Source organism: Lycorma delicatula, chromosome 3, assembly GCF_047948215.1.
Source record: "Lycorma delicatula isolate Av1 chromosome 3, ASM4794821v1, whole genome shotgun sequence".
Classification (NCBI taxonomy): Eukaryota; Metazoa; Arthropoda; class Insecta; order Hemiptera; family Fulgoridae; genus Lycorma; species Lycorma delicatula.
Window position 1 is genome coordinate 131,191,057 of NC_134457.1, and position 124,782 is coordinate 131,315,838.

At 30.1% G+C, this 124,782-nt stretch overlaps 1 protein-coding gene across 2 annotated transcripts; it reads right to left on the minus strand.

Moving 5' to 3' along the window:
- Positions 1-42,786: 42,786 nt before the first annotated feature.
- LOC142322002 (protein fem-1 homolog B-like) lies at positions 42,787-121,583 on the minus strand. 2 transcript variants are annotated; one of them, XR_012755757.1, is made up of 15 exons: positions 120,986-121,581; positions 114,358-114,535; positions 109,669-109,872; positions 106,281-106,442; positions 103,485-103,677; positions 96,646-96,792; positions 95,393-95,567; positions 93,754-93,894; positions 71,992-72,120; positions 66,775-66,863; positions 65,727-65,843; positions 60,102-60,208; positions 53,305-53,445; positions 52,469-52,623; positions 42,787-43,080 (listed from the first exon to the last, which is right to left on the minus strand). XR_012755757.1 is itself a non-coding variant. In XM_075360577.1 (14 exons), the coding sequence occupies exons 1-14, from the start codon at positions 121,109-121,111 to the stop codon at positions 43,046-43,048; spliced, it is 1,944 nt and encodes a 647-aa protein (XP_075216692.1). In that variant the 5' UTR covers positions 121,112-121,583; the 3' UTR covers positions 42,787-43,045. The 2 variants fall into 2 exon arrangements, 1 of the variants encoding a protein (XP_075216692.1); XM_075360577.1 differs by lacking the exon at positions 52,469-52,623 and having other exon boundaries at positions 120,986-121,583.
- Positions 121,584-124,782: the final 3,199 nt, after the last annotated feature.

The following is a 124,782-nucleotide window of genomic DNA, read 5'->3' on the forward strand; positions in this document are numbered from 1 at the left end:
AAAAGTTAAAAAGGTGAAGTAAAACTCAAAAATAATATCGCAGACGGCGTCTTTAAAATATAAAAGCTAAAATAATAGAAAAAGGAAACTATATAAAACTTAACTAATTCCGATAGGAAGTGCAAAAGGCTCCCTACTCGGATAATAAAATTACAGTCATAGAACCAAAAAAATCAAATTTGAAAGTAAGGGAAAAAATTATCAAAAACTCTTGTAGCATAAAAAATATATATGACAATATTAATTTTTTGCAGTAGCCTAGTACTACGCAAAAACAGAAACATCCAGTTCAAAGTTTCATTATCATTGTATAAGATACATTAATACAGTTTTAGATGTTTCTTTTTATAGGTTTCCATAATTTTTGTGTATTCATTGATTTTAGCTGAGAACACTTCCACAGATTTATGTGAATCAGAGACATATCTGTTTATTTAATGTAATTCCATTTTCAGAGTATCTAGTTCTTGGCTTATTACACTTCAAATTTCTTTAACTTATTTCAGTTTTAATTTCCTTCAATAAGTACTCCTTGAAATCTTCTGAAGTTGCTGTTTGAACCCTTCTTATTGTTCCATTTACATGTAGAACACTTCCAACTCAATCCTGTTCCTTAGATAGTTTTTTAAAGTTTGCTTCTCTAAAATTAAAACAATCATAGTAGAAAACGGATTCACAAAGACAGCACTTTTTTCTATAACTACTTGATTACATTTTAAGCACGTGCATTTTTTCATAATTAATATATTTACCACAACCAATATGAAATTTATTAAATTAATCAGTGAACAAAAACTGACCGTCAGCCGAACTATTAAGAGCAATAATAAATACATCTGTTTAACATGATAATTCTACCTCTACACCAATGTTCATGTTAATCAGTGTTATGAAAACTAAAGTAATGAGGATAGAAAATAAGCTAATGAATGTTTGCACAAGAAAAAAATAATAAACTAGTAAACAGTATCATTTTAATCAAAGATTGGCAAAGTAAAAACAAAATAATAATCCTAAGGAAGCATTTAACAGAAATAATTATTTTGTAGTAGTACTACTACTACTACTACTATGTTGTAGTTTGTTGAGTTTAAGAAGTGTCTTATGAAGCATGAATTCTACTTCTATATGCATGTAGTTTACTTCTACATGGATGGGAAACTCAGACACTAAGAAAAAAAGGTAGAGGCATTTGAAATATAGGGATAGAGGATATTGAAGAAGATAAATAAATGACAAAGAAACTGAAAAATGAAGAAATAATGATAACAGTTAACAGAATAGAAACTTAACATAACAAATCAAAATAGAAAGACTACAGAATGGGATACATTGTAAGAAAAGGATTGATTAAATTAGTGCTAGAAGGATCTGTAGAAGGTACAAAAAGAAAGATTGGAATAGAGTACAAGTTACAGACGACCTAAAAAGAAATGGAGCTATCAAGATCTAAAGTTTTAGCTGTTAAAATAACAGTGTTTCAAATTCGAGTGTTGAAAATTACTGCGAACTTAAAATTCATTTAATTTAAATTTTAATAATTTCCTTAGAAATAATCTGTAAAATCGAGACAGCGAAAGAAAAATGGAAGAAAATCTACAATGCTGCTTAGGTAACGAACTGACTCAAATTATAATGCCTCAACCCAGCAAAGATCGATCGCGTCTAAGTTTTAAAAATTATGAAAATATTTTTGCTGTTCCTACAGTACTCCATCATCACACAGTTGCATCAAATTAGAGATACTCTATACAGCAACACCAGCCTATGAGTTATTGCCTACACTTTGAAGCTGATGTATCAGTTGACAATTTGATAAAATAGGTACTGCCTCAAACGCCGTTACTATACAGAAGCCCTGATGTACCTCAGCACTTTATTCGAAATCCAGATAATATGGCGTCATTAATAGCAGATAAATAGTAGAAACGAAAAGATGTTATTCACAAATGACGATCGAACCGCCTATAAATTCGCGGAGCGGTGTGAAATGTGCAAATCACTGTTCGCTTCTGATCCAAAGAATAGTAAGACCAGGAACCATTGCCGTTTTACCAGTCAGCATAGAAAGTCGCCATGCATCAGTAGCAACTTGTGGAGAGCAACTCGAACGAGATTCCGATATTTATCCACAACTTATCCGGTTGTTACGCACACTTCGCCAACAAACTAAAATCGCTTCACTAAACCACGATCGCTATCGGAAAGACGTATAGAGTGTAAAGATGTATGTTTCAGAAAAACCTTTGACTTTGGATACATGCTGATCACGTGTCGTGAGGTCATTTGGTCTTCCCACTAGAAAAATTCAAGGTCACTTTTTTAAAATCCAAGGTCACCTAAAAAATTGTTTCCAAAATCTAAATTTAAAAAAAGATTCAAGATCACCCAAAAAAGAAAAAAAAATTCAAAACGTTGTACTCGGTTACGGATTGGCGTAGGAAGACGGATACAGTCCATTGTGATCAGGATGACGTTATCAGAGAGTTATGAGGTTCTCGGGTCCAGGTACAAGAATTAATATGGCTATGACCACTACTCGACTTCGTTTAATCTATCAGATGATTGTTTGTATTACGTCGATGGATTTTGTGTTGGGCAAGTGGAAATCATAAATGAATAAATATTAAATTAAAACTTGTATGCTTTCGCTTGTTCATGAGTGCGTGTTACTGCAAGAAAATGAGTGTTTTGATAAATAATATTTGTATAAATTACATGTTTATTAAGTTTGTGCGTGCCAATACTTCCCTCACTAAATCGCGCTACAGTCAATCAGAGGACAAATCCTTCATTAAATTGCAGCATAGGCCACGGGAACTTAAGTCCGGTTCATTCTCCATTTGTAAACTCATGCTTCATTAAGGTAAAATAGTCATATTTATCAAGCGTACATGAATACCAACAATAATTGTGTGTGTGTGTAATGAAGCTGTCTGTTAATTTATTTCGCGTATCCGATATGTATTTTTATATAGGTGACAAAAATAATATAATCTGTTAACATAGCAAACCTTTCTCGTGTTGCGAGTCCGCAGTAAGGATATATTTTTATTTTTTAGTTCTCCAACGAACGGAATCTCGCCTTCGACAAAATCAGCGTAATCATTCGTTTGTTAAAATGTATGTGCAGAAATAAATTAAATCGGTTGTGATTGAGACAATCATTGACAATGAGCAGTTTGATGAAGGTGGTGGTGGAAGAGCTATGTGAAGTGTGGGCTTATAAAGGTCCTGAATGTCACTCCATGTGGGACGTGGTTCCATATGATTTTCTTTGTGTAGAGAGAGGAGTTGTTCGAAAGCCGCCAACATTTATTTCCTGATTATTCAGTAACGTTAGTGTGGAGATACAGTAGATGCTGAAGATGGAGGATATAAACGGCCATATAGAGTAAGAGGGAAAGCATAGTAGTGTTCAGTTTACTAAATTCGACACAGAATAGATATAATTTATTATTCTTTAAATGTTTAGCTTAGAAACAAAAAGTAAAAAAATTCGATCTTTTCTCATAAAAAAGATATTTAATCCTATTTTTTAAACGGATTTGCTTCAGCGAATTCAGCGTGTGTATTTCAAGTACGTTACTGAATAAAGATACAGAAATGTTTACATTTTATAGAAAATTCAGTAAAATACGATTATACTTAGGAAGACTATACCACTTGCGCTACCATCCTTTGAGTGGTTAGATTTATAGTTAATGTGATTGAACCTGTTTAGGAAATTGGGGAAAAGTGTCTCGTAATGCCAATTTTTCTTCATTTCCCGCAATTTACTTATTCATTTACCGCCGCTACTGTTTAATAATATTGAATAATGTCCTTACAATATTCGGAACATAAATCAATCTTATTTTGAAAAACAGTATCTACAACTGTTACTTGATGATTAATTTTAAATTAATTGATAATAATTTCATAAAATGAATGTTATCATTAAGTATTAAAAACGAAAGATTGCACAGAAAATATGTAAATCTCAAGGTCCATTTTGTAGGATTGAAAACTGCCGCATTTTCAGCCATCAAAAAATATTTTTACTTATGAAGTTAAATTTGGATCCAGTTAATTATTTTGAATAAATTAGAAAAACGTTAACTATCACGAAAGAAGATAAGGAAATGAAGCTTAACACATCCCACGACTGATTATAGTGCAGTTTAATAAAGAGATTATAATCTTTAGCTTAGCATTGAAGAAGACAAGTTATAATGCCCGAAGTAATGAATTTGCCCTTCAAAAAATAATACATAATATTCAGTACAAGTGCGAGGACATTCACCACTCGTTGATCATGAACTTGACAATGCGTGTTGCACTAGTTATATAAATACAAGTATCTACGTTTTATAAGCGGTATAACTAAATATGTATCTAAAGTATAATTTAACGTTTTTACTCAGCAGAGAATTAAAACGTTCCGCAAAATAAATGAACATAGATATTTTAATTTATATAAGTTTATACTGCCACATACTAAAATATAAGCAAACGTAAACCGATTAGCTTTTTCTTAATTTTTCTAATTTGTGAGAAGTTAAAAAGAATTCTAAACATGAGCATTTTAAACGTGGACAGTTAAGGAAAACTCTCCTCGCTAAGTGGAAATTCTTCGCGTAGTTTCGTACCTTAAATTTCGGTTTTTTTTCTATGTAAGATTATATAATTTATTTGATAAAATTTTTTTATTGATTTTCAGAAAGCTTTTAGAGTCTTCAAAATACCTACAGCAGTACAATACTATAGGCAATTTCTGCGTAGGAGCGCGCATATTACTTTTTTATCAAATCGTTATTCGTACAATCAATCGAAATTTAATACTGCAATAAGATTTTTCCAAATTATTAATCGGATGGAAGAGATTTAACTGTTTAAAATAAAAATTGTATGGATGTTGTGCTCTCCCGAGAGAAAATTTACCGTCCAATAGTAAGGCTAATCCTCACTTTGTTACCTCTTGTTCCTACTTTTTAGCACATTTGTACATGTCTTTGTTAATATTTGAACAAGAATCAAGCGTACACCTCTTGTACTGATTTTGGATTTTGGATTCAAAAACATTATTATTAATCTCCGAGTCCTGTGTTACACAAAATAGGGAACTGGGACTTAAAAAGAAAGCAAAAGTGACTACAAATTGATACTGAATTTTCAGTATCACCATATTACATATGAATGTTATAAAAAATAAGAAGGTTATTATGAGTAAGATAAGTATTTAAAAAATCTGATGTAGACATCACATGACTTCCTTGCACGTCTATTAAATTGCATATACACATTTTTGCTGCTCTTCATTTGAACTTATTTCATTTGAAAGTGAGATACGATCCTCCAATTTTTTAATAAAAGTGGACAGTTCCGCAATTGCTAAAATATTAGTTTTTATTAACATCAAATATTTATACAATTATTAATTCAACAATCTTACCTGAAATATTAGGTTAGAGTAAAATTCCCTTGATTAATCTTTAAATAAATTGTTTACTAGGTAATTCAATAATAAAAACTTATTATCTACACCGTAAGGTCAAAATTAATATTTGTAACCAGTACACAGGAAGGAGTTCACTAAACGGAGTAGTTTAATTATTACTAACTTTTATTTATGCGATACAGAAATCTAAAATACAACCCAGAAATCTTGTGCGTGTTACTCACAAGTGAAAAAAATGTTCAACAATCACTTTAAATTGAATACAATTCAAAGATGTATTCATTTTTCTGTCAAATAATTAAATTAAATAATTTTTTTTAAATAAATATACATTTTTTATAAGAATTTGCTTAGAAAATCCAAAAATAATACGATTCTAAATTATAATTTTCAATTAACATTAAATAATCAGATGTTTCACCAAATCTATTATTTTTATTTTATTTTACTTCTAATTTTTGATTTCACTAATAATTTTTTTCATCTTTTTTTATTATCAATGAATTATTATTTGTTGTAAAATTTCTTTTACAATCTCGGGCTAATAATTATTAAATCAATATATTTAAATTTAAAAAAAGGAAAAACTTAAAAAATTAATTAAAAAAACTCCCTTTCGGCACACCGGAAGGCGAAGGTAGATTTCACCGGTGCTAAGTAGGGGATAAAAAAGATTTCCACCTTAAAGTTAAGAAAAATTTCAAATTTACGCAGTACGACAATGGTTGCATGTGAAAAAAGTTTCACACGTTTAGGATATGCAAGTCCCATCGTCTTACAATTCCAACAAAAGTTTTGTCTTCCCTTGCCGTTAAGGGTTGGTCATATGAAAAATTGTTTCAGACAAAAGTTTTAGGTAATGTTTAAAGGACTAACGACCACTTTAAACCGATTCGATACTGTGCCTATTAAGGGAGGTATGATTTTTTTGTCTTCAAACCCCCATTTTTCCACTTCCTGGGCCAATGGTTGGTGATATCCAAAAACATTATTCATATACGTTTTATATCCTTATCCAAAGAATGGTAGGACTTTTAAACGAATTCGATATTTTATTTAAGAAAGTTACAGCGATATTTTGTTTTTTCGAAAAACACCCCTTCATTTCCACTCCCGTGGTCCGATTTTGGCCGTTAACGAACTCGACTGAGATTTTGGGACGAATTATTTTTAAGAAATAATTTGAAAGTTATTGGCACAAAATTACGGCAGTTATCGTGTCTAAAAGAAAGTGAAATATATATATATTGTAATGGGGTACCATTACAATAGGTACTTCATTAGTTTTTAGTTCATTCGTTACTTTATTTTGTATAATATTTTTTTAGAATTATTTTATATAATTTTTCTGGCAAGAAATACATTAAACATAAATTAAATGAAAGAGATATTAATTACACCTCTATAAAAGAGATGTAATTTATTTTTATTTAATATTAATACATTTTCTGTTTATAATAAAATTAAATACCTGTAATTTGAAGAAATGACTTAAAATCACCATATTTTTTTCTTGTTATAATTCAAACAGTAATATGTCACTATATAAGTGTGACTGCCAACGGCAGGTTTAAGGCTTAGGGTCCCTTCCTTCCACTCTTCCTCAGACTATCCTTCCTTTTCCCTCATTTTCTTATGTTTCGGTGGCGACCAACAGTTTGTTATATTTTTTACCTTTTTTCTCATTACTAATATATCAATTACTCCATTAAAACTTATCTTCAGTAGAAACGTTTAACTTTTTTCTTTCTGAAAATTTCATCATGTATATAATTTATGCTTTTCTACCCTTTTTAAATCTATTCGTTTCTTAGTGTAACAGTACAGTAAACAACATTTTTCATCTAAAACAACTTAAACTTATTGATTTTTATTTCACGAAATATTCAGGTATAAGTTTTTCTCAATCGCTGAAATTTGCTAGTCAAAATTAAAAATCTCTAGACTAGAGAGCTAAACCAACATTACCCGTATAAGAGAATTCACGATGATAGCTTTAATTGTTACGATAACTGTCCAAAAAAAGCAATCATTGCAGCAAGACGTATTTCGTTAGGCTCCATTATTGTTGTGTTTTTTACTGCGTAAGTGATATTTGTGGATGTTTCATACATGTTAAGTCTCGGTGAATATTACATTAAAAGCTAATCCATATGACTTTATTCAGTGTTTATGTTGAATTAGTCTGTGCTTTTTTTTTATGTTTATGACGGTAACTATGGATTTTAATATCCATAATATCATTATATTTCAAACTTCAGTATTTGATCAGCTGTAACTACTACCATCATCTATTGACAATCTAGGACGTATCTTGTAGTCTGCCGAAATAATACTTGTTATTCTCAAATCTCAGAGAAAATATTAAAAAACAAATAATAATAATAATAATAATAATAATTACAGTAAGATATCTATTTTTGTTTTTAATCCATTCTTCAAAATAAAATCTTAACTAAAATCTCATTAAAATTTCAAACTGGTTGAATTTTTGGAGTGTTTTTGAAGGAGCTTTTGAGCTTAAAGGCAAAATATCTGTTCAAATCGAAAAAGAGGATGATTCTAGACAAAAAGGACTTTTTTATCATTCCTTTATTAAAATTTTTTGGTAAAAGATTTATCGATTTTATTACTAAAATATAATTTTGACGCATATTTAACACTGGAATATAAACTGATAATAAATCTAAATTGAGATATCTAATTTCTCGATTTCAAACGCCGAACCTTGTGATTAATGTAAATTTTTCACTGTAAAAAAAAAAAAAAAATTAAGAAAATTATTTCTTCGATTGAATATTTTTTTTGTAGTGTATAACTTTCTAATTTTGTATTACAAGTTTTTACTTTTACGTTTTCTATATTCTTCCGTTCCAAAAAAAAAGTTTTTGAAAAAAATTTTATGTAAGAAAAATTAAAATGATATCTTGCGTGTACTAGCTTCTCGTTCTAATTACTGATTGGTTGGGTAAGATAATCGCATACTACATCTAAATTAAATAGAGTAGTTTCTTAAAATTGTATAACTAGGTTGAAATTTATCATTTTTTTCATTTTCTATCAATTATTTAGAATAAATTTTTCGTTTTTTGTAAACTGGAATAAGATCAACAATATTCACAGGTAGCAAGGAGCCGAAATTTATTAAATCTTGAAAAATTATTTTTTTACTTTCAGCTTAAATAATGAAAAAAAAGTTTTACTTTTATAATATATCGCATTTCTCACATTCTACACCAAAATAATTTTTTTATAGAGGCTTGAAATAAGAATTTTCGAAAATATTTAATACTAATCTTCAAATTCCAAATACTAATTAGCTAGTTAGCGTTACTTCATACTATGTCAAACTTGTAAATTATAGTATCTTATAATACTATTGGTCGATCGTATTCTATAACAGTCTATCATTTTCATAGATTTTCTCGAATAAATGTTTATTTTTTCAAAAGAATAAAGATATTTTGTCTGCAGAAGTAGTCATAGATAGAGCTTTTTCATGAATTCGACTACTTTTCTTATCAAAGTAAACTTTCATGCAGATGTAACATTTCAATAAAAGAAAAGTGCAAATAAAAAACATAAATTGATTCTAAACGCCGATAGGCTGATTAAGAATATTTCATAATATTTACATTTTTAATGTCAAAATTTTAAATTTTTATTGTTCGGTTAATCTTATATCTTGAAATTTCTGTGAACTGTGTGCAACAAATATTTCTTTTTTAAAAATGGGTTAGTAGTAACGTTACGTATAAGAAGTAGAGGGTCAAAATTTCTAATATAATCAAAAAGTTTGTTTTCTTTTACACTTAAATTACAGAAAACAATTTCACAACTTCAAAATTTGTTGTATATAATTTTTCATAGGCTATGATAGGATAATAGTATACCCAGATTGAAAAGAAAAAACGTTCCATGCTGCTTGGACATCATTTTAGTACACATACAAAAATGTTCTGGATCAGTTAATTTCAAAATTAATACGGTGTTGTGAGTAAACGTCCTATCAATGTAGTCATTGATATATCATTTAGAACGATGTAATATGTCACTAAGAAAGCCGATCTACGTGGCGGAATGGTAGCGTCTCGACTTTTATCCGGAGGTCTCAAGTTAAAATTCCGGTCAGGCTTGGTATTTTTCATACGCTTAAATATTTCATTTCCATATCTCACACACAAGCCTAAAGCTTATGTGGCGATATCAACAACAAAAAAGATAATTTCTGCATTATAATCCCTTTCTTTTTTTTCCTGTTTAGCCTCCGGCAATTACCGTTCAGATAATACTTCAGAGGATGAATGAGGATGATATGTATGAGTGTAAATAAAGTGTAGTCTCTTACAGTCTCAGTTCGACCATTCCTGAGATATGCGGTTAATTGAAACCCAACCACCAAAAAACACCGGTATCCACGATCTAGTATTCAAATCCGTGTGAAAATAACTGACTTTACTACGACTTGAACGCTGGCACTCTCGACTTCCAAATCAGCTGGTTTGGGAAGATGCGTTCACCACTAGACCAACTCGGTGGGTTTCTGTATTAACCTCTGGATTTCTTTTAGTCAAACCTTGGAGTAAGTGATGGACACGATTAATGTTTCCACCAAGATATTTCAGTGATAGTTACCTACTATAAAGGTAAATGTTGCCAGCCTCCATGGCGCGAGTGGTAGCGTCTCGGCCTTTCACCCGGAGGTCCCGGGTTTGAATCCCGGTCAGCCATGGCGTTTTTACACACGCTACATATTGTTCATCTGAACCTCTGAAGCAGTACCTTACGGTGGTCTCGGAGGTTAAACAAAAAGGTAACACTCTAGGAAGTTTCTGGTAGACATTAATTTTGAAGTATACCCGAGACTAATTACAGAAGAAGAGCGTCAGCTAGTACGTTTTAATGTAATTATTATATGACATCATCTATCAATCTTAATACGATTTTTTTTTAATAATTCACTTTTTTAACGCGAATGATAGAAAACATCTAATTAAAGATCTGTAGTCTGCATTAAAATAATGAGAAAAAAATTATCACATAAAAAAATATTAAAAAATTTGTTTATCTTTGAAATTAATGATAATAAAACGCATAACCTAAAGTTGAATCGTTTTCCACTAAACGTACGTTTACTGAATGTAATGTTAGAGACTTAATTCAGAAGCTATACGTAGGAGTGGGTCGGTTTTATTACTCATACAATATTAGATTAGTCCATAGGTATCAATTCTTGATATAGCCACATCTAAACATACAAGGTTATATGACAGTGGGCATGTTATTTTTACTGCTATTCCACATGTACGTATTCGATTTAAATATTCACAATTATAAAAGATGTTTGTTATCCTATGCCATTAAAATACTACATAAATTAACTGTTTAAATTTAATAAAAATTATAATATTATTAAACATTAAATTTATAAAAATAATGCAAAATACCCTGTAAATATAAACTGAAACATAAATCTTTAAATTCTTAGTAACTCTGCAGAGAAGTTCTGGATAAACCACCTAACCGCTGACTAGGTCAAATTTCTAAAGGACAGTTACTCTATGGAGAATTGTCATTGAGGTCAATTTTTACATTACGGTGTACACGGATAGACCAATATAATATATTGTTGCATGTATAAACACATTTTCTAACACTAGGGACCCCAAAATGACTAAGTAATCAGAGTCTTACGGTCAAATTTTCAAACAATTACAAGAAATAAAGAGTACAATAAAAATTAAAAATAATCCCGTTTTATTTCAAATTTTAAAAAAATTCAGTTGATACTTGGATAAAAAAGTATTTATATATTGTAGTACAATATTTTGTACTGTGCAAACACTGCACTCTTTTTTTGTTTAGCCTCCGGAATCACCGTAAGGTATTACTTCAGAGGATGAATGAGGATGCTATGTATGAATGTAAATGAAGTGCAGTCTTGTACAGTCTCAGGTCGACCATTCCTGAAATGTATGGATAATTGAAACCCAACCACAAGAACATCGGTATCCACGATCTAGTATTCAAATCCGTATAAAAGTAACTAACTGCCTTTACTAGAATTTGAACCTTAGAACTTTCGACTTCAAAATTATATTTCGATATCGTGGATACCGGCGTTCTTTAGTGGTTGGGTTTCAATTAACCACACATCTCAGGAACGGCGATCTGAGACTGTACAAGAGTACGCTTCATTTATATTCATACATATTATCCTCATTCGTCCTCTGATACCTTACGGTGGTTCCGAAGACTAAACAGAAAAAGAAACATCGTGCACTACAATTTTACAGCTTATACATGAGACTTAATATCTTTCATATACTGATATTACTGCAGCACTACACTGTTTCGTAGAATTGTGACGCCGGTAAAAATAATAAAAATGCAAGTAAAAACCTTTCTAACAAATATGAGTTACTTTTTTAGCAACGTATGCCCTGATTTTTATTTAAATAATAATAACTAGTAAATAATAATAAGTAAATAACTGCCTATATTTGCATGAATATTTATTTTTAGAATTAATTATATTTTAGCATATAATTATATATGAAATAAATAATAAATTACAGACCGTATTTTTTTATATAATGATACATTTTGGGAACATCAATGTTTAACAGTAACTGACGCTACTCGAAGTTTTTAGCAAGGTTTTTGTCGTGAGATGATACCTGTAACTTGGAAAAGGGCCAGATTGGTCCTTATCCAGAAGGAAAATAAAGGATTTAGACCCTTGGCTCTAATCAATACTTTGGGCAGAATTTTTTGAGCTTTCATAACGAGACCATTGGAGATAGAAATCGAAAAGCACAAAGGATTTTCTGATAACATATATTTATTTTCGGAAACGAAGATCCACTGCGGATGCTATATCCAGAGTTATGAAGTCAGTGAATGTGGCAACATCCGGTCGCAGCACACAAGATAAATATTTCTTGTATTAATGGTAGATATCCGGAACGCATTTAATAGTGTTTCTTGGAATGTGATCCTGAACCCTCTGATTAATAGGAAGGACATCCTCCCTATCTTGTCAGAATGGTGCAAAAGTACCTGACGGGTATGGAGATGCTGGCAGTGTCGAAAGAGGGTGATGAGGTCGTCATGGCCATGGAGCGGGGGTATCCCAGGGATCAATACTGGGCCCCCTGCTCTAGAATGTGGCCTATGACAGCCTGTTAAGCATAAAAGTACCACCGGGTCTGGAATTGACCGCCTTTACCTATGATCTTGCGGTTGTGATTAGAGGTAGTACTGCCCAGGAGGTGACGCACGTTGCTGAGGAGACTCTTAGCTCTCTGGTGAGAATCCAACAGGATCGCCGGGGGCACCTAGCGGCACAGATCGCCGACGCTAGGTGCCCCCGGGGTCGGCTGGAAAACTCTCACGGAAGGGCAGCACTAGAAGTGCCCGCTGGCACGCGCGGAGGAGATTCCATACCTTTAGGTTTCTTTCCATCAACGCGTCGTGAGAGAGGGAGGATTCTTAGTGGATCTTTGCTTCGGCAAGAAACCCCACACACCCAGTAGTACGGACTGCTGGACGTCTGGTTGCAGATTTTCCCTCTTCCAACGTAAAACAAAAAAAAAAAATTGCTTAACAGTAAGTCATTTGAAAGATTGATCTAATATTTATTTACAGTTTTATTGTAATGGTAATTAGCACGTTAAAAGAGAAACTTAAAATAATCCATTTTAATAAAGTTTTAATGGTTTACATAATTTTACGTTTTTATAACTTTTAAATATTGTGTCAGATTAGACAACAGATTTAGAAGAGAAAAAGTAAGACCCTCACAACTAATTCCCTTCAAATAGAATAAAAAAATTTGGTTTAAAAAATATTTACAATTTGACAATATACTTCCTAATGTAATCTCAAAAACCTTCCAGATAAGACTATCGAAATTGAAGTAATTATTTAAGAAAAGCTGCTATTCGAGATCACAATCTTGGATTTCCTAAAAATTAATAAAGTTACTCAGAACAAATATCAAAAACGTAAATATAATTTTTAAGCTGCCGTATTAAAGCAGCCAAATGGGATGATTACTAATGATAAAACAGGAACCGTATAGCAAGATGCTAACTTCCGGGACCACCGTTAGGTTGTGCTTCATTGGATGAGATTAATGACAAGTAGTGTGTTAAAATGCCATGCCTGACCGGGATTCGAACCCAGGACCTCCAGATGAAAGGCCGAGACGTTACCACTCGGGCTACGGTGGCTGCCAAAATGCTATACTTACATCTTTAAAACTTATGTCTATATAAGATACTTATATAGACATAAATTAACATACTAGCAACGTTATTGTGAAATTTTTACATTAGAATTTTTAACAATGGACGACCAACCTTCTAATTAAATTTTTTTTTGGGGGGGGATAATTTGCAGAATATGTTAAAATATTCCTGTAATTAGAATCGCCATTTGAAATTTTTCTAATGATAACACTCATCAAGATTGGAGACAAGGATATATTTCAGTAAAATTACAACTCAGTAGTATCTCTCTTTTAGAACAGTCAAATTTAAATGCCACTTTTCAATGATGATAATAATACTAGGACTACAGGCTATTTAAATCCTTTAACTAAATATTTATATATAGATATACACACACTATTTATTTTAATTGATTATTGAACTAATTATTACAAACAAGATAATTAGTAACTAACATCACATTTAAGTGTTATTTTTACAGATCCTTCACTGTAGCATTTCTCCATTTTTATTTCATACTATTTTTTCTGAGTTTTATACTTTGTTTGTTTTTTTAGATATTTGAGTTTAGTAATTTACTCGCTTCTGATTTTTTTCGTAGTTGCAATCTATGTTAGTTTTATGCCCAATAATACAATTTACCCGGTACCGTGCTGTTCCGAGATATTACATTAGAACATTAAAAATATTTCAACAATTACTTGCTTATACAAATAAAAAATATTTAGTAGGGACGTTCATCATCAAATAAATCGATCAGAAATATTGATGAGTCAAAAATCAACAAAGAGCCATGGATATACATAAAATAATTACTTATAGATTTATTGAGAAAATAGGAGGCCAGGGGGCTCTGTCCCCTGGATTCCCTGTGTTCATTAAACTCATAGAAGTGAGAATAATAATGATAAATAAAATTGAAGCCTGTACAATTTTAAAAAATCTATTAGTGTATTGTAATTTCTTCAGAGCAAAGGTTTGGTCAGTATAAGACCCACTAACTGGTTTTTAGATTTCCTGTCGCTGTTTCGCTCGCGAAATACATAATCAGAATTACAGACATAAACAATGTTACCAAATATCATGAAGATTGATTCAAACCCGGTAGCATAAAACGGCAAAAATGAAAAGAAAAAACAAACTATTTACGTTTTATATCCTTGAAAACATTAAAATTCGAAAAAACCGAAAACGGGTTATTTACCTGGCAGTATTTGTAAGCCCAAATCGGGTGAATATCTCGTTTATTATAATCGAAAATGGGGAAAATTTTCAATTATTATTAGTAATCTTTTTAACTTTCTTCACCCCTTTCAAGGTCGAATTTCGAAAAATTTAGAAACTGGTTTTTATATATTCACATGAAAATTACACATACCAAAAATCAAGTCGATATTTTCATTTTTTTACCGATAAATTAAAAGAGAATAGCCGGGTTTCAAAAAAAAAAATGCTAAATTCATTTTAACCTTTTATCTCAAATTTTAAAAAAACCCAAAAATTAATTTTTAGATATTCTCATGAAGATTACACACACCAAAAATCAAATTGATATCTACATCTGTAACAATCATTAAAAAGATAATAAATTTCATTGTTACTCCATTTTAACCCGTTATATTCAAAATTCCAAAAAATACTCGTGTGAAGTTAACCGTAAGAAGAACATGTACCCAAATTTTCATCAATTTTTATTCGGTAGTGTTTGCTGGGCGTTGATGAATTAGTCAGACATGTTCTTTTATATATATATATATATATATATATATATATATATATATATATATATATATATATATATATGGAAGAGAAGAACAATCCGAATTAATTACTGTTTTATGGTCTCAAATTCCCAGATTTTGGCTTTTTTTTGATAATGCCGTTCAGGTATCACCTCCCTACGGAATATTAGTTTCTATCCATTGAAAAAACGAGAGAAAATTTCCGGACATATTTACAAGCCACATTTGGTAAAACCACGACCTAAAATTCTGTAGATGTTAATATTTTTCTTAAAGTTCTACCTGACTGAAAAATTTCAGCTTTCTATTTTCTGAAAAAATGTATGTATGCACGCTTATAAAAGTATTCGTATATATTTTCATTTCATTTTTTTAAAAGCGAAGCCTACTATAGTACTCTAGGTTTTTAAAAACACATTATGAAATAGTCTAAGATAATTAGCTGTTGATTTAGATTAACTAATTAAACCACTTATTTGTTTTGGTTTACCAATAATTAAACATTTAATTATACTTTTAATAAATGATACTAAAATTATACTTTCAAAAACGAACAGTTTACCATTCTTTAAAAGGTATAAACTAAAATAACTGTTAGCAAAGTCACTGATAACATTTTTTTAAACAATTACCATATTTAAAAAAAATATTATGGTTTTGAGAATCAATTTTTTGAGTTAGATCTTCCGTTTAAATATAAGTGGAAATTTTTTTAAGTCACAAAAAAACTCGCTAAAAATTTAACAGAAATATAAATTAAAAAATTATTGTCATAATAACTTATTTGAGTGCTGAAGAAACGTTTTTTAAAATCCACTTTCATTGGTAAATAATAAAAATTATTTTTCACTAAGGAAATGAGAAATCTATAGAGAATATAAAAGGTAAGTACGTCATCACTCAAAAAATCTTTTTTTTATTTGACAATAAATAAAAACAAAAAGTAATTGTACTTCTCACCTTCCGATTTTCATAATTTGTTATTTTTAAATTTCTATAACGGTAGAAAAATAATTCATAGTTGCTATTAAAGGTCAAAAAGTAAAGATTACCGTGACTGCAATTTCAAATTTCACTTAATGATACATGATTATTATTTAAGAAACATATAGATCGCATTCGTTACATTTTTTCCGAGCATCGAAAAGCTACATGATCCGTCAGTTTCGGTACAATGCGTCGAGCCAAACGTCATGGATCGTGATTCTGATACCATCAGATGAATAACTAGGGTACGTTTCTGTCGAATTTATGTTTATTTATTTATAAACTAACCTAATCTAACCTTAACCTTATATAAATGAACAAAACTTAATTTCACTTAAACCAAGCTATTTCCTACGTAAATAATGTAACTTGCACGTTTAGAAAAACCTATATCTTAAGTTTAACCCAACTCAACTTAACTTTAATCAAATCTAATGTTATTGTAATTAAATTTCCCTGAAACCAAATTATTTAGTTCCCAAATAACGTGCGTTACTCGTGTACAGTGTAAAATAACGAAATTTTGGGTGTTGGTGCTGTGCAGCTTACGACGGGTAATTCTGGCAAAAGGTAATTCCGAAGAATAATTTCACGTGCAACAAGTAATTTTGGTCGTAAGTAAGATAAATTCCAAATTTCATCAAACTATAATATGAGGCAGTAATTGATATACGATTAACTTTTTTTATTATATCTTTAAAAATTAATTAATACTCGCACTAAAAAAATAGTGAAATGCAAAAACGTAGTATATAAACAAAACAATTTTGTATTATCAGATCTTTGTCTACAAATAAATGTAAAAATAATATATAAAATCCATTGTTTAAAGTTGATATAGAATACGTATGCAGTTAATAAAAATATTTCAAGGAAAACTCATCTACACTTACTGGATGTTTAAAGTAAAATTTATCACATAACTTGCAATTAACAAATAAGTTAATTTATTTCTCAACTAATAACAAGTGTTTTAAAACTCCGCGAATCTGCCAGTAATACACAAAATCACAGGCAAAAAGGTATTGTTATAGCAGCCGTACCGTTAGTAAAATACAGAACCTCTTCTACCATGTACGAAGTGTGACCCTTTCTGTTGTGATGACGATCATCTGGACCCGACATCTTTTAGGGGGAAGTCAAGACCTAAGTCCCGGTGGGAGATCCACTTGGGGACCCATTTGAGGCACAAGGCACTCAAAAGACCGAGACCCGGCCCCTGGGGTGGGGATGAAGGTTACGGCATTGCTGAATCTGAAGTCTCCTCCCTGGGGGTTAGAGGCAGGCATACAGTAAAAGATCCAACCGGCGGGACGACCTGTTTTGCCGGATATTCAGCTGGAAGGAGAGAAGACCCGTTAGAGTTAAAGAACAATCCTTTGGACTGCGTCATACTTAACTGCGGGTCCGGCTCAGGGAGGGGGTATAAAAAGATAAACAAAAACGTCCTCTTTACCGCCGGCCTCCGTGGCGCGAGTGGTAGCGTCTCGGCCTTTCATCCGGAAGTCCCGGGATCGAATCCCAGTCAGGCTTGGCATTTTCACACACGCTAAAAATCATTCATCTCATCCTCTGAAGCAATACCTAACGATGGTTGCAGAGGTTAAACAAACAAAGTCCTCATATTATATCGGGGATACCGGTGTTCTTTGGTGGTTTTTCCCCCCTGTTTAGCCTCCGGTAACTACCGTTTAGATAATTCTTCAGAGGATGAATGAGGATGATATGTATGAGTGTAAATGAAGTGTAGTCTTGTACATTCTCAGTTCGACCATTCCTGAGATGTGTGGTTAATTGAAACCCAACCACCAAAGAACACCGGTACCTACGATGTAGTATTCAAATCCGTGTAAAGCCAGTTGGCTTTACTAGGTCTTGAATGCTGTAACTCTCGACTTCCAAATCAGCTGATTTGGGAAGACGCGTTAACCACTAGACCAACCCGATGAGTTGTTCTTTGGTGGTTGGGTTTCAATTACCACACGTCTCAGGAATAGTCCACCTGAGACTGTACAAGACTACACTTGAATTACATTCAAACATGTAATCCTCATTCATCCTATGAAGTAATACCTTACATTGGTTCCGGAGGTTAAACAGAAAAATAAAAGAAAAAAAGTTCTCTTCTACAGTAATAAATATTGCAAATTATAAAATATCTTATGGACACATGCTCACTCGCGTCATAGCTAATAGTACCCCAAATATTGCATCAATAACGCAGGTAAACCGATATCCTGTCATAAAAGTTAACGCTGTATAATTATATTAACCTATTACATTCAATGAAACAAACATTACCTACTGAAGTCAAACTGACAATCGACTTTTATTTGTATCTTTTAAATACGCGATTACAACATTTGGGAATAGGCAAATTTAATCAACCACAAATACAGAACCAGTCGAACATATCAACATACTATTGTAATTCAGTTGCTACATATGATGATAAGGGTTACACGCTAATATACCTGTTTGTTAAATCACAATTTCATTCATAAAAAAAACATTTTTTTTAAATATTAATACAATTTAACATACTAATAAATATTTTTAATAATGTTATAAACGTACTTACAATTTTATTTTAATAGTGAAGTAATAAATAGCGATCAGATACAACACACACACAACTCACGCGACTTACAAGGACGTCATCCAACCTGTTGCTACCTGTCTGTATAGATTTGCGCGCTGCGCACTCAATCCAATAATGCTACATAACCGCTGCGGTAAACATTTGTCAATTACAGAGCAACGAAATGTGTATCACAATCGCAAAAAATAAATAGCCTATTTGCTGTTGCTTCCTTCATGCTCTTTATTTTTCTTTATTAAATATTCTACAAGTTAATCGGTTAAAATCTAAATAAATATATTTTTGTTAATTACTTTATTCATAGTTTTTAAATAATATTTCTTTAATTCTACGTATTAAAAAAGAGTATGTTTTCCTTAAAAACTGAATTTTCTAGAATTTCGTTTAACTAATGTTAAATTGAATTTCAATTATTTTTTTCAAATACATTACTTTACTTCGAATATAAATCTATAAATTTTTAATTAGTTTGAAAAAATCTGTATATCTTTAACAAGTTTTTTAATCGTTTTTATTCACATAATTCTTCATTCAAATTATCAATTCACCATATTTGCTATACTATTATTTCATGAATTTATTAATTTTATGTATAAATATGAACTTTAACCACTACTCATTTTTATTATTAATTCTGTAATTTATCAAGAGTATGTAATCAAATTTTTACCATAGTTTCCCTTAATTCTTCTAGGTATGCCGAGTACTTCCTTTTATTATCCGTTGATTAAACCCATCCAATCCTGAAGAAATCTATATAATATATAATTATGTACCATCTGAATTAAACATTCTCGAAAAAATATGAAGTTAGAAGTAATTTTAAGGCATTTTATAATTACGCCTTAGATTTTCGATGGATCTTTTTTTTAAAATAAAAAGATTCTGTAAGAAAGATTTTATTGAATGTCTTTCCCAATTCGCATTTCCTAAATTTTTGGTGAAAATTTCCAAAAGTCAAACTTTTTGATCGGTAATATGCTCTCAGAATTAATTTTTACAAATAACATTCTTAAAATGTAAATCAAAATTAATAATACGCCTATTACTATCATCACTATAATAAATGTAAAAGCAATAAGAAATTTAAAAATCACACTGTATTTATAAATCAATGAAAATCAAAAGATACACTAATGCTTTAAATTAATACATAAAACAATTTTTTTTAAAGTAAAATTGACTTCAAAAAAAGCAAAAAAAATACTTTTTTCAATTTTAACTTAAATCTTACTAAATTAAATTGATGCAGATTAAAACAATTCACTACCAACTATTAATTAAGTGCACCATTCTTTATAACGAAACACCTGTACACATAGAAGATCTTTTTACGTGAAGTTTATTGTACTCCTCTCTTTTTAACATAATACCGATTTGCCAGCAGTTTTAAATGGAAACTCTTTCCTTCACAACCCTTCCTATATTTTGTGTTAACGAAAATTAAGAGATACCGTAATAGTGATATTAAAAGGCACAGTTTTTCAGTAGAGATACCCTGCCTTTACTGAAACCAAAATTGTAATTTTTATTTAAATAATAATTTTATTTATTAGTGGTTCAGAACCGATAAAAAGTTTAGTACAGTTTTTACTTAATCTTGAACCTTTCTTTTTTTAACTTCAGATAGTACAATGAAATTGTAAAATTTAATTTTAAGAAGTTCAAATAAATAAATGTTTTTATACTATAAAAAAGATAAATTTCTGAAGAAAAACTGTTTCTAATACAACGTTTTTAGAGGTAGTCGATAAGGGATTTACAAGTCCATCCAAACACACCGGGTTGGTCTAGTGGTTAACGCGTCTTCCCAAATCAGCTGACTTGGAATTCTCGAGCGTTCAAGTCCTAGTACAGGTATTTCATATGATTTGAATACTAGGTCGTAGACACCGGTGTTGTTTGATGGTTGGGTTTCAATTAACCACACAGCTAATAAGCTAATAAAAAGTAAAAAGTACATTCTTTTCAACCATCAGAATAATATTGTTCACACATGAGGCGTTTATAATAACAAAAGCGAGAAGGATTTAATTTTTACTTTCCCTACTGTAGCTCTATTACTGCTGCAAGAACATAGATGTAAAGGGAAAGTGTAGCGATCGGCCAAATTTTGGGTATCGAGGGTTTTGCAAATAACGACAATTTAAGGAAGACCCACTTACTAAAAAAGCAATAAAAAAAAATAGATATTTCCGGAAGATGGAACGTATTTCTCTTTTTTTTACTTTTTACAAAAAGAAAAAAGATTTCTTTTTGTACGTATGTACATGTATTGGCCTGCATTTTGATTAATATTTCCCAACTGCGTCAACATACATTCTTTGAAAGTGGCTCTAAAGAAAATTTATATATAAAGCATTGACAAAACTAATTTAAATAAAATACAAAAAAAGGAGAGGTGTTTTCGCCATTTTAATTTTTTTTTTTTTTTTTGTGTAGTGGTCGTAGAAAATAGAGGTTTATTACGATGAAAGAACTTATTAACATAATTAATATTCTAAAGTTTAAGTCAATCTGATTTAGGGCTGAGGGATATTCAACATTATTTTTTAACAGTTTTTGCCTCGTATTTCGAAAAACCGTTGACCGAAAAAGTTGAAATTTGGCAAAAAATATTTAGCGCTACATATACGTGCGTACAGAGAGAGAGAGAGAGAGAGAGAGAGAGAGAGAGTGAGAGAGAGAGAGAGAGAGAGAGAGGAGAGGCCAAAACAGAATTATATACGACTATATAAAACCCTGATTTTCAACTACACCGGATAAAGATGCATCAAGGTACCCAAATATTTTCTTTTTGGATAAGCTCTTTATTTTATATAAGTTATTTATTTTATTTTTTGTGGGATTATCTTTTATAAACTATAATTTTTTTAGCTTTCTAAATTCTTTTAAATAATATTGTAAGAGATTGAGATAACTTATTAAAATAAATTATTTATTCTAATAAATAAAGTCTTAAATCTCAAAATAAAAAATGGGCTGAATGGAACCCTAAAAATTTTTTTACACTTTAATATTCTAGAAAAAAAATCCAACTGTATCTTGTGTTAATGTAGAAGTGGAAACGTTTTTTTTTTAAGGAGGCTCCCATGGTAGACGACTTAAAAATTAAAACATTTCTTTTAATTTTGTATAATCTTTGAAATTTCTACATTTTTAAAGTTTGGCTGTTATTAGAAATATTATGAGGTAGCAGTTGAGCAAGGAAGTGAAAATAAAAAAAAACAGGAATTAACCTACATTCAAAAATAAATGAAATCAAGCACAATAGAATCTAAAATTAAAAAACAAAAATATAAAACTTAAATAAAAAATCGGAACTCAAAATATTTTATCAGAATTTTGATAGTTTTCTCAGTTGTAGTTTTAACACTGCATAACTTTTAGAGTAAAAACATCATTCAATCAATTGGATCAAATCGGACTCAAATTTTTTACTGAACATTTTGATCTTTTTCTCAATTATACTCTAGATATTGTACAATTAAGTCATTAATATTTTAAAATCCTATGGGGTATTTTAAAAACAAAAATCTGTCAAGGGCAAAGCCGGTAAAGTTATACAACTCTATACCTTTTTTTAATTGGATTCATGCTTTTTGTGATGAAGTGCTTTTGAACCATTAAGACCATTAGTAACAATGAGCTCCTATCCTGTCCAAATCACATACCCTCATATGTGTGTGTTTAAGGTTTCAATTTTATTTTCCAATCCTCTGCATTGATTTTCATCGGTGCCATCAACCAAACATATCCAGCACTGTGAGTCAAATATTACATGTTTTACTAAAATCTCGTCATGACAAAGTTTTTTTTTCTTGACAAAGACAAAAATGTCTGACAGTATCATTGCCCGAACTATCAATCGTTATTAAAAAAGCCGCCCTTTAATATTTAACTTTAATTTCACAGTAGCCTTTATCTACATACAATTCAGAATACCTTACAAAACAATTAATACCTTTAATAATTCTTAAAGGTATTTAATACCTTTAATATTATATATAACTTTTATAATATTGGTAAAAGAATCATTCATAACAGCCCAGTGGTGCTTAAAAATTAGCAAACGTTAGTATATACAAAACACACATAAGGCCATTCTAATTTATTAAAAATAAATTTGATTTAATAAAAAATTATGAAATTTTTTTGTGAAAACATGTATTGATTGTATAGATTTTTTTCATGAGATGTTGAGGTAATTATATTAAATTCTTCTGAAAACGTTTTATAAAAAATTTTAGAAAATATTATTTTTACAATTTTTTTTTTTGTCTATTGATTGTTTTAAGTTATTGAATTAATTTTTCTAAATGACATATCAGATGGGAAGTTTTTAAACCTTAATAGAACATTATGGGATAACAAATTCCTGCCCCTAAAAACAGAAATTTTATTATAATTATAATAATTTCAAACTCTGAAGATTATCCAAGGAAAATAGTATAAAATATAAGGAAAAATGAAAATCAGGGAGACAACTAACTATTAGATGAAATACCTGTGATCCTAATAATTTTAACATCTTCCCAATGAATATGGCTTACTTGCCACCACTCATTCACAAGAATACCACAAATGTGATTTAAGAAACTTACCTGTTAAAACTAGGTTTTACCATTATAATTTAACCCCTATATCACATTCCACAGTTTATTTATGAATCTTAATCCTTCAGATGATACAATGAAATAGAAAACACAATTTTTAATTCTCAGTGCAATGCTTCAACAGAACTTAAAAAAAAAAATCAAAAATTGACAACATTTGAATTCCTTAAAATGTTAATTTTAAATAAAAATTCAAATTAAAAAGTAATTAGTTAAAAAAAAAATATTAAGTTAATGACATTCATGAGCATGAAGAATTGCCTACAACTCAATTTAAGTGTTTTAACATTACAGTTTGCTTTAGTTGCAAAAAAAAATACATTTAGTAAGATAAAACTGAACAAGATATAATGATTTCAACAGTAAGGTACTTTCAACATCCTAAAATTATAACATTGATTTTTAAATTAGTAGTTATGAATAAAAGACCTAAAATCATTAAAAAAACTGTGAACTGGTCAGCATCACTTTATACTTGGAAGATATATTGACAAAATAAAATATTTAAATTATTTATTATTTTTGTTTTCTATAAATAAATTTAAAATATCTTTTATATGAACAAAGCAAAAATAAAAAATGATTACGAAACACAATCTTGTATGAATATCAAACAGGTTACTTGAAAGAAATTTAAAGAAAAGGTTAAATGATGATACAGACTTGTATTAGATGTGGTCATAATGTCAACTTTCAAGGCCAATACGTTTTTTGTTCGCTGCATTTTAATGACTACAGTAAGTATATCACTTGATTGTTGTAATTTTGTAGGGCAATAAGAATTAAATAAACATATCAATTGGAGAGCCACATTTAAATGAAAATAATTTGGCTGCCTAATAGCTACTTATTTATTTACACCCCAACAAAACAATGCAACATAAAAGTAAAAAGTACAGTATAATGAAAATAGAATTATAATAATATAAAAGTTAATAACATTCTTGTTAGATAGTACAGTTTTAAAATCGTTCATACTAAACAGGCATGACTAGCAAAAAATAGCTTGTGCTCTAGTACCCATTCATACATTGAGCTATTAACTGATCAGTGATTTTCATACATCAAATATTAGGATAAGTAAAATTGCCTCGATTAGTTAATTAAAACAATCATCCGTTAAGAAAACAGTTGAGTTCAATGAAGTAATTTAGTTAATTACAAAATATTTATTATAGGCAATTTACTTACATTATAGAACCCATTTTATTATAGGAAATTTAATTCAAAATAATTCTAACTTTTAACCCAGCCATCTCAATTTCCCTTTTTAATGATTTAATTAATTAATATAGAGTCAATAAAAGTAGATCTATTCGTTTTATACTTATATATATTATTTGCGTGGTACATAATATTAAACAAATGATTATAAAAATTAATATTCCACCGTACAACTATAGTCTGCCTAACCACATGCTCTTATTATTGAAATGTGAAATTTTATCCAAATCCAATCTAGATGATTTTAATAATATTTAGGTTAATTTATTTATTTATTTTATAAAATTTAAATATTAAAAGTTATAACACAGGTATTAGATATAAACCCTCCAATCAAGCGATTATTAAATACAAATATCAAGTAAGTAATTTTATTTCTTTTCATTATTTATAAACAACTACATGTAGAGTCTAGCTTATTAAATATTATATAATAAAACACTTCTAATTTTTTTTTTAATTGAACTGTTTTAAATGAACAAATACGATTATCCAAAAATCAAGGCAAGAATAAAAAACCAACCTTCTAAGAACTGGATAAAGCTTTTCATAAGGTGCTTTATTCATTACTACTAAACAAATTGGAATATTGCAGAATATAAGGATGTGCTTTGACACTTTTTTTAGAAATTACTAAAGGGTCATTATCTAGAAACTAACTGTAGGTGGTCAGTCTGATATTGAAATTAGATCTAAAATTGGACTGTGTCAAGACAAAGTGTTATCACAAACATTATTGTTAATGTATGCAAACATACTGATTAATTAGCCTTAAAATAAATAATTATAATATTATCTCTTTTGCAAAGATTCAGTGGTTGTAGAGATACAGTTTTCTGAGCACTTAGGTATAATTACAAGAGTTAATTCAAATTTTAAATTCTACCAGTACTAAATATATAACATTCTCTCTAACCAGAAACAACAATCTGGTAATAAATTTTACTTAAAGATTCACTCATGCAAACATGTTAAAACATCAATGTTTTATTTAAATTTATTTTTTTGTTATATTACTGTATTATTGTGATATTTAATTGATAACATGTAATAAAGTTACTGTTAAAAATTAAAAATACTGAATGTGATAAGGATGGTCACGAGAAGGGCAGCCTCTTATGTAGCAAGACAGGGAAATGAAATTTCTTCAACTTATTGTGATTAGAAGTAGAGTGCCACATGACCTACTGTGGGCTACAAGGGAAGTTGGAGGAGACTTTGTACTGGTCAACAAACCAAATCATACGTTGGTAAAGGATGACAGGTGGATGACTGATGGTAACTGTGATTGTGCCATAGAGAGAATCTCTAACCGCTTAACCATAAATAATAATTTTGGAGATGGTGTTAGATACGTTTGGTTGGAGGTAGAGGCTTGGATAGTATTCAGTTGTTACATCTCACCAATATCCCCTCGGAGGAATTCATTTATGCAGCGGATCAGATGATGTGACTAGTTAGAAGGAAGAGAAGACGTGTTTTGATCACAAGGTCTTTTTGATGCTCAGAGTGGGGAGGGCAGATTAATGATGGGAGGGGACCAATTATCACCGAGGCAGTGGCATCCCTGGGATTAATCTGTTTTAGTGGGGATGCTGTTACATTTAAGAGAGTATGGTTCAGTGTTGGATCTTACCTTCATCTGGGGAAATATGGTCTAGGGAAGGGAGAATGATGTGGGAGGTCCACTACAGATGCCATAGAGAAACTAATGAATATAGTGGATACGGCTACTAGTGAAGCCAGACGCATCCAAACCGCTGATCCAAATTACCACTACACTCAATTTCCTCTTTCAATCTTTTACACAGCATTTTCTCAAGTAATTTCCTAGGAACACTGATAATGCAAATTGGCCTATAACCTGAGGAATAATCCACCCTTCTACCTCCATTTTTTAGTAATAATAACTGCGCATACTTCCATTCCTCTGAAATCCATTCTTTTAACAAAACATTGTTCCCTTATAACCAGTACCATCAGCAGCACAACTGCAATGACCACCCTGACCATGTCCACTGGTATGCCATCCAGTCCTGGGCTCTTACCCAGACTAAATCTTGTTGTTACATATAGCAGCTCCTTCATTGCAAACCTAAGTATGTTGTCTGCAACTATTTCCCTCCAATTAACAACAATATTGCACAGAAAGAGAACCTCAATCACCTTGGTGATGTTGCCTATGATTATTCTCTTAGATATTAAGAACACATTTCATAGCATGAACTGGAAGACTGTCATAGAAGAATTAGTCCTTATTTGATAATATTGCTACAGGAATATTTTAAAGGGAGACAAGCTTTTCCAACTACAGAGGGTGAGGAGGTGGCTGTTGTTATGGAGCATGGTGTTTCGCAAGGTTCTGATTTAGGACCCATACTTTGGCATATGACAAAGTGCTGAATTTCAATTGACCAGAGAGAGTGGAGCCTATTGCAATTGCAAATGATCTAGCCCTGATTGTGACAGCAAGAGGTATATAGGAAGTAGTGAAAAGGGCGAAAGCATCTGTTGAGATGGTTAGGAGTGGCTTTTAGGAAGAGAACTTCAATTGGCTGCAGAAAAAACAGTAGTAGTCCAGGCAATAGGGAGGAGAAGGATACTGCAGTTTAGTATTAAGGTTGCAGACCTGAAAATCCAGCCATCCTACAAAAAGAATTACCTTGGAGTATAGGTGGATAGGAATAGGAAATTTACAGTGCATATGGACAAAACCATTACAAAAGCAGAAAGGACAGATTCAGCCATAATAAGGTTGATGGCAAATGTAGGGGGACCTAGGACTTAAAACAGGAAGTTAACTGTTGTTGTTTCTTCAGCTGTGTTGTAAACTGCCCTGATCTAGAAGAGGGTGATGTAAATACAGCACATTCGGCAGAAATTAGATAGCCTTTAGAAAAGAGTAGATTTTGGATGCTCAGGACATACTGCACAGTTTCCTTAGAAGTTGTGTTTGGTCATAGCAGGTATCCTGTTGATTAATTTTCTGATCCTGGAAAGGTATTAAAGAAGTGATGGGATGAGTAAGTTGGAGTTAAGGGAGATCTTGCTTAGAAGATGGCAGGTTGGGTAGCTATTGTTGGCAGATGAACGTACTCGCTCATTCCAGACATTAGGAGCTGGATAGGACGAAGTCATGGTGAAGAGGACTTTTGTATGACCCAGTGGCTTATGGGTCATGGGGTATTCAACAGTTACTGTTTGATAGGAGAAAGAGGCTATCAGCTGATTGTATGTACTGCGAAGATAAATATACAGTTGGATATACTATTTTGTATGTCCGAGATGGCTGGCAGACAGGCCAGATAGCGAGAAATATGCTAGCCCAAAGGCGGTAATACAGTTTATGTTACACAACAAGATAGGATGAAGGTTGCATGCTAATTGATTCAAAGCAGTCCTACAAGCAAAGTTGCAAGAAGAGTAAAGTGTGGAGAAGAACTAATAGTTAAAAGTAGCCATCATTGGGTAGAAGTAGGAAGGAGATAGCCTGGGCAAGGAGGTGGTCAGGTGTCCTCAGAGGTAGTCAGCTACTGTTGAGGTGCCTTTGTCTTGTCTAGGACTCCCTGAACTAGGCTGAAGTTCTGTGGTGAGTGCAAAATTCCCCTGAGTAATGCTGAAAGGTGGGTATTGAGATATGCGGTATTAAAGGGAAGGGGTTTTAGCTGTGAGAGCCCGGCACTGACATCTTTATGGGCAGGTTGGCAGAACTTTCCCTTCCTTCAATGTAAAAAAAATTGATTTACTTAACTGAAAAAGTATAAACAGTAATTTTATTACATGTTAACAATAATAAATTAATTGTCACATTAAATGTCACAATAATAATATAATCAAAAAACAAATTCATATAAAACATTGGTGATTTAAATATTATATCACAGAACAGTTTTAGTAAAACCAATAATGAATTACATGAAATATAAATAAAATTTTAACAATAATAAAATCAAAACCACTAGATTTTATAAATTCATTATGTTTAAATTATATTAATTCAATACAATGGTAAAAATTTTAGATAAAATAATATATATTATTCACTATAGGTAATCAATATAGATAAAACTATGACATACAACTTTCTCCTTAAAGTTAATTGAATGTCAGGATAGCAGTCATCAGACAGAATTTTAAAACAATTCCATGAAATTATGGAAAAACCAGTAGTATTTTAAAAGATTAACTTAAACTATAAAAAAAAAATATATATATTATTTAAATATATCACTTATTGTTACATAGTAATATTCACGTTTAAAGATTTAAAAAATAATAAAATTTTTTCATCACAGAAACAATTTGGCACTAGACAATAAAATTACTTACATGCTAACCACAGGAAAATATGTTAGACCTCTTCTAATCAGTGCTGATTATAATAAAGAAGCCATTTAATGCCAAATCTGATAAGATTGTATGAAACAGTACTAAACTGCCAGGAATGGTAATTGATTGTAGTGCTAGATTTCCATGCATGTTATGTCATTCTTCTCTTAAAATATGTTTCATCATTCATTCACAACTGTTCTTTTTTTTAATCACCTATAATAACCACATTGATAGCTTAATTTTGGACCTGGATATGTTTAGAATATGTCAGAGATGAAGTCAAAAACACATTTATTGGCAAGGTCAAAGAAAACATTATGTTTTTTTACAAAAGTTATTCAAAAAATATGTAATTTTTTAAATAAACCTATTTCCTATAGTAAAACTGTATTGGTGTGATAAACTGAGCAGAACCTTTAACCTTCAAATAACCTAATTCTTTAACCTTCAATAGAGTTAACTAATATTTATTTTATTACATAAAAAAAATCATTATTGGTAAAGAAAATCATTTAGTCTAAAAAATGGAATTTCCTGAATTAAAAATTGCATAAATTAAGAGTTAGCATAAGCACTTAGATAAATAAATATAAGCATTTAATATTATAAGTACTTAGATAATAAATTATAGTTATTATAAGCTCTTCAGATTTGGCAATTAAAGGGTTAATAAATTTTGCAAAATATGAAGATATTTAATTTTCTGTTTTCATTTTAATATTTTAAGTTAACTTCAAATAATTTTTTTTTTTTTATTTATTCCTTCTACCACTTACCTATCACTGAATAAAAGTTATTACTACAAAAGTAAGAAAAATATTGAATTTTATTCATACTTGAACGGTATAATTGTAACCAAATTATCACAGATGACAAACTTCTTAAACGCTGAATGTACATATACCTTAATACATTGTATATCATCTGTCATCAAAGCATCAAAGAATTTTAATTTTCATACTCTAAAATGTGTACAATTAATAAATTTGTGTGCTAAGTAAAATCAGCCTTGTGTAAACAGTCATTGCTATATTTTGCTTGTATGGAATTACAAATTAGATAAGTATCAAGATTCATTACATGTAGAGAACATAAAATTATATGTTTTACTTTTTTTTAATATTATGTAAAAGAAATTTATTAGAGACTAGTTGTAAAAATAGTGACACAACTTTTCTGATAATTTGTCCTCGGATTTAGAAATAACAAAATTTTTATATTTTTTTCAAATTCTCATCAATATCATTCTTCACAACATAACGGTAATGAGTGAATGATATGTGATAAGACAGTTCAAAGAACATAATCATCACTGATGTACTTAAACAATAGATAACAATAATTAAGAAATGTGTTTTCCTTGAAATTAAAATATATTAATTCATCTAGGAATTATGGTAAAATATGAACAACAATTATCCAGAATAATTTATGAGATAAATTTTGTAGTGTAAATGATAATACTCTCTCTTAACAGATGTATCATTTCTTTCTCAGCAGTAAAACAATTCTGAACAAAAAAAAACTTCTATATATCTTTATAAAAAATGAAATATTTAATAAAGTTAAAAGTTTGTATAAAAAAGATAATGAAATAATAGTTTATTGTTTTATCCATAGGTTGTTCCCAGTTTGAAACAGAAAGTTTAATGAGATTAAAGGTAGTTGAGTTGAAGTGGCATCGCATCTGTAAAACCTGTTTCTTAACTAACCTACTTCAAGTCACCTGGAGGTCGCCCCATATTGCATAACTGTTGCAGCAGCAGCAGCAGCTGCTGTTGTCCTCTGGCAGCGGCACCAGCACGATAATAATACCACACCATTCCAACAAATCAAACTATGAACTTAATTTCTCTTTAATAATAAAATGCAGAAAGTAAATAAAATATAGGTATTTTGAAAAAACAACTAATTCACAATTAAATTAATGACAAATTAAGAGTTTTTTGGAAGAATTTTTTATTCAATATTTAAGGTGTTTGTTCCATCCAATGAATTAGAAACTATGCTTAACATTCAAAAAAGTCTACATAATAGTTAACATGTTTACATAATAAATAGCTAAACCAATTTTTTTTAGCAGCCTATAAAAGCACCTGGTCTTGGCATAAAAGTATTTTTACATTTACAAACTTCATATCTGTACATGTTCTCTAACCACATATCAGGTCAGCACACCTTTCTGACATAAGTGATTTATTTATTTATTAATCCATTTAACTTTAATAAGACTCACACCTAATTACAGTTATCTACATATACTACAGATGCATTTTTTGTAACATGAAAAATATAAGGCCTAACTGTGATTTAAACCCAAAACCTTTTGAATGAAAGTTTGAAATACTAACATTCTGCTACAAGAGTCAGCAGAATTAATTTAGTTATAATTTCTTATCATTAGCCAAATGAATTGATGCAGGCAAACTATTAATATCTCACACAAAGATGGTTATGTTTCTTAAAACTTCACTTTAATCTATATGTCTTTAAAAAGAATAAATCTGATTTTTTCATTTTTCTTTTTTTTGGTTAAACGACATCGTGAAAAATTAAGATTTGTAAAAACCTTGATATATAAAATTTTAACTGATTAGTATATTTTCCCTTATATAGCCTGTATCTGTACAGCTACACAGCCAGGAAAGTAAAAATAATAATATTTATTCATCATAATCAACCTACTGTTATAAGTCAAATAACAGTTTCAGCTGGAAAAACCACTTATTCTTCTCCTTGGTCCAACAAACTCTCTTTGGCCTAAAACCTTGTTAATTTAAAACCCAATTAGGTAACTTTTCATTTGATATTTCTTGAAGATAATGAACCCACTTCAATCTAAGATAATCAATTTACTCAAATGTAACAATTTGGCTCATCTCCATTACAGGTATTTGAAGCTGGTCCATCAGAATACATCCTTTTAACAAAGAAGCTTATAAGAACCTCTTGATGAAAAGGTCTGATGTTAAAAGGTTCTACATAAAGTACCAGTTATGTCTGCTGTTTCAGTCGAATGGTACAGTCTTCTACATGTGGAGTTAGTCAACGCTGCCAGCAAATACAAGTGCATGGCTAGTTCACTAATGTGTCCTCTGACTAGCACTGAGGTTATTGTTATTTAACAGGAAGTAAGAATGTGGAGGCAAGTTCCTGGTACTTTAAAACAAGGACTTTTGGTTATCCCAAAATAAGGCATTATTTTGACCCCTAATAGAGGTTTTGCTAGTCCACCAAATCTAGGTTTGATAAAAAGGCTACCTAACTGTTTGAACCAGATCAGGATAAATAAAACAATACTACCAGTTCTTTTGTAAATTCCAAATTTTTTAAGTTCAAATCAAATTAAAAATTAACCGGCAACAATTTATTAACACTTTAATCTGGCACAAATGTAAATAAATGTGAGTTAATATTTTTTACATGTTTAATGCATTTATCAACAGACTTCAAAAAACGAACAGATATTCTGTTTGATTTGCTAGAATTTTTATGTTTGAACCACGCTCTTTTCCAAATTGACTTTAATGATGAATTGATTTTGATGATTCTCAGTCTGAATAGATAAGTAGATCTAACTTAGTAAATATGTTTTGAGTCAGATTTTTGTTTTTTCTCACCAAACATAGCAATTATCAATTTCATTTAAGATGGCTTATTTTAGTGTAACTGTATTTGGTATTATCACTCCCTATTATCCAACAAAAAAACATTTATGCTTATCAAACTACACATATTTTTTTCAGTCTTGATCAAAAAAGAAAAATTATATTCATAGTCAAAAGATATCAAAAGAGACAATACATTACTTGGGCAAAAGCTGTCAGATCCCAATGCAAAGAAAACTAAAATTTTTTAATTCATGTTTGGTGTAAATTGAGATTAAAAAACACACTGTAAATGTAACATGACAAAGAAAAAACCTTAACATAGAAAAAAGGAGTATTGACATGTTGAATTTTTCTATATCATTTTAGAATACCAGGTAAATCTCTGTGAAATAATTTTGGCCACGTAGTTTTTAATAAAATATTTTCTTCATTTAATATTTCTTCAAGTATTATTTTTTTTCATTTCTTTAATTTTTTCAATAGTAATTTTTTCTTTTTTATGGTAAAAATAAAGTAGACTAAAATACTTAAGATTTACCATTTCCTAAATGTTACTTTCATTAACAGACTAATAAATATTTACTCTAATACAAAAATTAAAGTAAATTTTAAGCAATGGCTACCAGTTGGGAATATGTTTTACTTTTCAAGAACAATGTTTTTCTCCAAAAATCTATAATATTTATCTGAAGAGTGACAATCATTATAAAATAAAATTTATGCATTCAGTGTGGCTGCTTCTCGATTGCCTCGTCTTATTTAAATTCTTGGTAATAGTCTACAAGTTTTTTACCTAACATCTTGCCAATCTCAATCTTCTTTATCAAAATATGTATAAAGGTACTATGTTTAAAGATGAGTCCAAGGTAGTGATAAAAAAAGTTTATGGACCCCAGATTAGTCAAACATACAAGGTTTGTAAATAAAGTAATGAGACTAGTTTTTTTGGCAGCCAAAGTGGCAACATTGTAAAGTTACTAGTAAACATATGGTTATATGAAGAGTTGATTAATATTAGGTATTAATATTTTTAGTCTATTGTTGCCATTTGAGACATAAACAAACTTTTTGTGAAACAAGTTTTTGTTGTGCATTACAAAAATGAGTGATACTAATTATGAGTAACATTGAGCAATCAAGTTTTGTGTTAAACTCGGTGAGAATGCTACCGAAACTTTTTCAAAATTGAAAAGGGCATATGGAGATGATGCTCTGTCATGAACCCAAGTTTTTATGTGGTTTAAAGCATTTTCAGATGGCCAGGAACCAGTTGCAATTGATCCATGCTATGGAAGACCATTAACGTCAAAAAGTGACAACAAATCAGAGACTTGATACGGTACAACAGACAATTAACTATCAGAATGATTGCAGAACAATGTGGCATTTGAACCGTACCACAGCCTATCAAATTTTGACAAACAAATTGGGCATGAAAAACGTTTGTGCAGAATTGGTCCCAAAAAAACCTCACTGTTGAACAGAAAAACAACAAGGTGAAAGTGTGCCACAATCTTCTAGGGTGAATTGAAACTGACCCTGATTTTCTAAAAAAAAAATATTATTACTGGTGATGAATCTTGGATATTTGAGTACAACCCAAAAACAAAATGCAGAGTGGCACACTTCAAAATCACCACGTAAAAATTTTTTGACCACGTCAAAAAAGCAAAAATAAACAAATCAAAATCACCCTAATTTGTTTCTTCAATAGTAATAGCATTGCCCATAAGGAGATTTTGCATACAGGTCAGACTGTAAATCAATGTGTTTACTGAGAAATTCTTGAAAGACTGCAGATAAGAGTTTCCCGCATGAAACCACCCATCAAAGACAACTGGATGCTGCATCACGACAATGCACCTTGTCATACTGCACTCTCATTAATGAGTTTTTGGCAAAGAAGAACATTCCTGTAGTTCCTCAACCACCTTTTTCACCTGACTTGAGTCCCTGTGACTCTTTCCTGTTCCTGACTAAAAAAACACCAAAAGACACCATTTTGGAACAGTAGTAAACATAAAAAAAATGTAACCGACCATCTGAAGGATATGCCGGTTTCTAAGTTCCAACACTGCTATGAAGAATAGGGAAACTGTTTGAAGCGTTGCGTGGCTTCCCAAGGGAACTATTTCGAAGGTGATAAGTCATGCATAATTGAATTGTAAATAAAAAGTTTTTCTGAACCAGTCTCATTACTTTATTTACAGAACTCATACATTTGTTTCAGTATAGTTTGTTTTATAAGTTTATTACGTTTTCACAACAATATGTGGTAGTGTGTTGGGGTTTAACTTATGGCTTATGACCAGACACAAACTGATATAAACTGTATAAACTATAAAAAAACTGAATAAACAAAAATAACAAACTTCTTTTTCTGAATAAAACACCTAATTAACATTTATATAATTTTTACTGCGTTTCATTTTTAAACATTTTGTATATTACTTTAGAAGGGGAACAGGTTTTATAATTAAATGATGTAAAAATATTTATCTTTCAAATTAATCACATTTCAAAAATTAAATTTTTTTTTGAGTTTCAGAATTTTATGTAAAACAAAAATACATTATTATTATTATATCATAAATTATTTCATTTGGATTTTTAATAAAATTTCACTTTTTATACAACTTTTTAATAGAAAATATGTTTTTCTTGAGAAAACATGGAAACAGACAAAATAAGCCACAAACAGTAAAAAGAACAAATAAACCTTGATAGGTTTCCTTGTGCTGTTCACAAAAAATGAACAGCAATAATTGTCATCAATTTTAATGCTTATGATAGCAGTTTTTCTGTACAATTGCCATATGCAAATTCAATGGACATAATTTTTCAACATATAAAACTGTGTAATGATTATATCTACAAACTACTATGAATACAATAAAGAATAAAACTGTTGTCATTTCATTTTATACTGTGAAAATTGGAAAGATGAGTAAACCTCATACAAAAATAAAGTAAGCAAGAGCCGACTGCAAAGGTAAATTTATAAAATTGAATAGTTTAAATAAAAACAGGGTACATCAATAAAAAATTTTTAAAAACATTTAACTGAAAGAAAACTGATTCACTGAAAATATTTGTATACAAATATGGAAGACTGCATATTTATCAATTCCCTCCTGCCCCATCTGTAATTAGAAACTCAGTAAAACATTTATAAAATCATAAAGTGAATATATTTATTAAAATTACAATTTAAGAATAACTTACTTTCTAAATATAGTACATGGAAATCTACTTATAATAAATTATATACAGTTTCTTCATCAGTGGATAATCACAACTATCTATTAACAAACTCACCTGCATCATTTATTTTGTTGTAAATGTAAATTATACATTAAGGGTTAAAGTTAACCCTTTCACATCAATTTCAACATTAAATAATGCCATTCATTATTCTGTAGATTTTTAATGAGTTAATTGTATCCTTACTTTATGCAGACATTCATTGATTTATTCTCTCCTATGCTCATTACTTTTGTTTTCCTAACATTCATTTTCATATTTCAGGACTCAAAAAACACACCTTGCCAGCCTGCCTTTTGCCTGAAGGACAGGCTGGCAGGGTGAGATATGCAGGACAAGCAATGTTATTACTGAGATATGCTGTGCTTAGATATTTGAATTATTAATTAATTAACATACACGTACTGACATTAGGCCATGTATCGCCACCTGTACCAAAAACTAATTGTGCCATGACTTTTCAAAACCCATTCCTTCCTCCTAAAGAAGAAAAAAAAGAAGAAAGAATAACCCTGATCTCTCACCAGCTTAATTTTTTCAGACCTAGTGATTATACTAACATTAACAGAACAGAGACTTGCACTACAAGACCACTCTCACTCTGCAGAAGAAGTATATTCTCTCACTCACTTAGTTCTTTTCAGCACTAGCAGCTATTAAAATTTAGAAAAAAGAGAACAGACACTACAAAATCACTCCAGAAAATCATTTCAATTATCTCCATCCCTTTCCATACTCAATATGACTGACTGGACTAAGCCTAGCATATACCATCCTAGATGAACTCAACCAACCCATACTCGACTGTAAACTGGTTGCAGTAGACTGCCACATAGGACCAGGCCCTAAAATCACCTCCAGCACCTACCTCTTATGAGATGGTGGTCCCTTTCTACTCCTTTTGGACAGAAAGGGAGCATGTCATAGAAGATAAGCTTACAAGCAAATTGTTCAGTCGCGTTCCTGCCACCAAAAACTCTGAATCAGAGCATAGTTTCAAAATTCACAATAAACCATGAATATCTGTCAGTTTTCTGTTTATTATCACCACTAGAAAGACTAGCAGCAAAGAATGTAAATCCCTATACTGCCATTGGCAGGAGGGTATTGTACCCTCCGACATCTTTATGTTCTGTTCTGGAGTGACAGTTTCAGTACAGTAGGCAATAGACACAAGCATGGTTTGTAATAGATGCAATCAAGTGTGCGGAAGAATTTGAATTGAATGTGCAACAACAAACAATTGAAGAGTGCTGTCATAAGTATTCCATTTTGGACAGCGGGTGTAAAAACAAGAAGCTGTTTGGTAAGTTCTTTATGAATGGGAGTGAAAGTGACATTATTCATTTACAAAGTGTAAGGTAGTTAGTTGTTTTTATAATCACTAAAAATGAATAATACTTGCATAAAGTGAATTGTTGATTTTTAGATTGCTTTCTTACTGTTTATTCAGTATTAGTTTCTGTCGGCTATTGTAAGATAAATCATAATTGTATTTTTCTTTCTATAATTTCATTGTTATTAAATTAATTTGTATTTAGTTTTAATTGCTATATTATAAATTATTTAAAAGTAATAAATTGTATTTGTAAGAAATTTTTGTGTGCTTTCTCTTAAGATTCTTGTTAAATTGCAAACATTGTGACAATATACACAAGAGTGTAGCAGAAGAAAAAATAGAGATTAAACACCATTAAAATAATTTGTCCAAAGGTAAATCAATATCATACTGCTCTTTACTGTAAACTCTATGAGGTAAATATAGTGATTTCTTAATTTTACTTAAAAAATTAAAAAAGTAGCAATAAAATTAAATATTACATAAAACATCGAGAAAATGGAATAAAACAGCAATAAAGGTATTTAACATTTAAATTAAAACTTTCAAAAGCTTTATTTTTTTATTTTGAAGTAATTTACATCAGTTATTATAGTGAATGAATGTGTGCAGACAATGAGTACCGGTTTTGTTTAAAACTTTATTATCTGAACATTGCCTATTACTGTATGTAATATTTTTATTTTTCTGTTTAAATATTGAAAATATTTTAAAAGTGAATAAAAAGAAAAAATATTTTATTTTCTGTTTACATCCTTATGTTATCATCTGAAGTTATCATTTTTGATTGAATTGTAACAGTTTCTTGGAAGAGAGTTTTCCATAATGAGTTCTTGTTTAAAGTTAAATCAGGTTTTAAATTGTCCCAATAACTAGAAAATACTGGTTTTATTTAGTACAAATTCTTTTCATGCTTTGTGCTTTTAAATATCATCTGAATTGGATATTTTGGCCAATGAAGTATGGATATGGGAACTTTTGCTTTGGGATCAATACAATGTAGAAAATGAATTTAGATTCTACTCTATAAACGAATAAACAGAATACTAGCAAAGCAACTAAGGACTACAAAAAACTGAAAATAGTCTTGGTCAACTTTAAGAGTAATTGTGAAGAAAAATTTGAAGCTAACATAATCAACTGGAGCAGAAAAAGGAGATAATCGTTAATTAGAAAAAATAATTAAATGAGTTAAAAAATTAAAATGGTGGATCAAAAAAATAATACAGTCTTATTATTAAGATAATATGTATTACATATTAACATTATTTTAACTTATACTTATGTAAATGTTAAATGGAGATGCAGAAAATTCAGGCTTAAATTTTTTATTAGTGTTATTAAAAACCTGAGGTCTACTTTTTCTGTAAAAAAAATTATTAATTTTCTTTTAAATAAATTGGTGGGAAGATCTTTAGATAGGTCAGGGATTTATTAAAAATGTCAGTGAAAGCATAAGGTATTTTCTTGTAAGCCAAAGTACATTCATACTTCAGTACTATGGACAGATTTTGGAAGCAGCAGACAAAATCTAGGAGCTGACTCAATTAAAAATGGACCTGGCACAATATGGATGGAGCTGCTCTGGCTACACTGGACATGAGCTACTGCTTCGAGAACTGACCACTAGTTGACAGGCAGTCAATTGGTTTACATCAATATAACAACAAGTGCTGCTCATTACTACATGGTTTTTGGTCCTTTTTTATGTACCATGTATGAATTATCATAATTTTATATAACCATGCGATCTGGAGGAAAAGAAGAAATGAGTGAATTTAACAAAAGCTTGAGTGTTTGATCAAAAAATTAAAAAGTGGTGTGTCTGTGAATTGGGTATATGACGAATATGGAGTAAAAAAACCGTCTCTAATACTCATAAGGCAAAATCTAAACTTATCAACTACACTGTGAAGTATTCTGCTGATGGATATTCAAGAAAGTCTGGTTCTGCAATGGCCCACAAGCATACAAAGATTGGTAATCAGAAAGAGTTGGACGATGCTGTGTATAAGTGGTATATGTAGCAAAATACTTGTAGTACTAAAGTAACTTCTGGAATCTACAAAATGCATGTGAACAACTCGATAAGCATTTACATATTCAGTGAATGCTAGTAATGGTATGTCGTGGTGTTTCCATAACTGGCATGGACTGCATGATACGCTGGTCAGAGATGGGGTTGGCAGTGTACAGACAGCATGTACTGAGGTTTTTCAGGTGAAGTTTAATGAGCTGATTAAGAAAGAAGGTTTTCTTATGTCCCAAGTATACCGACGAAACTGGCTTATTTCGGTGCTCTCTGCCTCAGGCAGAGAGCATACTCAGGCACGTAACCTTGCCAGTTCATTACTACCGCACCAAGAAAGCTTGGTTGGTTTGATGATTCTATTTTCTCTGACTGGTTTTAGCATTTTGTACAAGTTGTATGAAGGTACAAGGACATGTTGAAATACATGATGAGAAGCACTAAAAGGAGATGGATGAATTGAATCAAAATTAACATCGCATCACACACTGCATTGCCATCTAGATAGGCAGATCAAAAGAATAAACAGGAAATATTATTACGTAACTTGGCAGGTGCAATATGTTTGCAATGGGTGTCATGCAACTCCCATAAATATCATGATAAGGGAGATGTGAATTCCTTTTCAGTATTGTTACAAGAGATGAAACTTGGGTATATCAATACCATCTAGAAGAAAAGTAGCAGAACAAGGTATACAGATAACTATGGTTTACAAAAATCAAAAAAATTCAAAACACAACTCTCTGCAAAAAAATCTCTTGACAGTGTTCTGAGATTCCAATCACGTGTATGTGACTGACTGCCTGAAAGCTGGCTTGACTATAAATTCTATGTCATATATAGAGATCTTAAAACACCATAGAAGTGTGTGTATGTCGTGTTGGATAATTCTGAAAAACAACAATGACCAGCCAGACTGTCAAATGCAACTGCCAAAACTAGATGACCAATGCAACTGCCAAAACTCTAGTCAAATTGAAACCTTCTCCATACCCTCTATATTCAGCAGATTTGCCACCCTGTGATTTTCAATTCTTTCTGGAATTAAAAAACGATATTAATATTCTTTCTACAAAAAAAGATGAAATGAAGCATGCAGTGAGATCATGGATCAAAGAAAGATCACAAGCATTCTTTATTGGGGAATAAGAAAGTGTACTGTGAAAGTAAACTGAAGAAAGTGAAACTGTAAATGACTACATGGAAAAAATAGATGCTGTATTTGTAGCAGATAAAATGTTCTTTTATGCCGTATTTGTTTCATTTGACCATCTCTTTTCATTAGCAAGTTATTTGTGACAATGTGTTGCATTTAAGCTACCCTTCATAACTGATATACAATAAAAATTTAACCTAACATTACACGTAAGTAATTATTGGCTAAATGTGCTTGAAACATGTGTATTATTCAAAATAAATAAATAATAACTGTTTAAGCTGTTATCGTGCAAAAAAAATAGGTATTACTTTGATAAGTTGGTTTAAGAAGCAAATTGAAATTAATAAAACTAAGACATATTAGTTTCATCATCACTTAGAAATGAGAATACCCTTTTTCAATATTATAAACATTAGTTTGTAGAACATGTACCTTCAGAAATTTGGGGATCTTGTAGCTATGACACAATCCATAATTTAGAATGTGTTCAGAAAAAATATTTGAGATCGTTAAATTTTTAAAAGTACAATGATTGTCCAATGGATTTCTCAACTGAGTTACCAGAAAATTATTTGATTTGGATCATCTGCCTGTTGGAAGGGTAAAGGTAAAGGAGCTATTTTAAAAATAATTTTAAGCTTTTCCATGTACAATTGTACTTTAGTATGTATGATACTAGTTTGTAATTTCTATTTTGTTAACTAGTGATTTGGATTTACATTTCTCATATAACAATGTAATAAAAATTTCCCATTAACAGCCCTCTCAACTGTATCCCATAGTCTAATTACTCCAGTAGCTTACAGTCATTCAATCGCTTCCATATTAAATACTTTTATGTTTCAATATAGTTACTACAAAATTTAATATTACTAACCTATTTATGGTTAATATTCCAATTTCATTATTGGTTTTTTTTTTAATTACTTGTTTTGCAATATAAAGCAGACAGACATATATCTAAAAAATAATAAAATAAAATATAGCTTTATAATACTTTAATGTTCACATTCTTTAATGTTACAGTGAATTAACTATAAATGTTATTAAAATAGAAAGAGTACAGTAAAGTATTATAAAGCTATATTTTATTTTATTATTTTTTAGATTTATGTTTACTTTGTATTGCAAAACAAGTAATAAAAAAAAATAATAATGAAATTGGAAAATCTCTGTCTGTCTGTCTGTGTAAGTGTGTCTGTGTATCTGTGTGTATGTGTCTGTGTGTGTCTGTCTGTGTGTGTGTGTGTGTGTGTGTGTGTGTGTGTGTGTGTGTGTGTGTGTGTGTGTGTGTGTGTGTGTGTGTGTGTGTGTGTGCAGCAATAAGTAAATGCTCCAAGAATTACATTTTTATAACAAAGTAATTGTACATTACAGATACCTAGCATAGCAGGAATATAGAGGAACATAGCAGAGGATAAAGAAGAAACCAAAAGAAGAGAGATTAATTAATGGTCTTACTACAAACAAAGCACAAACTGCTACTGAACTGTTTTAATAAAATCACAAATTTCAAGATCTCTTTCCACTTCTTGATTATTTTATTGACTGCAATATTTTGGTAAAAAAAAAATCAGACAAAGAAATTACAATTAGCATTTGTGGCTTCTGGTATTTTCTTTATCAGATAAAAAGAATTTCACTTTGCTTAAAATATTACTTAAATAATTTTTCTTTTTGTTTCCTTAATTTTAAAGTATCAAAGTTATCATAAAAAAAAATTGTAATTTGTCTAGAAAGTAGGTCCATTATTATATATACAACTGGCCATCTCATGCTATTGTCTACTGCTTCTTCATGTCCTTAGTTATGGTTTATATATCATTGTAACTTACAATAGCTTTCAGTTATGTTTTCACTGTTATAAGTACACTGTTCACAATAAAATTTCAGTACATTATAAAGAAAAGAATATGGAATTGCTGTTCATATGTTGAACAACTAATAAATCTTGATATTCGCAAATTTTGTAACAGAATGTAAACTTTTACATATTACAACTGTTTACACACTTAAACTATCACAAAATGACAGTATATAAAAATTCACCCATCAACATTTTATAAGTACTTAAATGTACAAATGTTGAAGATAGTGCAATAAAATAAAGGTTCTAGTATATGAAAATTAAAATATATAAGAATCTTGATATTTTGAATCACATTTTTAGAAATTGAATAAGATAGAAAATATTTCTTTTTTTAACTGCAGTATAATTAATTAAAAGTATATCTCTATACACATTTACAAAACATACAACATATTTTTGCTAAAGCATTAATAAATAAATAAATTATTTATAAAAAGAACTAATATTACATATATGGCAAAACATATCAACAATGAGTAAAAATTAAAAAAAAAAAACATGTTAAAAACAGTAACAAAATTGTAAAGATAACATTATGAAATATTGTGTAGTGCCTATTTACAAAACAAATCATTTGTAAAATAATGAATTCATTCAAAGCTGTGGCAGTTAATAGTTTGTGGTACTGAAACAAAACAAACAGAAACATCAATTATTAAAATGTAAAAATCATTAAAACTAGATATATTAGATATGATAAAAAATATATCCAAGCTCAACTTTATGAAATTGCAAGTCTCAATCATTTTACACTTAATTGCTTTCAAGTAGCCCTTTCCAAAATGACACATAAGAGTTTTAATTGTTTCTGTAACCTTATTTTTTAAAAAACAAGCAACTGCTTTCTCATTAAGTGTCTTCATATTTTGAAGTATTTCCCCTTTCAAGTTAAATCTAATTTTTAGAAAGATTAAAAAGTTCCAATTGACCCTTACATCTAGAAAGGAGTTAACTCTGTCACGCTCCCTAAAAACTCAGGTACATTTAGCCTCATACTGGGGGACAAACATAGACGGCATGGTTCACAGTGTCATCAACCCAAAAATCTGGGAAAAGGCCCAAATCAACCAATCCAAACCTAGCCATAGCCAATCTGTCCCTAAAGACAACATGTCCCAACAGAAAAGTGGGATCAGGACAGCCAATTTGGCATACATGCAGCTTAGCAAGAAACTACAACACAAGTTGTGGTGTGATATTGTAGTGGAGTTGTCCCAGCATAATAGCACTAAAATAATAATACTATAAATGTTTGTGATAGTACTTGTTATTGATTGAGAGCCTAGAACAGGATACATGTGATGTATACTGTTCTTTAATGATTAAAATAGAATATTAACAAGATATTGAAAATAACTTTTCTCTGGTAGAGTTTGTCTAGAAATGGGTTTTTGGGTTATTCAATAGTCTTTATTAAAATGAATAAAAGATTGCAACCAGTTATAATAACACTTATAAACATAATTTTTGTTTCCTAGCATGCGATACATGATTTTAGTCTGTCTGTTGATGCTGAAAACAAATATGAACTCAGAATCTTTCTATCACCCACCATTTTTGAAAAATGTTTAAATTTTAATTAAAGGATTTTTTCACTTTTCAACATATAGTTATCATTTTAAGCTCCTATATTTTATTTTGTTTGTTAATTTTTTATTCTTTAACTTTGTTAACATAATTTGGAAGCTATAAATAAACAATACTATTTAAATCACATCATAGTCACATATTTAATATTCATATTACATATTACATTCATATCACATCATCATATTTAATACTGAAGAGTGAACCTTCATGGACAAGATTAATCATATCTGTGCAGGTCAAAACATGTAGCTGAAAACACAGCTGTTTTGTTTGTATTAAGCAATGGATTTAAGAATGAATTAAGTTTGTTCAGTCTTATTGCTGCCTTAAGTTTGTTAACAGTGTAGTGTCATAACGACTCAAAATTGTGTAAATGGTGTGGATGCCTTTTGTTATGTATGTGGTCAGTTTACCTTAAAATGAAATAGAAAAGCATTACAACTTTAATAAAAAAGCATATCATTTGTATTTTCAGTGTAAAATTGATGACCAGGATAAGACGTGAGCTCCTCATATAGTATGCACTAATTGTTCTGTATATTTAAGAGGATGGCTGAAAGGTACACGAAAGGCTTTGCCATTTGGTGTACCTATGGTTTGTCATGAACCAAATCATGTAACCGATTGTTATCTTTGTTTAACAAGTGTGTCTGGAATTTCTAAAAGATCTCAACATACTGTAAAATATCCTTCATTGCAATCTGCAATCAGGCCTGTACCTCACAGTGAAATTATTCCAGTTCCTGAGCCACCAGTGAAAGTATGTTTCGAAAGTAGCGATGAAGAAACAGGCAGTACTGAAGAAGACAACAATAATTTTGATTTTGAATTATCTTCCAATAAGTCACATCATATATCACAAGGTGAATTAAATGACTTGGTTAGGGATTTAAATTTATCAAAAAATCAAGCTGAACTGTTAGGATCAAGACTGCAAGGTTGGAATTTACTTCAAAAAAGTTTGGGCTTTCAAAGCCAACTAAATTAACTTTCTCAGTATTTTATTGATTGAAATAATTTAGTTTATTGCACAAATACTGATGAGCTTATGTTGCACTTAGAACAAGTTCATAAACCTTAGGACTGGCGCCTTTTCATAATTTCATCCAAGTATAGTTTAAAAGTGGTCTACTATACAATGGTAACAAATACCCTTCGATACCAATCGCTTATGGTATTAATTTGGAAGACATACAATGTGATGAAAGACGTTCTTGAAAAAATAAATTATAAAAAACATAGCCGGAACAGCTATGTTGTGGTGATTTGAAAGTTATAACTATTTTGTTAGACATGCAGTTAGGCTGTACTAAGTACATGTGTTTTCTTTGCGAATAGGACAGCCGAGCTACAGATAAACATTATATTAGCAAAGAGTGGAAGAAACAAGACAGCTTAACTCCAAATGGAAAAAAATATTATTCATGAGCCCTTAGTTGAACCCAAAAAAATATTTTTACTCCCTCTCCATATAGGACTAATGAAAAATTTTATAAAAGCAATGAAGAAAGATAGTCCCAGATTTTTGTACATCAGGCAGAAATTTCCGAATGTAAGTGAAGGAAAAATTAAAGAAGGAATATTTGTTGGCCCTCAATTAAGAGAGTTGGTCAAAGATGATGTATTTAACTCAATGTTAAATAATGTAGAAAGTGCAGCTTGGGCTTCATTTAAAGACGTTTGCAAAACCTTTCTCGGCAAACAAAATTCCGACAATTACCACGATATTGTTAATCAACTTCTTACTTCAAACAGAGCAATGGGATATTATATGTCTTTGAAGATACATTTCCTCTACTCACATCTGGAGTTTTTTCTCAGAGATGTAAGTGACGAACACGGTGAATGTTTTTTCCACCATGACATTTCAGTAATGGAAAGCTGCTATAAAGGGAAATGGAATACTAGCATGCTAGTCAATTACTGTTGGACATTAATTTGGGATGTGCCTGAGGCTATTTATAAAAGAAAAGCATCAGCAAAATCAGTCTAACACGGGTATGGGCATGCAAAATTATAAATATTACACATTTTAACTAAATTTTCCCTTCATTTTGTCGAAGCGTAATTTATTTAAAACTACAGGTAACAGAAAAATTGTACTTACAGATCTGTAATGTATGCAAAAAAGCAATTCAAGAAATGGTATCACACTTGGAGAAACATGAGAAACATTAATTTTTTTTTTTCTATCAGTGTAATATTTAAAGTGTTTAACATTTTTGATTATTAAAGCTTAATTATTTCAACATACACAGTGACACACAGCAACCCATTTCACTCATTTAAGAGCACTTCTGATGCAGATTTAGCCAAATTTACATTTCATACATTAATTATCAGTGAGAATTGACTGTTTTCAGGTATTTTTAAATTATGACTCAATGGTTTCACCATAAGGCTGTGTAGCCCTGTGGCACAAATTTGACAATAATTTACCTTTTACTGGTGGCAATTTTAGAATATTCTGCAAGTTTTTTCATCTGTAAAAAGATCATCTATAAAAAGTACCATTCAGAAACATGTGCATTTACACACAATCCAAATTATGGGTTTTCTACATCTTCACAAGTGTATTTTTGGAAATAATACAATTTTTTTCTTATATCAATCTAATGCAGGCTGGTTAACATTTTTTTCTAATTGAAAAATGTTGTGAACAACTAAACATGAATATGAACAAATTATTACTATCAACTAATTGGATAAGATGAGACATGTCACTAATATTATATGAGTGGTAAAGACAAATGCCAAACTCTGAAAAATATGGCTGTAGACAATAAATATTAGATTCTTACCATGATTTTTACATTTTGAAAATAAAATGATATAATATGACATAAAATTCAAAACTACATTGTACCATTCTCATAAGCTCCTACTATAACAATGTGACTATGAACTTCTGAATTATCATATAGTTCATATAAATCAATGTTTCCCACTATTCACATCATTCAATAATTATAAAACTACTCTAAATATTTTTTAACACATCTCTTTATAATGATATACACATTATTTGGAATCTTTCAATAATACAAAATTTCTAATATAAATGTTTATAAATGTAAGTAATGTGGTTATTACTTGTTATCAAACTGCACATTCATATGAGACTAATACATTTGTAAAAGACAATTAATCAAGTTTTTGATTAAAATATTAGTAATGCATTAAAAATAATGACCCAAACGTTTAATAAAGTTGCTTATTTCAGGAATTCTATTATCAAAATAATTTAAATTTTTCTTACACTAAAAAACCTAATAATATATTATGTATTAGCAAAAATTTAACTCTAACAAACAAACCACTCATTGTAGTTCTGTAAAAATATTCTCAATATACTACTTATCATGCATTCAACTGCAGTTTTGTTGTGTAGAGAAATAATAATATTGTGTAGAGAAATAATTTATTATTATTTTCCATACTGTAAAAAATTTGTTACATCACTTCTCAGTACAAAAAAAAAACAGAAATTTCCAACATGAACTCAACGATTTCAACTGTCTTAAAATCAACTTATTAATGTTCTGCATGGATAAAATTTTGACCTAGCAAGTGGAATTTTACTTTTCAGATTTAAATAAAGAAACCACAGCAAAGTTATAGGAATCAGAAAACTCAAGGTAAAGAAATTCTTAAATAAATTTAGGAACTTTTTTGCTATCCAATAAGGTTTGAGCAGACAGCAGATAATTCATTTGGGAAAATCAATTTGTTTCACATATTCAGGATAGACAAGTCTTGATTACGTAGCCTAAACCTATTACTGGGTACTTTTTTTGTTATAGAGGTGAGAAAGTTTATTGCAGCAATATTTAATGGCCAATATAAAATCATTGACCATTAATGTGTTATTTCCAACCCCAGAAAAAATGATCTCCTGAATGGTTGTGGGTTGGTAACTGCCTACTGCCTGGAGAGGGTTTGAAGTTCAATTCAGAATAGGGCTGTCTTCTACAACTAGACAGCTTCCTTACTAATCACAAATGGGATCAATAGATCCTTCTTTTCCAGGTTAGGCTCTGCTTGGACCAAACTGGTTTATGTTCAATGCTAAGGACGGAGTACCAGGGACCCAATTCTAGTGTGACGGCTGCACCATGAGTTTGTGAATTTGGTTGTAAAAGAAAATGTAATGAAAAATAATTTAAAAGAAGACAAAGAATAAAATATACAAAAAAAAAGATTAAGCATTTAATAGACATGTTAAAATTAAAAGATTATTTACAGAAAGGAGATGAGAGATACAGCTCAAGTCAATCAAATGACTGACAAAAAGAAAAATATAAATGATGTTTAAAACGAGAATATCTCTACTTTAATAGGGTTACACATCCAAAAATAAATGGTAGGAGGATTTTAAATATCAATTTCACCAACGTTTCAATAATTGTAAATTCAAGTTTATTTAAAAATAATTAGGTATTTTCACTGAAAAGTTTTTCTTCAAAAAATAATACTGATAAGTAAAATAAGTGTTATGCCCATTAAAATACATAATATAAAACTGATTTATCAGAAAATACTGTAAAAGTTAGAGTACAATTCAAGTATGGTCAAAAAACCATCTGTACAAACATTAAAAGAGAAACTACTTACTACACAAACTTCTGTGATCAGTTAGTAACTCTTACTTCTTATCACAATAAGCAGTGATTATAATATAAGTCAGAAGCACTACAGCTAGTAAAAAAGAAGCTAAAATAACTAATGCTTATGCAGAGTGTCCCATGAAGAAATGGAGAAACTTTCAGACATGTTCTGCTGGTGAAAATAATGAAAAAAGTTCACATAAACATGATATAAAAATGCTTTGTTTTCTAGTTACAGCTAGAAAAAAATTTCTACCAGTTTTTAACTCTTCTAATAAAAAGAAGCCCTACTGTAATTTTTGGGACCCAAATTCAGATGTAAAGTTTGTTAAGTTTCTTGTATACTTTGAGCTGGGAAATAGGACAAAAAAGGTCCCAGAACTGTAACTCCAGTAGTTTTTTTAAGATATTCGTTGTAAAAACACAAAATTTGGTGTTGAAAAACAAGTTTTTTTTAGATTTGTTGTACAATAGCTTTTTTAAATAACTAATAAACGCAGAAGATTTAGTAACAAAACTTTTAGAAAATTTAATTCTGAGAAAATTAATGTAAATACAACCAATAAAAAGTAAACTTTAAAATATTGAATTTTTATTGAAGCAAAACTATACTGATGAAAAATAGACAGAAAATCATATTATTCTGTACCTAATAAACATTATTCTTAATGTAGCAAAATAAAATACATGAAATTATAAATAGCAACAGAATAACAAACCTCAGTTAGAGTAATTGTTTGAAATTCCCTCCTTCACACAGCACTCTGCCTGACGTAAAATATTTCTGGTGGCTTTTCGTACCATCTCAAAATTGTTTCATACAAATTCATATTAGTATAATATAAAATAATAGCATTTTGTATAGTATTTCATTGAGTAACTCTTCTTTAGTATTAACTTTTTGATAGTATATAATTTTTTTAATAAGGCCCCAAATGAAGATTTCTAGTGGCATTAAGTCAGCCATCATGGTAGCCAATTGATTGGTCCACCACATCCAATACAGTTTAAGAAATTAGCATTTAAGTGATTTCTAGCTAATAAAGAAAAATGTGGTGTTGCATCATTGTGCTGGAAAATCATTTGCAATCTAGTTTGTGAAAGTACATTCTCCAAAAGAGCCAGCAAATTTTTTTTCAAGAAATCAACATATGCATCTCCCGTAAGGTTTTCATTGAAAACAATGGCTCCAGAATTTTGTCACCAATAATGCCACAACAAACATTAATGTGAAATTTATGTTGGAAACTAGTTTTCACAGCACTGTGTGGATTATCTTCACTTTATAAATGACTATTTTTAGAACTGAACCCCATTTCTTGTAAAAAGGCTTTATCAATAAATAAAATTAAATTTATGTTATCAGTGTTGTCTAGAAGCCAGACAGAAGTTTAACTGCTGGGGGTAATCAGTTAGCCTCAAATTTTGAACATTCTATAGGTGTAAAGGATATATTTTCTTTTCATAGGATGTGCCACACTTTGTTTTTTGACAAACCAGTGCGGCAAGAAATTCACCTTGTACTACCACCTGGGCTACACTGAATATGCTGAATCATATGATGTTCATTATTAACACAATGATTTACTTGGCACTTAACAGAAAACAAACAAGTTGAAAATGACCCTTTCACTCATAAATGCTGATACACCGAAGAAAATCTTTTCGTATTTGGAATCTACCTTCCAGGAAATCTCTCCTGATACTCACATCGAGCAGCTTCAGAATTTCCATTACAAAATCCATAAACAAAAATTATATCAATTATATCGTTAGAAAATTTAGACAGCATTTTTACATTTCAACACACTTCCTTTATTTGTATGATAATTTATAATAACAGATTCAAACGAAGTAGACAATTTTCATTGTTGACCAGCTGTTAATATTGCCAACCTATATAATAAATTTTTTTTAAATATCTCTGAACTAACATACATTTCAACTTAGTTTTTTACGTAATTATTTTGTTTTACATGTGTAAATTATTGAATATACATAGCTAAAGTATTGTTTTATAAATTTTTAATTCTTTTAAAGTAATTTTGAGTAATTAGTGTTTTTATTTTTAAAAAGAATGTTTATTAACCTTTTCAGATCATGTAGCCTTGGAACTGGTTATGTATGGCGTCAGTTTTAAAACACTGTTACAAAATCATTTATATGGCATCTAAGTCGGTTATTTTGTTTTATATTCACAAAGGAATCAGTTTTATTAGACAATTTGAACGACGTTTATACGATGTAAAATGGTTTTATTTAGACTAGAAAGAATATGACCATTTTTTCTCAGAAATGTGCTTGTGCTTGTGCGTGTGTGTGTGTGGGACTTTTGAATTATAATTGCTATGAGGATTACGGATTTATTTATTATTTACAAAAATAGCTTATCTTACTAGCAACATATCGATATATTGAAACACATAATAAATTAGATATACGACACACAAAAAAAAGAAGGTATTTGTGGTCATAAATATGTCACTTTTACTTGAGCTCTATAAATATCTTTTCTGACAAATGATATCGGCAAACATGTAACACATATAGATTCGTAATGAATAAGAGTATACAGTAAAAATGGTTTTTTGTCAATCTGAATAGCCTTTTGAGTGGTGGGAATTTTTATAAAATGTAGTTTTCTGAATCTACTTTCACTTATACTAACATATGTTACTAATCTGTGATTTATGAAACAGGTTTTTCATCATATTTTGCCCAATTTTCAACCGATTTGCTTGAAAGTATTATTTTTAAAATCAGCAAACTATCTTTCATAAACACAAACCAAAAAAAAATATTTTGCTAATAAAAAACGCGGTAGAAATGCACAAAAAACTTCTGCAATTAAATTATTGTAATTTTTGTACTGTTTCAATTTTTTTGTTGTTACAGGCATAAAAAATATCCAATCGTAACGGGTTTTTTTTTGTCAGAATCTGTTAAATCTCTTTAATATACTGTATTTTTTTGAAATTTTTTCACTAGAGGGTAGCATAAGACTATGAAGGGAGGTAATCAGATACCAACATATTTTCGCGGAGCGCTAATCAACCGCGGATCATTGTGATGGGAAAAGGTTAAGTACAGAAAGAATAATACAATCTTCTGTCTATTTTTCATTTGTTTTGCTTCAATAAAAAACCGATTTTTTAAAACTTTTATAAACTTTTTATTTGTTGTATTTACATTACTTTTCTCAGAATTAAATTCTCTACAAGTTCTGTTACTAATTTTTCCACATTTATTAGTCATTTAACAAAGCTATTGTACTACATACCTAAAAAAAACTACTTTTGACATCAATTTTTGTGTTTTACGTCATATATCTTAATAACTACTGGAGTTATAGTTCTGGGATCTGTTTTATCCTATTTCCCAGCTCAAATTACATAAGAAACCACCAACTTTACTTCTAAATTGGGTCCTTAAATTACAATAAGGTTCTTTTTATCAGAAGAGCTGAATACCAAGCGAAATCTTTCATAGCCATAACTCGAAAACAAAGTGTTTCCAGAACTATGTTTATGTGAACCTTTTTCATTATTTTCTAAATTTTTTCATGGAACACTGTATATAAAGTTTTAAGCAAAGGTTTCTATGATTATTAAATCATTTTTTTTTTAAATTAATAAAACACACCATACATAGTTAATATAAGACACAATATTAATATAAACCAATAATATTATTAGATTATCAGCACTCTATATGTATTTTTAATTAACTGATTTAAGTAAATAAAAGTAGAGTAATACAATAAAAAAGAAAAGTATATGCTTTAGTAAAACTTAGGAAATGGAAAAAATCAATTACTTTTGCCTGCATCGTTCTGTTTATCATCTGTTATGAAGATTTTCAAATTATAAGAACGCTTATTTTCTTCCAACTAGTAGCACATTCTTCCATGGTTCTTCATATAGTAATCAAAGATTCTTGTACTTTCTTTTTATTAATAGGCTTTCTTAACTCTGAGAAAACAAGAAAGTCACCTTACAAAAATGTATAATAATTTATATTAAAAGTGCCGCTGTTTCTATATGTGATTATATATATATATATATATATACCAGAATAATTTTTTTTTAAATAATTTCTGTAACCATTATACTCAATTTTTAGATTTTCATTCTTACTAAATAATGTTGAGAAAAACAAAACTCTTATAAATAGAGAAAAGCATATCAAAACTTAAGATTAGAATTTATATTTTACACAACCTAATCAGATAATCTGTAAACATTTTCCAAAATTAAATATACTATGCTTTATTCGTGAAAAGTAATTCTATCTTATAATAAGAATAATTCATAAAAAAAATAATTCCCGGAGAAGTTCAAAAATTGGGGAAAAAATGGATACAGACAAAAAATATATATATATATATTAAAACAAATCATAATCCTTCATTAAAGAACTTTCAAATTATAAATATTTCAAATCTATTATGAGAAATAAAAATATGGCTTAACAATAAGTAATGTTTTTACTCTGTATTTGTTTCACCTATTCCAACCTAAAAAGTAACATTTATGAAGGACCACATTATAAAAAATAATTTAATATAAGTATAGTAAAACAATGATAGTAACTAAAATGTATATAAATTATAATTTATTGGTAAAACAAAAAATTAAAAGATTTGTACTCACTGGGTCCATGCAAATCAATAAAACTTTCTAATGAAATTGGAACATGTCCAACATAAGGTATATTAAAATTTTGAACTGCTTTGGCTGCTAAGCATTTCAAACTCAGTCTTGTTTGTGTCCTTAAAATTATTTCTGCCACTCCTAAAAAATTAAATTAAAAAAATTAATTAGTATACAACAACAAATAAATACTAATGCATGGATTAAAAGAGAACCAAACAAAAACTATGTACTTACAATTAACTATAATAAATACAGGACATTTCCCATACATTTCTGTTTGATACTATTTTTTTAATCTCAAGTAATTACTACACAACCCATGCCAGCAGTTATCAGTTTCATAAATTTCTATGTTTTTGTTACAATAAAATGTATGAACTTTATTAATTTAATAATTAGAAACATAAAAAAAAAAAATTATTATTCAGTTGTTATATTGATATGAACCATCTATTCTATTAAGACTGAAATTATTTATCTTTTTCTCATATGTTACATGGTGTTGTCAACATAATTAAAAAATTCTATTAAATATTACATATGATTAATTTATTACTATTCAATATGTCTCCTTAAATTTGCATTTGCTTTTCTTTTCTTTATTACTTCAACATTTCTCTAAATTTTACAAACTTCTAATATATTACATTATTGAACTTATTACATACCCCGATGTTGATTTCCTATCAATAATACCACCTGCCTAATTAGCATCAACTACCCATAATCTCAGTTTTAACACTTTTGTTAAACTTACGTTTTAAATTTTTAGTTAAATATAAATATTTTAACATTCTAAGAACATTTTTAAAATGCATTTTATCATATATTTTAAATGTGTTTTATCTACCTAACTAATTCACACCAAAAGCAATATCAGGTCTCATTCCTGTACTTATATACAAAACTGTACCTATTAAATTTCTGAATTTTATTCTAGTATCTACTTCATTTGTAGGTTCTAATTTTAAACTGACTTTCATTGTTGTATTACATAATCTTACTTTTTCTAAATTATACTATTTTCCTAATGATTCAAGATAATTTTTTGACTTAGTCATGTTTTTCTCAGAATCATAATTAATAATCAATTATTCCTATATAATTCCTTACCTTTCCCATGTCTGTCATTTTAAAACATTCTGATAACTTCACTAATCTTAGTTTTATCTTTACTACATATTAATAAGTCATCTACAAATAATAAAATATAAATTTTCTCAATATTCCATTTTCAGTATTATTGGCATAAAACAATAAACATAATTCCTTCTTTTGAAACCTATCTGTTCTACGAATTTATTGAAACACTCATACCAAGCTCTGGGGCTTTCACTTTAACCACACAAATATTTTAACAACCTACACCATATTTGTATAATCTTCATAACCTACTGGTTAATTACTAAACTTCAGAAATTATTTTCCAATTTAAAAAGGTTGTTTCTAGATCTATTTCATCAATATTGAAACTATTTTGACAACATAATAAAATTTTTACTATTACTAAGTTAGCATTTTTACTATTTGCGAATAAACATTAACTATGAATTCTTCTTAATGAAAATCTCTAGCTACTAATCTGGCTATGAATTCACTTTTACTTTTCTTTCTAAAAACCCATTTTACATAAATAACTTTTCTATCTTTTGTCTTTTCAACTAGTTTCTAAATTCTTTTCTTATTTAAGTTTTCTATTTCTCTATTCACTTTTTCCAATTTTCAGCTTCACTGCTTAGTATTGCCTCCTCACGTGCATTTAGTACAGTTACATCACAAAAATTAACACATATAATTAGTTACTTAATCATAATTTACATACCTACTGTTTGGCTTTCTTACTCACACTCACCATGAAGGTTCTATTTTATTATTTTCATCATTAGTTTTATTTTCTTCAGACTCAACTACTTTAATCAGATTTTTTTACTTTGGTTTAATTCATTTTTATTAACATCAATTATACTGTCTTTAAAATCTATATGTGTAATATTCTTTTCTATTAGGTCAACATGTCTTGCATTTATTATTTTTTTATTTACTAGAATTTGGTAACCTACTTCTGAACATCATAACAATATTCCTAATATTTCTTATCCATTCAGGTTTTCTTAACTGATCTGGTATTCCCACAAACAAGTCAAGGGTATGACTTAACACACAATTTTTAAAAAATGACATAATGGTTTCACCAAAAAATATTTCATAAGGTGTTTTGGGTTCAATAGTATTAGCTAGTGTTCTATTTTTTAAATAAGCTACTGTTTTAATAACATCAAAAGATGTTATTAACTTGGGACACATAGGAGTTGAGTTAGAGATTGGAGTAATCAGACATGTCTGTTTCACTCCGGTTATTTAGTGCCATTTTGTGGTTATTACTAAGTTTTGCTTAAGTGTTTTACAGTATATTAGTGTATGAAAGATCATACTATAGTGGTGTACATGGACTTCCAATGATAGTTGAAGTGTGGTTGGTTTTTTATAGTTTTCTTTGTGCGTTTCTCTGTACCGTGCCTAGTGAAGTTGTATAGGTAAGTACAAACAAGATATTTGCAGGTATTTGACTACGTCTGTAATCACATATTGTTATTGACATACATGGACTGAGTGTATATCAGTACATAATCAGTGTTTAATCATTCAGTTTTTCATATTTTATTGTTTTTTCAGTGTATTTACGGTTTGTTAAATCTTTTTCAGGTTAACCAAACTGCATCTGCCAGTTTTAGCAGAATTCTCCAAGAGATCAGCTGTGATCAAGTTTGTTATTCCTACCAAACTTTGAAAGAATTTCACGGCAATTTCCTCAGTTCCAAACCACTTTTGACATGCATTTTTGTCTAAAGCTAATTTTGGAGTTTTGGAGTGGAACTTTTTCTGAGATAATTGCGCAAGTGATCTTTTTTTTTATTTGTAATCCTGCAACTTTCACTGTTATTATTTCTTCAGTAAAATGCAAGAGGGCTTGCATCACTAAACATAGGACTTCTAGCCAAGAAAGAGCCTCCTGAGATCACCCATTAGAAGATAGTAGATTGGCACCCCCGCAAGAAGAGGGGAATCATTTGTCACCACTAAACCTAGTGCGACAAAGGTCCTCATCAAATCCCCTAAGAGAACTGGCTCTTTAGACAAAATGTTGAAAAGAAGCAGGGAAGATGAAACTGAAGCTGGTGAACAGCAGAGGAAGGTCGACTGAGAGTTGTTTGAGTCATTGTTTTTAGGGCTGGGCGGACAAATCAGGCAGCTCAATAAGCTGATAACGATGAACGTCAAAACAAAGATTGAAATAAAGGCATGCACTAGGAAGCTAGATGACCTTACGAGAAGGATCGACGAACTTCAAACCACCTGGCATACTTCTCTAGTGACGGGTGGTGCAAAAAATATGGTGGAGTCTGCCACCCAGACTCCCTCTACAAACTCTAGTCATGAGATAAAGGTGGTGTTCAAGGAGGGAATTGATGAAGACAGTTTTTTTTTGTATTTTCCCTTATGAAGCATAAACCCACAATGAAGCATAGAACTGCGTAGGGGTATCCATTTACTCTAACAGTCCTCCCTGTCTACCAGCTGTACATCCGGCATGAAGGGTCAGGCCAATCAGATCTTTTTTCTTTTCTTTTGTCAACTCTAATGGAGGGTCACCCTTACAAGCTTCCCCCCTCTGGTTCCGGTCTTTTCTTCCAGCCTAGCATCTCCCCAATGGTCCCTGACCAATCAATAAGGACAGTTCACCTCAGCGGGCTGTCCCCTCCTGGCCAGAGCTACCCGTCCTTCCCTGAAAGAGGTATTCAAGAAGGACAAGATGAAATCTTCAACACCCGTATTCGGAGATTGATAGCAAGAGAAGACCACCAGTCGACCAAGATCACCCCACATAAAACCATTGCCCACACCACTAGCTGTTACAGGGATTCCAGACACAGGAAAACCAATCACCACCCCTAATAAGCAGTCCATGTGTTGTGTTCACCCAAAAGCAGGGTGAACACAAAACAATATGAAAAGGTCAGTCCCAGCTATGACCTGCACAACCACATCAACTATTTCTTGGTCTGTTGTATTGTTATCAATATCCTTAAGATGTACCACTGCCATATGACTATTACGTGTCCTTAAGTCTACTTAAAGGTTTGCCGCCTTATTGTGAAGTACTGTTTCAAGCTGCTCCATTTCAATGACTCCCTTTACTCTAATATATAACTCAGGCCCTTCTACGTGACAGCACCTCCCCCACCTCATCTCTGTTAACCTTCTCCTTCATGGTACAAAGAAGGTCGGCATATGACCTGCCGGCGGCCCTAACCATGACAGTCCCACTTTCTGGAACTAGAGAAGACCTCATAATCCCCGCTATTGGCTTCACTTGCAATTTCACTTGCTCCAAAGGTATCACCACCTTAACTTTTTCATCCCATCTCCTGCATAAGTAAACCAGCTTATTCTTAATTATCACACCCAGTCTGCCTCCAGGTAATGCAAACATCGGCATCAGTGTTTTCTCAATTATCCTACTGAGGGAAGCCAGGATTACTATCAACAATCTCTCCTCTCCTTCAGAAAATTCTAAAATTATCATGAACCTACTCTTCTTGGGTGAATCTACCTCCTTACCCATAATAGAGCAGCAGTCATCTTGAATGATGTTCCCAGACTTAACATCAGGTTTAGAATATTGCACTTTAGATATATGCTGACCTAATAAGACATCTTGGAAATGACAAGAATCACAGTCCATTCCAGACAAACCCTTAACATGTTGAACCTTGAGCGTTATCTCCTAGTCACCAGGGAAGCAAGCTACTCATCTGTGGATGTCACAGATAGACTTTTTGCTGTTAAACAAGATGTATTTAACAGTCCACCATCAATGCTTTTAATTCCATGCAATTAATAACAAAATAATAAAACTGCAAGAACTTGATTAGGAATGCAATCATGAAGAATTATTTTTCATATGAATAAACTTAAATTAGAAGCTGATGTTCTAGTGAAAGCATCAGATGTAGATATTTTGATAATTATCTTGGAAAATATTCACAAGTTTCCAGGTATGAAAATTTAGTTAAAGAATATTTCAACTAAAAAAGGAGATTCAAGTTGCATAAATTGTACAGAGTGAAATACTTGAAGATAAAAATACTTGGAGAAAATTTATGTAGACTATGTTTGCCTATCCTGCTTTTATCAGTTGCGACTATACTGCATCTTTTTATAAAAAAAGCAAAATCAGACCATTCGTTATCTTGATGAAAAATGACGAATTGCAAAAAGTTTTTGCATCATTAAATGCATTAGCTGGCATTGGAAATGAAGATAAAATTGATACCATTCTGGAGTACATCTGATTAATATATAGCATAAAAAATTATAAAAACATTGATGCTGCAAGATACCTGATGTTTCAGAAGCATTTTGCATCGAACTCCTCTTTGGAAAAATTTTTTGAAAAGGTCAAAAGATTTGATAGTACTATAATTCTACTGTGCCTTAGAGAAATTAGGCAAAAAATTACTTCAAACTATTTATGTCATTTCTTTCTGGCAAAATGTAACAAAAAGAAACTGCACATTTTTTTTAATAAAAGTTATGGAAGAATGAGTGAAGATGAAATATTACAGCTAATTTGATATAAAAGCTACTCCAATGAACGTAGAAAATATTATTCTTCCAGAATAATATTTTATCTGATGACTATGTTAATGAGAGAGATGAAGATGAAATATTTTTATTTAATGAAGACATGTCTGAATAGATATTAGTTGGTTAGTATGTCTAGATGTATTTCTCCCCAATAAAAAATAATTCAAACTTATGAAAAACAGTGTACCTTTTTTCTATGTCAATTTTTTATAGTAAAAACAATGAAATATATTATTATTAATTAAAATTATTAAATAATAATAACTATTATTATTATTTATTAATTAAAATTATTAAATAATAATAACTATTATTATTATTATTATACTGTAAATAATGTATTTATTTTTTTATTACTGTTATAAATATTGACAAGATAGCAATCATAGTAATCATAAATAATAATACAAAATTATTCAAATATTTATGTGAAATACACAATTGCAAAAATCTTGACATTTCTTGTGCAAGTGACAAACTTTATCAGTCAGAATAATAGCAACTGATTTTATAAGGCAACCAACTTCTTTTTTTGTAAAAAAGAAGGTCTAAGCATCAATTTGAACTCAAGGTGAAGTATGACTTCAATGAGTTAAACAAGTCATAAAAAAAATCTTAAAAAATGTCTGAATAAGGGTAGGCTACAAGTAAGGTCAGGCAGCCAAAGGTTTTTATAATGTATAAATGCAACTAACTCTATTTAAGCACATTAAATTTGAGTCCGACATACATAGGTTAACACCACTCACTAAAAAACGGACCAGAGTGACATCATTTTTCGCACTTCACCACTACTCCCAATAGCCAACCACAAACAATTTAATGTAATTTTTACCACAGATTCTAAAAATATATGCCATCAGTATGACATATATTGATTGGTTAAGTAAATTTACAGCTGCCACTTGGAGTTCAAGGACCAGAAATGGGAGAAGGAAAACAGGATATCAAAGAATAAAAATGATAATGATCTAAGAGGAACAATGAGTATTTAAACATTGATGTTAATGGGAATTAGAAGAAACAATACAGAATGGAGAAAGTGTTGGTTTCAGGGACCTGTCTTAACACAGAACATTTTTGATGATTGCCATGTAAGTCAAATAAAACAAATTAAAAACAATAATAATAATAATGACAACAACCTGTTGTGGCAGTTTCAACTGGCGTCTTTCCTTTAGTGTTAACAGTATCTATATGAGCACCAGCTTCAGTTAATTCCATTATAATTGTATGAAGAGTAATAAAATCGCTGTAACAAAATTCAGTATGTAAACACAATTAATTACTGTATCAAATAATGATGTGATTATAATAATTCTCCCTTAGGGATACACGACACTATGTGTACTTTTTTTTTTAAATTTGGCTTTTGACAATATTTATTCCTTTTTTTTTTTGCTTTTTCTAAGAAGAGAACACTTCATCCAATTCCTTACAATAATACAGATATCTTTAAAGTGCCATATGATAATTCAACATCATAATATTATATGATATTTCACCCTGTAATAGACAGCACTATATGCAAGAATTTTACATTGCATCTAGGCAGAAAAAATCCTTACAAGAGTACATGGTGCATGATTTTCTATAACTCTATGGTTACCATTGAGATATCACTTAAGTGATATCAATGATGAAGTTTTTTCCAGAATATTACTATAAGTACCCAAACAACCCTATTAGTCATATCTTCTTTTATTATATATATGATGTTCTACTTTCATTACATGAATAATATGATTTGTTTAATTTCATTCTTAATCCAATTAATTCATAAAATTATAATTCATAATGTTAATCATTAATCTACATACAGGAGCTACTGATATGTTTTTCATAATACTGAAACAGAATTATTTAAAATAATATTAATTTTTTGTGTATGACATAAGTAAATTAAAAAAAATAATTAATAGATAATAAAAGAATATGCAAATAAAAGATATTAGGGTAATTTTGAATCAAAAATAGTAAGTGAGTTTTATATAAAAGGAATTTGTAAAAATATGAATAATCATGATATATACTTTCTCTCTTGATGCAAAATAATGATGAAAGATATAAAAAAACAACTACACTCTAAATGAAAGTTAGAAGTATAGATAAAGTGTTAACACTAAAAAAATAATTTTAACATTTACTCTTCACCTCATTAATTTTTGTTAATTATTTTAACATAAGAATAAAACTATGAATTATATTGTGTTCAGTGTAAAGCTATTCTAGCTGCTGCTTGTAGTAGTGAGATTTTAAAGCAGCATGTACAAATGTGTTAGTGCAGTAGTAATGTACCAGGAAGACTCAATTTGTTAATCTTCACCAGTATTTATATAATACTTTATTGTCTACCGTGTTTTTGCCCACAGAGATATAACTTTAAACATAAATCCAATGTAATTAATTGGTAAATAACTCAATTCAGTCGGCACCAAATGAAAACACCAAACGTAAATTAGATCATCTAACAAACATAAAACACATCATTTATACGCCTAACTAGCAAATCAGTTATTTCATGACATTAAGCAGTTTGTTTATAATAGGATAGCAGCTCTTAAAGTAAATCGACTATAGATATTAAATCTAAATAGAAAATTTCAATGTTTTAATTTTTACAATTAATAAATAATAGTACTCTCAAACAGTATAACACTCATTAAATAATACATGAATATACAAAGCTACACAATATATTTTGGACGTGCATGGAAAGTAAATGTGAATTCATACAATTAGACTTCAAAGTCATGCAGTCAGATCATATGATTAGTTATCTAGTGGACTATGACCAATTTCAAGGCTATCCTGGGGCGCATGGAACGTTATATTGATGCTCAAAAGGGAAATATTTCCTTGCACATATCTGAATAATTTACATAAAAGTAAAACCTTGGTTATTTTAAGCTAAGATTTTAATGTACTCTATACAAACATGTTACAAACATTTTGATATTTAATAGACATAGCTGTACAAAGCACGAAAGTGTATGTAATTTACCTCTCCACAGATTAAATTTATATTATATGTACAGTCCTTCAGTTATATATAAAAAAGCTAACTTCTCAGTTAAAACTAAAACATTACATACTAGGTTGATTACAAAGTAAAATCTGTTTTTAAAAAACCTAAGATCCAAATATTTCATTTGGCAATAACTCTGGAACCAATGAAAATAAGTACCACTTATGATACATCATTGAAAAGCTTTTCAATAATATATCATATGCTCCCAATGGGAGCTTATTATTGCACTTAAGAAAAACTCCGATTTTTTTTGGATTTTGGGCTTTTTTGGACACTTTTGGTTCCATCAATTGCAGTCAAAAGAGGAGATGCACAACAACACGTTATACAGTCCTAAATCCAACATTTCAACATCCTACAGCTAATTGTTTTTAAGTTATGCAAGACATGTACGGACTGAAATGGTGTGGTAGCCATCAGATGAGTAGCCAACAACAGGGATTTCGGACTTTATCTCAGAGAGGATGATATTGTTGCCGTCGAACTATGCGATTTGATTTTGGTGGGGACTTACATCAGCCCAAACTGTGCTTTGGATCAATTCCAAGATAGAATTTTTAGTCTACAGCGTATAGTCATGCAGTCTAGGAAACGCGTATTAATACTCTGTGATTTCAACTGCAGAGCAACGGCAGCTGGCGCCGTCTCATCCAATGTAAGAGGTGAATACTGGAGGAATTCCTGGCTACTACAGGGGCAACGTGCATAAATGACGGAACTCCTACGTACAATGCCAGAGGACACACATCAATAATAGACCTAGCAATCATCGATAACAGAATACATCCGGAGTCTTTAAAGTATTGACAGAAGAGACGACGAGTGATCACAAGGCAATCAAGAAACTCAGCAATAAGAAAAGCCCAGGACCAGACGGTATACCAGCAGCAATTCTTAGGGGTCTGGCAGAAGCTGTTCCATGGGCAACAGCAGCCAAAAGTGGTACTCGGAGATCTAAAAGTCTGCCATTACTTGTGTTACTGGATGTAAAAAACGCATTTGGATCTGTACCGTGGCCGGCGATTATTGATGCTCTAATAAACATGAACATCAGTGATTACATTGTAAATCAGATTAATCAGTACGTACACGATAGACATACTGAGATCAAGACTGTTGAGGGCACGGTAAATTTTCAGATGTTTGACGGCGTTCCACAGGGGTCCGTTCTAGGACCCATACTCTGGAATGTTTTCTATGATGGAATATTCAGGCTTCCTTATCCGGAAGGAGTGAGGATTGTCGGCTATGCAGATGACGTTGCAGTACTGGTGGAAGATAGGGAAGTGGACCGTCTTGAAATTAAGGCAAATCAGGCCTTACAACTATTAGACGAATGGTTAGATAACAACCAACTCCAAGTAGCCCCAGCTAAGTCAAAATGCATTTTGCTCTCTGGTAGGAGAAGGGTCAGAGGAATAAATATAAAAATAAGGGGGGAAATTATTTGTGAAGTCAGTAACGTTAAATACTTGGGCGTATTCATAGATAAGAGTCTAAAGTACGGTTATCACATAGATATGATTTGTCAAAAGGTTGCCCCTACAATTAAGGCTCTAAAAGGTATATTTAATAACCACTGTGCACCGAAACTGGTGGTCAGAAGGTTGATCACAACGGCAATGATGTCATCTATCTTATACGCGGCACCAGTCTGAGGGCACTGCAATGAATGTACAACGCAATAAATGCAAACTTAGAAGCGTGCACAGAGTAGCACTAATACGAGTTGTCTCAGGATATAGAACAATTTCTTACGATGCGTTATGTGTCTTAGCTGAAACGCCTCCCATTGAATTACAGATAAAAGGCCGAAGCATGAGGGCGGCAGGTGTGCCAAGAGCTGAGGTAGAAGACACAGTTGTTAGCAACTGGCAAACCGCATGGTCATCCGCTCAAACAGGAGAGTGGACAAGGAGACTTATTCCCTTCTGAATCTGAAAGAGTGGTTGGGTAGGGAGAAAGGCAGACTAAATTTCCACACCACTCAGTTGATGACAGGACATGGGTCGTTCAGGAAATACCTTAATAGAATCGGGAAAAGCAGACATCAAGGTGTCTGTACTGTCAGGAAGAAGACGACGCGGAACACACCGTATTCAACTGCTATAGATGGGAGGGTCTCATACATGAAATAAGGCATAATAACCTGACACCTGACAACCTGGTTAGCTGGCTAATGCAATCCAATAACAACTGGGATTGGTTTTCCAATTTTGCGAGCATCGTCCTCAAATCTAAAGATGAAGAGGAGAGGCATCACAGACAATAGGCGCGAAGATAGGGCAGGGAGGACAGTCCCACCCCGGAGGGCCCGTATGCTTAGGTATATGGATTTCGGTGATGGGGTGGGAACTCCTGTGGTTGCTTGAAAGGGATAAAGAAAAGACCAAGTCCCAGCCGACGGTGTCGGTGCTTGCTGGGGCTGGTGCCGCCGGTTTGAGGCAGGCATAAAAGAGTAAAGACCGAGACCCGGTTCTCTGCGTGTGGGGGGTGGACGGCATAGCCGGACCTTCCCTTACATGCGGAGGATTAGTGGCGGGCAGCAATTAAAAAAGATCCAGAATCGGTGAGGGGGGGCTGATCTGCCATGCCAGACGTACAGCCGGTGGGTGGGGAGGCCCCCTTAGAGTCACAAGGACACATCCCTGGGCCGTGTATACTCTAGTGGATGTCCGGCCCAGGGATGTAGGGGGAAAAAAAAAGACATGTACGTATGTACATACATACACATGTACAATCATGTCGAAACTAGTCAAAATGGATATTTCCATTGAAATCTGAAAACTGACATTTTTTGCGATCACAATACTTCCTTTACTTCATACAAGGAAGTAAAAATGGAGGAATATTTGCAATCAATAATTCAAACAGACAATAATAAGACAAACAAAACTGAAACTAAACTAGTAATTTAACCTTAAACAAGCGTAGACAGAGTTACATTAAAAAATAATTAATGAATTGGGAAACAAAAAAAATTGTTTAAACTATTTTAAAAACAATTGTTTCAGATAGGTTTTGTTTATTTCTGTACATTTTTTTTTTTTTTAACATTTCTTGTTTTCCAATTTGGCTTATAACAGTACAGAATATAAAAATTTGAACAAATTATCATATTCTTCTATACATGGTGACAGAAAAACTGCTATATACTGACATATTACTGTGTTTCAAGAGATTAAACAGGAACAAAGAAAATAAAATATATCCTAAAGATAAGTTATTAATTTGTGATGTTCTAAGATTAATGTACAATTAAGTGGACTGACTGTTGTGCTCAGCTATTACAACATAGCAAAACCGTAATCTTCATATGATGGAAAACTTCATGCAATATTTTTTAACATCGGTAATCTGATTATTGTTTAATATTGGAGTACTGGTTTATTAATAGCAACTTTAGCCAAAGTTACTTTATTACCTCACACATAACTGCAACAATTGTAAGTGATAAACATAATACAATCTGTTAATATAAGAAAATAAACAAAACTGAGTTCATACAAATACTAAAACTCACTCATATTTAATGCAAATGTGTCAGCAAATAGTAAACTAATACATTATTCAAATACAAGAAAGACATAATCTCTAAACCAAAACTTAAGATTACTTTAATTCAATTATTAAGCAATAATAAACAGTAAAATAACTATACAAAAAATTAAAAAAAAACGTAAAATAATCTAAAAAATTAAAAAACTGCTAATAATATAAAACAAAAATAGATACTCACCTAACAGGTTTTTGATAACGGACTATAATATGCAAAGGTGTATTTCTATCTTTATCCATAGCATTAACATCAGCTCCACAGCGTATTAGAAGTTTAGCTGTTGCTGAGCAAGGAAACCTAATAGCAAATTCATAAAAAGGTGAAAACTACATGGGGCACTTTTAATTTTTTTTTTAAATTACTTATATTATTGGAATTTTACACAAATATTGAAAAAATTAAAAAAAAGTATGTTGTCATGTCATAAAACTAGTTTTATTTTATTTTTATTTTTTTTAATTGTTCAATATCCATAAAATAAATCACAACACAACATAATTTTAATGTCAGGAGAAAGCTTACATGGTTTCTACTTCTCTAGACCTAGTTTCATAAATAATCTAAAGGTTTATTACCTGTCCTGGGTATATGAGAAGTTATCTTTAAAGTAAAGACAGTTTCATTGTAAAAAAATTTATTCTGAAAACTATATAAATATTTTTTTATTTCTCTTAAACTCCTCATATCAAGAAGTGACCTCTAATCTATTTAGTTTTATTAAATTTTATACAACATTCAAGATACTATTTTTTTAAAAACGATAAACTCTTCAAGAGTTAAATATTTTAGTTTATTTCAATCAACTTTTAGCTAACCAGTTACCAATAAAACAATTAATCTTAAAGATATGTACACATCTGTTTCAGAAGCAACTTTATCCGCTAATAATATGGAAAGAATAATGGAAGAATTAATTCCACACATAAGCTTGAAGTGTGTCCATGTAATTATGGAAATGGAATTTTGCAGCATATGAAAAACACTATGCCTAACCAGAATTCGTACCCTGGACCTCCAGATGAAAGGTCAAGACATTATCACCACCGTGGAGAGAGGCAGTTCTAATTAAGTTAGAACATTATACAAAAATTAAAATTCACTTATTTAACAGAAAATAAATCATCATTCAAAATTACTTAATAATTTTTAAGCCTGGAAATAAATTATAATAAACACAAAAAATATTATAAATTATAAAAATGAAATAAATGCAAAAACATTAACATACTTGCATACATCATTAGTATGAAAATTATCAACAGGAGTTTCCGCATTTACACAAAGATGTAATAGTGTTTCCCCATGTCTAGACGCAACCTGAAAAAATTAAAATATAAGTGTTAGATGCATTCAAGAGAGTGAGGACTCTAGCTTTTGTTACAGGGTAATTAATGGTTTATAATTACAATATAAAGGCAGAGATAAAATATTAAAGACTCAAGGAGTATTAAATATCCATTTTTGATAATGATATAAACATAATTATTCAGTACACTAAAAGTGTGACATGTATGTCACACAAACTCCCACAATCTGCATCACAAACCAACAATCCACTAATGTTAAATTCCTAAATAGCTAATTTAATTAAAATAAAATCAATGGGTTGATTTGCTCTTGATATTAAATCAAAATTAAAACTACCCTAAACCCAGTCCGAGTAGTTTTTTCAACCCACACTTTTGCTTCTCAAACAGTAATATTAAAAAATCATATCACAGAGCATTAGTATCCATTTTTTATTATAATCTTGTTAATAAATGTAAAATCCTGCAAACAATGTAATTCTTATATCATTTTTAAACACTAAAAATATCTTGTCTGTTCAGTGTTTAAAATAAATATGCTTCAAATCATCTTTCTACATTTTCAAAAATAATTATCATGAAATCTTGTTGGCCTGTTAAATTTTGGTAAATAAGTTTTTTATGTCTGTTTTTTTATATTTTTACATTCTTGCTTTCCACAAATTACAGTATTCATTTCTATCAGAAATAAATTTCTTCATTACTTTAAATATGCTATTTGCACTGCTTTGTTAGATGTCAATATTACTATAAATTATAATAATATTGTAGACATCATGTGTATGTCTGTGATAGTCAGATATGACATTTTTATTCTTGCTTAAGTAAAAAAGGAAGATTTTAAAATGCTTTACAAACACCTTAATATAACCTGCTGCTTAGTGACATTCAAACTTCTGGTTCTAGAGTTGAACTCCATACAACTTAAAAAATCTATCAAAGGAGACTGCTCCCCAACCTGGTCACAGAGTTTCTTGCCATTATCTTACTTGAAAAAGCTTTTGCAATTTTAGTAAAAATAGTAATAACTTTTTATTGGTAAAGCATGTAAACCATGATTTTTTAAGTTTAGAATGGAGAGTTTACCTATGCACTACTGTTTTAATAAAAAAGCCTAGACGAGTCTAATTTTTCGTGATTTACTGAGTGCTTGGGACGAGTTAGAGAAAAAATTAAGAAAAATTTGCTTGTTTATTAATAACTGTGCTGCTCATCCTAATGCAGATTTATGAAACATTCAAATTGAGTTTCTGCCATCAAATACAACATGTTTAATTCAACCGCTTGACAAGGGAAAAATAAAAAATGATGCTATGATGAGAATGAAACCAGTGATGGAGAAATAATTAAAAGCATTACTGGTACTCAACAACTGGACGAGATTGAAAAAGATGAAGACAAACTCGATGTCAACGCGTATCTACATAAGATGCAAAAAAATTCATTGATGGACTTCCACAGTATTTTATACAAGAAGGCAATGAAGGAAGCCCACTAGAAGAATTACGAGTCTGTGCGAAATTTGTATAATTCAGAGTATTAAAAGTGAGAAAACAAAATAAAAGAATTTTTTCAAAAAGTTTAAACAGTAAGAGACAAAGTATTTTTTTTTTATTTTACTGTTCATAAATAACAATCATTACTGTAATTTGTACCTCTATTTTGTTATAGATTGTTTTGTTTTATTTATTTTGTTTTCTTTTAATCATGCAAGATTACAAAAACTGTTCAGTAATGCATTGTACCAGAACATAGTTCTTTTTAAATGTAATAGGCCTGTTTTTATATGTACATGTATATGTTTTACATTACTAATGTAAAAGGATAGTACATAATGTATTGTATTTTACTATGACACGTATTGTATGGTAGAGTATATATTTTGTAATATATGTTGTAATTTATTTTTTATGTCGTAATTTATAATATTGTTCATGTAATCTTAATATTAGAAATAAAATTCAGAATAGTAAATCACTAATTTGAGTTTAATAATTAGAATACACCCGTAAATAGGGCCAACCGTTTAATAGGGCCATTTAGTCCTGGTCTCAAAGTGACCTGATTATCTGGAATATATTGTGTGTGTGTGTGTGTGTGTGTGTGTGTGTGTGTGTGTGTGTGTGTGTGTGTGTGTGTGTGTGTGTGTGTGTGTGTGTGTGTGTGTGTGTGTGTGAGTGTGTGTGTGTGTGTGTGTGTGTGTGTGTGTGTGAGTGTGTGTGTGTGTGTGTGTGTGTGTGTGTGTGTGTGTGTGAGTGTGTGTGTGTGTGTATATATATATATATATATATATATGTATAGTATATACTATATGTATATATGTATATGTATATATACTATACTATATCATATAGATATATTTTATAAGGTGGTGTATATATAATACACCACAACAGTGACATCATCAAGAACAATACATTATATGCTGCTGTTGAATATTTCTGATCCCATTTTGCAAAAATAATTTTTTATTAAAAATGTAATAATTAGGAAGTTTTTCAACTTTTGTATCACAAGATTATTGCGTGTTAGGATTACACTGGGGAACAAAAATGAATTTCTTTTCCTTGTCTCAGGAAGAAACATATGTGATTCTGATAGAATTTTTTCTCCTGAATTCAAATGTGATATCGGTTTTTCTTCAACACGCAAGGTTTCTGAGAGACAAGCAATTACAATTTCAAACATTTTAATACTTTCTGCATTCTTAACTACACAATATTCAAACATTTGACTCATCTAGAAAGTAAAAAATGACAATTTTCTGCTACATTTCACCTGTGCAGCATCCCTCTTGATGGTCCAACAATAATTGGCCAGCATATTAGGATTCCATTTGCCTTGATACCTCTTTTCCGTAGCTGTGATCTCCTACTGAAACTGTTCCCTGTGCTCATCACTCAATGCTGCCAAGATTTTCTAGAAAGAAATCTAGGTAAGAGTGCCGGAAGTGTACTTTTAAAGACATATTACAACCCAAATTTTTATAAGATGTTATAAGATCGTTGATATCATGGTAATTTTCCACCTTTCGATTTCCCAAAAAACTCTGAGTAACATTTTTGAATGCTTGCCAAGCTGCTTTCTCCAGAGCATTCAATAGTTCCTCAAACTTTTCATCATGCATTAGTGATCATATTTGTGGACCACAAATATTCCTTCTTTAATTTTTCCATCATTAATTTTAGGAAACTTGTGTTTTAAGAACATGAGTATTGTCCATCGCCTTGACAAGATTCTTCATTAATCCTGGTTTGATATGTAATGGAGGTGGATACACATTTTTAGTATTACCAATGAGTCATGTTTCACATTTTTCTGTTCAGGAATGAGCAATTTGCATTTAGGCCATTCTTTTGTAATGAAATGGTTTTTTCTGTTCCTACTATCCCATTCACACAAAAACAAGAGTACTTTGTGTAACCAAGCTGCCGACCAAGATTAAGTCCAATTACCTTCAAATCACCACAAATATTCCATTCATACACTGCATATTGAAGTTTAGCAATATAAATTCAATGTTTTCATTACTAGCAGAGTGGACCACAGGTACTTATGGGAATCTATTGCCATTATGCAGACGTACAGTTTTTAAACTAATTTTAGAGAAATCAATGAACAAGCACCATTCTGTTGGGTTATGTTCATTACAAAGTGTCTCCATAAGAGAAGAAATGTCATTACAAAACACTAAGCCATTTTCTTCAGAAAAAATGGTCTTTCAATTCCGAATGATGATTATGATAAGTACATATCTTAGTATTCTTTTTAAGAAGAGTCCATTCTTTTAGCCGGGAAGGAAGCATTTCAGACTGGTTCTTCGGTAACTTTAAATCACATATGTGATCGTTAAGATTTTCTTGAGTCAGTAAATAAGGCTAAGATGAACTGCTTTGTTCAAAAGTTGTATTACCAGAATCTGTTCCTTTTTCTTCCTTACTTCCATCAGACTCTGAGCTCTATTCATCTAATGTCACATATTCTGGAGGCTTTGGTATGGGCAATTCTTCACAGTGTGGAACCAATCTCATTGCAGATTGTAAGTTAGGGTACACCACTGTATGTTTTAATTTTGATGTAATCCCTTTAATGGTTGTTAAGCAGAACTAAAAATCAGAAGAGTGATCTTTGGGTTACCTCCAAATCATAGGGATGGGAAAGGGCCTATGGTGTGTGCCATTTTTTCATGCAATGAGAAGCCTAGAACACAATAAACAATAGATATGTGGGGCCCAGGTCCTTGTTTGGTCCCCGACTTACACCCAAAATAAAGTTCCTAACACTTTTTTACTAATGGAGAAAAATTTCGCCTGTGGGACTTGAGAATCACTTCATCACATAAATAACAAAAATTGTTAGGATGATCTAAACAAAGTCTAGGCATCTTGTAACTAAGAACTAATTAAAAGAAATAAAGTTGTAAATACGTAATTCAAAATAATTCAGATACAGAAAGCACTCATAATGACGTTTACTGGTTCACTACTATCTCACAACTGGGATTGTTTTGATGAACATGTGCTACACTAGATCATATTTGCACATGTCTATACACATCTGAACCTGCACAACAGTAACAGAACTACCCTTTGAGTTAGCTCATTTGGTACCATCATATTTACATTGCTCTAGGAGCCTTTACTTGACAATGGACAAATGACAAAAAAAAAGGTTTTAAAATAACAAAAAACTGTGGGTGATGGAGAAATTCCAAATACATATTTGAAAACAGTAAAAAACTGCATTAAGTACACCTATTGGTACTTGTGAGACAAAAATCACGTTGACTAGTGTTATTTATCATATTTGTGAAAATCAAAATGCTAAAATGCCCTAAAAACTTTCTAATCACATACATATTTTTTATAAAATGATCTATTTTTGTTTTATCTCAACAGCAATTCCAACCTGTAGTTTTGATGATTTTTCCACAATTACATTTTTAATTTATTTAAATGTAAATCAATTTAAATCAAATAATTTATTAAAATCTTTCAATTTTCCCTAATTAGTTTTTTTAAATATTTTTATTAAAATCTGACAAAGAACCAAAATCTCAGATAGGAACTTATGCAAAGCCAAATTTACACCTTGTAATTTAACAGAAATATGTAGAAATATATAAACTACCAAAATACCTGTAATTTGTTAAGCCTAAAAACTAGTTGATGAACTCTATATTCTTCCTTGGCATTACAAGTTTTCATTAATTTTGTTAAAATGACTAAAATATATAAAGCAGTTATCACATTACTTTCCATTTCTTCCTGAAATAAAATAAAGATATGAAAGCTTACAAAAAAAAAACAATAACTTTAAAAATAAAATCAATAATCTAAAATTGAACAAACTATCATTAAACAAATAAAATTTGTATTGAATAAGATAAAACAAAATTTACTCTGTATAACCTGATGGTTCCAAAACAACTGAAATATCTCAAGGTAATTTAATGATGTGAAGTAAGGACAAAGTTTCAACAGCTAACAACTAAAGATAAGTTGAAACAATTCCTACAGATCAAATTCCTAGAGATCACCAATTTTATGAGGCATAAGTAGATATAATTTATACTATTGGTTTCACTTATCAGTAACTAATGAATATAGCAAGTCATTATTAGTAAAAAAGGAGGTAATTCCTAAATTAAAAAGAAAAGTTAAAAGTATCTTCTTTTCTCCTCTTCTAATAGTATCATAGTGTAAATCCAAGTTTCAGTCAAATAATTTAACCAGATTGCTATGTACTAATTTGCTAGTCATACAAATATAAATGTTGCATCTGAAACCAATAAATACAAATGCATATAGTAAAAAGAAGTTTCTCTTTGTGAACTTATACTCCTATCATTCCATAGTTGGCTGAATCACATAAAAGTATAATTAAACCTCACAAACCCAATGTAACATAAACCACAGGTCCTTGCATTACTAAAAAAATTTGAAGTACAGGGTTATCATAAAGTAATGGTGCGGTTTCAGTAATTCATAGGAAGATTGTAGGAAAATTTCTAGATGTTATATTGGTATCCCTGAAAGCCTCCAACCCAAAATTTTGTTTATCAGCAGTTGTAACCACAACGTCAGTTCTTGTATTGTTGTTGCGGTGAGTTTAGTGAGTTACTATGTTCTCGGATAAAGACAAAGCAAAGTGTGTTTTATTGACGACTGAATTAAAATCCGTAATTTTAGTTCAACGTGCGTTTCGATGTGAATTCGGAAGAGATCCACCACACAAAAATAACATAACACGTTGGTTCAAACAATTTGAAGAAACTGGATCAGTTAAGAAACAGAAATCAACCGGCAGACCAAGTGTACCAGACGAAATGGTTGAACTAATTAGACAATTGGCAGGCAATTAGAAGTCCTGGGAAGTCCATCCCCCGTCGAAGCGTCGAATTAGGTATTCCACAAATCAACAGTTCACAAAGTTTTACATAAAAAACTGAAATTACACGCTTATAAAATCCAGATACTGCAGGAATTGAAACCTGATGATGGTGTAAAACATTACAATTTCGCTGTTGAAATGTTGGACAGAATAAGTGAAAACGAATCATTTTTAGAGATGATATAATTTTTACAGACAAAGCTACATTCCATGTGAATGGATGTGTTAACAGACACAATTCAAGAATATTATAGGGCTCTGAAAACCCACACGCAATTATTGAGAAACAACGCGATTTGCCTAAAGTTAATGTTTGGTGTGGTGTGATGAAAAATCGTGTAATAGGGCCTTTCTTCTTTGCTGAAAAAACAATTAATGGAGTTGTGTATCTTGACATGTTAACCAATTATTGCTTTCCTCAGCTGGATGAACTCGAAAACATTCATCAACTTCATTTCCAACAAGATGGTGATCCCCCGCACTTCAATGCAGCATTGGTCACGGACGCTTTCAACGAAAAATTTGGAGATTGATGGATAGGCCGGCAAGGACCCATACTTTGGCCTCCAAGGAGTCCAGACCTGACACCTTGCGATTTTTTCTTGTGGGGGTACATCAAAAGCATTGTTTATACACAAAAAAATTTGCGACCTAAACCACTTAAAAAACAGGATTAATGAACCAATGACAATGACAACCATTAACGAAGAAATGTTAACTAATGTTTGGAGAGAAGTTGAGTATTGTTTGGACATTTGTCGAGCGAATAAGGGTGCACATATTGCAATTTATTAATTATGTAAAAAAATGTTTGAGATGACAAATTTGAAAAATAAAAAACATAAACTGTAAGTAATTCTGTTTTAATTCACCATGTTCAAAACCGCACCATTCTTTTATGATAACTCTGTATTAGAAGACATAAAACTAAGATATAATACAATAAGAAATATCTTGCCAAAATTAATTTTTTACCCAACTGCATTCCCAATCACCCACAATTACCAAACTTAATTACAAATCATGGACTATTTTGCAAAACTGTCAATCACTCCATCTTAGTGTTTTGTTTTTTCCTCCTCCTTTCTGGGACTGCTCCTATGAGCTCATTTCCTATGAGTAATACTCTATAGCATTACTTCAGAAAGGGGGAGTAATGCTGTCAGATGGTGGTATGTGGAGTGCCCACAACCTCACCACACCAGGACAATCCCCACGTGCTCGGGAGCCCTCTAGGCACTCATCCATGAACCTGTTCAGCCGGCACCCTCTGACACCTAATACCCTGGCGGGGCTCCTCATTTGATGCAGTTTATCTATCACCTTCTTCACGTAATTCTCAACTGCCTTCCATTTGACAGCTCCCTTCATCATAATGCAATACATATCTTCCAACCAGAACATGTCTTCCAGTCCCAGAGCATCCAACATCTCCCTGCGTTTGCTCCCAAAGCCCAGACAGCAGAAATGAATGTGGAAGGGAGTGTCCTCTTCATCACAGTCAGGGCAGAGATCCACATGATTCAGGCCGAACCTTTACAGGTATGACCTGTAACCACTATGGTCCACCAAGAACTATGTTAAGCTGTATCCCAGCGAGCCATATATTCTTCTGCACCAGCTCTTGATATTGCCAATGAGGCAATGGGTCCACTGATGTTTAGTCCCTTGGTCCCATCGCTCCTCCCAGACCTACATTAGCTCTTCAGCAATCTCAGATAATAGCTGCTTTTTATCCCTGTGAGGCAAAGGCCCTTGTTCCCAGAGCGTCTTCCTTTGTAGTATGACCAAATCAATCAGCATAACCCCTGCCAGGACCTCAGCCGCTTCTTTTGAAACTGTTTTGTATGCAGTTATAATGATCCTTCTGTTCTCCAACATTACTTTTAATGTCAGTCCCTTCTTTGTGGAGGAGATTGCCACCACCTACATCTTCTCTAGGACAAGTGTCAGCCCTACCCCAGCCATCCAGTCGTTTATCACCACAAATGAGTCATCTATTTTATCAATGGCCTCTTGCCTTGACCATCAAGGCAAAATCATCCGCATATCCCACCATCATCATATCCTGCGGAAGGGCAACCTGGAATACTCCTTTTATGCTAGGTTTCAGAGGGTCAGTCTAAGGACTGATCCCTGGGGGCACACCTCTGTGAATGCTCCGCTCAACTATTCCTCCTAGTATCCAGCACTCCACCCTACTCTTGTGAGGTAAGATCAGATTATCCAATGCAAATGTAAGGCAACTTCATGATCCGCATTATGGCGACATGAGAAATGTTTAAATGCATTTGTCATGTCTAGAGCAATGAGGGCACACATTCCCCGCCAGCCACATCTCACGGCCCTCCAAGCCACAACACATACAGCAGCCGCAGCATTGATAGGAGACCTTCCCCTGTGAAAACCGTACTGGCTTGCAGAGAGCCTGCCCCCTCCTCCACTACCAGAGATATTTTATGCACTCCAGCACCTTGGCCAGTGGCCAGTAAGATCAGGGAAGCGCCTTATCCCTCCCCAGTTTTGCACAAGTACCAGTCGCTGGCACCTCCATCTCGTGGGAAAGAAACCTTCTATAAGGCAAGTATTGAACACCTCCAGAAAGACAACCGGCACAGTCCAGACCGCACCACCTTAACCACCAAATTCAGCAGCCAGTTCAGACCTGGCCCCTTAGCCAGAGGCATATGCGATGCTGCATCAATGAGTTCATTTTAGTCACTCCATCTTAGTTTAGAGATTCTAATTTAAAACTAAGCAGTATAGAGATATTTTTTCATTTACATCTCCTAGTGGTAGTCAGCAAACCTACAATATTATAAAATTAAGTGAAAAGATAGAACTAAAATTTTATCAATTAAAAATTAGAATTAACGAAACTTTCAATTAACCCTCCTAGGGAGGAAAAATAAGTAGCATAAGGTTTTGCAGATGATATGGGAATTCTATCTGATGATACACATGCACTTCAAAGATTATTAACAGTCCTGAAAGAAGGAATGAAAGACATAAAATGAAAATAAATATAAGAAAAACTAAAGTAATGGAGGTAGACAAGAAAAAGAATTTAGTTGTAAGGACAAATGAAGGAAAAATAGAAAAAGTAAAAAATTACATATATTTGGGTACAATGATGACAAGAGAACTAGAAGAGGCAATGCAAATAAATGGAAGGATGGTGATGGCAAAGAAGACTTCTGCAAGAAGAGGTAATTATATGTAGTAAAAGTGTGGACTTACAGTTAAGAAAGAGGTTAACCAAATTGTATGTATGGAGTGTCTTGTTGTGTGGGAGTGAAACATGGATGATGAGGAGGAGGAAGAGGATCTGGATTAAAGCTTTTAACCCTTCGCAGGCGAATACTCATATATGGGCTACTTGTACTAACGCTGGAGGGCAGAAACCCATATATGAATCTCTGAATGTGATTGGCTATTTGTCTTCACGTAGTTACATATAATTCCAAGAGATGGCAGGAGTTCTTTCAATCACTTTGAGGTGGGAATTCCTGATACAACATGACTGGAAACCATTTTACTTCTGTTATCAGATGAGTTCAATGACTGTGCGAATGTAACAAGATGCATGCATTATCTTTTTCGTGTTTTTCGCTCTTTTTTAAGTAATTTGTTTACAAATTGTTCCTTCCAAAACTTCATTTTTGGCTTTTTCATTTGAATTCAAACAAAATTTTCAAGACAAAAAGTAAATGAATAAAAATATTGATATTACTATTATAATAAAACCATATTATATTATTCCCTGCCTAGGTGCACTACATCTTCAAAATGCTATTATTATTATATTACTATTATTATTCAGTGTCTTTTATATAAAATGAACTCAATATAAAACATAACCAAAATCATCATCACCTATAGTTTGCAAATTTTCGTGCACTCAGTGAGACTTGTGTCACTTTCACATAAACTTTGTTTCACAAGATAATTAAACAGTGTTCCTAACCAGATTTGTGGCAGAATTCAACAAAAACACAAGTTACATGTTGTTTTTACTCATGAATGCATGTTTTAAATTTCTTTAAATAGTTTTTGCATGAACTTTTTTTTTTGAAAATGTCTTCCGCCCACAGCTATAAAACATCGCCACCTGTGAAGGGTTAAGATGTGGATATAGAAAAATATGGAGTAAATAAAGTGAGGAATGAGGAAGTAATGAACAGGATTAAAGGAGAAAGAGAACTTATGAAAGAAGTACACACAAGAAAAAGGAACTGGAAAAGAGATGTGGTTGTAGAACGTAGAATCTTTACAACTGCATTGCAAGAGTTAGTAGAAGAAGAAAGAAAGTGAGGAAAAAGAAGAACAAAGTTAATACATGAAGTGAAGATTGGAAACAAGGGGACTAAGGAGAAGGCTTGGGACACATGAGTGGAGGCAGCATTGACATAAGGGACCTGCTTCCAGGCAAAACACCAAATGATAAAGACAAACCCTCCTAGATATTAGTTCACAAATGTATAATAAATATGAAAAATAATTAACTACAGTATATATATTTTAGGAATTACTGAATTATGATAATGAAATCAATATTTCAAATTTCAGTTCAAATGAAAAAAATAAAAATTAGTATGTATAACAGTGAACTTATGATAAATTGATTTTGTTCATAATTCAGATTCAAATTCAGTTTATAAATTCACTATAAAATAAAAGAAAAAGAAACATCTCTATTCCATTCTTTGGTTAACAGAACTCCATTAAAACACAATATTTTTGTGAGGTTGTTTGGAAAGTATGTGACCATTTTTTTTCAAAGAATATTTGAAAGAGTGATAAAACTTAACAGAACCCTATATTGATACCTAGTGTGGATTTCTTGTTTTTTTTCTATCTTCATAGAGCATATTAACTGTTGTCCAGCAACCATTGTATTGCTAGTGTAAGAGGTGATTTTTGCGTTTTTATTTTGAACAGAACATATTCAATAACGTTTAAGGATCATGTCCTCCAAAAACTTGATGAAATCCTACCCTCTAAGACAAACAGGCTTTCAGGCACAAAGCTATGACGTTACATAAATTAAAAAACACTATAACCCTTTTCAAAATGGCTAAACTTCAGTTGTGAGTATCCTGCATACTAGAAAATCATCAACAAACCAAAATCCAAATCTCATTAACTACACATCCACGCTGATAATGGAAAATTGAAGGCTGACCATCTCAGAAATAAAATGTTGAGATTATTTTGATCACTCTGTACACACAATTTAATAGATGATTTGGACATGCACACAGTGGCCGAAAAATCTGTGCCACACCTGTTTTTTCTTAAAGAGAAAGAGATTTGTTTTGATGTTGTCCTGGACATGCTGGCATTGATAATCAGTAATACAAACTTCCTCGAGACTTAATGACCGGTAAGGAGTCTTGGAAACATGAAATAATTTAACATAGTGTTCATAAAGGTTCCTTTTACTTCTAAACTTTATAGGTGAATAAATTTGATTAAAATAATGATAAAAATTCATAAAAAGAACAAAGGTCTTGAAAAAGCTTTGTTTTCAAGTTATGACCAGTCAAAAATGTTACCCTTTTTTTTGGTTTCAAAGGGGAAAATGGAGTATGCATATATCTGAACATAATTAAAAAATAGATTTGTGATTTTAGATGTGCTTTTACATAGAAAATTCAAAAGAGTTGGTCCCAATTCTTGCAATGAGTACTAAAAATCTGTAAGAAGGACTAGGGCTAATTGTGTAACATAAATTAATGTATCTTTCCTATAAGAAATAAGCATTGTACAGGGCTTTGCTAAGCAGGCAAATTCTGTAATATTATTCACTATCTATTAAAAATAATTATTTAAATTTAGAAACATCCTTTTATTCTGAACATTTCTAAAGAAACGAAAAATTTTTTTATCATCAATACTAGAGAGATGAACTGAACTGAATCCTCAGTTTTAAAGTTTCATAATAATATGGAATACTGTTTGCAAAACCCTTTTTTTATGGCTTTGTTTCATTGGTTAAAATTGAATTTTTAATAAAAAAATGAATTGAAGCAATATTAATTTCAGAACAAATTAAAACTACAAATAGATAAATCTCAATATTGTAAAATCATGCTCACTTATTATCAGACCTATCAAAAAATGCTAGTGTGTGTACCTGCTATAGTGATTCTTAAACTGTTATCATCGATTTATTAACAGAAATGCATGCACACATACATAAAAATCTTTTTCAAAATGACTGTACAAGTTTCAAGGATGCTAAAACTATATCAAAGTCTGAAAATCTAAACAAAAAATTTGTTTTCCTTCAAGGCTGAAATAAAAAAGAAATTAATTTTAAAAAGTGATAGTTAAATTATTTCTAAAACCTAGCAATAAAATTTAATACATTATAAAAGAGTGGTTCCAAATTGCATGGTAATCTCTCAAGAGATGATTCTATAGCTTAAAATAAATAAAGTTCATATAAACATAGGTCAGAAAACTGTTTTTAACGAGTTTAGCTCCCTAAACATTTAGTCCTGCTTTCTGTTTCCTGTGAAATTAAACCGTACTAAAATTCTTGGGGTATATAAATCAAGGAGTAAATTTGGTGCTTCCTTATGGTTTTTGACCTCAAAAAATTTGTAGTATTCCCCATTATGAATGACTGACCAAATCAGAACAGCACGACACCACTCAAAAGAATATTCAATTCAAATGCTAGACATTAAACTTAATTGTTGATCAGCTGCTATTGCTAACTTATGAAAAAATACAAATTTCTAATATGTTTTAGAAGAATGTCTCTCAAATTTATTTTTATAATTTTTACCATTTGTATGTAAATTGTTCTGTTTAAAATCATATCACATTTCCGATCTAGTTGGTGTGTTTTGTTTCATTAAAGTTGAACTTCTCAAATTTGTTTTTAATTTAATAGACATTATTTACATCAATTTTCTCAAAATTAAATTCTCTACAAAGTTAACTAGAAATTCTTATTTGTTTTTTATTGGTAAATTGAAAAAGTTATTTTATTCCAAACCAAAAAAGTGTATTTTTTGACAAAACTTTATTGTGTTTTACCCTGTTTTTTCTTAAAATACAAGTGAGATAGAGGTCTGAGACTACTTTTATTCAATTTAGATCAAAAACCACAAGGAAGCACCAAACTTACCCCTTGATTTGTACCCCAAGAATTTTAGTATGGTTTAATTACACAGAGGGAGCAGAAAGCAGAACTAAATGTTTTGCAAGCTGGAACTTACTAATGAACTGTTTTCTGACCTATGTTTATATGAACTTTTTTCTTATTTTTGGCTATAGAATCATCTCCCACAAGATTGCCATGAAATTTGGAATCACCTATATATAAAGAATGTTTATATGTATACAAATCAACAGTTTTATTTTTTAGATTGTGATGAAACTATGCATACTAACAGTTCCAAACAAGAGGGAAATCGTTATATGCATTTCATTTTGAAAAACAAATGAGTGTCAAAGGATTCAAGTTTTATGTCAAGTTTATGTATATCTACAAAAATACTAGTTTAAAAATAAATAAATCTAAAATAAAACAAACTGTTGCTTAGAAACATATTTTAAACCTATTTCTCTTTTTGTTTCTTTCATTTCTACATTTGCATTTCACAGTTACACAAACATGGCTCTATTTAACAAAATGTCCAGGAGATTTTTTTCAAAATCTTTATTATTATTTAAACAGTGTCCACCAAAAGAGAAACCAAAATTACCGACTTGTCCACCACCTGCACATCATGCATGCAAAGCTTTTCCGACGCCTAGACCAGGAGCAGTATGTCTCAAGAAGCCCAGCAATGAACATTCAAAACGTAATTTAAAATTCTCATTTTATATATAATTAACATTACAATCTTAGAAAACATATTATTGAGTGATCAGCCATTTTTATAATTATCATAAAAATTTACCTAACTTCACCTGTGACATATCACTTAATTAAATACTGAATTGTACAACCTCTTAAAGAATCAAAACTATTAATAAAGTAGATGATTAACTTCTTGATATAAATTACACTCAATTCTTGTTTCTAACCTAAATAACTAACTAATCTAAATAACTAACCTAATCATAAACAGAAAAATTACCTATTCATTCAAAAAATCAATCTCAACTGAATAACTATGATTTTAAATCTTGATATATGAAATTCTCAGATTTGAGTGTTTCCTTAACATTAATTGTTTTTAGTCTCATATGTTATTCTGCAGAAATATTCAAAAGTAATTTTAATATGTTATATCTCATGACCAGTTATATATTTCTAAAGTAAAGTTTGTGATAACTGTCAGCTTGCTCTCTTACTGTTAAAAAAGTATCTATCGTAGTTCATGTTTCTTCAGTAAGTAATTGCAACTTAAATGGCAAATGATATTGAATAACCTAGAATTCTACCAGTTCATTCGTTTATTGAGCATAGTTATACGTGTGTGTAGCATTATATAAAGAGATAGTTGTGAAACATTATCAATAAAGCTAGAAATAATAAAACCATTTATAACATATGCTTTTGGAAATGAACAATGACATTTAACAATTTGTCTGTCACTGAAGGAGACCCAAATTAAGCAGTTTCATCACAGATAATGAAAAGAATAACTCATTAGGACTTATCTAAGGAGAGGTAGTTTAATGCAATGTTATTAGAAAATACAGAACAAAATTAGAAGTAATGACAAATATTTTTTATGATTATATAGTATATGTTCACAGGACTTAATTTCATATATAAAATATACATTACTGAGACTGGATAACCATTACTTCATTAAATAACCAAAAATTTATCACGAGAATAATTTTACAAAACAAGTGAATTTTCATTAAAAAAATAGCAGGTTTCCTTTTATTAACTATATTTCTTAATAACCAATAAATTGTTTCATGATGACTTATGGCTTTTTGTTGTTTTCTAACTTATCCCTATTTCAGATCGATTTCTTCTGATAGTGAACATCTATTAAATATTTTCTTCATTAAAGCAAGTAGCTCTTGAATATTATTTAATGTTCTAATGGAACTTCTCAAACAGCTTGAAACCAACTGAAATGTATTATTGGGCTTGAAATTAACAAAGACTGCAACTGTGAAAAATCATAAGTGGGTAAATTACTTTACCCAAATACGTAAAAAAAAGCAAACAAGTTATATAACCCAGAAAAAAAATTGAAGAAAGTTGAAGATAGCTGCTATGAAAAATCTGACAAAATAAATACTTAAATATGTCAGATCTAATTATCCTGTTTGCCATGATTAATTAAAAAAATCAAATAAAAGTAATTAATATAATTAAAAAATTTTTTAAAAATTAATTCTTATACAAAATTCCCACATTAAAAATCAATAGCATGGCAAAAATCTTTTCTATGTATATTATTTTCTTGTTAAAGATATAAACCAATATCTATAGTTCACGTTATTCAGTAAACCTGGTTATAATGCTGTAGTTTATACAGTGGATTCTGATACAATGTGAGTGACGCTATATCCCCAAAAAGTGTTTCACATTTCTATGTTTCTTGTTTAAATTCTGTAAAATGTTTTGTATATAGTTTCCTAATAAATTTGAAATTTTTTTCATTTTCTTGTGTGCATTTAAAATAAAGTTTTTACTTTCATATCCTAAAATAGTATGTCAACTTCATTTTTAAGGAAAAAATTATTTTTTAAAAATATAATAAATAGCCTATTATTGGATTGAAAAAATAACAAAATATCAACTTTGACTACCAATCGGAAATCTCAGCTATCTTTTTATATTATCATGTTTTTTTAAATTTTATAATGTTACAGTATATTAATATAATCAATATGCTCTAAGATTATGAAACAATGCAATGAATTTTTTGACATTGTAATTAATTAGCTGTACTAGACCTGGAGTCTTTTACAATGCTGTTGGTCCTATAACATAGAAGTGTGTTATAACCAGGTATTATGTACGAGGGCTATTCGGAAAATAACTCCCAGTTTGCTATTAGAAAAACACAAATGATAAAAAACAGTTTGTAATATATTTTTTATAGCTACATCTTTCAGCTTTCTACATAACTGCCGTCCAAATTAAGGCACTTGTCATATTTGTAAATAAGTTTCTGAATACCCTCAACATAAAACTTTGCCACCGGTGAATTAAGTCAGGTAGTGACACCATTTTTCAACTCCTTGTCAAAGTTTCAAAACACTGCATCACTAACCATTTCTCATTTTCAGAAAAAACTGATAAATAATTACTGGTAGCCGAATCAGGGCTGAATGGAGGATGGTCAACTACCATTTGAAACTGTCAATTTGACACTGAGCGCATAAAGCAGTTTGCAGACAAGCACTGTCATGAAGAAAAATGATCCCTGAACTCAGCATGCCATGCCTGATTTTTATGAATTGTACGCCTCTTTCCAAAAAATCAATTTAGCTTTACCATCTCAAAAAAATGTTGCCATCAGTTTTTTTGTTTTCTTTTTTTTTTTAAGAGAGTGTCTGATGGACCTTTAAAAATCTTCAAGAATTGGTATGTCCCCACAGCATTAATTAGCTTTTGTTTCCACATTAACAAATTTAACCCATGTCTCATGCAGCTCTATTGTCGTACCGCACTGTCACTCATGATATTCTTTCCATGTACTGCATAAAGTTCACAATGAATTTCAGCAGCTGTCAAGGTTTTTGCATGAAGGATATGAATGACACCAGGCACTTCAATCAGTGGAATTTTCTATAACAGCAACCATTTCAAACTAAAGTTTTACAGGAATAAAAAAGCAAGCAATATTTCCAATAACACTACTAGAATTGCATTGAACCGGGCTATTCAACTACGCAAAGATAGAATCGAAACCCCCCACTCCTTCACGCAATACCGAGGACTGAAAGCTAATTTCTGAATAGCCCTCATATTTGAAATAATTGCCTGATTACAAATAAATATTATAAAAACATCAAAGGAAATGAGACAGAATTCAAGTATGCATGTAGTTAATTAAATAATATAAAATACAAAATAAGATTTCTTAACAGAACCTTATTATAAATTCACTGTATAGATAGATTAAATTTTTAAGCAAAACTTTCATTTTATGACGCAAGTATCTTATTTCTTACGTTTGCTTCTTTCCAGATGAAGTTTCAGCCTTTGTGTATCAAATGCTTAGTATATGCCTTTGTATACCAGTCATTATAGGATTATCTATAAAGGCATTTTATTACACTGATCATCATCACAAAAGAGACGAATATGTAGATTATTCTTATATGGGTATACAGAATAGGGTACGTAAACTTCAAATCAATTATTACAATTATAATATTCATTACAAATTTTGACCTTAGCAGCAATTAAATTTTAAAGTAAATCTTTATTAAAGGTTCCTACATTATAAATAAGGCTTAAGATTATTTTTAAAAAGGTTTACATGGTTAGAAAACTAAAAAACTTATCAATAATTACTGTAAATATTAAAAAAGATTATTATCATAAATAGCAAAAACTGAGATTTACATGACTGAGTTTATTATAATATAAAAATGTTAATTGAGAGAGAAGAGTCCACCTCTTCTGAAGTTTAATAAAACTTCAAACAAAATCAAATAATTCCTATTTGCATCAATTTTTATTGGTTGAATATTCTTGCTAAAATGCATCATGTGTGATTGTTTTTGGGATTCTGAATAACTAAATGTAAAATGCCTATTGATCTGGTTGGCCCAGTGGTAAATATTTTAAGTAATTAAAAGAATAACTTACAATGCTAAGATTTTCTTTAATTACTATTTCTAAATAAAACAAGTTCATTTTTTTAATTTTTGTTAAAATGTGTTCATAATTAATCACGAACAATTAATAAAATAATTATAAATCTAAATAATGACTGGAAATTGAAAGTCATTAAAGCAAAGACCATTTTGCACTGAATGGAATGCAAGAATAAAATTTAAAAAAACTACATCTTGGAAGTTTATATACAGTTTTAATTATAAGTAAAGTGTATAGATATCGCTCGCTATTAAAAATTGCTCACCTAAATTGAAAAACTATGTAATTTTCAACAAATCATTGACATAAACTGTTTACCAATTTCAATGAATGAAATACTAAAATGCAATTGACTACTTTAAAACTTCAATAATTGATTACTATCAATAGAAAATTTAATAATTTGATGAATGAAAGGAAAAAACAAGATAATATTGTAATTTCTAATAATACAATAATCAGGAACATAAATTTGGAAAAGATGTGGTCAACACTACAAACACGATATGAAATTAACATTATTGAACACGCATACAAATTAATCTACCAATTTTAAATAAAAATAAAATTATCAAAAACACTATCATAGACGTCAATATATTTAAAATTAACAGCATAGATAATCAAAATAAATTAAGAAATCACTTTGTTAATGTTACTGGTAATATCAAAAATAATAATTTAAATTATTATAAACATACGGTCATAAACTATAATACATACAGAAATATAAAAAACAAATTAAAAGATAATTAATTTATTGTCAAATCTGACTAAACTAATGGAAAAAATTGAATGTCGTGCCGTGATTAAAGACTTGCATCTGAAAGACAATACGCCTATGCAAATTAAAACAGAGTTGGACGCTGTTTATGGGAATTCTGTCCTATTATTTGCCACCATGAAAAGATGTACGAGGGCTATTCACCCATTAAAAACCATTCTCCCATTTTAACCATTCTCAAGCTAATTTTAAAAAACACTGGTAAAAGTAAATTAAAAAAACATTCATTGGTAAAACACAAATTTGTTTTAAAATGTTCAAAGTAAATTACAAAATAGCTTTAATATTATAATGATTTTAGATCGCTTTATGTTTTATAAAACAAGTGTGCAAAGCAAGTACATGTAAATTATGAATTACAGAGAATGTAGAAGGCAAGCAATAATTTTTACCAACTCACTTCAAATTTCACCAAACTATTCACAAATAATTTCAGAACCAAAATTTAAATTGGCAATCCGGTTCTCTGGTTATAGAGTCTATGTGGTGAATATCACAAAATCATCTCTTATTACAAATAGAGCAATATTTTCAATATTGCTAAGAAAATCACTACTACTCATAACTGAGCTCTAAGATTCAGACATATTGAACCTTATAGTTATGTTCCTAATGCTAATTATAAAAATAAAATAATGTCATTGTTCCATTAAAAGTATTTCTTTAAGTAGAAAAAGATTACATTTTTAAAATTAAAAAACCTAAAAACACAAGTAAGTTATCCTTATTTCTTTAGCCTGAAAACTGGCCAATGTATACTCCACCCAATCCAATAAAAAATTAATGTTAATAAAATAATTATTTCTTGTTAATAATTATTTTTTATTTTCCAGCCTTACCCATGGGGAGATGGAAAACATTCATTATTTCACAACCCCTGTTATAATCCAATACCTCATGAAGGATATGAAGATGACATGTGTGATGAAGAAATTCTGCACCATATCACTGGAAATGATGATGATGAAAATGGTCATGATAAAAATGTAAGCAATACAAACGTTACAACAAATGTTGAACCCACAGATGAATCAGAGGAATAAGACATTTATAAAACACATACATAAATACAAAACAATAAGTTTGATAATAAATTATTTGTATAAACAACATGTTTTATAGCAACTGTTGAAAATTAATCCATTGAAACCTTTTAATTGCATTTTTTGCTAACTTTTAGGGTTAATTTTTTTAAATATTTAAAAATTAGAGCCATGTATTACAGAAAAATATTTTGTTACACACAGCTTTTTTTACAAAAATAAAACATAAAGTTCCTATCGGTATTAACACTACAGCTATTTCATTCAAATTAATTTTAAATGAAAGTTATTTTAATTATTTCAATCATCAGTGGATATTAAAAATATATACATATATAAATAAATCAGACAATTTATTATTAATTAAAATAGTAAAATACCAATTAAAAATGAAAAAAAAATAAAAACACTGATGAACCAGTTTGAAATCTATACATAAAATCAAATAAGAAAAATGAAAACTAAAGAATGAAAATCTGTTGACAGTCAAGGAAAGGGTGGTTACCTAGCACAATTAAACTCTCCAACTGGATTGGCAACCACTCTATGTCCCATTTCACATTATGTATAAAGTAAAATAAAATGAGAATTACGACAAGGATGACAAATAATAGGAAAGTCCAAAAGTTTAAGAAATATTTTTACCACTAATATTTCTAGGTCGGACTAATTATGTATTTTCTCAAACAAATTAAATCATTCAATTATCAATTAATCGTCCTCATTAGATTATCTTAATAGATGTATATCTGAGGTTGGAATAGCTAAAGAAAATTAATAATAATTCTGGTTTAATTTGGTGAATTGCCTAAAAAATGATCAACAGATCAGGTAAAGTATATACGGGAATGGAACTTATGAGACAAATACAAAGAAACATCTAGCCATTTATAACTGAGGCAACATGATGTAGGTTGCTAGTGTTCAGCAAGTTGCTCTCCGTCTTAAAAATCAAGAAAAAATGATTTAGAATTATTATTAATGCTATTATGTTTTCATGCAATCATGCATAACATGTTTCTTAAGTTAAATGTAAGTTGAAATGAATTTTGAAACAATATTTTACACTATTTTCATTTCAAAATACTGGTAGACTTTTTAATATGGGAATGAAAGGAACATTCTGACAGGTGAACACAAAATTTCTTCTCCACTCCGAATGCAACCTCCTACTTCTGGCATTACTCACAATTTCTAATCCCCTCAGCGGCTGTACAACAGATACATTACTTTTTTACGTTCTCATTTAAGTCTACATAAAGTAATACAATAAAAAATTAAGCTTTTTTTAAATCTTAATTTGCTTAGTAAAAAAATTAATTTGACTTAATTAAAATTTCTTTGTCTACAATTCAATTACGTTCATTCAAAATGAACGAACTATGACCTTCATTATTTTCTAAATGTTTAGTATAGAAAAAAAAAATAGATTATTTCTTTTTTTTCATAAAAAAATATTTAATCTTATTATTTAAATTAATCTGAATCAGCGAATTACCAGTCAACTCAGAAACCACATCTCAATCATCACACATTTCAAGCCACCAACAACCCCAAGGATGAATTTGTAGGATTTGCCTACACTATGTGGTTACTTGCACTTCCCATTGCGGTCAGTTTTTTATTTTATGTTTTTTTAGTCGAGTAACTGGAGGGTAGGTGCAGCCAGTCATACATACCCTAATAGTAGCAGTGGCTGTGTAGGTTGAACTGCTACACCATATACCGTCACACCCCTTAAAAAAATCAGAATTCAAAAAACCCAAAACTGGTTTTTGGATGTTTATCTGAACAGTATTTGCAAGCCCAAATCTACTGAATATCTCGTTTCATATAGTCAATGTTCCTATACACCTGGCAAGAATTAGATTATCATCTAGACATCTGCCGAGTTATAAAAGATGCACACACAGAACTTGACTAACCTACATTAAAACTTGGTAAGTTGCTATGTTTATTAAAAAAAGTTACAAAATAATACTGGTGCTCTTAATATAAGCTGTGTTACTTTTGGATACCTTTAGCCCGAACACTCTGTATATATTATTATTTTGATTTGGTTTTAGCTTTATTTTAAATTCTAGTTTTCTAGAGATTATTAGAAACTGTGTTTATACAAATTTTAATTAACACGACTGTATCGTATTTAATAAATATTCTCGGTCATATAGAAAGTTTTTTTGCTCCCTGGTGAAGGGAGGAATCCCATTTACAGAAAGAATGCTGGACTTGCTGACAGGTTCCACAAAATCTTGTTAATGTGAGTATGTATATCTGCACCCTACCAACCAAACCTCCACCTCACCAACCCCTCCCAGGGCAGACATGCAATTAAGCATAACAGCCCCTGGAGGTGCCTCCAAGCATGACACCTCGACTCACTGTCATGTGAGCTGACAGGATCTTTTACTTCATGCCCTGCCTCTAACCTCTACAGAAAGGTAACCAGGCCTGATTATGTCATTCCTGGGCCCCACACCAGAAGCCTTTAAGTCTTTATGCCACTGCCTCAAACGGGGGTATTGTTGCATGGCAGTTCAGAAGTTCCTATGCAAAGCTGCCATTCTTCCTTGCAAGCACAGAAAAACAGCAGCTCTGCAAGGGCTGTCCCTCACCCCTCGCTGCCAGATTCTTCTCCTGCAGAACCCCTGCCATTCATAAACTTCATTTCACTGTCAGATGTCCTCTGGCAAGGTGGCCCTCTGTGCACAACGTGCTGTCTCCATGCAACACACGCCGCCTATGACCCAGTTTCCCAGAGGTAAAGCATAAACCAGTCCTAACCGAGCCTGAGCAGTGCGACACGACATGCCCCATCCCCTAACACCGAAAACACCTGTCCTCAACCTCTCAAACATACACACGGCAGTGAACCCAGCCGATTTTAATACGTTAGCTGTCAAGCTCGATTTTAATCTGTCACCTTCTTCGCCAGACGTTGGCTAGTTATGACTGTGGCAATTTTGGTCTGTCCATATGCAAGCCTCACCAAAGTTATCTTGAGGTCCTCAAGAGTCCCCAACTACTTGCTTCACTGCGCGTTGTATATCCTGCTAAAAAAGGAGTCTTCTTCTATGTCCTGAATGTGAACGACTGCCCTCCAGCCTCCCCTTGACTTATAAGTAACCTGAAGGTCAACCATCTTGTTACAGAGTATCCTTCAACTTGCTCTGCCTTCTGCACCTCTTAATGCGGATGCAGAGCAACTCCGTTGTCCCCTTCAAAATTGAGAAAACCTTGCCAGCCTCCTTCATTTTCTTCAGCAGCTCAGCATACGTTTTACCAGCCACCTTTGCAAAGATCGTGCAGCTCTCATCCACCGGTGGGGTCAATTTCTTGATCCCTAATACCGGAACAGCAACGCTGTTGGGGAGGAAGAAGAATGCTGACTGGGTCTTCTGCCCTACCAAAGACATATAAGGCCAATTGTTGAATAGCCAATTGTTCAATACAGTGCCCAATTCTGCCTCCTGGCAGTAAAAATATGGGAACCGACAACTCCCTCCAAATGTTCTTCATTGATCAGTGTATGATCAAAGTATAGGCAAAATTTCCACCCAGCTGGCAGCTCATCTTCTTGCCATAGAATCTTCAAGGTATCCTTGACAACGTCACTCCCCATTACCCCAGCCGGGGTTGCGATATGGCATTAGCTGGTGGCAAATGCAAAGCTGCCATCTGTTTAACCAGAGCCTTGAGAGCCAAGCTGAAGTCTTAAATCAGTCACTAACCTGAACCTGCCATGTCATGGTGGGGCACCATCAAGATCACTGGCATCCAGTGAGTTTTCGTTTGAATCCTCCTGTGGAATTCAGGGTTTCATGCCACCCATGTAGGACTTCCTCTTAAGATTCCTGCTTCCATGGTAAGGACTTAAGCCGCTTAACTTTGAGCCTAAGCGCTGATGCAGTACTGCCCTGCATGTCCACCTCAGAGACCAGTTGCATGCCCATAACCTTGAGGGAGCAACTGTGGGTGACACCTGGCGGTTACTGTCCTGTATTTTGCTCCTGGCAATCTTGCTTATAAGCGGCAACAGATCAACAACTGACCGGTATTTACATTAACAGCCATAGCAGGACACAAACGACGGGTCTTCTGGGGTAAACTAATGCCTCACACAAGCTTACCAGACTCCCTGGCATTAAGAGGAAAATCGTAAGATGATCCATCTCCCACCGCCCCCTCCCCACTGAGTCCAAATGACGACCCCTGTCAGAATCTGAGCCCTCAGGATCAGACATCTAAAGTTCACTTATAAAAATTGAAAAGGTAAACAAACAATTGCAAAAAACTTAATCTACTGATATTAATGGGTTCTAAATCACCCAATTTAGTCAAAATAAGCTAGAAAATGAATGTGGCACTGCCAACAGTCCTTTACCTTTACAGGCACAAAGTATACGAGGTGCTACACAAAAGTTTGGGGAATTTGAATTTCACGTGCAAACCATTGCTGATACAACCTGCTGCCGCCAGATGTGGCTAACAGTACTCTTTGTGAATGTGTTCCAACAGCTGTGACAGTGAGAGGCTGCATTGCTGACTTTCGTGCGGTTGTGTAACATTGTGTTTTACTGCTCCGGCGAAGTTCTAAATGGCAGATTTTAAAGAGCAAAGAACCTGCATCAAATTTTGCTTCACGCTTAAAAAAACTGGTGCAGAAACCCATCGCATGCTTGTGGAAGCATTTGGTGACAATGCTATGAGTAAAAGTAAAACTTTTTTATGGTACAAACGATTCAAAGACGGACGAACGACAGTCGATAACGATGAGCATTCAGGAAGACCATCAACAAGTGCAACACCGGAAAACATCGTGAAATTGTGAGATGCTATTGGTGCAGATTGTAGACAAACAATCCATGATGTTTGTGCAATCGTACAAATGTTATATGGGTCTGTGCAACGCATCTTGTCGGACAATTTGAACATGAGACACATTGCTACAAAATTCGTACCAAGACTCTTGAATAGCGACCAGAAACAAAATCACGTAGCTGTCTGTAGTGAATTGAAAAATTCAGCAAGAGATGACCCTAACTTCATCTCCAACATCATAACCGGTGACGAGACATGGGTGTACGGGTATGACCCTGAAACTAAGCAGCAGTCATCACAGTGGAAGTCGCCAAGTTCACAGCAGCCAAAAAAAAGCAAGCCAAGTTCACAGCGGCCAAAAAAAGCACCCCAAGTTCGCAGCAATGTGAAGTCCATGATGATTGTTTTTTTTACATCAAAGGCATTATCCATAAGGAATTTGTTCCTTTTGGTCAAACTGTCAATGGGATGTTCTATTGTGAAGTTTTGAAGGGGTTATATGAAAGCATTAGGCGCAAACGTCCAAATCTGTGAGGTAACAACAGCTGGGTTCTCCACCATGACAACGTGCCCACGCATACGTCGCTAGCCGTTCGGAATTTCTTGGCTTCCAAAAAGACGGTAGTGATTCCCCACCCACCCTATTCACCTGACCTTGCCCTGTGCGACTTATTTCTCTTTCTGAAAATAAAATTTCAATTGAAAGGCCGTCGTTTAAACACAATTGAAGAGATTCAGGAAGAAACACAGAACGTGCTTTGAACACTTAATCTGCAGACTTCCAGGGATGCATGGAATCATGGGAAAAACGGTGGGATCACTGTATCAATGCCCAAGGAGATTACTTTGAAGGAGACAGTGGAAATTATAAGTTATGGTAAGCTATTTTATTTTTATGGTAAAATTCCCCAAACTTTTGGGTAGCACCTCATATAATTACAACCTGAAAACTATAAAAAATCTGCAGCCCAGCCACAGTTGTCAAGGACAACAGTCCTTGGCAACATACAAAAAAATAAATAAATAAATTGTTAAAATTATAGGAAGTCTATAATAATTCACCTACACTAATGATGATTTTCCACTAATCTTTTTGTTTACTCATACTTCTTTTCCACCTTGATATCAATTAGTAAAAAGCTTCTCCAACCACTTCAACTAATTACTTCCATTGTATCATTTACAACCTCCAAATCTAAAAATAGCCTTTTTCTTCATAACTAGTGCAGATTCACTTTCTTTTTCTGTTTTTTATCATTTTTATATATCATATTTTATATCATAATTTTATCTTTTCTCCAACTTTGTTCAGCTCATTTCTCACTTTATCTGTCATTTTATCCTCTTTAAGCTCTCCATCAACATTATCAATGCTTCTAGTCTTTCTTATCTTCTTTCCTGAGAATTCATATTTTTGCTCCAGTCAAAAACATTTCTTTCACCAATATATACTGCTATTTTTCCATCAAAACATTAGTGACACTTTTCTCAAGATAGATACTGAATAATGCAATTGACAAATAGCTCCCTGTTGTACTCCTCTACTCAAATCGCATTCATTAGGTACGTTATTCCCAACTCTCTTACTTTCTGATACAAATTTATTTTTTATCAGTCGTAAAATGATAGTTTACATATTTATAGTTCAAAAAATAGATTACTTTATATTTTTATATTAATTTATATGATGTTGAAAGAAACCAATGAAAAACAAATTACATATGAAAAATAGAAAAATACTAATATATTTTTATAAAACTGCAGAATCAAATTATATACACTTTTCATGAGCAGTAATGTCAGAATAAAGTGCAGTATAATTTTTACTAAGTATCCAGATACTGATTTTATTACCTGACTTTAGAAAGAAACATGATTATTTAAATAGACATTTTAAAAAATTTAATCCAATATTTACATCATGTTAGGTTAGAAATAAGCCTTACATTTTATTATTTTACATGGGACAGATTGAAATTGAATTTTGGCAATGCAGGATATACAACACTGAAGCACCCAGTAAAACAAAAGAAATTAACAAAAAATTACTTAACTAATTTTCAAAACACTTTAATGTAAAATAAAAGCTTACTTTAATTTGAGCCTCTTCTTTTAGTGCAGAACTGGAAAGTTTTTCTTTATTTCTTTCTAATTCTAATACTGCAGCTGCTAGAACACTTTCAACATGACTAAACGATAACTCTACACCAACATGAATCATTTGTGAAAACACCTATAGACAGGATAAATATACTCATTACTCAAATCTAAAACAAAACTCCATATGTTTTTATTTTAACATAGTATTCCAAATTCTGTAAAATTTTATTCTTCAAGGTTAAACCAGCAACAATTTCTTTAGAGATTCATTAAAATTCTAAAAATTCATTCTCTGTTGTTTACACATTGAAGTGCATTTGAGCAATTTATATTGCTATCACATTTCTGAGTTGTATATAAGCATTCGTTTTAGATAAACATTATCATGAGTTCTTTTGAAATAAGACTGACTCAAAAATACTGACTTAACTTGAGATCAAGAATAAACAAATTTCTTCCTTTTTTTGTTTTTTACATTTTGAATTTTTTTGAAAAATGTAAAAAACATATGCTTCCTGTGGTGGTGTCTTATTAGTAAAAAATTAACAACATATTTCAAATATTATAGAGAATGCATTTTTCAGCACTACTCTGAAGAGTGAGAGTAAATATTTCAGATATATATTTATCAGCAAGATTATTGTTATTTATTTTCAAAAATAGTTCATTTTTCTAAAGAAGAAATTACATACAAAATGAATGCACTGAAATGGCAGAAAACAAATGTTAGGTAATGCTTTTTTAAATTTTCATTTTCATTTTTATTTAATTTAATTTCATAAAAAATTACCAATTTTTAGTCGGGGAAAATGTTAGTGCCAAAGCAATGTTTTTTTCTGACTGATTATATAATATTAAGCTTATTTTCTAAACTAATAAGTACATAACATTTGTAGATTTATTAAATTCTTAAATAAGAAAAGAAAAATAATCACCTTAGAAACCAGGCTATGGGCAAGAGATTCTAAATGCCACAGGTTCTAGGGTTAATACGCAAATTCAAGGGTTCAATGTTAATTGCAATAACAAGTCAACCAATCAAAGATACATAAATAAGCAAAACATTCACTCATGGTTAATAGATTATAACTTAAGAATTTGTGGCATAAAAAAAGATATATATTGTTGACAAAAGTGCACTGGAAGGTGAAAGTATAAGAGAGACAGCAAATTGTCTAAAGTTTATTGTTTTAGGTAAATAAATGGGAAAAAATGAAAACAAATTGAAAAAATGGTAGGAATTATTTATGTGGGATCTGAAAATGATATAACAAGGACCACAAAATGTAAAAAAACTGTTCCTAAATTTCCCAGATGGATCCACATTAGTACAGCATGGTAATGAAGTACCCATGGTATGAAGGATCACTGGCCAAAAAAAAAATAAGAGTAAAATGCCAATCTAACAATTCACGTACTATTTCAGGAAGACAGATTCATTTGGTACATATAACCCTCCATTAAGAATGCAGCAGAGATCACACACATCAGTAAAACAACCAACAACCAAATAGAATCTATAAAGCAGTACGAAAATTACTAATGTATAAAATCACACATAATAAAATTTTGTTAATTTAAAAATAAAATTATTTTTTTTTAAATCTAAGACTTTTTAAATGTTTTATTACCTGAGCAAACCTTAACAAATCTTTTACTACACTGATTTTATTAAGCTGGCATAAATATAATGCATGAAGCCAAAGTTCAATACATCGGTCAAATCTAGCGTTATCTGCAAATACTGCACCACGAAATATCACTGAATGAGGCACTTCTGGGTTATGTTTACCAAGAATCCTTTCCCTGAAATTTGAAGCAAGAATGAACATGTGTGTGCATATATATGAACACAGAAATGCACATATTCTCCATATTTAACCATAATTAACATGAAAATGCTATAAACCATAAAAATTCATAAAACTATTTTTATTATTTAAATGTAAAAAAAAAAAACAATCCTGCTGCAACAAATATTAGACACAAAATTAGTTAGATGATAAATGCTGACAAAACATATTCAATTCTTTACAATGCTGATGATTATTGAATTTATAACATTTTAATTAAACATAAATCAAATTTAATAAAATTTTCAGACATAGATTTTCAAACTAAAACAATCTCAATTTCATACATCATTGTCAAACTGTGACACAGATCAAACCTGAAACTATATTTAGCCAAGACTGAACAATTAAGTAAAAATAAAATAGCTAGCTCACATGTTTAATGTTCTAATGCATATCTACATAACATAAAAGCAGGCTTTCTTATATATATACATGAATCAAATTTACACTTGAATCCATACCTTACCTCAAATAACCTAAAATACAAATATAACTCTGCTGTTATAACATCTGCACCCTAATTTTACCTCAGGGCTTTATTAAATTATTTGATAAGAAACCCTTTTTTAATACTTTAATCCAAATAGGACAGGGTCATTATTTCCAATTTATGAAAGTGTATCTTTCGCTAAACAAAGGCTAATGTTTTGCAAGGCAGTTAACATAAGTTGTTAAATCACATGAATTTTTCAAAAATGCAGCTCCCCTTAAACTGAGTTATTGATAGCCTCATATTTACAGACAAACTGATTTTTTTTTCATTTTAATCATCTCTTGCAAAAGTAAACATTGCCATGTTTACAATTACAATTTCACCAGCCCAAATGATCCTTGCTGTACACACTTAACAATCTGTTTCAACTTGCCCCAACCATAACTACCAAATAACATGGAAATATTTCTTCACAGAAAAAATACCATCAATTGCAAAGAGACAAAGGCCACTAAGAGAAGGACTGCAACATCGGCGTTAAAATAAATGACATTTAAAAAAATTACAACAGTATCCTTCATCCACCTTACATTACCTTATTGTTAATGATTCCATATGAAGTGCATTTTGATTATGTCTGATTGCTTCTATATCTTCTAATGTCTGACATTCTACCCAATTTTCATATGCAGGAATAGGTTCCGTTTTCGGTTTATGAACAGGATTTTTAGGATCTGTATATCTAGAATAACATAAAAAGTTTTATTATATTTCTCATCACATTTTCTTAAATAAAGAAAACATCCTTAACCTTTTGTTTGGCTGTACTAATAAATAAATTTTACCTTTGTTTTTGTAGTAACTGATGAAATAAAACCATATATATTAAAAAAATAAAAAAATTCAAACTGAAATAATAATGAAAACTAATCAGACTTACAATGACTTAGCTCAAAATGATTGTTCATGTACTATGGTCTTAATAAAATTCACTCAGAAACATTTCTCAAGAGTTTGTACATTTACTCATCAATATATAAAAAATTAAAAAACTGAATTCATAATAGTACTAGATAAAAGCTACTATTATTACTACAAAAAAAAATGATTTTAATAGAAACGCTTCAGTTCTGCAAGTTGTTTAGATGTTTTATTTAACATTATGAGCAGGTTCTTGGCAGCTTTCAAATAAAGTGTGGTCTCTGCTTACCATCTTAATTGTTAAAACAATAAAAATACAATAAAATTGGTGATCATTACCCAATATATTTTATATGATAAAATTAAAGATAAAAAAGTCTCTATCTTCCAAAAATCACTATGTAATATACTCACTTCATGATAAGAATAGTACATCCATTTTTCTTTCAAAGAAATGTCATTTATAGGATTTTATCACAAAAGTATTATAAAATTAACTGTTAGAAGCCATTGAATGAAAATACTGCATAATAAAGATAGAACTACATATAAAAATGCAAATTTAAGGTATTGTTAATCCATGACTTTATCAGAGATGTTTTTCTTAGATGCTTTAAACTCGACAATCTTCAGTAACTCTTGCCAAAGATTTTATTTACGGAGTTATTTGAAAGAAAGGATATTCGAGAACAAAAGCACACACACAAGTAATTTGGGAAAAAAATAAAAATTATTTCTAACCTAAAAGATGACTCAATGATGACAGCAATGCTCAAAGTAGATAAGCAGATATTTTTAATATCTACAGTGAGTTCTAAGAGCTAAATTACAATTTAAGCTTAAAATTAATCGTCTGTTGCAATTTATTGTATCATTTAATTTAATTTTTACCAATAAAACTAGGTCTTTAAAAATAGGTTTGTGACTCATAAATACTTACTTACAATAACATAAACGTACATTTTATTAAATTTCTAAAAATGAAGGTAGTTAACATGAGTATGCATAAGGCTAAACAATATGCTCAAAATGTTTCCTTTAATATTATAAAGAAAATAAAAATGATAATTTACTTAAACTGAAATCTAACTACACAGGTGGTAGGTCAATTTCAAAATTGAGGGATATAGGAGATGGAAACAGGTGCGAAAATAATTAGAAAAATTTCTACTTTATGGTGGTTTTAAAATTTTTATTTGCCATCTTGGATCTGAAAACAAATCGATTCTCGATGGACAATAAAATAAAGGCATTTTGAACTTTTAATAATGCTGCAGTTAAAACATTGAACATCTAGTAGGATTTAAACAAGAATCTAAAAGGGCATAAACAAACAGACTGTAAAAAAACAAAGTTCACAAGACAAGAACATAAATTTAAAAAAAAAACTAAAAAAAGGAACCAGATGCTAAAGAAAACTCATTAAGTTCGGGGGGGGGGGGGGGAAGAAAAGGTTTAAGAGAGTAAAAACAACTTCAACCGAAGAGGAAATTTAACAAGTAAAGTTACAAAAAAGCATGCAGAAACAAATTTAATTAAAAAAAGAAAACACCTAACAAAGCAGAATATAAAAAACAGGTATCTACAGATTACAAAAAACGTAAAGATAACTTAACTAAAAGAAAACAAAAACAAAAATGGTACTACTGTTGGGGAAAGTTAACAAAAATAAAATGACACACAGCTGGTATTTGCCAAAAGAAATTGGACTTTAATTAGAAGAAACAACTTAACCTTTTTCTTAAAAATCATAACCTTAAAAAATTAAGTGAAATTACAAAATAAACGTAACTTAATTCTATACAGAATTTATACAAGGAATATCAGCTGAAATTAACATATCAAATTATAATATAAAAATGAGAAATACATAAACATACATTTTTCACATAATCATTATGAAAATCTACAATTAAACAAAGCCCTGAAAGCAAAAGAACTTGAAAAACCTTTTTTTACAATTATATACTTATAAATATAACATCAATAAACAAAGTGTAACTGGAAAACTGTTGTATTACTGACATATTCTGTAATAATGAAAATTAGCAATGAAGAAATGTCATTAACTTAGAAAAATAAACTACAACAATTCCAGTATAACAAAGAGTTAATTACAATAATCAAATTGAAATAAGTAATCATATAAATATAATTCATTAGTAAGTAAGCTTTCTTGAAAATATGAAATTACAAAGAAGTCCAAAATCATAACTTCACATCAGGAGTTATTTTCTTTAGATTAATTTAAAAGGAGTAATATGAATTCAGTTCATGAATAGATAAGAATTAATCTCTCCGATTAACAAATTACATTAAATTAAATGAAAGAGTTAGTATTTAAAAAAACATTTCAAGTAAAAAAGTAATTTGCACTCAGTAACTGACTTTTGAACATAGACTTTTAATGAACAACCAGAATATTATTAATAATAGTTATCAATAATAATGTATGAAATATGTCACATGAAAAATAATAACATAACCTATATCTAAGCCACATTTCATGACTACACTTGAATGAAGAAATGGTTGTTTAAGCCGAATTTGAAATTCAAATACATAATGTACAATTAAAAAAGTATTCCACTGATTTTACTAATAACATAACTGTTTAATATAATAAATGATGAATAATTTGAACTTGCCTTAATCACACATAAATATTTGTAAAAGATGAACTCGTGAAATTAAAGTACACATAAATACATACAGTTTATCCTTGACGTACTCTACAATGGCGAATCAAAAATGACAGAGGTAACAATTTGTGAATAGAAATTGAATTATACGTAGCATCTCAAAATTTGTAGTAATGAGTTTGGAGAGAATTCTGCATCGACAAAAATGGCTGGTTTGTAGTAATTGAACCACTTACAATACTAGACGATATCTACTGAATTAGAGAATTAACTTAACAAAGAAACGAGGCAAAAACGAACATAGAAAACTGTGAAATCACGAAAACACTGATGAGTAGAACAAGAGAATGACGACTGAGAATGACCACAATGTTTATGAGAGTATGAAGACGACGAAAGTATTACACATTATACAAGAGAAAATCGCAAGCTGGTCCCCACCCGGGGACCAGCCCGTGCATCCAAACAACATGAAATACTGAACTGGAATGAGCAAAACGTGGCGTGGGAAGAGGTAAGGGGAGCGAACTAGGCAATGGACAGAAGAGTGTGTGCGTTAACAACAAGAGTGGTGTTTAATTGTTAGTATGAGAACGATTAGAGAAAATGTGTGGAATTCGGGAACGAAGACAAAACAAAAATAATTTACAAGCAAGCAGACCATTAAAGAATTACGTAAGACTGATAAAATAATTTCTGAATATGCACAAGTTTAAGAAATGACATCAGGGCAGATAAAGAGAAATAGACCTCTAGGAACTATGACAATATTGAAATTGGTGAGAATAAAAAATACTTAAGACTAATATATATTAAGACTAAACAGCAATAAATAAAGTGTGATATGAAATACGTTGACACCAATATGATGATGTAACAATAAGTCAAACTGTAGCCTGAGAGAATTTGATAACGAAAACAACAGACCAAACCAACCTATATTAAAATACACATAAGATAAGCCTTACAAAAATGCAAAATAAATTTACCAAGTCTGTAAACTACAAGACTCAACCATAACCTTGAATTTATTGGAATAAAACAACTTTACGCAATGGCGTAAACAACTACCATAACAATACTGGTAGAATTAAGAAGGTTGAGGATGAGGAACTCATCCTGAGTTCTTTTCATGGAAATTTATAAAACTGAGATTCTATGTAAAAAATAATTTAAGGAAATAAAAAAGATATTTTATTTTAACTTAAAACAGATATTTTTTGTTTATATTTTCAAAACTGACTTTTTCCTAATTTTTATAATTACATTAACTAATTAAAATTATATAACTTACCAGTCAAAGTGATGTTTAAAACAACTAAACTTCACAGAGATTTAATAAATTTATTAATGATGATTTTTCCCGTGCGGGGAGTTGGCAGTTACTTCAATCGAGCGCATTCTGTGGGAATCAGGGATGCTCACTGGCCCTATAAGATTTGGGCCAGGGGTAGTGGTGAAATAAAATAGTCACTGTGAAACAAAAACTGCTCCTCCCCAGGACCGTCCCACCCTGGGTAAGTTTCAAGGGAGTAGTGGGCATTCCCACCCATTAACTTGGGTAGAACTCCCAACCAAACTTTGGTGAACAGATTTCCTACACCTTTTCCCAATTTTCCTTCTTACTACTTTGAAATAGGTTTCCAATAGTCAACAGCTTCGATGGTGGTTGGGAAGAAATTCCCAACTGCGGGGAAGGTGGAAGAACCTAGGAGGTGGGACTTCGAATTTTAATCCCAGAGCAAGTTCAGAGGCTTTAAGATAGCAGTCCCATCACTGGACTACCCTACAAGGCACTGGTAGCGCCTTTAGGGGAATTAAGAATTACTTCCAAGTTTCAATAGGAAAATAAACCAGACAGGATTATCGATAAATACAAATCTGGTGCAAAAAAAGAAAAAAGCTTTTGGATTAAAGGACAGACTTATTTTGGGGATGTGGAATGTTAGAGGTTTGAATAACAAAGAAGTGGAATTGGTTCCACTTAAGGTCCAATTAAAGACCTGTAGGTCCTTAACTGATTATGTCATCACCAATAAGAAAATAGCTCCATAGGTATGTGACACTAGGGTGTATAGAGGAAGTGATATTAATAGTCATCATTACCTGGTTTGTTTCTAAGATAGAGCTACTGGTGGAGGAACAGATTAACAGTAAGGAGAAATATGCCAGATGAGATTTTTTAAATATATTTGCTCCAGGAAGAAAATATTCATTTTATGAATCAGCAAAGGTTGACGCGACTGCTTGCAGAAATCCCAACAATGGATGATGTAGATGAAGAATGGAAAAATTTAAGGAATGCAGTGATGGAGGTAGCCTATGAAACGGTAAGGAAAACCAAAAAATATAGATGTAGGAAGGGTGTGAAGTTGTGGGGCAACGAGATACAAGAGACAATAAGAGATAAAAGGAAGACATACAAAGCTATGATACAGAATCCTTCAGACAGCACATGAGAACAGTATAGAATTAAAAGGAATAATGCTAAAATCATAGAGAGAAAAGCTCATCTGAAATTGTGGGACAGGTTTATATCTATAGTGGAGAAGGATGTACATGGCAAACAATTGGCTATAAACTCATGAAACATCTAAATAGCTCAGAGCAAGATATAGCAACAGCGGATATTATAGGTAAGGAAGAATGGATAGAACATTACAAAGACTTGTGGTACAAGGGATCTATAATAGAAACCTCAGAACCTATTGAAAATAGATTTGATTGAAATGAAAGAATTGGAAAATGCTTTGAAAACAACAAAAAGCAGAAAGGCAGTTGGAGTAGATGGTAATAACACTTAGTTCTTGAAGTACGGAGGTGCTTTATTTAAGCTGCGCCTCTTACACTTACTTAATATGTGTTGAATTAGTTCAAAAATCCGTAAGGAGTGGAAGATAGCCAAAGTGATACCACTTTTTAAGAGAGAGGATAGAAGGTTGGTGAAGAATTACAGAGGGATAAATTTGTTATGCATTTGCTATAAGTTACATAGCAGTATTGTCAATCGCAGACTGCAAAGTATTTTGGAGTCTGAATATATCATTTAGTATAATCAGAAATAGGGAAAAATTGCTTTGCTTGACATTTTTTTACCTTTCTTTCACCCCTTTTAAGGTCAAATTTCAAAATATTTAGAAACTAATTTTTAAATACTTAAATGAACGTTAAACACATCAAAATCAAGTTGATATTTTAATTTGTTGACAAGAAATTAAAAAAAAAATAGTAAAATTTAATACTATCCCATTTTAACTCTTTAAATGCTGAATTTCAAAAAATGTGGAAATTGGTTTCTAAATATTAACATGATGATTAAACATACTAAAAATCAAGTTGATATCTTCATTTGTTACTGAGAAATTGCAAACAGCTGGGTTACAAGAAAAATTTAAAATTCATTTTATCCCTTTAAACTCGGAATTTCAAAAATCTAGAGATTGGTGTATAAATATTCACATGAAGATTACACAAACCAAAAATCAAGTTGATATCTTCATTTGTTACAGAAAAATTAAAAAATCAGTAAATTTGATTATTTGATTTTAACCCTTTGAACTTGGAATTTCAAAAATCTTTCTAAGTGTGAACTTACACCATAAAAAGAACAAATATACAGATTCTCCTCAATTAGTAGTTTTTACTGGGCATTGATGAATCAGTCAGGACCCTACATATGAGTCTGAATGTGACCAGTTACTTGTCTTCATGTAACTACATATAAATTCCAAGAGATGACAGGATCTTTCAATCATTTTGAGGTGGAATTCTTGATGCAATGTGACTGGGAAACATTTTCTATACTCCCCCGCATTCATAGGATTGTACCAAAAAATATTTAAAAAATTAATAGAATAAAAATAATTCAAACCTTAAAAGCATTGTTCGATGTAAATATTGATAAGACATATACAACGAGTAATAATCTTTATCATTAGCATATGAAGCTCCTAAAAGTTCTAAAGCATCAATTCTTTCTTCTAAAGTAACTTCAGGCCTCGTAACAAGGTATTCTACAACATCTGCTCTCGTTCTTTCAGCAGCAGCTATTACTGGAGTCACACCTGAAACATACTTAATTAAATTATGATTCATTATGAATTACATATAATATTATTAAAAGTAGCAAATGGTTATAAAATTTCATTAAACATATGTTTCATAGATAAATAAAAAAGTACATATTAAACATCGTGACCAATGTTTTGTTTAAAATGCTAAAACTGTAAGAGTTTGTACCAACCTCGACTGATTATAGGTGGGGAGGTAGGGAACCTTAGTAACAAAACTGCTACTGAGCAAAATAAAACAATGCATGTTCTATGTTTTCAAAAAAGAAAATCTATAATAACTCTTCAAAGAATTTGAGTACAGCCATAATTCGCCTAATAAGGATTTCATAAAACTGATATCACTAATCTAAGAATACAGAAAGTGCTGACCACAGCCAAAGACATTTTTTATCAGGTGAGAGAAAATTTTACAAGAAGCCAAGGTAAACTGCACAAGAATTTTGAATTGGGAATACTACAATTGATGGTTTGGTCATATAGATTATATGTAAGAACTTAAAAAGTACATGCATAAAAAAATCCAATGTGGTATTCAATATATGCTGAAATTGTAATGACATTATCATTTTACTGTGTGCTTTCTTGATAAAACTAACAAAGATAACTTTTTCTTACAAAAAAAAATATTTTTTGATGAAGCAACTTTCCACATTAACCAGTCATGATAACTCTGACAATTACTGGATTTGGGCCACAGACACCCATCATGAAGTTTCTAGAAAAAGAAAGCAATAGCCTAAAAGTTGGGCTATTATGTTAAGCACAATGACTGTTGATGACCAAAATATTCTTCTTTGCTGAGCTACTACCACAAACACCTTGACATGTTAGAGGGTTATACAATACACAAACAACCAAACATTTGCTTCCATCAAAACAGTGCACATCGATATTGAGATTAATTGTTCAGGTTTACATAAAGGAAACATTTCCCGGATGTTGGATTGTCCAGCAGGACGAACTCCCTGATCAACTCAATCACCTGACTTTAGATATTTCAATTTCTTCTTTTACACTCTGACTTAAAACAGTATGTACAAAATCAATATTCATGAATTGATGAACCATCATGTACGTTAAATCAGCATAATATGTATTAAATTATCATATCAATCATATTAATTTAACATAGTTATTAAACAGTATGTAAACTATGGTGTAGGATAAAGATGACAGCACTAGTTCAATTCAGAACCCATGATTTTAATTAACAGAGGTGGTAGAAGAAGACAGTAAAAATCAAATCAGTGAAATCAAAAAAGTTTTTGGGAAAAAAAATTTAAGTAACAACATTTTTTTGTCAAAACAGTTAATTCTTTCAGTACAAGTTATTTTTTCAAAACATCTATATCAAAAGTGTCAGGCATTTTTCTAAAGTCATTTGCCCAAATGGCTGTTTCTGTCAATTTTAGATTTGTTTAGATTAAATTAAAAACTTTGTTAGTTATCCATCAATTTCAATGACATTCTTTTTAAATTACCTTGTTTAAACTAAAAATTGACTTAATTTAACACACAAGAAAAATTATTTTTTTATTTTTATTTCATACTTATTGCTGAGATTTTTATATATATATATATATATATAGATGTATGTATGTATGAATATGACCTTAACACAGCTGAGATGTATGACATAACTTTTGTTTTATAGAAAGAATGTTTGCTTGTAATAAATAGCTGACATGAAACATATACCTAGCATTTTATTTATCTTTTACACATCCGTAAAACTGGACACTGGTACCATCAGCACAAACTCTAAATATCCCCTAAACATGATATCTGCACTTTATGCACAAACTTTCGACATCCAGAAAACCAGATATTGACAATGAAAGCATTAATTTGTATTAATACCTTGCTTTAGGAATTATCAAAGTGTTGTATGCAAATATCAATTTGTAATAATGCTTGTAACCTGTAGATTAATTTAATTGAATCTAATCTTAAACCAATAAATGAATATATTTAAGTTATTCAGAAGTTTTATAATATTATAACAAGGTATCAGTATTCCTCAAACTCTAGAGCAATTGTAAATTTTAAATGCACAACTGTCAGTAAGATGACAAAAAATAATGAAGAAAAGTACTGAAAGGCTAAAAAATTTCTAATTGCTTCATCATGGGGTATTCCACAATAAGGATAAAATAAAGTAACCCTAATCCTACAAGTATTAACTGTCAATATCGCTAAAACATAGTGTCTCAAATAAAGTGCACCTGTCAATTTGAACAGCATTTATTACTGCTGTTATAATAAAACTCTTCTTCAGCTTAACTACACAACACAGCATATTATTTTAAAGATCCGGTTTTATAAGAAGGCTAATGCAGTATAACATCATACCTGAAAATCAAATACATCAACTATGTTTGTAATAAACAGATGTGAAGTAATTCTGCTGCTTCTACGGTAATTTTAGTTTTCTTTATTATAACAATGATTTTTTGTTTCTAACTTTCAGTAAAAATATTTACCATCCCTTAGAGTTAAAATATTCAGAGTCTAGATAAACAGTATAACAAAATGAATAAATAAGAATAAAATGATAATACATGAAAAATATTTAACATGAGAAATAATAATACCGTATTCATTTTTTGTAATTTGTGCACCATAATCAAGCAACTCCTTCACAATTGCAACATGACCACACTCAGCAGCAAAATGCATGGCAGTTGCACCACAATGTGCTTTCTCATCTGGATAAGCACCTTGCTCTAACAAAAAGTTTACTACATCTAAATGACCTAGAAATAAAGAAAAAAAATCATATATTATCAACTCCCAAAATTTTACATGAAATATTTAAGCACATACTTAAGTGCATAATTTACATTAGTCATGGTACGTATCTAACATAGTAAAGGCATCATCATAAATTACTTCCATAATAACAAAAGCACTTAAAATCTACACAAAATTACTATCTGCAATGATAAAAGAAAGAATTTTGTAAAAGTATCAAATAAAACAGGGTGCACTTTAAGTGTAATTTTCCATAACTTCTCTGTGTTCTTCAAACAAACTAAATCACAATACTGCACAGAAAAGAATAAATATTGATTAATTAAATTTTTACAAACATGATTAGTTAAAACGCTTAGTAATAAACTCAATAAACCAATATAAACCCAATATTTCACCATTAAATTGTTCATGTGGTATAACTCTTCAGAGTAGCTCTATATTTTTTGAAAAATATAGTATAGTTAGCAATGATTCATAAAACTGAATAAAATATGAATGATTCATGCAATTTATTAGCTGAAATTGATAAGCCAACTTTTTTCATAAAATAGATCATATTTTCATAAAACAGATCACTTAAGCAACAGCTTGTATGATCGATCATTATCCAACAAAAAAAATTTTAAATAAATCTCTTTCAAAATTAATGCATTTTTTCTACCAATACATACTTAAGCATAAACTAATAAATCAAACCAATCGTATTTAAAATAAAATACTTTTATTAAAAAATATAAATTAATAACCCTACATTGCCTTTTAATAAAAAAACTTCAAAAATAGAACCTAAGGAAATGAACTTTTCTTGGCACTTACTCATAGCAATCTGCCAAGTAGGAAAAGGGCATCGTACTTCCACTTTTATGTTTTACAGTAACTCACTCAACTAGCAATAAACAAATTTTTTCATAAAATATTTAAGACCACTGACATTTCAACTCAGACACTGTGTAAATTTTACACAACAATATGTAACTTATGTAAAACCAAATTACAATATAAATTTAATAATGAAAAACATATTTTCTTAACAAAAAGAACATACTGTATATTCATTTATTTAGATTTTATCAATTATTCCATTTAAACAAATGCTAAATAAATAAAAAATCTATAATATGAATACAAGAGTTAATAAATCAAAGACTGTACACCAAAGAAAAATGTTTAAGATAATGAAACATTAAGACCTAGATCGCTTATAATAAACATAAATTTGTTACTGTATTGATATAATGAAAATATATATATATATATATTTTACAAGGGTAAGTCCCTTGTCTTTTCTAAAGAAAAGAAAGATTTCAAGAGCTGAATTATAATTATAACAGTTGAGGTCTCATTCTACAAACCTTCTTACCACTGTACTTAGTATCCAAATCAGAGTTTGTTAGCTATAGAATGGTGATCTTAAAAAAAAATTTTTAACACAATTAAAAGCAAAAAATCCACTTTTTATTAAAAATACAGAAGCATATCTTCATCATCAAAGTAAAATATTAATTGATCTTAAATTATTTCTTTTAAAATAAACAATGCAGCATAATTAATAAAGTCAAACAATTCTTTAAACTACATCTAATTAAAGGCAATTTATCTAAATTAGCAGACTCGAGTAATTAACAAAGACAACATATATACTTCTGCCAAGTTGGCTGACAATGAACGTCAAAAATAAATATACCATCGTAACACCAGTGTTTCAGTTAAATTTTGTATGTGTATACAATACAATACAAACAATAAAAAAAGTAAAAAAAAATGGCATTCAACAAAAAAAAAATAAAAATCTTAAAAAAATTAACTTACACAAGCACTATGTTTGTAAACACAACTATTCTAGCATAATTCTCTTACAAACTCCAACTTTTAATTTACATTTCGTTAATCTTAATCCAAGGCTGGTCTTCACTATATCAGAATAAAATTTAAAAAAAAGAAATATACTGGGGTGAGCTAAACTTTATAGACCTCTATAATTAATATTTTATTTATATAAACTGATTGCAGAAAATATATTTTTTTTAATTCTAAAACATTAAACTTACTGAAATTTTATGAAACAAAAGGATAAATGAATTACAGAGATAAGAATCAACAAAAAATTGATAATCATAAAAATTTCTTGAAAGTATTCATTGAAACATCAGTCAACTGTAATCATTACTATTCCATGACAGAGAATAATCAAGTGGAAGAAACAGATAATTTTATTGGAATTGAATGCCCATGAAACTGATACACTTTGGTCACTATGATGAAATTAAGAACACTCTTACTGAAAATTACCCTGAGACTGGACAGATCAAATTATAAAAAGTAACTTTGCTTCCTGGCTACAATCATAACAAGTTTGATTATTGATTCAAACAATACTCTACAAAAGGCTGACTGTATTTTTTAATGTCTGCTATAATCATCAAATTTGTTCTTTGTTACGAACAAAAAAAAAGAAGAAAAATCTCAAAATGGTGCATTAGTAAGATGTTTCTGCATTTTTGCATGTTTCAGGTCGTAAAAGATTTAGCTGTTTTTGTTGTACCTCAAAATGCACTTACTGTATTTGTTGCACATAGCTGTCAATTTTAGTAAAAAAAACTATCTCTATTAACTTCCCTTCTATTTAAAGGTATTATTATAGTACCCAGTTTCTAATAAACCTCATCTACCTACCTTATTATCTATCTGTCTAAGCTGTCAACTGAACAGATGGCTTTCTATTAAAACTGGACAGGTCTATTACATTGTTTAAGGACATAAAAGTTTTAGAACGATAAATCACCAAATGCACATGTTAGCAACTATTTAATGGATTGCTCTTTTTTATACAGTAAAAATAATTCAACAACTTAAGGTTTGCACATGACCACAACTTCCTAATATAAATGAAACACATTAAACAATAGTAATTGAAACAATTTACAATAAATAAATGGAAATTAAGAGCAATTTTCCCTTCAATGCTCAAAAGAGGGTGATGAGATGTAAGTCCCAAAAAGAAGTTTTGTCTAATAAGTAAGGTTAAATTTGAAGAGCTTAACATACACTAATAAAAAAATTACTTACTTCAACAATCTTATTACACTACTACTACTACTTCAATACATCTTTACTTTACTATTACTTCAACAATCAGAACATAGAAACTAATACAAAAAGAGGATCTACATATATGCATAGTAATTAAAAAATAAAATACATTTATATAACTCAATAATTATATACCTTTATAAGCCGCAATCATAAGGCAAGTATTATTATATTTATTAGCAATATGTATGTTGGCGCCATGTTCAGTAAGATATTTCACAATATCTAAACGTCCATCAAAACAAGCTGCCCGAAGAGGCGTTGAATTTGTTAATGTAGGATGGTTAACATTTGCACCCGCCTTTACTAATGTTTTGACAACATTTAAATGTCCAGCTCCTAAAACAGAAAAACTTCTTAAGAAGCATAACCCTTAATCAAACTTTAAAAAAAAAATATTTGTTTGTTATAAGTAAGCAATTAATTACAACACCAAACAAGGATTTTATATTTAAAAATAAAAACAATTTAAAAAAAATATAAAATCCTACCCTACTAAAGGGCATTTATAAGTGGGTCTGTGTGTGTGTCCAACCCCCTTAGCTTAGCATCACAATTTACTGATCACTAGCAGAAAATCCCAATTCATTAGTACATGTCTTGTGGTGGTCAGGTGTACACTTTTTATATTATTATAAATCGATAAATCACATATATATGCAAAATGTATATTAAAAATATATTATTTTATTTATGTAATTGTTTTTCTTCGTAAAGTAATGAACTATAACCAAACAAAAAAGTAGGCACCCGAATGTACTGATCATTAGCAGAAAATCCCGATTCGTTAGTATTAATTTCTGGAGTTAAATTTCTAATTTTACTTTCATTATATCAATTTTCATCATTCAAAAAAAAATATTTTTACACAAGAGGTAATCAATTTTAGACACCTAATAAACAATCACATTTAGAGATGCTGCTTGCTGGGGGAACACGTCCAGGGGACCTAGCTGCAGAGGCATGTCTACGGCAGTTAGTTGCTTACATAAAACTAATTTATCAATAACTTTATATTAAGTACCATTTTATCAATGTGTATTTATTTTATTCTAAATGAAATTTTCAGAAAATCTTTTAATAAAAATCTGAGATTAAAATAAGGATTTGTTTTTGGTTTTTTAATATCTATTAACAACAACATATACTTGGAACATTATATATCAGATAGTAAGGGTTAAATTCTGTATAACATTTTCTGCTGCAAGACAAACAGACTAATCCTATGTTCTTTCTCCAGGCAAAATGAAGTTTCTATAGTTTATTTCTTTTAAAACAGTTCATAAGAAACGCAGATTTGTAGATCAAAAGTATCTTTCAATATACATTTTTTGTTTATGGTAACTAGTCACATTAGAAACATTTCATAATGCATTTTTAAATGGCATGTTTTGAAAAATGGCCCAGAATGCATCATATTAATAAATTCAACATGAAATTCATAAGACAGATAGAAAAACTATGAAGAAACTTTATTTTTTTAAATTTTATTTTATTTTTAAATTTCATCTGTATGGAGGTTGTATGGATGGATATTATAAACCTTGAATAATGTACCAGAATATCACTAAATAAATACAAATTTTTATAAATTACAATAAAGAGGAATATTTTATATGAATTCTCCCCGTTTCATTCTTTTTTGCCCACTCATTTCAAACTATTCAATAGTTTTTATTTTACAACAAAATTCATTAAATTTTAAAGTAAGAACTGATTGAGAATTTAAAGAATGCTTAACATTTCTTTTCTTGTCAACATGATTAATTCAATTCAGCTATAAAACTGTTTACATAGCAAATTAATATATCTTAATAGAAATATTAAATACTGAACGTACAATGACAAGATATGTATGAAAGAAACATAAATAATTTCACTTACTTATAATACAAAATGTAGTGAAATTTTAAAACTGTAGAGATTACGTCATTATTTCAGTTACTGAAATTAAATGAATTATTCTGCACTATTATAATATACTTTAGATAATGAAATTATTATTTTAGTACATATATTACAATAAACTTGATTAATACACAATTATGAGTGCACAATTACAATGAATGAACAATTACAAATTAATATGTATAAAAGCCTCCAATGTTGGAAAATTTAATTAATGTATAGTGATAATACATATATAATTTATATATTTAATGTTAAATTGAGGTTAGCAACTGAAGCAAGCATTGGTTATGTTTGGTTAGGTTATGCTGACGTATGTATAATTTGTCAGTACACAGAATCAGTATACTCTAACCAAATATAATCTAAACTTGCTTTGCTCACTAACCTCGACTAATTAACAGCAATATGTTTTGATTATTTAAACAATAAATTCATTTCAATATGTAAAATATTAATATGGAATATATGTAAAATGACTAGTATAATTAATAAATTGCTATATATTTATTTAATTCACCAGATTAATCAAATTAACCATAAAAAAACTACTAAATCTTAATGTAAATTATGAATTTTGATCAAACTGAATTATGTTTCAATGATATTAAGTAAACTAACACTACACTATTATTCATCTATAGACAGATCGTAGGTAAACTACTAACATTGATTTGTTTCTAAGTAAACTAACTTTTAACTAATACTATGGTAAGTAAACTACACTAAATTTGATTTTTTTTTTATTAATACATCAAAAGAAAAAAAAACATTCTTTAGAAACAGGAAACTACTGTAAAAATACTTTACAGGGCAAAGAAGAAAAAGCAATGATAAATTTGGATGAATAAAATGATAGATTTTTAATTAATTTTAGTAAATTGAAAGAAATATAATTTAGAAAACTTACTAAAACAAATATAAAAGGGCAACTGTAAGATGTACTGAAAGGTTCGAAAGTCAAAAAAGATAAAAGAAGGAATCAAGTATAAAAATGGGATTAATAATGAATGAAGCAAGACTGAATTGAAAATTCAATTAGACAAGGCAGCAAAATAAATCTCTTTTTTAATTCAGCAAAGAAAAATTTTAGTTCTTAACGTAGTGAAAATTCACTTACAAGATTTTTTTTTTTATTATTCATTGATGTGTAAGTACTCTATGAACAAAGATGTAGATAAAATTGTTAACTCATGTTAAAAAATAAATACTAACACTAAACAAAAATATTTGTCAAAATTTTGGACAAACAGAAAAAATAGAAACAAGTAATCACTGTCAATTAATTTTTTCTTCTATAAAGATTACCTGTACCTTTCAATTTTATAATATTGTATTGTTAATACAAACTAAAATAAAAGTCCTTAGCTTAAGTACAGCATAAACATGCACAAAACAAACCATACCTATACAACTGCAAATGTGTAGCAATAAAATTTTAATCCAACTAAGTTCATACCAATGTCCTGCCCAAGTATAGTTTTTTACAACAAAATTATATGATACACAGATGACTAAATAACACTTGTTTTATATGTAAATTGTAATTAAGTAAAAAAAAATTTAATAAAGTAAAAAAAAATATTTTAATAAAAATGTATATTTCTTCAAAAATATTTATTTTTAAACTTTATATACGATTAACTTAACTGTATTTTGAAATCCGGAATCACACTTTTTTCCCAAGTTTCGATTCTCATAAAGAGCCTGTTGCTCTAGGATGAAAAATTTAGTTGCAGTAACTTAGGACGAAATCTGTGATATTACAATCTTCATAAAATTTCTGTTTCTATTTAATTAGGATAAAATTTTTAATTTACTGTTTTAACAAACTTAAATACATCTTTTTACAGTGATTACTAACTGCGCTAACAATAATAATTCTTTCATAGCAAATCAAATAAATACTCTATATATTTTTGTATTACAAACATTATACAATAGTAATAATAATGTAGCTTTAACTTATAAATCAGTATAAATGGAGATCTCAAAATCCATGGGAGACCCAATTTTAGCCACCTATCTTCTTTGAATCAATCAGAAAAAGTAGGAATATTCCAATTTATTTGTACCTAACATTGCTAACATTCTTAAATTATTTTAAAAAAGGTATATTAACAATGAAAGTTTATTACTGAAAAGTCAATTAATTATAGAATTAACGATAATTTTTTTGTTAATATGCCTCAAATGCTATGATGGCTACTAAAAAATGTTAGCAATATATAATCAAACTGCACCCAGTGCTCTTTAATCTTTGTGAACTACAGTAAGCAATTTGTCTAACAAGATTTAGATCTTGGTATTTTATTCTTACTTCAAACAATCAAATTCCAAGTTGCTTCTCCAGAGACATTAAAGTTGTCACAAGAACTATCATATTATAGAGGAATGAGTGTAATTACTAGTGCTTATAAATACACTGGATTAATGTTTGATTTTTAAAACACAAAAAACTTGTCAGGACAAAGTTATTTCAATAAGACAGAAAACTGAAATCAATAAAGTGGTTACTAATAATAACAACTGTAAACATAAATTTTGCAGTTATTCAAATATTTTTGTAATTTTTATTTTAAGAATAACACTTAAAAAAAAAATTTTTTTACTTAATTTCATTATTTTTTTGAATGATGAAACAACCGCTCAAAATTTCAAACAATAAACATACAGTGTATAAGCAACAGACCTAGAAACTTCTGTCATTACATAATTATTCTCAGTTTTCAATCAAATTTAGCAACAGCTGTAAAGGTCTCTAACACTAGAAACAAGTTAGTTAAAAAGGATTAATTTTATTTTGTTAAACTACTGAAAATATACCAACACTCAACATAAAATCACTTTACCTTATAAATTAAAAAAATATACCATCTTATATGTTATGTAAATAAATACTACAAGCAAACCTACCAGCTGCACACCATAGTGCACTTGCGCCTTCTATAACATAACTGTCAATTTTAACAGAGCCTTCTTGTTCTATATTTATAGGAAATTTAGAAAGAAAAACTTTGACAACTTTATCATGTCCATTTCTTGCAGCTACAATGAGTGGAGTACAGTGCTGACCTTCTTCATCTAATACTTCCTGTAACAGATGGACCAACAATAAACATTAACAACAATAATAATTCAAATAAGAGTATTGTTATTCATACATTCAATAGAATTCCATCAATCATCAAAACCAATCAGATGTTCCATTCTGAGGTTATATGCATCAATTTTATATCCATTAATATTTTTAAATGTTAATTATGCAGGTATGAAATATTAATTAAAAACCCATGCGCATTATGATTAATGCAAAATACTCTTATCTTTGCAAATACTATTTGCAGAATATTTTCAAGTCTTAACACAAAATTCTCCAAAAAAAGTGCAATTATATTTGCACTTTGGACTATTGTAACATCTAGTTGTTCACCTCCCCTTTTGATTGTAATTGACTGAACCAAAAATGTCCAAAAAACAGCCCAAAATCCAAAACAATTTGGATTGAGTATTGTTATTAAGAGTATTGTTATTCATACATTCAATAGAATTCCATCAATCATCAAAACCAATCAGATGTTCCATTCTGAGGTTATATGCATCAATTTTATATCCATTAATATTTCTTACTTTAAAGTATAATTTCTTCTTAAGTCTATCTTAATTTTTCCCAACAGTTTTCGAATTATCAGAATAAACTAATAAAAAGCCTGCTTTCATAAAAAAATATATAAATAAATAAACGTTATGTGTTTAATACAATAACTGGACTGAACATCAGAAGAAGATTAATGATGATGATTAAACTATAACTTTTAGAAAATTAGTAACATAGAATAGTTACTTTTTCTGATTTTCTTCTTTAGCACATAAGCACACCATACATATAAAACGCGAACAAACTGCTGTATGTTAATGAATAGTAGATGACTTAAAATGATAGATGATGATGATTTAAGGGTCCAAGTTTAACCATCACTAATCACCACCTTCAATTCACTAAAATTTATTACATTACTAAATACAATATTTTAAAGGACTGAAAAAAGGTGGGGGGTTCCCAATTAGATTGATATATGATTTTTTAACAAACCTTAATTATTATGACTTGATACATGATTTTCTATGATTCTTTTTTTACGATCACAATACAATAAGGAAGTATTGCGATCGCAAAAATTTTGATTTTCAGATTTCAATGAAAATATCCATTTTGACCATCCCTGAATCCATTTTGACTAGTTTCAGTGTGACATCTATACGTACATACATATCTAACATAACTTAAAAACAATTAGCTGTAGGATGTTGAAATTTTGGATTTAGGACTATTGTAACATCTAGTTGTTCACCTCCCCTTTTGATTGTAATTGACTGAACCAAAAATGTCCAAAAAAAAGCCCAAAATTCAAAACAATTTGGATTGAGTATTGTTATTAAGAGTATTGTTATTCATACATTCAATAGAATTCCATCAATCATCAAAACCAATCAGATGTTCCATTCTGAGGTTATATGCATCAATTTTATATCCATTAATATTTTTAAATATTAATTATGCAGGTATGAAATATTAATTAAAAACCCATGCGCATTATGATTAATGCAAAATACTCTTATCTTTGCAAATAGTATTTGCAAAGATCCAAAACAATTTGGATTTTGGACTTTTCCTTAACTGCAGTAATAAGCCCACATTGAGAGCTTTTTAACGATATATCATACATAAGTGGTACTTATTTTCATTGGTTGCAGAATTATGGCCAAATAAAATTTTAATTAATGAAATACTTGGATCTTACAAGGGAAGGCACATCGGTTTGAATCAGACTTTTCTCTTCTTTTTTTTTAATTTATCTTTTTTAACTTTTTTTTTAATTTAAATATACTGATTTATTAATAATTATTAATCAGTGATTGTAAAAGAGTTTTACAATAAATAATTATTCAATAACAATAAAAAAACAATATGAAAATTCAGAAATTATTAGTGAAATAAAATTTTATGTATTTTTAAAAATTTGCTTATGTAATTTAATAGGCATTATTACATATGTGTATATGTAATAGATATGGTGAAACATCTGATTATTTAATATTAATTGAATATTATAATTTAGAATCATATTATTTTTGGATTTTCTAGTTTAATTTTATTTAATTATTCTGGAATTTCTGTTTAATTTTTTCTACATTAAAGTTTACAGAGTGACTGAAAAATAGACCCTCACAAGAACAACATATACACTGGGGCGTACATGCCTGATCTTTAATAAATTGCAAAACATTCTTATCTTTTAATTCATAACTCCTCTGATATTGTTGGACAATAGTCTCTATAAGTTGATCATCATTTCGTTTGTTTTTTGTTGCCAATCATTTAATCGCTCTTTGGTTTGATATAATTCTTCTGATCTTAATTTGTGTACACATTCTCTAGTTTTCAAATTTTCTCTTTCTTTAAACTCATCATCCTCTTGTATTTTGATTCTATCCTTGGTCTTAATCATCTTCTCTTAATGTTTTTATTCTTTCTTTGCAACACTTTCTTCCTTTTTATTCTTTCTTTGGTTTTAATATTTTCTTCCTCTTTATATTTGTCATCTTCTCTTAATCTTTTTATTCTTTTTTTGGTTTTAACATTTTCTTCCTCTTTAAATTTATCATCTTCTCTTAATTTTTTATTCTTCCCTTGCTTGTTAACATTTTCTTAATCTTCATGTCGTTTTTTTGAGATATATTTCTTCATGTTATTTTTTTCCCCTAATTTATCTATTTTTCTATATTATTTTTATCTATTTTTGTGAGTAACTCGCAAAGATACGAATAATACTGATTTAGTAATACAAGTAATAAAGGGATTTTTACTCTATCCTAACAAAGATTGTTGAATTAATAATTGTATAAATATTTGATGTTAATAACTAATATTTCAGCAATTGTGTAACTACTTTATTAAAGAATTGGAGGATCATATCTCACTTTCAAATTAAATAAGTTTGTGAAGTGCAGCAAAAAATGTGTATATGTAATTTAATAGGTGTACAAGGAAGTTATGTGATGTCCAGAAGAAGTTTCTGGGGGGGGTTCCATAGCATTATTCTTCCAAAAAACATCAGAGGAATATCTTTACAATGAAAAATTATAAGGTTATAAAGATAAATTTTAAAATATTTCCATTATTTGTTTGTTGGATCAATGTTTATTGGATCAATATAGTATAACATAAAGCTTGTCTTTAACATATCAATTTTCACATAATACTTGAAAATCAATGCAAAAATGTTTGATAGAAAAATAAAAAATTTCCACATTCCCAACAGACTAAGCTAGTTCTCAGAAGCAGATGTTTAATATCATTTAATAATAATATTTATTATTATTAACATGTTTATTTAATATTAATTTATTAATTATATTAATAATTAATTATATTATTGTATGTTAATAATGTTTAATTATTTTATTATTAATAATTAATATATTTGATTATTAATATTAATAATAATTGATTTAATAATAGTTAAAATTACATTTATTAATTAAAATTTCTCTTCATTCTTTTTCTTATTTTAATCAAAATTAAAAATTCTTGCCCTTTTTCTTTATTTGTGGGCTACATTTTTTCATATGTTTGTAATATTTTTTCAGGCCTATCAATATTTAAAAAAAAAACAATTTTTTCAAGTTTGTATTAGTTCTTTAAACTTTACTAGGTACTTACATATTAACGCCATCGCAGCTACAGCTTTATTTAAAAACAAAGTAGTCAATCGGATTTCGGTGGAAAAATCTTTACTAAATATTTGTATTTTTGAAACTGTTTTTTTTTATAACATGAATTTTTCTTTAATTAAGAAGTAGCATGAACTAATTCAATCTTTAAATTAATTTACTTAAATCACTTCTTTAATATTTTGTCAATCTACTGTCCAACTTGATAAAACAACTCTTTATTTTTGCCTAAAGTAAGTTATTAATATCTTACTGTATATTATTGCTATATATTATTCTATATATAGGTGCTGTATATTATTCTATAAACGTTATTATATTCTTCCATATACAAAATTGGGAAACAATGTTTGATATCTGGAATTAGACTCTTATAACCAGTTCACTCACTTCTTTCCTAAACTTAATGTTTTTTAAGATCAAATAAGAAACAAAAACTGCAGTAAGAAATGTTTCAGTAAAACAGACTCTATGGTTGGAATACTCATACAGCACTTTTCTATATCTAACGGTTTTGGTGGTTTTGTAATAAGACCTGATAATTAAAGATAAAGAGAGAAAAAATATGTAAGATACAAAAATTATTAATCCAAGGAAGTGAAAAATATCAAAAATTTAAAAACAATCACTTTGTCTTAGTTAACACATCTAGCTTTTTGCCTTGTTACTCCCTACAGTTACCAATTAAATTTTTTTAATATCTTTATTAGCATAATATTTTTCACTTTTATTAGCAAATGATAATGAATGTTGTTTAATAACTGAAACAGTCATTCTAGTTAAGATTTTAAATTAAAAATTTCTAAATAGTTTTTTTGACAATTTTCTAGTTTTAAATTTATTTTAATCACTATCTAGAACAGCTCCTTCTTTGTATATGTGTCCTCAATTGGAAGAGAGCTTGCTTACTGGCTGATATAAATAACAGTTAATGTCTCATAAATCTAACATTTCATTAATTTCTCATTTGGTTTAATTGATTCTCACAGATACTAGAAAAATTAACGCGAAATACAATTTTAAATAATGATGAATAAGACACTCTGATGATGCATATATTATTCAATTCCTCTAACTGTTATTGTAGTTTTTCATTTTTAGTATTCAGCCAAAAATAATAATAAATTCTTTTTACAGCTTCGTATCAAATACATCATGGTTATTACTGATAAGCACTTTGCATATTTTGTACAGTATTCCTCTATTCGTTATATAAAGATTACTTTTACTAGCTTAAGAGAGAAAAATTAGGCATTTAAATTTTCTAATTATGGTTAGAAAATAATTATTTATTATTTTAAATAATAAACCATTGATAAAATAAGTTACTCTACATGCATTCTAACTTAAAAACTAGAAGCAGCTTTTAATATAATTAATAGGAAATAAATGACTTGCTTAGGCATTTTTAATAAACATGAACATGAAAACTACAGTGAAATTTATTGCTGAACTTAATAATTTCTCTAGACTACATTGCGATTTCAGTGCTGCAACACCATACCTGCTAGCTTGTCGATGACTACTGTGACCTAAGCAGGCTATTCTAAGTAGATGGTCACTTTATATACAACTAATAATATTAATAATATATATTATATTAATACTATCCCAAAAGTACAATAAAACTCAATAACACATTTAAACAAACAATAGTTAAATAATATTATGTAACAATTCTACAAACAAAATATTTTTATGGTTAAATTAAAAAATTAGAAATAAATAAAAATTTCATGGTTTCTTAATATAAAACAAAACCATATCCAGAATGCACCTATCAAGGAAAACAGCAAGCACAGGGAAAATTCCTAAATTCACTAATCAATCATTATAGACAAGAAAACAAATCATTATGATTTTGGAGAAAATCATAAGGCCAAGGGCCTTGTACTTAAACAGAAAATTTAACAGCTATCTGATATAAGTGCAGGAAAAGATTCTACTTATTTCGGCATATGAACAAGGAGTGAAATTGGGTTATTTAAAAGTGAAAAATGACATATTTACTTTAGAAAAATACATGTATACAAACTAACTGACAAAATAAAAATTCAACAGTTATAAAGGACAAAGAATTTTAATGTTAAACTATATTAATCCATCTTACTATCTCTTAAACTTTCAAAACTTATAAAGACTTGGATAAGTCCTTTGAAAAGTATATTCCGTAAAAGGTTTTTTAATTATGAAATATATTACTTGACCTCAATGCAATAAGATCTCTGGAAGTGATCTATGAAAATTAATTTCTACTTTAAAATCTACTTCTACATACAAATAAGTCACTGGCTTTAATTTTACTAAAAAATATAAACAACATTAATACAAAAATTCAATTTAACTTTTTTACATACAATTTTATCCACCTATAATGGATCATACAACTCTGTGTTTACATTAAACATAATGTACCAGACATTATAAATAAAAGCAAGATAATTTTAAAACTATCTAACCTAGATGAATATAAATACTTTTTAGTTGAGCAATTAAAATTTTATCTAATCGAGAATTCCACAATCCTTACTGACTGCAGAGGCATAAAGGTAAGAAGGAAAATGGGCAATACTCAATAATTATTCACAGCAGAAATTAGATCACTACTATAAAACGCTATTAACAACAACCTATTACCTAAAAAAAGCACCTACCACGCTAACAGCAGCAACCTACATTTAAAAATACATCGAAAATTAGGTTATAAATGCATGTAGAGGAGAATCTACTCAACATGTAAACAATAAATAAATATTACTTTTCAAATAAGTACATGTAAAAAATTAAATATACGTTAATATAAGCGAACCTGATTTAACAATTCCTTAACCAAATCTTCACTTAAACCATCAAGTAATGCACATAAAGAAACTGCCATACCATCTCTTGCTGCATAATACACTCTACTTTTTAAGCACTGTGATATTTCTGTCATGATACAGTATGAAAGAACTTAGAACTGCACTGTATTAAAAATAAAACTAACTTAGAAAACTATAACTTCTCTAAAAATTCACAACTTCATAGCGTCACATTCTCAATGATACTTTTAAAGCTCCTTATACGTTTCCTGCAACTGTGAATCACTTTTAGCACTAAGGTCGAAACATAAAAACAAAGTTATTTCAATACCACGGTGAACTCGCTCAGTTTTGGAGACTGTGAATAAAATCAAAAAGTTCAAGAGCAGACAAAGAAATCAGCTGAGTTCATTTGCAAACAGCTGGGGTAATTCATTTTTAGCAGCTGTTATCAGTCAGTTAATCCGTAACTCCGTGCTTTATAAGCACTGGTTCAAAAGTTTTTTGTATAATTAATAAGTCGTAAAAAGGTTTGCCACCGTTACGTTTAAAGAAAATGTTCTCTCTTTATTTAAGTTTCTTAATTATAAATTTGTGTTATTGGTGACTGAGGAAATAAATTAACTTTCAGAATTAACATCAAATTAAAATTTGGTATGAATTTAATTAATTGTTTACTTGTATTAGTTTTATTTGTTTATTTTATTTATGTTTTTTTTTATTACGACTTCGGACAGCGCTATTTAATAAATGCGTAATTTACGGAAAGACAAAGAAAGTGATGACTGAAAAAATAATAAATCTTAATAGGAAACTGAATCATAGACCAGGTGATTTAAAAAGTAATCAGCTGAGATTAATTGTTAACAATATGCAAATCTAAATGCTTGTAAGATATTCGTATAAAAAATAACAATTTTTGGTATGAATTGACAAAGTGTTCTAGGAAGTAAGTAAACTCATACCTTGGCGGTCAAGAATAGACACGTTATAAATATCGTAAAGACCATGAAAAGTCGTTAGCACCCAAGAGTTATACGCATTACGTGTTTTTTTATGTTTTGCACATTTCTATCTACGTAGTTTATTTACGACCTCAGTTTCATGGTTTTGTGTTTTTTTTTGCAGTTGTTCTAAACTAATGTTGCAAATTTAAACATTCAATTATTTATTTTAATCTCCCTAAATAAACCAAATTAAGTTTCCAATTATCTTATAGTAAATGTTAGCAATCATTTATATAATCAAACACTGAAAATTATAAACCATGTTAACGTAAGAGCCTACTTCAATAATAATTATTTGTTAAGACAAATAATTTTTTGTATTCACATTAAAAAAAATTGCAACAGCTTTTTTTGTTTTATACAACAAAAACTGAAAACTGATGATTTCTGGTTTTTTCAAATGAGATTGGATTCTTACCTCATAATTGTTTTAATTTCATAACGTTTAAAGAAGATATGCTTAATTATAAGTTTAAAAGCAATTCCATAACATATAAGCAAGATGTCTTATCACATAACAGTAACAGAAAACAAGCATGATGACATTACCAGACTAGATAATCAGTACTTGACCAATGTACTTTGAACACCATGACAAAATGGTTAAAACTTGTTAAATATTTAGTGACTTGCTCAGAAATTCATGAAACCTTTACTTGTTAAGGCCCTAATTATCACTTCCCATCATTATAGTATCTGATTGCTCTAATGTTAATTGAATATGTCTTAAGGTTATGAAATACCTTCAATATGTAATGCAACTCTACTGTAGAGAGTACTTATAAAATCACAAAACCCCCTTTTAAAAAAATATATTTAATGTCAAGTATAATTTTATTATGTACAGAAAACTAAGACTACTTTTTTTCACCTACATCTTACAATAAATGTTAAAAATGCCCACCTTGAGCGTTGATGTAGGCTCAACTTGTTTCTTCATGTTCAATGCAACTTTTTTTAGAGTTGCTGTAATGACGTTAGAGATGTCTTTGATACTCTCTTTCAGATTATACAGGTTGTTCTTGAAAACAGCACCTTTCAAATTACCCATAAATAAAAATCTGATGAGAGGCTATGAGAAATTACATGATCATAAAAAAATTCACTTAACAACTGCATAGTTGAATTGGGGTAGTAATAATTAGCACCATCTTGCTGTATGTAACCTTCAGTTACAAGCAAAGCTGTGAAATTTTTATTTAATAAAAAGTAATTAAAACATTTTTTTAGCCATCTTACCAGCAAAAAAGATGTATTTTCTCAAGATCTTAAGATTTTTTCAAACCATCAGTAGTTTAAAAATATTATAAGTCAAAAATTAAAATGAGAGTACAGTCATGACTGAATGTCAACACTATACTTAAGATAATATAGTGAATTCTGGTGGAATAAAATATAATTAAAGAAAACCATGTTAGAAATATGATAATTTAGTTGTTAATGATTATTATCTCTTTATATTTGTATTGGGACATAATTTAAATAATTTATCTTTAAAAAATTTTTGTTCGTTAATTACATTTTTATGGTTATTATACATATGAAACTTTTATAAATTACATGAATTAAAATAATTATAGAAAATATCTAACATTTTTATAAAAGTATTTTGATTGTATGTATCTTCATTATCTAAGATATGTTTAGCAGAACTAGAACTTTTGGGTTTGTTATTTATAATACTATTAATGTACTTTTGCGTGTATGGAAAATTTACAGTTGGTCACACCAAAATATATCACATCACAATCTTTAAAACTTAGACTATATACACCTTGTTTATTTAAATTAGGATCACTATTATTTAATGTTTTATTATAATTTTATTATTAATATATTTAATTAATTTATTATTTGTAGTTTATGCCAGAGTTATGTTAATTCTTTTGTAAAACTTTTCAATTTTTTGACTATATGGCATGTATTCATTTTTTGTATATATTTTTTCATTTTTTTCTGGTAATAATTTTACCATACAGTCGAAATACTTTTGTAAAAATTTTAGCTATTTCCTATAATTATTTTAATATACATAAATTAGAAAGATTTCACATATGTAATAACCATAAAAATTTAATTAATGAACAAAAATATTTAAAGAAGATAGATTATTTAAATATGCCCTAAATACAACTATAAAGAGATTATAATAAAAAACAACTAAATTATCATATTTATAACATGGTTTCCTATAATTATATTTTATTCCATCAGAATTAACTATATTATCTTCAGTATGCTTTTGACATTCAAACAGTCATGACTGTGTATTCTCATTTTAATTTTTGATTTATTATAATATTTTTAATTTCCTGATGATGGTTTGAAAAAGCAATCATCAGGATCTTTCCATCATCAGATCTTGAGAAAGTAATTTTTTTGCTGGTAAATATTTTTTTTGTCATGAAATCATACACTGAACACCAATCTTTTTTAGAATGCTTGCCTTTCATGATAAATGTGAGGACTGCCTTTCATGATAAATGTGAGGACTCCATTTAATAATTCATGATAAATGTGAGAATTCCATACTCTTTTTTTTTTTTGCTGTTAATATTTCCAGAAAGATGAAATCACGCTTCATCTGAAAAAAAATATCATTGAAAATAGGAACATCACCTTAAACAAAACATTTGAACCACTTACAGTATTGAAGTTATCTGTTAAGTCAGCTTTTCCAAGTTCTTGCGCTACTCCAATTCGAATGACAAAACCTGAGGTTTTTGGTTGCCTTATGAATAACCCCAACTGATAATCCAGTCTTCTGAAAGTTTTGAGTGACTTTTCTGGAGAACATA

Excerpts from the sequence above, each read along its gene's own strand:
- LOC142322002 (XM_075360577.1), bottom strand. The coding sequence starts at position 121,111 with ATGACAGAAATATCACAGTGCTTAAAAAGTAGAGTGTATTATGCAGCA. Across the intron at positions 93,895-95,392 it reads ATTTGTTAAGGTTTGCTCAG|GTGTTTTCACAAATGATTCA; the intron begins GTAATAAAACAT and ends TCCTGTCTATAG. Across the intron at positions 66,864-71,991 it reads TTAGGCTTAACAAATTACAG|GTTGCGTCTAGACATGGGGA; the intron begins GTATTTTGGTAG and ends TAATTTTTTCAG.